The sequence below is a fragment of the Meriones unguiculatus genome, chromosome 21, assembly GCF_030254825.1.
Source record: "Meriones unguiculatus strain TT.TT164.6M chromosome 21, Bangor_MerUng_6.1, whole genome shotgun sequence".
In the NCBI taxonomy this organism is placed as follows: Eukaryota; Metazoa; Chordata; class Mammalia; order Rodentia; family Muridae; genus Meriones; species Meriones unguiculatus.
This window is the reverse complement of record NC_083368.1, coordinates 50,417,403-50,561,581: the sequence shown is the minus strand read 5'-3', so window position 1 is coordinate 50,561,581 and position 144,179 is coordinate 50,417,403. Positions and strand designations below refer to the sequence as shown.

At 42.4% G+C, this 144,179-nt stretch overlaps 2 protein-coding genes across 2 annotated transcripts; one reads left to right on the top strand and one right to left on the bottom strand.

Annotated features, from left to right (window-relative positions):
- Nucleotides 1–75,791: 75,791 nt before the first annotated feature.
- Nucleotides 75,792–120,981, top strand: Fam3c (FAM3 metabolism regulating signaling molecule C). Its single transcript, XM_021655307.2, has 10 exons — nucleotides 75,792–75,948; nucleotides 88,514–88,567; nucleotides 92,338–92,442; nucleotides 98,590–98,619; nucleotides 99,500–99,623; nucleotides 106,368–106,426; nucleotides 107,468–107,518; nucleotides 109,693–109,777; nucleotides 118,316–118,442; nucleotides 119,002–120,981. Exons 2-10 carry the CDS (start codon nucleotides 88,555–88,557, stop codon nucleotides 119,089–119,091), a joined length of 684 nt encoding a protein of 227 aa, XP_021510982.1. The 5' UTR covers nucleotides 75,792–75,948; nucleotides 88,514–88,554; the 3' UTR covers nucleotides 119,092–120,981.
- Nucleotides 120,982–127,917: 6,936 nt separating this feature from the next.
- Nucleotides 127,918–138,439, bottom strand: Wnt16 (Wnt family member 16). Its single transcript, XM_021655306.2, has 4 exons — nucleotides 138,215–138,439; nucleotides 137,774–138,021; nucleotides 135,659–135,945; nucleotides 127,918–128,982 (listed from the first exon to the last, which is right to left on the bottom strand). The coding sequence occupies exons 1-4, from the start codon at nucleotides 138,307–138,309 to the stop codon at nucleotides 128,518–128,520; spliced, it is 1,095 nt and encodes a 364-aa protein (XP_021510981.1). The 5' UTR covers nucleotides 138,310–138,439; the 3' UTR covers nucleotides 127,918–128,517.
- Between the last annotated feature and the right edge of the window lie 5,740 nt (nucleotides 138,440–144,179).

The following is a 144,179-nucleotide window of genomic DNA, read 5'->3' as shown; positions in this document are numbered from 1 at the left end:
GAAAGAAAGAAAGAAAGAAAGAAAGGAAGGAAGGAAGGAAGGAAGGAAGGAAGGAAGGAAAAAAGGAAGGAGCCAGATGTGGTGGCACATGACTGTAATCCCAGCCCTCAGGGAGGCAGAGGCAGGAGAGTCTTTTTGAATTCGAGGTCAGCCTGGTCTACAGAGTGAGTCCAGGAGAGCCAAGTCTACACGGAGAAACCCTGTCTTGAAAAACCGAAACAGGGAAGAAAAGAAAAGAAATAAAGGAAGGAAGGCAGAAGACAGACAGGCAGGCAGACCAGCAGATGGACAGACTAAAGGAAGGAAGAAAGGAAAGAAAGAAGAAAGAAAAGCTAGCAAGTAATCAAGTGAGCAGGCCGCATGAGCGTATTCGTTTCTCTTTGCTTTTGATTGTAACGTGACGTGAGCAACTACGTTAGTGCCCATTCTAACTCCTTTTGCTTGCTTCTCAAAGTTTAATTTGTGAAGTGGTAGACCTCTTTCTGCTCTTTGACGGGTTGTCACCCATCTTTCTAAGTTTAGAGCACCTTCTAATAGTTATTGCTTTGTACAGCTTTCGACAAAGCGACATGACTCTCGGAAGTCTGCTGAAGTGAAGTTCCCCTTGCTGGCATCACATTAAAGCTCCCAGGAACTTGTCATCACAGTCACCTCCTACATGCTGAGACGCTCAGCTTGCCTTCCGCTGGCCACCTAAACATGGCTCCAGAGCCAGGGAGTTCACATGCCCGCAGCCAGTGCAAAGTATGGCTTTGGAGTGTCCTGCACAGGCCCATAGGCTGAGGTCTAGGCCTCTAGGAATGTACTATTAGGATGTGGGGCCTTGTAGTGGGAAGTCGGGTCGTGGGGCCTTGCCTTGAAGAAGCTATTAGAGTCACAGGCTTTCTTGCCTCTTCTTGCTTTCTGGCCGCCATGAAGTGAGCACCTGTGCTTTATCACACACCCAGTCACATATTCTTATCTGTTGCAACTGTCTTTATCGGTATCATGCAAACTTACTTTCACAAGGCAGTAAAAGTCCACACCATTACTCTGTGGGTATTCTCTGCTTTTACTTCCCACCGGAATGCTTAAATGTATTCAGCTGAAAAGATAACCTAGTACCCATTTAAGAAAAGAGATGTTAGCTGCATAGTCAAGCAACTACTGGTACTACTCGGTAGTAAAGCCTGTGGTAGCTTTGATCAGGGGATCATTAAGGAAAAGCTATTTCTCCTCCCCTACTCCCCCCAAAAATGGATTCTACTTCTGGTCTTGGGTAGAGGCCTAACATTCTAAACTATCCAAAATTTAAAAGCTAAAACAGCTAGGCCTGTCCATCACTTGACCAAGGAAACTCTCCTGGGGAAGGTTAATTTTGCATGAATTCCATCTCATGCAAAAGAGATGGAAGGAATAATTATCCCTTTGATGAGATGATATGCTTTTCCTTCCCAGAAGCCACACTCTTGGTGCAGTAAGTTAGGGAGCTGCTACCGTGGAGCCACAGCTGAGCTAAGCCTGGGTCTGCCGTGTGGCTATTTGTCTGAGCAATGTGGATGACTGTCTTCCTTCTTCTCTTCCATATAGGCCATATGTGTGGTACCCACAGAGGTCAGAAAAGGGCATTAGAACTCCTGGATTTCTGGATGGTTGTGAACCATCATGTGTGTGCTGTGAACTGAACTCAGATGTGCTCCAGTGCTCTAGAGCCAGGAGTCATCTCTCTAGACTCCTCTTTTAGGCTCTAGTAAAACCATCTCAAGCTGCTTTGGAGTTTGTTCTTAAATTCCTTTTTTAGTGAGATTAAGAACCTTAGGAAGGGATCCCAAAATCTTCCAGTAAGAGTAGAGGACTTGCCTAGCCCATTCAAGATCCAGGTTCGATCTCTAAAAGAGATCTTCTAAAATCAAAAAAGTTTCTTATCTGTTAGGCTGGATTAATAAAGTTATGTTTGGTGACTATGGTGTCTTGACTAGGTATGGCCCCAAAGACTCATGTGTTTGAATGTGAGGCACAGAAGGAGCGTCATTATTAGGAGGTGTGGCCTTATAGAAGTAGGTGTGGCTTTGTTGGAGGAAGTGCGCCACTGTGCGGGTGGGTTTTGAGATCTCCTATGCTCAAACTATGGCCAGTGTGGCACACAGTCTCCTCCTTGCTGCCTGTGGATCAAGATGTTAGAACATTCAGCTCCTTCTCCAGTGTCATGTCTGCTTGCAGGCTGCCATGCTTCCCACCAAGACAATAAGGAACTAAACCTCTGAAACTGTAGGTGAGCCCCAGTTAAGCGTTTTCCTTTATAAGAGTTGCTGAGGTTATGGTGTCTTTTCACAGCAATAAACCCCTAACTAAGACAGTGATAAAAACAAATTCTGCACTATCAAGTCCCCAAGAGAATAAACTGACACTATTGTTCTTTAAACATAAAGTACTTCCTCATCTACTTTGAGTGCTAGGAAAGTCTAAGGTGAGACACCTACAAGGCTTGTTTTCTGCCTGTGAACTGACATTTCAAGGTGCTGTGAAGGCCACTGATCATGTTAGCATCTGTTCACATAAAAACAACTGTTCATACTGTGTGCAATTACTCAGTTTATATACTGTGGTCCCTGAAATACAAGCTGTACATTGAGGGATCAGTGTCATATAACTAAGGCAACTGAAGTTCCTATATGGCAAAGCCAATAAAAAATGAGAATTTCTGATATACAAATATAAAAAATACACGTTTTCACAACCTACGCTTGTGTTCTGAAACTGACAAGACAAAAGCAGTTTAGTACCATATAGGGCAAAAAATATAACTCTATGAAAATAAAATAATCGAGACAAAAAAAGGGGGGGGGAGGTGATGCGGGGAGTAGTCCGCTAGAGAAGTGCCTTGGCTAGTTTTATGTCAACTTGACACAGTGAAAGTCATCTGAGAGGAGGGAATCTCAACTAAGAAAATGCACGTATAAGGTGGGGCTGTAGTTAAGTTTGTAGGGCATTTTCTTAATTGGTGGTTGATAGAGGAGGGCCCAGCCCATTGTGTGTGAGGCCTGAGCTGGTGGTCCAGGCTCTGTAAGAAAGCAGGATGAGCAAGGCATGAAGAGCAAGCCAATAAGCAGCACTCCTTCATGGCCTGTGCATCAGCTCTGGCCTCCAAGTTTCTGCCCTGATAAAGTTACTGTCTTGATGTCCTTTGATGATGGAGTATGGTGTGGAAAGGTAAGCCAAATAAACCATTTCCTCCCCAACCTGTTCTTGGTCATGGTAGTTTATCATAGCAACTGTAAACCTAAGACAAGAAAATCTGTCAACTGTCTATTTAAAGAGCTACAGTTTGCCTCTATTGAATACTTAAAGAATGTATGGACTCAGAAGCCAGGAAGTTCAGAGTAAGTCATTAGATCCCAGACTCAGCAGACTGACTGAGGGATAGTTTTAGCCAAAACAGGAAGGTCGCCCATGATTTCCACTTGAAAAGACTTTACTTATTAATACTGTACTGAAATTATCAGCCAGCATGCCTGAGGGAGTGAAGTGAAGCTGCCTGGAACTAGAGCCCCACCCCCACCCCACCCCTGCTCCCAGTAGCTGATACACCCAGAAAAGCAATCAGTGTCATGCCTGATACCATGAAAAAGGACATACACCCCGAAACCAAAAACAGAACCAGAGACCTTAGGTGGCCAGTACAGTGGTATCAGGTTATTGAGTGTTTGGTTCTGTCTGCCAGTGTGAACTTGCCCACTCTGCTCCACTGAGCCTGAAGCCTTCAACTATCCCTTCTGAATATCTTTCTTATCAGAATTGTTAGATCAGAGAGGTGGCTCTAGGAGAAGAGATCACATTCTATATCCGATCTAGTGCCTCCCACGAAGCCCCTACCCTGTAACAGCCCCTATGGAGATGGGGACATTAAATTAATTCTTCCAAACTACTGCCTGATATCTTATCAAGCACCTACCTACAATAATCTTCTTAATTCAGAGACTCTTCCCTTCTAAGCACAGAGAGCCCATCTTCTAAAATCCATACGTGGAGGAATTAACTTTGGCTGTAAGTTGCTGTTGGATCTCCTATTCCATCCCGCCATTCTCTTTCTTTCTTTCTTTCTTTCTTTCTTTCTTTCTTTCTTTCTTTCTTTCTTTCTTTCTCTCTCTCTCTCTTTCTTTCTCTTTTTTTTTACTTTTAACTTTATTTAGCTGTTTACTTTACATCTCAATCATAGTCTCTATCTTCCTTTCCTCTTGGTCCCACCCTCCTTCCCCTTTTCCACTTCTCTCTTCCCCTACCCCTCAAGAAAGAGGGTCACCCCACTAACCTACCCTAGCACTTCAAGTTGAATCAGGACTGAGCGCATCCTCTTCCACAGTGGCCTGGCAAGGTAGTCCCACCAGTGGGAAGTGATCAAAAATCTGGCAAGAGAGTCCATGTCAGAAACAGCCCCCGCTTCCCTTACCCCGCTACTAGGAGTCTCAGCTAGAGTCACCCCCATATTCTCCCTGGAGCCTACCCTGTTGTAGCTCTCCAGCTTGTCTTAGAGATCCCTCTGCCCACAGCTTCTCTTCTCTATGCAAGCCCTCTGTCTCCCGCCCCCACACTCCACATATCTGATCCCCACCCTTGTTTCACCCAAACCATTCCTGGGTATATACCCAAAAGATGCTCTACCATACAACAAGGACATTTGCTCAACTATGTTCATAGCAGCTTTATTTATAAAAGCCAGAAACTGAAAACAACCCAGCTGTCTCTCAACCTAAGAATGGTTAAAGAAACTGTGGTACATTTACATAATGGAATACTATTCAGCTGTTAAGAACAAGGAAAACTTGAAATTTGCAGGCAAGTGATGGAACTGGAAAAGACCATCCTGAGTGAGAAAGATGAACATATATTCACTTACAAGAAGATATTAGCCCATAGTACAGGGTAACCGTACTATATAATTCAGAGACCCCAAGAAGCTAAGTAACAACAAGGACCCAAAAGAGGATGCTTGAATTTCACTCAGAAGAGGAACTAGAATGGGCAACAGAAATGGTTGAAGAGACAGAACAGGACAGGAAGGGGAGCATAAAAGTATATTCCTCCCATTCTTACCTTAAGTAATTATTTATGGAAATCCCTCTCTATTTATCTGTGTATGGAACTTGGAAGAACTGGCTGCCTATAAGCACAGACATTATAGAGGAGACCATGCTCAAGCATCTCACAGCGCTGTTAAGAGCATAAGGAATTCTCAGGCACAGCAGTAGCTGCAGAAATGATTCTCAGGTCCAGTCAGTGTGGAGCCAAATGGATGCTAGGAAGCCGACGGAAGTGCCACTCAAGGAGACAAAATGGACAGTGCAGATGCAAAGCAGGATGTGTACTTTATGTCTCTTTTACCAGTAGTGAAGCTCGAACCCAGGGCTTCACACTGCCACTGAGCTTCCTCCTTCCCCATCCTGCACGCTTTATTTTGCGATAGGGTCCAACTAACTTGCCCAGGTTGGTCTTGAAGTTACTTGAAGGCAGTGGAGGCAGGCCTTCATCTATTAATTTTACTGCCTGTGACACCAGCCTCACTTGTGTTATTGGTTTCGTTTTTGTTGCTGTTTTTCTTGAGACAAGGTCTCCTTCTGTGGCCCAAGTTGGACTTGAACTCAATACCTAACTGAGACTGGCCGCAGACCTTCTGATGTTTCTGCTTCTACCTCTCAAGCGTGTGAGTGTGTGCCACCACGGCCAGCTACACTTAAGTACGATAGCCCAAGACCTGCTCTTGTGGCTTTTGAAGTCACATTGTTCAGAGGATGTCACTGACAAGCAGGACTGAAAATTAATCAAACTCTACAAATCAAATAAAGCAGACAAATTACGTTTAAAACATGAGCTGGCTTACTCCTTTAATGTTAAACATTTTCTTTTTGTAAATGTGACCCAGAGTGGTTCATGAGGAACAGTGATCAGATGAGGAAGGAGTGCTGGTACAGTTCAAATCAGATGACCTGGAGCCTAAGACGTGGGACCACTAAGTGTGAGGTTTCAGCTGCTTTGTTGCTCTCATGGAGATGCCTCTTAGACAATGAGCCATCTCTCTCCAGGTGAGCGTGCCGGCAGTTTGGTCAGTTACTGGACTCTCGGCCAGTGAGATATAATCCAGATCCAGAGGAAAGAGAAACTCTTTTCCTTCCTGGTGTACCATTTCTCTTTCTATGATGATTCATACATTGACGTTCATCAGAAAGAACCCTTTCACCTCAGCCCCAGACTATCCATACAGCCTTACTTTCCTAGCTCATAAGGGAATAATGTTCCCTTGCACTTTTAGTCACTTTTCCCGCATTCCCTGCCCATAACAATGTTCATTATCTACAAGCCCTGGGCATTTCCCACCTTCCATAGTGACTGCCCATTTATAGATTATCTCTTAAATGTCTTCACATGGATGGCCAGAGACCTAACTTGGAATATTTCTTTACAAACTAGAAAGGGTTTTTTTTTTCTTCTTCTTCTTCCAGAGGCTGCACTTAGTTCTTCCTGTTCACATTTCTTCATGCTCACACATTTTAAAAAGCGACCAGGTATATATGCAGACCCCTTGGTGAGAGGCAATCTATTTATTTGACTCTGGCAATTAAGCACATACTGAATGCAGCTCAGTGAGAGAATGCTTGCCAACAGGTACAAGTAAAATCGAGACAATGGACATCAAAGGTACGTACTAGAACCCCAGATTCGTCAGACTTACTAAGAGTTCTGCACTTCCTTGTTAACAATGGGTGGGGTGTGCCTGTCCCTTATTGAATTATCTCAGACACACACACACACACACACACACACACACACACACGCCCACCAGTACAAGAAAATGCTGAGATGTCTTCAAGGACTAACAGGACACTGATCTGTATTTCACATTGGCGGGTATGTCCAAAATAATACTGTCCTCACGGTTTACATAACACAAAGTGTTCCAACAGCCTAATAACGTCTGTTCTCTTCTCTGTCAGCAACAGGTTGAATCTTCTGCAATCAGCACTGGCCCCTTTCCTCCATCCCTTTTCCTTCCAATTTAGAATTGCTGCCCTGGGATTTGTCCTCAGTTTGGATTTTTATTTCTTTAATCCCTGGGACAATCTTTCCTATCTAGTATCACCTGACACAGAGTCTGAATCATTCCAGAGAATGGGGAGAGAGAAGGCAGGGAGAGGAAAATAGGGAATGAATGCAATATTGATTAGGATGTGCAAACCTATTTAACAGCTATAGATTTTCCCTCAACTAAGGCTTGTTTTTGTAAGCTTGAATCCTTTATACTTTCCACTTGGACACAAGATTCCTTTTAGCGCCTTTGAACTAGGTTTTGTTCTTGCTTGTTGTGCCATCTCCATAACACATTCGATTGGGAGTCAGTCTCTTGATTACTAAAAGAGCCACATGACCTTAGCAGAGAAGCATGCTTAGAAGTTTCCTATCCATGCTCATTCTTCTTGTGTTCTGGCTTGGTGCTTTTCTTTTGTCTTGTCTTTGTTTTTTGTTGTTGTTTGATTATAAAATAGTAACTAGGAGATCTGGAATTAGAGTACAAAGAGTGGGGCAGAGAAATTGAAGTTTGAAATAGGAAATAAATTTGATTTGGAAAACGCAATTCTTTCAGGCAAAGCAACAATGTTTGCTGTAGCCACAAGCTATGGAACAAGCTGATCAAGTTTTTTTTTTTTTTTTTTGCTGGCCTTTAGCAGTCTGAAAGTCTGTGAGGACAGAAGCTCCTCATGGTGTAGTTGATCTTTGGCTATCCTAAGTCCTTCTAAGTCAGTGTTTCACAGAAAACTCCAAAGCTGTTAATACCAAAGTCCCCATGGAGTTTCTGAGTCTATTGTTTTGTAAATGTCCAGAAACCTTTTTTGTTTTGGTTTGGTTTGGTTTGGCCTCTGAGACAGGGCTCCTCTGTCTAGCCCAGGCTGTCCTGGAACTCAACCTGTAGACCAGGCTGGCCTCAAACTCAGAGATGTGCCTGCCTCTGCCTCCCAAGCACTAGGATTAAAGGCATGTGCCACCAAAGCCTGACTGGAGCTATTTTATTTCAAACCTTGCTTCATACATTTTTCTACTGCAAACTGCAGGCATATTTCGAGTGTTTAAAGAAATGATGCTTTACTGCTTCTGTTTAAGGGATTATAAATGCAAGCTTCTGTCTTCTGAGTTAATAAGGACCACGGGTGCAACACAGACATTTTAGTGAAGCTTACAGCAGTGCTTTTCCAACTTTAGTGCACATTCTCTTAGATAAGAAGCTTTAAAAATGCTGATTGCTAGCTGCCAGCTCCACATCACAGTTGACAGGTCTGATTAGGGCACAGGAAATTTACATTCCTCCTGTGTTATCAAAAGTTCCTTGCTATGGTTTGGATCTTAAATGGCCTCCAAAGGCCCGTGTGCTAACAGCTTGGCCACCTGCTCATGGCTCAATTCAGAGGTAGCGCAGCTTTTAGTGGACAGGAGCCATGAGAGGATGTGAGGTCAGAGTGTGTGGCCCTAAGAGATATTCTACCCCAGGTCCTCCCTTTGTCTTTCTCTCGCCACAGCTTTGCTCCACCATGCCTTCCCTATCGTGCTGTTTTATCTCTGACCTAAATCATTAGAGTCATCCAGCCATGGTCTGAAATCTTATAATCATCTTGGATATTTTGTCACAGTAACAGAAAGGTGATTAACACACTGCTAATGCTTCCGGATTGTGAACAGCAACACATGTATAAAGTATACCTTTTTATAAACTTTAATACACCTTAGTTTTCATGCCGACTCTATTATAATGACAGTTTAAAGCCCAGAGCACACACACATCCTCCTCCTCCTCATCAGACGTCTACCGCATCTTAGTTCTGACTTTGTTACTGGTGACGCGCTGGTGAATGTGACCGATACGGACTCCATCTGCTGGCTTCACATGACTAATCCATGGTACCCCTCCCTGAGAGCCGTACCACGGCTCAAATGAAAACACATGAGTAATAGGATTGTAATGGGGGAAGGAGGAAGACAACGATTTTCCATTTCGAGGAGTTTATAGTAGAAATATGATTATTCAAATATTGCTTCCTTGGGGATACCGCAGCTTTTCCAGGACATTGCAGAACACAGAAAAACTTTCCAAAGTAAAAAGACAGACATCAGACAGGCAAAAAACAAAAACAAAAATTTGAGACGATTGTATTTTATTTTACATAGGTGTGGGTGTGTGGATGCCCCAGAATCCAGAAGAGGGCATTGGATCACTTGCAGCTGAAGATATAGGAGTTGAGGATGGAAGTGAAGGACTCGGTCTGAGACACCATTCAAGCATCTATCCAGCCCCCCCCCCAAAAAAAATCATTTTTAAAGTGTTAAAGTGGAGTTTTTTTTCCAAAAGCCTTTCACTTTCACTTTCTGGTTAGCATAAACCCAAGCCTCATTTCACTCTCTGTCTTAGCAATGGCACCCGGCCCACACTATAAGTGCATAGACACACTGAAGCGCACAGAGGGGCATACAGAGTTTGGCTTCTGAAAACATGTTCCTCACAAACTGGAGTTGGGGAGCATCGCACACACCTGCACACAGCTTTACATATTTTAAGAAAGTCAGGCTGCTGAAAGAATGCTGACGGCAGATGTTCATGTCCTGACAGGGAAAAGCGTCATAAGTCAAGATGGCTTTTAATGTGTTCAATGCACTACAGGGCAGTTTAGCAGTACGGTACCCACAGAGCTTCACTCTGCCCTCAGGGTCATGTGGCTTCCCGGGGGGCTGAGAGAGTAGTAAGATCCCACCTAGTGCCTGAGGTCAGAATTCAAAGCAGACCTTCGATTGCATGCACAATGCTTTTGCACTGTTGTAAAATGAAGAACTGTACATGAAACTCTTAGAAGCCTAGGACCATCTGTACAGTCAATGCACACAAAGCATGAATTCTGCTGTGCACTCTGCGAAATGCCTGAGGAGCAGTCGGTCTAGTTTAGCGGAGAGCGTCAGTTCCAAAGCCAAAGGGGCTTGCTTTGATGCAATGACCTTCAGTGCAGGAAGCAAGGAAGCCTTGAGAAAAGTCCGGAGTGAATGGGTATTATTGAAACGAGCCTTGGAGTAATGGAAAACCAGCATAGCCAATCCTCAAAGGGACTGGGTTCAGAAAGGCAAAGCCTTCCGCTGTCCAAGCTCGAGGGCTTACTGAGGATTGACCAGTGTGTATGAGAGCTCAACTGCAGCTTCTTCCTCCTCCTCCTTCCAGATGGTTGCAGCCCACTGCCTGCCTCCATGGACCTCCTCCCGGGAGTAGACAGCGCTCCCCGCCCCTGCGCAGTACATAATAAATGCTGAGGTGGCCTGTTGGGGCAATGTGCACACCCTGCCTGACTCCAGCTTTTCTGTATGTGTGTCTGCCCTCTCATCAATCCTTTGCCCGAGCTCTCGGACCCAAGCCATATGAGACACCATAGTTGAGCAAGCTGCTTTTGCTTCTGTTTTGTCATCTGCAAGACAAGAATGACGACAAAGCCTGCCTTAGAAGGATGTTGGAATAAGTGAGGCATTCCGTGGAAGACACTGAGACACCATCCAGCCCACAGCCAGTGCTTCGTGTGTTCCATTTGCGGGTCTAGACAAAATAAATACTTCAATCCACATAAAAGCATCATTAGCTCTGCTCTGAAGTTGAAGAAACCGAAGCATGAGTGAGTTTAACATTCCCAGTGTCAAGAAGCAGCATAGGCAGCTTGGCCAAGGAACTGGTTTCTTCACTTCCTTGCACCCTGCCTCTCCCGGGAATGGCTTTTGAAGGAAAGGCTCAAATATACATCATGAAGGTGCATGGTGCACCCACAAGTCACGAGCTCATAAGAACACATTTCCAGCTGACTCATTTTTTCCTTAAAACCAAAGAGGAAGTGAAGCCCTCTGGGTAATTCATCTTCCGTACTTGAGGTCTCTGAAAGACACAGTGTGGTTTAATAGAACATTTCCTTTAAAGCTGACATGGCTTCCTAGATCCTTTCTGCTGGTAGGTGGGTTTTGCAAGTTCTCTGAGCATGTCTTGTCACTTGGGATTAGCAGCAGGGCCACTGACAGCATGCCTTGTTCTGTGGATTGAATGCTCAGCACTTATAAAGAGCCTAATAGTGCACCCAGCCACCAAGCTACACCTGATCCATGCACAGGCTATGCCTGATCCGTGCTATGCTGTTTAAACAGGACCTAGTTGTTGTGTCTATAGCATTGGAGAAGAAAATTTGGATATAGAAGCCTATGCTACAAGGGTATCTCAGAGTGTGGTTGCCCAACTAAACCTTTGGAGGCAGGTGAGACCTGATGTCCTACCCAAGGTGTATTTTTCCATATGCACTTTGCCCAGTAGACAGAGAAAATAGAAGAGGACCCATGAGAAAGTGAATGGGTCACAAGTCTGGCCACCCCTACCCCTAAGAAGGTGAGTTAGTAGAGAGCTGACCACGTGTGTTCAATTTTCATCCTGCAAATCTCCCAAAAAGGAATTCTCCAGTATAATCCAAAACACACACACAAAAAAGGAATTGTTTTAATAGAATGCTGATCAGCATCAAAGACCCAGGCCATTAAGTCTCCTGTTTAAACGACAAACATCTATTAATCTACACCTGTTCTGAGGTCAAGACTTCAAGCACAGCTTGGTTAGGTGGTTAAGCTCTTACGGTGCTCCGGGTGGTTGTGGCTGAGAGCATCTGAAGGTGTGACTGAGAGGGAGAGCTGGTCCCACGTTCACACCAGTGTCATGAGAGGCTTCAGCTCCCTACCTTGTGAGATTCTGTGTAGGGCAGTCCACAGCACAGCAGAAGAAGACTTCCCGATAAGTAAACGGCGAAAAGAGATGGAGAAAGAGAAGCATACACGGTGGAAGGGGTCCTGGAGAAGCCACCGTGTCCTTTTAAACTAATCTCAGTTGCAATATGCTACTGATAAATTGTTACTCCTACCTTGTTCGACTGGCCACATAGTCTACCCCAGTGCAGTATGGGAAAAGACAACACAGTTCCTGCCTACCGAGAAGTGGGGTCCTTAGGCCCAGTCTACCCTAGCGTTATTCTGCAGTTCTACCCAAAAGATGCCTGGGATTTCAGAGTGGCCCATCTGCTCTTCTGTGATTGGTGAGTGACGCTGCCTCCTACAACCCCCACTGTAAACCCCATCACTTCTCTGGGACACCTCTTTTTGGTTTGGACTTTCCCTTTCATAGCTCACATTCACCAACACTGTCCTATTTGAGCCTCACGCAGCTTAGAGGAGGACAGAGCCGGCACACATTTGCTGTCTTCTGTGTGGAACATCAAAGCTATTTTTACTATTCCGCAGCTGCCTTTACAGCATTAGCCTTGTCAAAACAATCACGCCGCATTATTAATGTTAACTGAAAGGCATAATCAGACAGCACGAAAAGTATTTTCTCTCTCTCTCTCATTAAAAGGAATGTTCATTAATCTGGGTTGATATCTTCAGCATTGTTTTCCTCTTTGTCATTTAAAATCTAATGATGTACTGTGCACTAGTTTGTATTTTTTATTTCTAAGAAGCATATAGGGCATAGTTTTCTCAGCTATAAAACATATTGTTAAACATAGTCACATACATTTTAATGGTTTCATGATTTTTAAAGCCACCTAGTCATTATTTAAATTATTTTTTTGGATGAACATGAGGCAACCAGTGACAGATTACTTTTTAATTATGCTGGTATTGTTTGGTTCCTCAGGCTCTTTTACCATGGATATCAACTTTATAACTGCAAAGTGGAGATAAAGTCCTGGTTGGACTTCCAAGTTTGAGGCTTTTTTCCTACTCAGTGGATCAACCCAATATTGGGGAGAGGGTGCTGAGCAAAGGGAAGGGTCTCACTATGTGGCCCCAGCTGACCTGGGCTTCCCCATGTAGATGAAGCTGGTGTCAGAACTTGTAACAGTCCTTGTGTCTCTACTTCCTTCGTGCTGGCGGGTGACCGGCTCCAGCCAGCTTAACCCCTTATTTAAAAGTCAGGTAAAACTAAAGCTCACTACCTCACTTTCTTCTCTGTCCCGAATCTTGAATCCCTTAAGACCCCAACCGGCCTTTCTTATCTGGCACCTGCTGCTTCCCTGTCTTCCCCATCATTCACCCTATATCCTAATGTGTCTCTCAAATAAAGACATCCCCCGAAGTGCTTCTTCTTGTTCTAAAAAGGCACATACCTTTAATAAGCCCCAACCAAATATATATATATATATATATATATATATATATATATATATATATAATCTAGCATTTCAATAGCAATATTTCTTTGTACCATCTTCACATCCACCCTGCCACAGTTGAGGTTTTCATTTCAGCAGCCAGGGCAGAGGTTGTTCAGCCTCTGCAGTACTCTCCTGTTTCTTGTTGTTGACACTTTGGGGCCGAATGCTATCCCTGTGGCAATTTATTAAGTCCTTAAAGCCATAAGCAAACAGCCCTTGCAGCATTCCTCCAGCTGTTTCTGAAGTGTCTAAGGAGACAGTGACCTCCCCTCCAACTGTATTTCCTGGAACATATTTTCAACATGGTTGCATACACACAAACATAGCACTTCTTTCTAATTAGTCTAGCAGCTTCTAAAGCATTGTATGGGATTTACCTTCTCTCTACCTTTTTGTTTTCTTTTCTTTCTTTCTTTTTCTTTCTTTTTTTTTTTTTTTTTTTTTTTTAGGTTTTGTTTCATCATGTGCCTGAATGTATGTATGTGTATCACATGTGAGCCCGGTGCCTGGAGAGGCCAGAAGAGAGCACTGGCTTCCTTAGAACTAGAGTTAAGAGTTGTTTGTGAGCCACCATCTCGGTGCTGGGAATCGAACCCAGGTCTTCTAACTACTGCGCCATACTGCACCATCTTTCTAGCCTCTCCTCCTATCTTCTTAAGTAGAATGTTTTTAATTCTTTCAGAATTTTATACATGTATATTATGTATTTTGGTCATATTTACACCCCACTTCTACCAGATCTATTTTCTACTCCCTTCCAATTTTATGTCTTTTTTCTTTTTTAGTCCAATTTGTGCTTCCCAAGTACATACGCATAGCTGTGAGGCCGTTCACCTAACATTTACCAGGGATCAGATCCCTAGAGAAAAGTAATGTTCCTCCTCCTATCAGCCATCACTGTCAGTAGCCCCACAGCTAGGGCAGGTCACTGGCTTCCTCCTGGGCAGCCCACCCAGCTGCTGGGACTTCATGAGTGCCTCAGTCCTGTCATGTCCAGAAGGGACTGCTTCATTTTAGCCTGGGCATTCCCAGGTTCTTACAATCTATCTCCCTCCCCTCTTCCTTAATGTTCTCCAAGTCTTAGGGGTAACGGGTGTTACAGAGATCCCCTTATGGATGAGCACTCCACCGGCACTTATTTCTTCTGCCATTTTTTACTTCTTGGGTGTGGCAAGAGGTGTGTTAGGTTGGAATCACTCAGAAATTGATGTGCATGCCCAGTCTATGACCAAGATCTAATTCAAAGTTCTAGATAAAACCAGTGAAATTCCAGATGAACAATTAAAATGGTGACATTCTCACAAACTAAACTGTCATGTTTGGACTTTAATGTTCAACTCTGCATTGCCTAAAGTACTGTGAAGGAGAAAATTTTTATTTTATTCTTAGAGCACTAATCAAGTACAAATTATAAATTTTAGACAGATAAAGTTATTAATAGAAATCTCTTCCACTACTCAGGGAGTGCAGTTAGATGGCTAGCCATGTGCGCTATAGAAAATGTCAACAGTAACATGTAATTACCGTCTTATGCCCGAAAAGAAAACATGTGTAGGTGAGGGTATGTGCATTATGTATGTATTCATGTCTACAAGGGTACACATTCACATATACACACATGCTTGTGCATGCAGAGACAAGAGGGAGGCCAGAGGACATACCTGGGGTTCACTCCTGATTCTGTCAACGTCCTATCTTGACAAGGGTTCTTTCCTCAAAATAAACTTACACATTGAAGTCTTAGCCCCTAGAGCCTCGGAAGGTGGCTGTATTTGAAGATGGGACTTTTAAGGAGGTCGTTAGTTAAATACGGTCCTTTTGTTCATTTTGTTTTGCTTTTTGAGATGGGATCTCACTGCGTAGCTGTGGCTGGTCTAGAACTTGCTATGTAGACCAGGCTGGCCTGGAACTCACAGATATCTGCCTGCCTATGTAGGTGCTGCCACCGCGGCACTAAAATAATTATCTCAAGGTGGCCTCCAATCCATTTATTCTTGTTATATGAAGAAGGACCTCCATCACTGCTAAGGAACACCAGGAGCTGCCTGCAAAGAGGGTTGCCAGAGACTGAGTTTTGCAAAGCAAGCGAAAGGAGCCTCCAGAAGAGATCAAACCAGCTGACACTCTCGCTTTAACTCACTCTTAGTCCCCAAACTTTGGGCAAATAAATTCCCGTTAAGCCATCCAGCCTGTGACATTCTGTTATAGGGGTCCTAGCAGTCTAGTACAGCCTTTCACAGGATTTTGCCTGGTAACCACATAAAATAGTCGCCTGAATCAAAGGAGCGGGCCGCATCCCAAATCACACAAACGAGGCTGTGCCTTCCCTATACCTCAATGGACAAGGAAGACTGAAGCAACCCCAAGGCTTTTGCTTATAAATGTCATCTGGAAGTCCTTCTGATTGGCCCACCCACATCAGGAATGTAAGGCAGGGCTCTTGGTTGTTGCACAAAGCAAATGAAGACTGAAGAATGACAGGAAAGGTCCTTATTTAAATCATTTTCAAAATTCTCAGAATTGCTGGAAAGGTTGACGAACTAGATGCTGGGCTAAGGTTTCAGAAATACAGCACCATTCGCAACAGACTTTGGCCTGATGAAAAAGCAAAGCCAAAGCTGCTATTGCTTTCCCACTGCTTGCTGCAGGGAACTTGGCAGCAGCTCCGCTGTGCTGCCTCTCAGCGCCAGGAGCTCCACCTTGGATCCAGAGGGAAATTTCCCTGCCACTGCCAAGCCTGGAGGTTCCTACTACATCGACTGCCACATGTCCTGGGAAAAGGGAAAGCTCCCGTAGGTGTGGGCATCCTCCCTTCCCTTCTCACAGACAGCATGGGCCCAGTGCCCGTGTTTTATCTGGTGGCGAGTCTGGGAATCTGAACTGTGACCCTGAAGAAAGAGGATCTGGTGTGTGGGAGTTTTCCCAAACACTGAAAGTTCTTTCAAAGATGAAAGTTAACCTTGAAAATCACAACTGCATAATCAGAGGCCAACTCAGTATCCACGCTGTCCATGATGTACTAACCTCTTCTTTATTCTCAACATTCAGCTCCAAGAAGAACAATGATGGCTTATTTCATCTCCTCCTGTTTTCGCCATTATTACTTCAATCATGTGCATTCATGTTTTTCTGAGTGGTTCTTTGATATGGTGTATGATGATCAATCAGGGTGGTTACTGTTTCCATCTCCTTAAATCTCTGAGACAGTTTTGATTAGCACATAGCAAGTATATGGACTCATGAATTAAGGCATATCGCTTCAATACCTGCATACAGTGAGTGCTAGTCTAGTCAGCGTTAACATTTCTGTGTCCTTATCTTTCCTTTTGGACCTCTGAGCACCTCTCCTACATATTCACAGGGTATGTAACCCAGCTGCAAACTACACTCATTCCACTGTGCTATAGCTCATAAGGACTTATTAGTTCCAGGATCACTAATATTCAGCTAGAAACGTTTCCTAAAAATCTCAGCTTCCTTGAGTCTAGACAAAATCTTCACTTCAGTGTCTAGAATAATACTCACTGGCCAAAACAGCTTTTTCTCTGACAAATCAAAACATCAGATTAAGGCAGAAAGCATAACCCAATGTTCTTTCTGATAACTGGTTTTGAATGACTCACAGATGGTATCTGTTAATGAATTATTTGGTTGAAATCAATTCCGGGTAGCATAAAACATCTGCTAAAGGAAAAATAGTCTCTAAATCTTGGGGAAAATATTATTTTTTCACTCATAATGAAAATGATATAACACACATTTAATTTCCTTTTATTGTTAATGAAACAATCAGTTGTGTTTTGAAAATCAAATTAATATTAAATTAGATGTGTGTTTTCGTCAACTTTCCATTGCTGGGACAGAAATACCAGAGATAAGTAACTAAGGCTTATGACCCCTGGCTTCTCTTGGCTATGTGGATTTAGGGCTGTGATGAGGCAGTACAGCAAAACAAGAATTATGTTGCAAGAAAGCCCTCACCTCATGACAGCCAGGAAGGGAAAATCGATAAAGGATGAGTCGGGCTCCAATATCTGCCCCCGCAAAGGCATGCCCCAACTTGCCTGATTCCCTTCCACTAGATGGCACCATCTGAAGTTTCCATCATCTCCCAAAAGCGACATAGGCTGGCACCTTCAATGCATGGACTTTGGGGCCATCCAGGAACCAAACCGTATCAAGTACTACCTGTCTCCATGTCAGCTTTTCTTCCTCCTTTCTGAGAGACTCCCCAGCTCCTTTGACAACTACCCTTAGAACCACGAATTGTGTGATACAATAACGTAGAGATAAATTTACTGCGGGCATAGAGTGGGGCTTTAAGTGCCCTGTAGTCACTTCCTTGCATAGCTAATTTACTTAGTGAGGGCTAAACTTATATTTAGCTAGGCACCATGGCACATGCCTGTACTCCCAGCACTCTGGAAGGCAGAGGCAGGTGGACCTCTGTAAGTTTGAGGCCAGCCAAGTCTACAAAGTGAGTCCAGGGCAGCCAAGGCTACACAGAGAAACCCTGCCTTGAAAAAAGGAGGAGAAAGAGAGAGATCTGTCACACAAAAACAGCTCTAACCTGTAAGCCCCACTTGCCCAAGGAAAGATAACTTCCTGGAATGCTGGGGGCTGTTGTTCACAGAAGATAACAAACTGTGTGCTTTCACTCCTGTCAGCGAGCTTGGTTGCCCTCAAGTGCACAGGATAGATACATGCTGGGTTACATATAGGCAAAAAAGTATATCAGGATGTGTGCTGACCTGTGATTGCCCAAAGGCAGGAAGTACATAATATTGTGAGTTTTGCCTTTATAAGCCCCCAGTTAATGTAATTTGGCCCCTTACTCTGAATATGAGTCTCAAGTATGAACCTAGCCAGTATCTATGGCCCTGGCCAGTATTTAATAAAGCCTCTTGGTTGTTAAAATTTATTCATGGTCAGACTGGTGAACCTCTGAATGACCCCAGAACCACAGTAATTTCTAATCCTTGTGATGTTTTTCAGGAATCTACTTATTGACTGCTATGCTGATTTGGCTAACCTGTTATGCAACACATGGGTCATTTCCTCATCTGAACATGTCTTCGGTTTTCAGCATAAGCCAAACTAGACAAGGAGAAATGATGCCTGAATGTTCGGAGCCAGAAGCTTGTTTGGAGGACACTCTTTTCATTATTAAGTGTGTGCAGGTAGAAGCAGAAGATATGGATGAGCATGGCCGTGTTCATGTCTGTGATACTATGGGAACCTGGTAATGACTGGTCATGAACTGTAGGCTAACCTAGCTAAACAGGGAGTTTCAGACTAGCTTGGATGGTATAACAAGACTGTGTCTCCAACACACACACACACACACACACACACACATTTGGTTCTTAATGCCTCATCAAAACAATTTCATCCTGCCAAGAACATATTAACAATGTATCATATGCAAATTTATAATCAGCCTTTATTATTCCTTTTAAATGTTTTTGTTTCCTATTTTTATTTTATGTGTATGAGTGTTTAACGGCCTATATGTTTGTGTACAATGTTCTTGCCTGGTGCCGGAAGAGGTCAGAGGGCATAGGTTCTTCTAGAATTGCCATTATAGAAGGCTGTGGGCTGCTATGTGGATGCTGAGCACCAAACCCAGGTCCTCCGAAAGAGCAGCAAGGGCTCTTGATCACCGAGTCATCTCTCCAGCCCCCTTAGTCTTTCCTTTTGGAAAGCTATTTTGTGACAGTGAATTCTGAAGCACAAGTAAAACAACTTGTGGCTTTGGCTGGCATCTGAAGTGAGAGCTGTGGAGTGTTGAGGAATCAGATGTTTAGGGATCTGACTCTATCCCCAGGCTGTGTCAGAATCAAAGCTGAGTACACTCAGTTTTCTTCTACTGCTAAGTAGATTTCTTACTTGCTGTGGAGAAAAATTCCCATGTCTTTTCTGGACATAAAGGCTTCCATATTGATTGTGGTGTTTGAGCAGAAGGAATGGTTATTTTCTTACACAACCACAATTAGTCAGAACACACACAAAACCATCTTTCTGCTCTCCCTGTAGACAATTATACCAATCATATCAATTATATTTGATCTTTGTGACTGAATTGTTGCAGGGTATTTGATCACACTATGAACCCAAGATTGTGTGCTGGAAAAAACTTCTTTCCTGTTGTGCTGTAGTCCACCCTAGCACACACCTTTAACCCAAGAGCTTTTATTTATTGTAAACAAGTAGTTGAGGTGTGGCTCGGTCTTAGCACACATGGTTAACCCATGATCTTTCTATAAGCAAAACCTAAATAACGCCAACCATAGGTCAAGAGACAGAGCAAACAACCAGTTGACAGGGGTCGAACACAAGAAAACACAGGAAGGAGGGACACTGAGTTGAAGGGGGTTTAAGCAGCAGGAAGAAGGAGAAAGGGCTTTTTCTTTCTAGGACATGAGCTATGTAGGGGAAGGTCAGCCGGGTACTTTCTCTCTGAGCTGGCAAGTCTTCACCCCCACATCTGGCTCCTGAGTCTTTATTGGTAAAATTTAATGTTTGGAATTTTGTTTTAAAACAGCCCTATTACCTCTTCTTCATCACTATAACCTCTTTAGATTTTTTTTTTTTTAAGATAGGGTCTCTCTACATACTCTTAGCTGTCCTGGAACTCTTTCTGTGGACCAGGCTGGCCTCAAACTCCAAGAGATCTGCCTGCATCTGCCTCTGCTTCCTTGTCTCTTGCTGGGAACAAGGGCAGGCACCACTATACCCGCCCTTTAGAATGTGTTAAGCTATACCTTTACCTGCTTGCATTAATTACTTTTCTGTTACTATGACCAAAATAACTGTTGCAAGCAATCTAAGGGGAGGATATCTGTTTGGCTCACTATTTCAGTGGGTTCATTCCCCTCCCCTCCCTTTCTTCGCCCTTCCCATCCCCTCCTCTCCATTTCTCTTCCCCTCCCCTCCCCTTCCCTCCCCTCCCCTCTCATTTCCACAGGATGGAGCAAAGTATCATGACACTGGAAGCACGAGGGAGAGGAAAGCTCTTCATGTGTAAGAGCAGACAGAAAAACAAGACAGGTTACAGGTTACAGACAGGTCATCAGATAATATAACCCCAAGGGCCTTTACCCAGTGACTTCCTCTCCCAAGCCCTGCCTCAAGAATTTTCTAGAATCTCTCATAGTAGCACTGCTAGATGGAGATCAATATTTCAATACATATGCTTTTGGGGAAAACATTTCATATCTAAACCAGAGCATCTGCAGTTTAATATATATTACTAGTTATAAATGGCTGGGTAAGCATTTGACTAGATAACAAATGAATTTATTACAATGCTACCTCTTCATTTCCCTACAATAACTGAATATTTATTTTAACATACCTATGGTTGGAACACCTATGATCATTTCTGGGAAACAATCAAACATGGGGATGGAGAGATGGCTCAGTGGTTAAGAGTGTTCATTGCTCTTGCAGATGGCTTGATTCAGTTCCTGGAACCCATAGTCAGGTGGTTCACAATCACCTGTAACTCCAGATCTATGCTGTCTAAGGTTCTGTGTCCCCTATAGGCACCTACACGCATGTGGTACACTTAAACTCATATACACACATACACATAAATTTTCTTAAATAAACATTTTTTAAAAAAAATCAAATAACTACAAGTATATTTCTTGCCCAAAGAAAATATTGTAACAGGACAGATACAAATAAGTATGAAATTTCATCCATCACAGGGCTTATCTACTGAAGACACATGGGGATAAAATATTGTAAAATGTGTATGATTTCAACTGGTTGGGATACTTTGAGTCTGTTTCCCTTAGAAACGGAGATACAATTTCCTTTTTTAAAGGTCTTCAAAAAGGAAAGAGTTAGTGTATTTGAGTTCAAATAACTATGTCCCTGTTGTTTAATTCCTTAACTAGTGATTATCAGATCTAATCTCACAAGATTAGAGCAAAGGTTTGTTCTTTGTTTCAGAAAACTGGCACATTTTCAGTAGTGCTTTCTGTGTAGGGGTGTAGGTCTGGGCAGCCTGAAGCTCAGTCTTTGCTCGGGGTACAATTCTCCCTTTGTCCGCAGCTCCCCTGGCCAAGCTCAGCTTGTCTGTGCTGTTCTTCCTGGATAGTCACTGCCCAGTGTCTTGGCTTGCATGAATCATGCCATTCTGCAGACTGAATTGCAGATAGTCTATCAGCAGCTGGCATTCTCCAGGTCAGGGTATGTTCTGTAGTCAATCCTGCGTTTCCCCTCAAAAGATAAGGTGGAATCTTCACCCACCCAACCTGGAAATATGCTTTTATCGGGACATAAAGCTTTTATAGGGGTAATTAAGTAAAAATGAGATCATTGGGGTTGGCCTTAATCCAGTCTGACTGCTGTCCTCCCAAGAAAGGGAAAGTTGACAGAGGCAGAGAAGAACTGGGTTTGCTATCTGATGCCTGAGCCTACCAGCAGTTAAGAGCAAAGCACCAGACTTAGACAGAGCAGTCCTGCCGACATCTGACCTCACATCCCGTCCTGTAGAACTCGGAGACAACAAATTCCAGTTTTGTAAGTCACTTGTGACCTGGCAGTGGCAGGCCTCACAAAGGAATATGCAGTGGATTTCCACAGAAAAACTACTGTAGGACTAACGTGTCTCAGACCTTATCCTACAATGTGTCCTGGATATTTTATGTCTTTAGCAAACAACATCTAGAGTCTAAATATACATCTGCTAAGAAAATAAGAGGTGGAACCAGCCAAGCATAGTAGTGCTCACCTTTAATCCCAGCACTCAGGAGGCAGAAGCAGGTGGATCTCTGAGAGTTCAAGGACCTCGTGGTCCCCATAGTTAGCTCAAGGCCAGCCAGGACTGTATACTGAGACTCTGTCTTAAAGAGAGAAAGAAGGAAAGACAGGAAGAAAGGAAGAAAGGAAGAAAGGAAGGAAGGAAGGAAGGAAGGAAGGAAGGAAGGAAGGAAGGAAGGAAGGAAGGAAGGAAGGGAGGAAGGAAAGAAAGAAAGAAAGAAAGAAAGAAAGAAAGAAAGAAAGAAAGAAAGAAAGAAAAATAGAAAGAGAGAAAGGGTGGGTGAGGGAGGTAAAGAATAACTTTGGAGATGGGGATATAGCTCAATGGTTAAGAGCACTTACTGCTGCTCCAGAAGGACTGGAGTTTGATTTCCAGCACCTAATTAGCGACGTACATACAACCTTATTTAATTCCAGTCCCAGAGGATACAACCCCCTCCTCTAGCCTCTACAGTCACTGTATGCACGTGATGCACACAGTCATACAGGCAGGTGAAACACCTACACAAGGAAAATAAAAATAATCTCAGAAAACAAAAACAAAAAGCTTGAAGCTAGAGAGGAGGCTCAGCAGTTAAGAGCATGAACTGCTCCAGCAGAAGACCTGAATTCAGTTTGCATCATCACGTAGGGTGGTTCATCACTGCCCATAAATCCATCTCCAGAGGGATCCTATGGCCTCATCTGGCCTCTGCAGGGACCTGCACTCAGTACGTACCACACTCAGACACAGACCAGTTGGCTAGGATTTTCTCTCCTATTCACTGCCACCTCTGATGAATCTTGAGGGAATACTGCAGTTACTCTCTGAGGGAGGAATTAAAGGACCTTAAAAAAAAAAAAAAAAGTCTTCCATAAGGAGCACAAGGTAGCTGCATCTACATCTAGGAGATTTTTAATATTGGGGTTACTACTGCTTCAGGGATTAAAGACTAAATAAATAAATAAATAATAAATAAAACAGTTGTGCAGTCTGGCTTAGTGTGGAACACATATCAAAATTTGCCTAATTTCTTGCTCCCCGTGAAGGAGTGCCTACAAAACAAATGCCTTCTGTTCCTTTCATAGTGGACAGCAGTGGGAGGCTTTCTTCTTCTGGGCTTTTTAGAGGGAGAGGCACATGACAAATACCCATTGGTGGGTTGAAGAAGATTGTTAGGCTTGGTATTGTTGTTGTTTGTTTTTCAAAGAGGGGTTTTTGTGTGCAGCCTTGGCTATCCTAGAACTTACTTTGTATATCAGGCTGGCCTCAAATTCATAGAGATCCACCTGCTTCTGCCTCCAAGAGTTAGGAGAGCTGGGATTAAAGGTGTGCACCACCACTGCTGAGCTTGTTAGGCTTATTTATCTATTAATTAGAAGCAGAGTTTTTATAGTTCAATAATATTCTTTCAAGAAACATTTGAGCTGTCCTGGGCCCACTTTGTAGACCAGGCTGGCCTCGAAACTCACAGCAGTCCACCTGCCTCTGCCTCCCTGTTTGCTGGGATTACAGGTGAGTCCCACCAAGCCTGGGTTTAGCAAGTTTTTTCTATTCATGTACACAAGCTGTTTCTCACTAAAGGCAGGGTTCAAAAGCTCAGCATTAAACATGGGCAAGATAAATGGTTTTTATAGTTCAAGACTAGAGGGTTTCTAAATGAGAGATTTGACAGGTAAATAGGTAGAGTTATAGAAGTAGAACTTGGGCATATCAAGTGGGTCATAACTACCTCCTATAACAAAGACAGACACGGTTGCAAAGCAGTCATAACAAGATAGTCATAAAACAAAGGGTTGTAACAACATAGTCATCACAATGTGGTCTTAATAACCTTTTGAAAAAAAAGGCATTCTTGTTTCCTGGAACAGGCAATACAGAACCATTTGTAGTTAAGGTCAATCCTTAACTACAGATTTGTAGTTAAGCCCAATCCTTGAGAAACAGAATTAATCATAAACAGGAATGAAACTAATCTTTACTATAAAATGGCTGTCAAGCCTAAAATGGAGACAGGCTGGTTTATCATGCTAGCATTTGCTTCAACAGCTGGCACAAATATCCCATTTCTATACAAAACTCCTTTTAATGCATTCGCTAATTTTCCTGTTTATATCAGAAAAAAATCTCCTGTTGTTTATAAATGCAAACCTTTAAATGATATATTCCCATTTAGGAAGTGCTATTTGCATTTAGATTTGAATGATTAGTAAGAGTTACTTAGGAAGAGAAGAGGGGAGATAAAACTATTCCAGTCTGTAGGCTGTCATTTTGTTCTGATGACAGTGTCCTTTGCTTTACAGAAGCTTTTCAGTTTCATGAGGTCCCATTTATTGATTGTTGATCTTAGAGCCTGTGCTGTTGGTGTTCTGTTCAGGAAGTTGTCTCCTGTGCCAATGAGTTCAAGGTTCTTTCCTACTTTTTTCTTCTAGCAGGTTTAGTGTGTCTGCTTTTATGTTGAGGTCTTTGATCCACTTGGACTTTAGTTTTGTGCAGGGTGATAAATATGGATCTATTTGCATTTTTTTGCATGTAGACCTCCAGTTAGACCAACACCATTTGTTGAAGATGCTGTCTTTTTTCCATTGTATGGCTTTGGCTTCTTTGTAAAAAATCAAGTATCTGTAGGTGTGTGGGTTTATTTCTGGTTCTTCTATTTTATTCCATTGATCCACCATTCTGTTTCCATGCCAGTACCATGATGTTTTTATTACTATTGCTCTGTAGTGCAGCTTGAGATCAGGGATGGAGATACCTCCAGACGATCTTTTATTGTAGAGGATTGTTTTAGCAATTCTGGGGTTTTTTTTGGTTTTGTTTTTCCATATGAAATTGAGAATTTTTCTTTCAAGTTCTGTAAAGAATGTGTTGGTATTTTGATGGGAATTGCAATGAATCTGTAGATTGCTTTTGGCAGGATGGCCATTTTCATTATGCTAATCCTACTGATCCATGAGCATGGGATATCTTTCCATCTTCTGATATCTTCTTCAATTTCTTTCTACAGAGACTTGAAGTTTTTTTCAAACAGGTCTTTCACTTGCTTGGTTAGAGTCACATCAAGTTACTTTAAGTTATTAGTGGCTATTGTGAAGGGTGTAGTTTCCCTAATTTCTTTCTCAGCCCTTTTGTCTTTCAAAAAGATCTTCATCAATCCTATATCTGACAGAGGGCTAATATCCAGAATATATAAAGAACTCAAGAAGTTAAAAAGTAACAAATCAAGTAATCCAATTAAAAATGGGGAACAGAGCTAAAGGGAGAATTCTCAATAAAGGAATATCGAATGGCAGAGAAATACTTAAAGAAGTGCTCATTGTCCTTAGTCATCAGGGAAACACAAATCAAAATGACCCTGAGATTTCACCTTATACCTATTAGAATGGTTAAGATCCAAAACTCAAGTGACAACACATGCTGGAGAGGATGTGAAGAAAGTGGAACCCTCCTCCACTACTGGTGGGAATGTAAACTTGTACAACCACTTTGGAAATCAATCTGGTACTTTCTCAGAAAATTAGGAATAGTGCTACTTCAAGATCCAGCTATACCACTCATAGGCATATATCCAAAATATGTTCAAGTATACAATAAGGACATTTGCTCAACCATGTTCACAGCAGCTTTATTAGTAATAGCCAGAATCTGGAAACAACCCAGATGTCCCTCAACTGAGGAATGGATGCAGAAATTGTAGTACATTTACACAATGGAATACTACTCAGCAATCAAACACAAGGAAATCATGAAATTTGCAGGCAAATGGTGGGAACTAGAAAAGATCATCCTGAGTGAGTTATCCCAGAAGCAGAAAGACACACATGGTATATATTCACTTATAAGTGGATATTAGACATATAATATAGGATAAACATAATAAAACCTGTACACCTAAAGAAGTTAATCAAGAAGTAGGACCCTGGGTAAGATGATCAATCCTCATTCAGAAAGGCAAACAGGATGGACATTGGAAGAGGGAGAAAACAGGGAACAGGACAGGAACCTACCACAGAGGGCCTCTAAAAGACTCTACCCAGCAAGGTATTCAAACAGATGCTGAGACTTATAGCCAAACTTTGGGCAGGGTGTGGGAATCTTATAAAAGAAGGGGGAGATATAAAGACCTGGAGGGGACAGGAGCTCCACAAGGAGAGCAACAGTATCAAAACATCTGGGCAGAGGAGTCTTTTCTGAGACTGATTCTCCAACCAAGGACCATTCATGGAGATAACCTAGAACCCCTGCTCAGATGTAGCCCATGGCAGCTCATTATCCAAGTGAGCTGAGGAAGAGGAACAGGGACTGTCTCTGACATGAACTCAGTGGCTAGCTCTTTGCTCACCTCTCCCTGATGGGGGAGCAGCATTGCCAGGCCACAGAGAAAGACAATGCAGCCAGTCCTGTTGAGACCTGATAGACTAGGGTGAAATGGAAGGGGAGGAGGACCTCCCCTATCAGTGGACTGGGGGAGGGTCATGGGAGGAGAAGAGGGAGGATGGGTGGAATTTGGAAGGGATGAGAGAGGGAGCTACAGCTGTGATACAAAATGAATAAATTGTAATTAATAAAAAATAAATTAATTTAAAAACCTATTCCAGAGTGACAATTACAGTTAAGATGATGGCTAGTGCAAGAGCTTGGGGAACAAGAAAGAGCTCACAGTATGAACTGGACAGGTAGATGAGCTATGGTGATTTTAATGGGGATGACAGGAAACTTCAGTTACTAAGCAATATGGAGGAGCTATTGTTGAGTTACATACAATAGGATAATGGCTTGAATATCAAAAGGGAATGGAGAAGGCAGTGGTCTTGAACAACAAACCAGGCTGTAATACTAAAATAAAAAAAAGAAACAACAACACCAAGAATAGCAAGTTTAGAGGTGATTGGTCTTTTATATTTAGTGTTGTGTATATTTGTATGTACAGTGTGTGTGTGTGTGTGTGTTTGTATGTGTAGATGTTTTCATGTGAGGGCTCATACTTGCCATGGTGAACATATATATGGTGATCTGAATGAAAATGACCCCCATAGGCTCATGTATTTAAAAGCTTGGTTCTTAGTTGTTGGAACTGTTTGGGAAGGATTAGGAGGTATGATGTGGCCTTATTGGTGGAAGTATGTCACTGGGGGTGGGCTCTGAGGTTTTAAAAGTCCATGCTAAGCCTAGAGTCTCTCATCTCTCTCTCTCTCTCTCTGTCTTGCTCTGTTTCTGTCTCTGTCTTTGTCTCTGTCTCTTTGTCTCTATCTTTCTCTGTGTGTTTCTCTGTGTGTCTGTCTGTCTCTGTCTGTCTCTCTCCCTGCCTACTGCTACAGATCAGGATGCAAAGCTCTTACTACTTACTGCTCCTGTGCCATGCCTGTCTGCTTCTCTCTGAGATGATCATGGACTAATCTCTGAAACTGTAAGGAAGCTCCCAAATAAACACTCTCTTTTTGAGTTGCTTTGCTCATGGTGTCTCTTCGCAATAACAGAACAGTGAGTAAGACAATGTGGAAATCAGTGCACAGCTTCTGGTGTTAGTCCTTATGATCTATGTAATTTTAAGGCAGGGTCTCTGTTGTTCACCTCTGAACTATATATTCCAGGCTAGCTTGCACAAAAGATTCTGGAGAAACTCTTCTTTTTCTGTCTGCTGTCTTTACACAGGAGTGCCATGGTAACAGACTTGGGCTGCAGCATCCAGCTCTTCATAATTTCTGAGCATCTGAACTCAGGTGCTTAGGCTTATGCAGTAGATGCTTTTACCCACTGAAATCCTGCCTAGACTGTGGGGTTCAAAGTATCACAAAATAGCCAACATATCACAAGATTGGTCTCTAGGCCACATACTAATATTATTCTCCTCTGAAATCTCTTGAGCCAGATCTCCACAGTTCAAGTGACCGTCAACGCCACTGTATTCCATACCCCTACTAGGATGGTTCATTAAGCTCTGTTTGAAACATTCAATTCATTTTCTAGTCCAGAATCCCAAAGTGTTCCACACTCCTCCAAACAAAAGCATGGTCCAGCCTATCACAGCAATATCCCAGTCCCAGTACCAACCTTTGTCTTAATTAGGGTTCCTATTGGTGTGAAGAGACACCATAACCAGCTCTTATGAAGTAAAGAGTTTAACTGGGCCTGGCTTACAGTTCAGAGGTTTAGCCCATTGTTATCATGGAGGGAAGCATGGCAGCACACAGGCAAACATGGTGCTGGGAAGAGAGCTTACTATTCTACATCTGGATTGGCAGGCACCGGGAAGAGAGAGTGACACTGGGCTTGGCTTGGGCTTCTGTAACCCCAAAGCCAGCCCTTAGTGACATACTTCCTCCAACAAGGCCACACCTACTCCAGCAAGGCCACCCCCACTCCAAGTAGGCCACATACCCCCAATAGTACTACACTGTGTTAGCCTATGGGAACCATTTTCATTCAAACCAACACACAGTCTCCTTAAACTACTGGCCTTGAACTTGAGATTCTCTGCCTGATATTAAAACATGCATAACCACACCCACCTTAGGAAAAGTGGTTTTTTTTTTATTCTTATTTTTATGGACAGTTTACTCATCTCCATATTCTGTGTTATTTTGAGTTCATTAGTCAGTCAAACTTAATGTTTCCCTTCTTTCTCTCTGTCCTCTGAAGGCATTGGGACTCTCATGAGCATAACTCACATGTAAACATAATTACAAACACTGATAAACGTTTTTAAAAAGCATGACTGAACACTCTGTGTGCATGAGTGGATGGGTAATGAGTACACAGGTAAAGCTTGTTAACTGAAGAATGTCTCTGAAGGTCAGTAGGTGTGAGCGTGGATTTTCCTTGGGGGACTCACAATGCCTGATACTAAAGGCATATCCCACCCGATCTGCTCCAGGAGCTCCCTCCTTTCCTCTCCTCTCTCCCCCTTCCCTCTCCTACCTTCCCTCCCTTTCCTCCTCTCCGCAGCTCTTCTGCCTGGTGCTCCCTGGAGTCCTAGAGGAAGCAGAACCACTAGGGTTTTTCCATTCCTTTGTTGACTCTAGTCCTCTGCTCAAATAAGCGATCTCTCAGCTTTGCTTTCCCCAGAAGACTGTTGTCTGACTTTGGGAAAGGCCCAAAGTGGAGCCCCATTGGCCTCCGGCTGTCTGCAGACTTCAGCCCCACCCCCCCACCAACTCATCAGTAAAGAGTGTCCCAAGTCCAGAGGTCTGATATCTGGGTGGCCTTCTAGTTTCTAAAGATATATCTCCACCTCTTGCCCACTGTTATCATATTCTACTCATATAGTTAGTGATTAACTCCAAGTTACTGATAATACATGGGTGGCTCATTAAAGAAGAAATGGAATTATTTAACCAAGAATGGGTCCAGATTTAAATTCTTTACTTCATTTTCCTTGTGTCTTTCACCTTCTGTCTGTCTGTTGTGTGAATCTGAATCTGGGTCTGCCCTGAGGCTGTCTTGTGACCCTGTTTGTCCCTGTGTCTGTGTATGTCCCTGTATATAGCTGTCTGTTTCTGTCTCTGTGTGTGTGTGTCCCTAACAAAAGGATTCATCTGTATTAACTGAACAGCATAGAAAGCCTCACATGGAGAATGAGCTGGGTACTTTGCAGAAATCTTTAACAGAGTTTTACAAGGGATTGAGTCACTGACTCCAACTGATCCCAGCTGACCCAGATAACATTGTTTACCAACCAGTAACCATAAATAGTTGCTTTCAACCCCTGTGGTAGATTGTAGGAAGCTGCCTTCAACCTTTGTATTTGCTGCTTTCAGCAAAAGATGCACATGCATTTTCTGAGCCAGGGGCATGGAAGAATACATAACATTACAGCTGTGCATTCGTTTAGGCTGTAAAAATTGATTACACAGGAAATTCAGGGCAAGTAAGGTTAGCCATTATAGTGTTCTCTTTTGTAAGGCAGAGTAAACAATTTGGATACACAGTAGGATAGCAGTCTTAAGCCTTAAATGACTTCAAGGTGTATTAATAACTGTGGCTTTGAGGTCCACCAAAAGTTCCATACTCTTGGAAGGAAAGAAATATTTTCAGAATGTTGCATCACCACAATGTTCCAGTAACTTCTCTTTTGTTTTGTGAATTTAATCTTTCTTCACTTTTTGCCATTTTAGAAACTATTTAGAGAGGAGAAATAAGGCAAGAAGGTCACTGAAAACTGTTTATTTGATAACTGCTTATTGTTTTCACTTGTACATTACTTAGAAATTCATGCTAAGGAGAGGGAGAGTGGGACGATGGAGAGGGAGGGAGATCCTTCAGTTAAGGTTGTAGCTATGAGATAATTTTCCACTACATATAAAGCCACTATAAATATTTTTGACCTTCCAAGCATGAACGCCTGTGCTTGTGGACAGTAATTAAGCTGGGTCATACTGAAAACCTCTAATGTCAAAATTTTCTAGTCAAAGGATTGTATATCTATAAAGAAAAATATTTTTTAAAAAATGTCGTCAAATGCCAATTGATGGCTGCTTCCTGATTCAATTCTTGGGAAAATTCCTCAGAAGGGTTTTGTGGCATTACCATGACTGCTTTTGTTGATGAGAAACTCAAAATTAGAAAAGAAAGGACAAACAACCCCCCCACACAAATAATAATAATAATAATAATAATAATAATAAAGTCAGGATTCACAAAAGATTTTCAAAGTCCATTTTCCCAGGTTTAGCCCACTCTTCTGTCCAACACAAGAGTGTGGAAAGTGTATCAGACCCAGAGGTTTCATCGGCCTTAGGTGATAACCAGCACTTTTGAAGTCTGAACATGGCCTTGTAAATTGTGGCCTAAGAATTGTTTTCCACACACACCTATTTCTAAAACCATGTATTGACTCTGAAAAGCCAAAACCATATTTCAGAAAACACACTTGGGTGATTTAAATTAATTGCTCTTATTGAAATACTTTACCAGACTTTTACATGAGGTTTTGCTACATAGACCCTCTAGCCGGGGGGGGGGGGGGGGACCTGTAGCTAGCTGTTGGGCTCAAACTTGAGGCTCTGCTCCTTCAGTCTCAAGTGTGCCGCCATGCTGGCTTGAAGTATCTACTTTGAAAAGTCAGCTTAAAGACATTGCCTAAGGTCACCCACTGACTTTTAAATAAACAAACAAAAAAACAAAAACAAAAAGCAAACCTGAGATCATAGCTACCAAGTGTGTATTTCAGTGTACCAGCATCTACATTAACTAAATAGTAGTATTTACACTTTTGAGCAAAAGAGGGTTGAAGGAAATTTTGGTTTCTTATGTAGCTTATTTTTAAAAATTAGGTAGTGTAGATAATATACTAAATAAACAAGCAAACAAAACCCCCAGTGGCACATACCTCAAAGCCCATGCTTCTCAGGGTGAGGCAGGTGGCCCTCAACTTCAAGGCCAGCTGGACAACAGAAAACTGAAATAAAAATGAAAAGTTTCAGGTTTGTGGAGCCAGACAGCTCTGGGTTTGATTTTTCACCCCACCCCCAGTAGGTGGGTGAATCTGAACAAGTCTTCATTTTTGATACTTTCATTCTTCCATGGTACCTTGAGAGATATCGAGGGTATTAAGAGAGATGGGTCTGAAAAGGCCTCAGGTGTGAGGGATTTGCTCAGCTGGGTTTGGTCTTTGCAAGGATCACGTACTGGTTTAATTACAGGGTGGTGTTGTGAAGGTTTGTGAGGATGGAAAGTTCACTGAAAAGATACCTAGAACAAAGCAGTAGGAAAGACAGTCTGGAGGGTCTCCCTTCTGCAGGGGCCTGGTCTCTGCTCTGTTCTGCTCTCCATTTTTGCTTCCTTTCTGCTGCTGAGGGCTACTGCAAGTGTTGTTGTTTGCTTGCTTTTTACCAAAAATTAAGACCTTGGCTTTTTTCAGTTTACTCATTTCCTTCCGACTGAGAACACTCAGCTGACTATTTCCCATGTTGTTGTAGTTCAGATTCTTAGGACCATTTTCTGATTAATCCATTTGTTCATTCAATTATTGACCAACACTATAAGTCAGCAATTGCTGGTTCAAATCAGTGTTAAGAAAGGAGGGGAAATCAGAGAAAAGCCACTAGTCTGTTTGTCAAAAGCCACATGAGCAGATACCCCACCTTTCCCTTTCTTGTTGTTTGCTTGTTTGTTTGTTTGTTTTTGAAACAGTGTTTCTCTATGTAGCCTTGGCTGTCCTGGAACTGACTTTGTAGACCAGGTTGGCCTCAGACTCACAGAGAGCTGTCTGTATCTATCGCCTAAGTGCTGGGACTAAAGGTGTGTGCCACTGGGCCTGGTTTAGAGAACCCCTTTCAGATAGTTTTCTTCAAAGTCTAGTCCTCTTTCCTTCCCTTTGAGTTCAGCTCCTCTAAATGGCAAAGCTTACCGTGTATGTGCCTCCTCTGTCCTCCTAATTCTATTCTTTCTTTAGTCTTAGAAGTTTGAATGATATTGTCAGGGATAAGAATCAATAGGATATAATGATCAGAGTTAGGACAAGTCTGAAACTACAGCCAGTTTAGGGAACCTCGAAGTTGGCTCAAGTCACCTCAAAACCAAGTTCTCAGAACAAAGGAGATTTATTTGCCCCAGAAGGACAGAGGGCAGAGAATAAGAGACAAAGACAGGAGATAGAAGAGGGTGAAAAGGAAGGGAACAAGGGAGAGAGAATAAAAGGGGCAAGGGAAAGGGAAAAGGGGAATTTGTCCCACGGGGACAATGGACTGACTGTGGATAGACAGACATGGCACACAGGGAAATGGCAAATTATAAAGGGAAAGGGAAACACAGCGTTAGGATGAGGTGTTTAATTTTAATTAGGTGAGCCAAAGGGTGCTTTTGACTGCTGTACTTTAGTACTTTGATAGCTGGGCCTTGGTAGTCAGCCTCTGGAGGAGGAAGTGGCCAAAAAAAGAGAATAGGCCTTGGGGGATAGCTTCAGGAATGTAATCTAACAGGTTTTAGCAAGGCAAAGGGAATGGCAGAGAAGGGCAAGACCGGCCAGAGCCAAGTTTACCATGCTTGAGTTGGCTAGAGTCTCTTCAGCCAGGAGTCTTAGAAATGTATTCTGTGTCCCACTTCCAAAGTTCACCAGCTAGACGTCAGCCATTCCCTCGTATGGTTTAGAGGATATTCTGTGTATTTAAACTAGGGTTCCTCCAGCACGGACACCTTTTGTGACAATAAATCAGTCATCCAAAAAAGTAAACTTCAATAACTCTACATAAATGATGAACTATTTCTTAGTGGTGGGCCATAATGGTGCACAAGGTGTTAAGGTTGCATTCTGGACTTAAGCAGAACAAGAAAAGCGTTATGTCATCCAGATTTTACATTGGCATACACAGGCGTGGTTTATGTGCCTCAGAATCTCAGGATTTAAAGGGAGAAGCCTCGACATTCTAAAACAGTTTCTTGTGAATTATCCTGTCATATATGAGTAAAGAAGAGTCCTTTGCCTGTAAGTCCTGTCTCTTACACTCTTTAATATGAGCTATGCCTGGCATTGGACTAAGCTGCAATTTAGAGGTGATACCTCTTTGAACACTGCCTTCCATCTTCTCTCTTCATTTACACTCCTTAACTCATTTTCCGGCCTGAAAAACAACCCAAGGTCTTTCATCTCTTCTGTGATGATCACAGGTATAAATCTAGAACTCTGGACTCACTCACCTCTCTCCTTTCTCTCCTTTCCTACATAGCAGCAAGCACTTCCATTCCCCCAACCCAACTGCCTGCTGCCACGTGTTCCTCCCAGCAACTGCCATCTGCTTGTCCTTGGGTCTCCTTCACGTCTGGCCTGGAAAGAGGCAAGTCTCCTGAATGCTCCATCTCCCCACTCCTAGACTTGGCCTCTTCTTTCACCCCTCATGGTTTTCTTTCTGGAGTACACAGATGTGATCTCAATGATTTCAGATACATGGGAAGCTTCCCCTCATCTGAGGAACTGGTTTCCTTTACCTGAGGCAGGCATATCAGAACTCTGGGTTCCGGCTGTATCTATAGTTCATCTTCATGACAGTCCCACTATCTGACCCCTAATATGCCCATGCCTTGCATCTGCCATTTCCTCCGCATCCTGAACTGTTTCTGCGTTGTCTGCCATGAACAATGTAGACTTCAATGTACACTACCTTCAACACATCCCTATTAAGAAATTTCATTCCTGTGGTCCCACAGTTTCTTTGTGCAACCTCTGTTTTTAGCATCTTTCATAATATAGTTGTAAGTAGAAGAAAAGCACCTTTAAAAAACTGTCTCATTGTAGGTCTAGTATCTAGGGCACAGCACAGCGTACATTATACAATCAGTTAATATCTGTTGGACTCATACTTTTTTTGTTTTACTCTATGAGTCCTTTTGGGGAGAAAGTTAATTTGCTTTCTATGACACAGAAATTACCTCCAAGGTAACATTTATACTGTTGCAAACCAAACCCTCAGTGACTTCAGTATATCTGTCTGTAGTCTAAGATCTGAGGATATAACCCACATTCTTTAATGCTGTCTTACATGCTTCCTCCTAAAGAAGTGATCTACCACCCAAGAATTCATGGAATGAGTATACAGCTACTCTACCCAAAGGTGGTCAAGAGATCGTGCACACAGAGAGAACTCCATCAATAACCGACAGAGATGAACATGCTGAGCTTCAAGACCAGGAGTGTCATGGCCTGAGAGCAATAGCCATGAGCTAAGAAGTGAAGTATGGTTCTACCCAGAGAGTCAGGAGAGCATGGCTGGCCCTGCTGATCACTGGGTTTCAGTCTTCTGGATGCCAGACCTGACGCAGGGAATTTCTGTGCAGGATTCTGGCGCTGGAGCGAAGGAAAGTAACACCACAGTGAAGGCCCTATCTGATCCTCAGCATCTGGCACTGCGCTAGAAATCAGGGACGGCTTCCTCCTTCCAATGTGAGTGATTTTATCACAGTAAAACCCTGTGTCCTGGAATGCCACAGGACAGCTTGGACTTTTTGCTTATTAGTCTCATAGTGGAAACGATGCTGTCGTGCAAAGCCCGCTTTCAGCATCTTCTGGTTGGCGTTTACATAAGAGTGTCTCTGCGTGAAATGGCTTGAGAATTGGAGTTTGAAAAGCCTGGTGGATGCTTTCCCTGCATGAAGTAGAGGCAAAGTGACCCTGAGGTAATGCCCTAAGTATTACCAGTGATTGATGGGTTCACTTGTAACCACATCCTTTCAGGAAGCAGGGGACTTACTAAGCTGTCTTTCTTTACCTAAGTCTAATTATGTGAGATTTGCTACTTTTCTGTTCTCCTCTTTGCCTGGGCACCGAATCTAATGGAAGACATGAATAGGTGTCAAAAAACACGAACACTAGATTAAAAGAATTCAAAGTTAAAGCCACTAAGAATCTAGGGAATATTATTGGATTACGAGGAAGTCTAGGTTCTCTGTAAAGCGATTAAGTTTCCCCTAACTGTAAAATAAAAGGAGGAAACGTCACCAACGCTTAGGATTGCCATGCCTCAAGGATTTTTAACAAAAGAGCTGTGTTTTTACTTCCAAATAGTCCATGAAGTTGATGTAAGCTGTAGCTGGAAGATCCCTTTTTCATTGGGCCTTGAGTGGCAGGACAAACCAAAAACCATTTCTAGGAAGTAAACAGCTGCCAATGGACAAAAATAAATGTATTCTGTAAAAAAAAAAAAAAAATATATATATATATATATAGATAGATAGATAGATATAGATATAGATATAGATATATATTTACAAGTGTTTACAAAAGCAGTAGAATATCTAAGGTTCTCGGGTTACCACATATGACGTCAATTAAAGGGCACCCTGCAAACTTCTGTAAGTAAAAAGGCTGTAGTAAGTCTTTGCCTTGCTTCTCAGCAACAATCATCTCTCCCTCCCATTTCCACCACAGCACAACGATGTTCTGTAACGCAGTCCTGGGAAGTAGAGGAAGCAGAAGGGTAACTGCCATATGTCACCGTACTAGCTAAGGGACGGTAGTATTCAACCGGGTGGTAGAGGTTTCCACCTGTAAGACTACAACTTTAAAAACGGACATCCTGTACACTCTGCCTTCCTCATCCTACTCCATAACACATGAACTCTACGGAAGTGTTAGTTTGTTTGTTTTGAGATTATAGTCTAGGCTGGCCTCTAGCTCACTATGCATCCAAAATGACCTCAAATTTCTGACCCTCTGGGTTCTGCTTCCAGTGCTGGGTAAGCACTACCCCACTTGATTTTATACTCTGCTGAGGACTGAATCAGGCCTTGTATTTCTCTACATTTCCCAGTCTCCTACTATGGATGTTTTGCCCGGAAGGCACAGCTGCTCTCCCCAGTAAAGGTTTGCTAAGTGTTCATCAAAGGCCTGTGTGTTAACGGCTTTGTGGCCAGCTCTGTGTTGGTTCAGAGTTAGTGGGTTCTTTAAGGGATAGGAGCTATTATAAGGACATCAAGTCACTGAGCAATTCTGGAGTTATACTTGAAGACCTTCCTCCTGCTGTCTTTACCACCCACTTTCCCCTGGTATTCTGCCCCATTACAGTCCCAAGGGCAATACAACTATAAACTGTAAGTTATCATCTGAAAACACAAGAACTGTAAGTAAAACAAGCATTTCTTCCACACAGGTTAACTCTCTCTGGCATTTTGTGGCGCTGATGGAACACTGACTCACCTCTAAAACAACACCCAATTACTGAAGTGAGAGCCCTCATCTTGTCTTTTAGGCCTTCTGTATTGAAATCATTTTGGTTCCTTGAGCCAAGTTTCTTCTTCGTAATTTCTAATAAGCACACCTGAACTAAAGTAGAAAATACAATTCAGTGGTTCTTAATTCAAAGAAAGGCTACATCTCTTTCCAGTGTCATCCAGGTCCACATGAGCAGGATCAGGAGAGGACCTAGGGATATGTCAACCATCACTGATGCTATGGGTCATAGTACGTAAATCAGGACATTGCAGACTGTCTCTTCATGCCAAGAGCTAATAGAAAATGGTCTACATCAGATCTTACTGTGGAGAAGACAGTAGGATTACTAAGGGGCTGATGTTTCCTTCTCTTCTTTCCTTGAGTTTGGCCTTCTGCCCCTTCCATTGAGCTTGCTTGTCTCTGCTTCAGTTCTTGCCTCTAGGTTGTAACAGGGGCCCAGGCCTTCATAGGCCCCCAAACCTTAGCACAACTGACTCCATAATGGAAGTTCCATTCTGGACATAAAATGAAGCACAGAGGCAGTGCCACCTGCCAAAACAAAAACAAAGACCTTATCCATCAAAGTCCATAGTCTTGGGAAAGCCTCTAAATGTATTAACTTTGCTTTCTGGCTTCTATAGTTACACTTCTGGCTGACTGTTCTTGTTGACTGAAGTAGGTCAACCCAGAACGCTGATATTGTGCTTGAAAGCCCACCCTGAGAAAGGCTCAGTGTAGTCACTGACTGGCCAATAAGTACTTTCCATTGGCTTACATCAATGTCTGAGCAGTCTTCTCTGGTGTCTACCCTACAACAAGATTTCTGCATTGAGCTCCTGCCTTCACTTCCCTCCATGATGGTCTGTAGCGTGTAGCCAAATAAACCTGTTCTTCTTCCAAGTTGGTTTGGTCAGTGTTTCATCACAACCACAGAAACCAAACTAGATCATTCACCATGGCAAAGGGAGAGAAAGCAGAATATATTGGGTATAAATGCAAGTAGTTCAGTTAATTTGAAGTTAAAAGAAAGAAAAGTACTTTTTTAATATAATTATTTACTTATTTTTTATTTATTATAATTTATTCACTTTGTATCCCAGCTGTAGCCCCACCTTCATTTCCTCCCTCCCTCATCTCTTCCAATGCCCCTTCTCCAGTCCACTGATAGTGGAGGACCTCCTCCCCTTTCATCTGATCCTGGCCTATCAGGACTGTCTTTCATAGTCTTCCTCTGTGGCCTAGTCAGGCTGTTCCCCCCTCAGGGGGAGGTGATCAAAGAGCCAGCCACTGAGTTCATGTCCAAGACAGCTTCTATTTTCTCAGGATAAAAATTAGAGGCAAGGTCACCAGCTAAAATTGAAGCAGGAAAGGAATGTTGTAAGTTTAATGTCATCTCAAAAAAAAAAAAAAAAAAAAAAGAAACAGGACTGTAAGAAAGAAAAGGTCAAGGCAAGAAAGCAATAATGAAATAAAAAACTATACACTTACAAAAGAACAGTGAAACTATCTTGCTTTTAAGAAAGAAGAATATAAAAAAAAAGAAGAAGGAAGAACATAAAACTCATAAGGAAAGATTCTTTACAGACTTACAGTCTGGAGTATGCATAAGTATAAGTAAGTATTTGCATAAGAAAGCAAGGGTGATTTTTCCTTGCCCACTTATTCATTGCCCCTGGATTTTAAAATTCTCTAAAAACTCAACTAAGCAGCTGGCCAACGGTGTTGCCCACCTGTAATCCCAGCACTCTGGGAGGCAGAGGCAGGCAGATCTCTGTGAGTTCAAGGCTAGCCTGGTCTACAAAGTGAGTCCAGGACAGCCAAGGCTACACAGAGAAACCCTGTCTTGAAAAATAAAAAGAAAAATTTAAATTAAAAAAAAAAAACTCAACTAAGCAAAATAGGTCTCTAATACACAGACACACGGCAGACTTTAAACTGAATCAGTACATATATAGTGTGTATATATATAGACAGTATCTGTATATATGTACATATATATGAACAAGATAAATTTAGATTTACAAATTTATATAATATGTATAGATATTTGATCACACTATGAACCCCGAGATTGCGTACTGGAAAACCTGTTTCTAGTTGTGGCATGACTCAGCCCTAGCACACAGCTTTAATCTAAGAGCTTTCTGTAAACAGGATTAAATAAAGTTAACCCTAGGTCAAAAGGTGGAGAAAGAAACCAGCTGACAGGGAGTGCACATGGAAAAAAAAAAGCACAGAGAGTCAGAGGAAGCATGGAGGACAGACAGAGAGATGCACAGGAAATAGAAAGGAGGGACATTCAGTCTGAAGTGTTTTCAAGACAGCGTGGAGGAGAGGGGATTTTTGTCTTCTTGTTGATTGGCTGAGTAGGAAGGTCAGCTGGGTGCTTTTTCTGTCTCTCTGAGCTAGCAGCTTTTCACCCTAGCATCTGGCTCCTGACTCTTTATTGGTAAAATTGAACATTTGGGATTTTTGTTTAAAAACAACAAATATCCTTTAATATGACATCTTCAGGCCAGTAAGTGTTATGCATGAGTGAAAAACTACCCTGTTCCATGGTTTAGCAAGATTGGTCTAAGATAAATAATCAGAATCAGTCTCTTTAATGACTTCCCTTTTTTTGCCAAAACATGCTTGCTCACCATCTCAGCACCCTGTGTCTTGTTTTATGCTCTTGTACATGGACTTGAGAAACAACTTACTGGGCTAAGCAAAAAGCTGAGTATGTATTTCTGAAAAAAACTTCAAAAATTAGTCATGCAATACCAACATTCCTAAAAAATACAAAGAGGAAATGTTTGGATGGCACTAAGATGCTTCTCATTATCAAATTTTTCCTAAAATATGGCTTACCAGCATGCGTTGAGATGGATCCTAGCAGTGCAGGCAGATATTCTGCCTCTGGGGACAGTATGAAGCCAAGTTCAAGACCAACTTTTGCAACCAACACAACCTTGTCTCAAAAATACAATCGTTGATAACCTATAACCCCTGCTCAGACATAACCCATGGTAGCTCATTATCCAAGTGGGTTCCCTAGTAAGGGGACAAGAATTATTTCTGACATGAACTCAGTGACTGGCTCATTGAACTCCCCCCTCCCACCACCCCCCCCCCCCCCGAGGGAGGAGCAGCCTTACTAGGCCACAGATAAGGACAATGCAGCCAGTCCTGAAGATAACTGATAAGCTAGGGTCAGATGGAAGGGGGGAGGACCTCCCCTAGCGGTGTGGACTCGGAAGGGGGCAGGGAGGAGATGAGGGAGGGAGGGAAGGACTGGGAGGGAAAGAGGAAGAGGGCTACAGCTGGGATACAAGTGAATGACCTGTGATTAAAATAATAAAATAAATTAATTAAAAAAGTACAATCATTAAAAAAATGAAAGAAGAGAGGGGTTCGTGCTGAAGCTTCTAGTATAGAGCTTGCTCAGCACACAATGCCCTCGGCTCAATCCCCAGCACCAATTAGTTAGAGTAAAACAAACCGAAATGGTTATGCTTCACTTTTCAGCTCAGATTCAGGGCAGAACAGTCCAAACATCACACTATGAAACACATACAACTATTTATAGCTGAAGCTGAGTAAAAGTTCTGGGCCAGCACAATGGCATATCTCCGTGATCCTAGCTATTCCTAAGGCTGAGAGGGAATTCTAAATTGACGACAATCCTTAGGAAATTCTCAAGATATTCTCTTTAAAATAAATTACAGAGGGTCAGAAACACAGCTTAGTGGTTGAGCTGTTTTGCTTCCCCAGTACCACAGGAAGGTGGGGATTGCCTCCATCTCCCTTGTACTAATCACAGTTTCACAGCCATATGAGGCTATCTGCTCTCATACTTCACAGCACCGATATAAAACATCTCCTCTCAGAAGTCCCTGCGATTTATCTCATCTTTAGACTGTTTCTGCTCCAAGGAAAACAAGAGTTATGACTTTCTGATACATCTTCAGAGCCATGAGGACTTTAAACAGATGCAAAAGAGCTCTGTACTAGGCCAGTATGAACACGACACAGTATAGACCACCCACACAACAATCAGAATTTGGGTCAAGCGTGGTGGCACAAGCCTTTAATCCCAGCATTCCAAAGGCAGAGGCAGGTGGATCTCTGTGAGTTCGAGGCCAGCCTGGTCTACATAGTGAATTCCAAAACAGCCAGGACTACAGAGAGAAAGCCTGTCTCAAAAAACCAAACCAAGCCAAGCAAACAAAAACCAGAGATTGAAAGGGTGATAGTACAATATGTACCTCAAGTGAAGAAACAGGGCATGGAAAGATGTATGAAATCTGCACAAAAATAAAGTATGCCTTAAGCACTTGCCCTCTCTTTGTTGCGGAGAAATCTCAGAAGAGCTGCATTCTCAGAATCATGCTCTAGAGTTGGCACGATAAATGCAGGAAATTTGGAAGCAGATTAGAGGGGACACACAAAGGTGATGAAAAGGTTGGAAAAATAAATGATTGTGCCGAAAGACACAGAAGTCATTCATCTTGAAAGAACATTTTATAATTATCTACAAGCATAAGAGTGCATGTTATAGAGAGAATTATGCCCAGCTACTTTAAAAGATAGTATGTACAGGATGCAATAATTAAACTAAATTAATAGCATCAACAAGTCTCTTGACAAGAGTAGTTATGCTGGAACAGACCCTAAAGGAAGTTTAAGAAATCTGTGGAAATATTTGAAAGTAGAAAACATTCTATCAAAACAGCTGACAGCTTCAACGCCGGAGGAAAGCACTCAGGGTTGACAGTGAGTGTATCTACATGTTTTGTGTACTCGTCTCCAGCTGCTTGACCCAACTTCAAACTCTCTTGTGCTTCTGTAGTTGTTGTGGACAATGGAGCACTTCTCACCCGCTAAACAATTACCTCTGTCCTTTAATTCTGTTACTGTTCCATGCTTTCCCATCGCTGAACAGTCACTGAAAAATTCTAGCCACTTTTGCCCTATTTCTCCACTATGTTGTTATCTTTCTTTGTCATCATTTCAGTGTGGTCCTGGGAAAGAGACAAGCATGTTTTGCCAACCCATTGTCTTTAAACTACTTTTATGGCAAGAACTCAAAATACCAAGAACATAAAACAATACAGAATAAAGAAAAATAATTAAAGCAAGGCAAATGTCTTCTAGCTGCTATCATGAACCACTGGCAAGGACTGGATGAAAGGGCTCTAGAGACCCATGATACATTCCTGTCTTAGTTGCTTTTCTACTGCTATAGCAGAACATCACGGCCAAGGCAACTTGCAAAAGGAAGGGTTTAATTTGCCTTATGGTTTCAGAGGGTTAGAGTCTACGACAGCAAAGCACAGGCATTGCTGAAGAAAGGCTGAGCTCACAACTTGATCTGTGGCCAGCAGGCATAAATGGGAATAGCAGAAGGCCTTTGAAATGTCAAACCTGCCTCTAGAGACACCTTCTCCAGCAAGGCCATGCCTCCTAATTCTTTTCTAGCAGTTCTATCTGCCAGGGATCAAGTATTTAAATACAGGCGCCTATGAGGCCATCCTCATTAAAACCCCCGCAGCCCTCTTGCTGCCACATTATCAACACTACCAGTGGCCAGTGTCTTTGCAGACTAATCCTGATGATTTCTAGCACAGACCCACACTGTCCATGTTTGCAACTGTTAATTTCTTCTAGCTGACACACACACAAAAAAACCAAACATATGTTAATTTGAGTTTTGCTTTGCTTCGCTTTGCTTTCTACTTTTGGATTGATTTCAGACCTTTGTTGTTTAAAAAATATTTAATAAGACACATTGATGAAGACCCAAATCTTGCTGTAATTCATTTTTTTATTCTTTTATAGAAAAGCAGTCTGTATATTTAAAAATGTAATGGGGTACGGTGGCACACACCTTTAATCCCAACACTGGGGTTGGGGGCAGAGGCAGAGAAATCTCTAGAACAGTCAGGACTACAAAGAAGGACCCTGTCTCAAAATTTAAAAAAAAAAAAAACTGTTTTAATTAAAATGCAAGTAGAGATGTAGTCACAGATGAAAAAGGCAGGGCAAGAAGTAAAGAAAAGATGATGGATGGTGGCAGCGGATAAGGCAGCGCCCACATGCAACAAGAGAAAATGTTTGGGAGTGGCCAGCCATCTGGTGCCAAATCGGAACACTGTTGTTTCCAGATGTCTTCTGAAAACCCCATCTCTGCAGCAATCACACACTGGGCAGATTTATCTAAATTGAAATACAGAAGAATTGGCTTGGTGACGGGTATTGGTAAAACACAACAATTTCACTCTATTCCTGAACTGAAATCCATCATCTCTGAGCCACTAGTTGTTCATTTGGACCTTCTAAGGTTGTTTCCTGTTCTAAAATTTTGGTCCTTGAGCCCAAAATCTGGCCTCTGGGCCATATCCTCAATTTTCCTGTTTGTACCACATCCTGTCCTAAACCATGGAATCTGGATTTAGCCCTGATTTAGAATTTTGCTTTTCTTGTTGCAGACTCCACCCTAGACATATTTTTCTCCCCAATTTATGTTTAAGGTTAAACTAAAGTTCATGTAAAATGTAGTAAAACAGAAATCTAGAAAAGAAAAAGAAGGTTACAGGTTATTGTTCGCAGGTAGAAGAAATTATTTGTAAGTAGAAATGAATCACTTCCTGTCTGATTTGTGAGAATGATTAGTTGTGTTTTTCAAGGATTTTCTAAAGTGGGGTTAGGGTTTCGGTTGTTGTTTTGGGTTTTTTGCTTGTTTTTGTTTTGTTGTGGTTTTATTTTGGGTTTATCATCTAGCTGTCATGACAATCACGGCCTCTGAAACAGAGAAAGCCCAGGATTTTTGATACTAAAAGGTATTATATAGTCATCTCTTTATTATGTAATTTTGACAACAATCTAGTTTTGTCTCCCTTCATAAACGTAAGGAACATCTTATGATTGTATGGCTGTAGTAAGGGACCCTTTGTTTTCTCTCTTCAAGTACAAGAATTATCAAAATCTTTGCAAAACAATGCTGATTGTGTTGATATGAAATAGGTGCCTCCCACCCTTTCATTGTTTTTACGTACTCGAAAGCTCAGAGTATATTGCTGGAAGTGGTGGCACATGCCTTTAATCCTAGTACTCAAGAGGCAGACGCAGGAGGATCTCTGAGTTTGAAACCTACAAGGTCTATAGCGAGAGTTCCAGGACAGCCAAGGCTACACAGAGAAACCCTGCTCGAAAAAAGAAACAAACAAACAAACAAAATTGAGAGTATTTGCATAGCAGTCTGGGATACCAAAGCACTATGATCCTGAAGCAGTATGTGCAGGATTGATAACACCCCACCGTTTGTGCCTCTGTTGCTTCGGCCCTCTATACACCCCAGTAGAATGCTTTGGGGATACAGTAAGACACATTTTTAAAAATGCCAAAAAGTCCTCCCAATCATCTTCCTCACCACCCCACCTAAGTTTAAACCCCTGCTTATTCCCTCACCTACCCAAGAAATACTTCCTTTCAAACCACACTAAGCACATGTACTTTTACACGGTGCTACTACATTTTAAATTAAAAATAAAACAGAATTCTATTATTTTACACCATGATAACATTGTTGCATTACCCATTATGACTTGAGAGGTGTAGCCTCGAAATGAGGTATTGGCAATAAAATCGTTGACCTTTGGGTCTGTATTTACTGGTCCTGGCAACCATTAATTTCTCACAGCATCAGTACTCATGTGATTTGAGTGGCAGATCTAGTCAAAAGCCAGCCAAGGCATTGCAAAGTTAAGGAAAGGGGTCCTGAGTTTTACTTAGACAGCGCTGAGACTCCTTAGATTTTTCTATTCATGACTTCCTGCTGACTTAGATTTTTAGGAGGTGGAAAAATGCTAGTTTATTACCGCGTTGAGCAATATTATCATATGCATTCAGGTTCATAGAGTAAAAGAGGAAGAGAAATAACAGAAAGTGAGGGCAAAAAAGAGAGCTGTAGTAGTAAAAAAAAGTTTTTCTCTTTACAGAATTAATTTTATGATAAGAAAATACACAATCATGAAATCTCCAGGAAATAAATGCTGGAAAGCCTATGGCAGTTTAATTGTATGATTTATTCAAAGACGTTTTTCTTACAAACATGAAACATAGGTTTAAAATTCGAAGAGAATATAGTGATGGCAGGAATACTCTGAGTTTTGGGGTCATGTTGAGTGGCCAGTTGTTATGTTGGTGTGCAGGCAACTGAACTAGCCTGCCCTCAGGGGCCTTTAGGGTCCTGACTGTGTCCTGTGTCACACCTGTGTCCTTTGTTATCACCTGCACCAGGTGTGCGGGATAGAACCCTCCCGTGCTCTCTCTCTCTCCCTTCCTCTCTCCCCCAGTTTCTCTCCCTCTCTCTGTCTCTCTCTCTCTGAGGTGCATCCGTTTCTCTATCTCCCCTCTCCCTTTCCACAATAAACTTCCTTCCTAATACCAAATACGGTGGGGCAGACTCTTAAGCATTCTTAATAACACAAGCACCTTCTGAAATTTTTCCAAGATCCCCAACACTTAGGGAACAACCCTAAGAGGGAAACAGGGTCCTCTTTATCACTAAACAGGGTTAAGTGTTGGTGTTAGAATACAAGGAAAGGTAAAGAAGCTTGTCCATCCCTTGCAAGTAACACAGTCTTCCTGCTGCTTTAAGTTCAAAATTTGAAGAAGAAGGAGGAGGAGGAGGAGGAGAAGAAGAGACTCGAAGCTATATGGAAGAATGAAGACAGATCTGAAAGGCAGTTGTGTAATTCAGGGTGGGAACTGACGCAGAAGTGCCCTTGGAAGGAGCCGTGACTGGTCCTGGAGGTGGGAAAGCCCTGGGAAGAAACTGCAGAGCTTTAAAACTGCAATAGAGCCTCAGAGGAAAAGAGAAGCTTCTCTTCACAGCCCAGGGAAATGCTCCAGTAGAGGGACAGCTTAGAGTTAAGAGAAATAAAAATAAAAATAAAGCTGCCGTGAAAGGGATGGCAGGCAGTGCCCAGAACATAAAGCCTTTAGAGAAATTCCACAAGCAAAGGGAAATATCTGGATTTTATAAGTTTGTTGGGAGGGGGTTGCTGGTGAGATTTTTTTTTTTCCACCACAAAAGTTAGTTTGGGAGAATTTATGTTGCAAAGGTCCTGGCAGAGTGAGGTGTTGGTTAGGATCATAAATTAGAAGCTTAAAAATTAGAACCTGTTACACAACCCAGAACAGGTTCTTAACTCCGTCCGAGAGAGAGAGAGAGAGAGAGAGAGAGAGAGAGAAGCAAATGAATGATTGGTGATTCCTTAAGGCTGTGAGATCTTCCCTCTTAAGACAGACCAGCGTCTTTAAAGGACAGGCTGTAATTTAACCTCTGCTATGGTGGGGCAAGACCATGCAAAGGTTCCTCCAGCTTGCATTCTTGCTGAGGCCATTTCCAGGTTTAACTAGAATATTATCTCCGTGACAATCCAGGGAAAACTAGCCAAGTCTAATCTAGGAACTAAAGGTCAGAATGTCCTAACTCTTAGCCTTGATAATACTGCCTGTTTGTTCAGAACCCACCTTCTGCTAAGTGCTTATCTTAGTTTTGATAAAACTGCTTGCTTAAAGCTCTTCACTCTGTAAAGCCCTGACCCTGCAGTCACCTAATAAGATGCCAGGACACAGTTTCTGTTTTTAAAAACCCCATGTTCTGGACACATTTAGATCCCGGAATAGCTGGGTGTGGTCCCAGCCAGAATAATGGGATAAAGACTTTCAGCTGGCTATCCACTGTCCCTGAGTTGTCATTTCTGAGGCGCTCCCATAACACCAGATGTTAAATAAACTCATGTTATCAGCTCAGCAGGGTACTGACCAAACTCCAGTGGTTTCCAAACTTTAGTCATTGGGAAGCTTATAAGATTCCTAACCTCATCGCACACCAATTAAGCCATATTAAGCCATAATGTCGGGTGAAGGCAGGGAGAACCAAGCATCAGTATTTGTGTGCGGTGTGTGTGAGAGAGAGAGAGAAAGAAAGAGAGATAGAGACAGACAGAGACAGAGAGGGTCTTGTGTAGCCAAGGCTAGATGCAAACTTGCTGCGTAGCTGAGGATGACATTGAACTACTGATCTTCCTCTTGAATGCTGATACAAGTGTTTATACTTGTATAAGGCACCATGACTGTTTTCTGTTGTTCTTGAGTGATAGGGATGGAACTGGGAGCCCCGGGCATTCTACAAACTCACCTACAACCCCCATTGAAGTATGCACATTTTTAAGGCTCTTTAGGTGTTTATAGTTGCAGCAACATTTGTGAGGAACTGGTGAATGCTGACTTGGGGTTCTGTCCTAAAGCTTGCTCTGGAGTCAGAAACCTCCCAAAGACATCTCATGGCTGTTCTGGAGTAGATAGTTATTTACCTACAGGCTCTGACTACCTCCTGATTTAAAACATTTTCTCCTTCTACTGTGAGAGCTAAAGTTATGTTTTACATTTATGTCACTGTGCTTAAGAGATCTATAAAACAGAGATCTATAACCTATAAGTCCCACTTGCCCGAGGACAGATAACTTCCTCAATGCTGGGGGCTGTTGTTTTCACTTCTGTAAACAAAGTTGGGTGCCCCAGCTGCACAGGTTGTACTTGATCACATGTAGGTAGGAGAGATGTAGGCAGAAGGTAAGTCAGGATGTATGCTTGCCTCCGATCGGACCAAGGTGGGAAGTATGCAGCCTTGTGAATTTTGCCTCTATAAGTGCCTGACTAACATAATTCTTTGCCATTCTCTGGGAATCCCGGATATGGATCTGGCCAGCATTCATCATCTTGGCCATTATTTAATAAAGCTTGCTTCAAATTTGCCACAACAATTGTGGTAGTGGTCTCATTCTTCTCCAGGGGGATTAACATTTTCCCCCTTTTTAACTACTACTCACTGACAGTCATCAGGATAGACACACGTGAACAGAGCAATGATATAATAGCCTTTTTTAGTGCACTGGAGCAATCCAAGCAAAAGAACGTGAGAGACGTGGCAGTTAGCAGTTATTTTAGTGCTGCTAGACAGTCAAGTAGAAAATTTATGCCAAAAACCATCAGCTTCGAATCCTAATTATCCCATTGACTATCTATCACGGCCAAAATTAGTCACTCTCCTCTGTGCATTTGCTCTGACTCGTGCCACTGTATTGTAAGTAAAAAAAAAAAAAAAAAAAAAAAAAACACCCGTAGGAAGCAAAGCTCTTCTTTTTATTCTATTTTGTACAAGGTTCAGAATTGAAAAAGACTTCACCAATAACCTGGGCCAAATCAATCACTTAATTACACCTGAGGAGGAGGCCCTGTTCACTCAGCAAAGCAACTAGGGTCCCCGAAGCCTCACACAGCTGTAGCCTAGTGCCTCAAGGAAGCAGGGTGAGAGGTGACGCAGGACCATGAGACTTGACAGCCACTCTGGGGAGGGGCATGTGATTCTGACATCACCGTGTTTGGTTCTCCTAGGTACTGGATGGATTGTGTTTAGTACGACATGGATATTAAAAAATTAAAAGCACCAACTGCTGACTGCCTCAACCAGAAAAGGCAATGTGCTTGCAGCCTTGAAACACTATACTGTGGTGGCAGCTGAAGAAAGCAGGGATGGGCTGACTGGCCAGCCATGAAAGTGGGGCTTAGCAGGGCTGTCACTACGAGCCTCGCTGAGCTCTGAGCAGCTGCTGTGTATCCCAAGGAACAACACTCCATTCAGACCCTCAGGTCCTCTGTCCCAGAAATCTGTAATCCTATTGCTAAGGCTGGTTTGGGTGACAGGGACAAAGCATCCATGTAGATCATATTCAGTGAGGCTATTGGGCAGAGTTTGTGGTAGAAAATATCACAGTATTTCTCCAACCATGCACTGAGTCTTTACGAGTACCCAAAAGTGTGACAGAAGAGATGGGAGTACCACAGAGCCAGGCACACGTGCCACATTGTAGGATATTTGATCACACTGTGAACCCTGAGTCAGGGTTTTTTTTCCTGGAAGAACCTATTTCTAGTTGTGGTATGGCTCAGCCCTGGCATAAACATTAATCCAAGAGCTTTCTGCTTGAATTAAATAAAATCAATCATAGGTCAAGAGGCGAAGCAAGAAATATAGTGAACATAGAAACAAAACAGAAAACTGCAGGGTGCAGTAGCCAACAGTAATCCCAGTAGTGGGGGAGGCAGAGGCAGAAAGTTCTTTGTGAGTTCAAGACCAGCCTGGTCTACAAAGCAAGTCAGGACAGCCAAGGCTACACAGAAAAAAATCTGTCTCAAAACAACAAAAACCAAACAAACAAACAAACAAACAAAACAGAGAGTAAAAGGAAGTCAGGATAGATAGAGAGACACAGAGGGAGTAGAAGGAAAGAGCATTCAGTTTGAGGAGTTTTTGAGAGCTCGGAGAAGGAGAACTTCCTTTTGAGACATCCTTTGAGGAGGAAGGTCGGCTGGGTGCTTTCTCTGCCTCTCTGAGCTAGCAGGCTTTCACTCCAGCATATGGCTCTAGAGTCTTTATTGGTAACATTGAAAGATTGAGATTTTTGTTAAAAACAATAGTACTAGCTCTGATTTTTGCATTCAAAGACAAATCTCACCTCTGACCAGTTTAGAAAACTAAAGAGCTGTCGTAGGTTTGCTCTGGTTGTGCAGCAAAGTCTGGGTGGGCCAGTCCTCTTCTTGCCTGGCCCCATCAGCCTAGTTCCCACTAGCGAGAGGTTGGGAGTCACCTATCCATTCTGGAGTAAATATATTCTAAGTAGACAGTTGTGCTCCTCCCTTAGGCCACCAGACTCTTGAAAGGACGAAGCCCAAGAAATTAGAATTCCCCCACAAGTCTCATGCTGGGAAAAGAAAGGGCTGAGAGCCTTGTGCCTGCCAGGGGCAGAGTTTGTCTCCAGGAAGGATTTCACAGAGATTTCTGACAGCTAGTCAGACAAGACCACCGTGAAGAAGAAACTGGAGCCAAGACAGCAATGATGGATGGGACCACATCCTGAGCAGGACTGCTTATCTAGGCACACTTCTTTTCCTCTATTTAAACTTAACACTCCCGTACCAAGTTAGGATACCAGAAATAGCTGGATGCAGGAGACTGTCACTCAACCTCTTTCTTTGTTCCTTTTCCCCAATGTATTTGCAATGAATAAAATCTGTTTTTCTTTTCACTACTACTTGTTTTTAACTGGCTAACTGTGGACAAGAGTGACAAGTGCACCCTATCAGGGCTGCCAGACCCAGCCCAGGTCTGAACATAAAAACCCTAGTAACAGTGTAATTTTTAAAATGTGTCCAAATCAGAACCTGAATGGCCTTATCATCTTGTTCTGGGGCTTGAAGGAAAATGACACCACATGCTGCAGGCTGTTTGTCCTTCCCTGACATAGTGGGGCATTCTTTTCTTAAGCCATTGAACTGGTGCAAGAAGGAAAAAAAGAGGCAAAAAGCCATGGGCAGGAAGGAGCTATGTTTGCACTGTGGAGGCAGTGTCCAATGGCTTTTTAAATGGGTGTTTGTCAGTTAAAAGACTTTTCTTTTCTTAACTGTGATGGCTAGTTTTCACGTCATGTTTAACACAAGCTACGATCCTCCAAGAAAACGAATCGTAACTGAGAAAACACCGCATAGGATTGGGTTGTAGGCAAGTCTGTAAGACACATTTTTAAAGTCATGATGATGTAGGAGGGCCCAGCCCACAGTGGGAAGTGCCAGCACTGGGATGTTGGTCCTGGCTGCTGTAAGAAAGCAAGGCAACTGCATAAAATTCAAGTCGAAGTGGATCAAATACCTCAACATAAAACCAGACACACTAAGATTGTTAAAAGAAAACGTGGGGAAGAGCTCAAAACTCATTGTCACAGGAGACAACTTCCTGAACAGAAAACCAACAGCACAGGCCCTAAGATCAACAATCAATAAAAGTGACTTCATGAAACTGAAAAGCTTCTGTAAAGCAAAGGACACTGTCAATAGAACAAACGACTGCCTACAGACTGGGAAAAGATCTTCACTAACCCTGCAACTGACACAGGGCTAATATCCAAAATATATACGGAACTCAAAAAATTAATCAACAAACAAACCAACAAATACCAACAGGAGGAAAGGAGGGAGAGGGCTGTGTTTAGGCTGTAATGAGATTAAACCAATAATCAATCAATAAATAAAAACACAAACCAAATAATCCAATTTTTAAAATGGAGTTCAGAGTTAAACAGAGAATTCTCAACAGAAGAATCTCTAATGACTGAGAAACACTTAAAGAAATGTTCAATGTCCTTAGTCATCAGAGAAATGCCAATCAAAATGACTCTGAGATTCTATGTTACACCCATCAGAATGGCTAAGATCAAAATCTCAAGCAACAGCACATGCTGGTGGAGGATGTGGAGAAAGGGGAAGATTGCTCCTTTGCTGGTGGGAGTGTTAACAGTTGTCACGAGGGCTGGAGAGATGGCTCAGTGGTTAAGAGCACTGGCTGCTCTTCCAGAGGGCTTAAGTTCAATTCCCAGCAGCCACATGGTGGCTCACAACCATTTATAATTAGATCTGGTGCCCTCTTCTGGCATTCAGACAGAACACTGCATAGATAATAAATAAATAAATCTTTAAAATAAAAAAACTTGTCATGAACAAATTTGATTACAACACAATGTGCTTTGTGTTAATATTTTGTGTTTTTAAAACTGTGATGCTGTGTCTTTCCCCTTCTGTTCTGACTCTGCTTGTTAGATGTGATATATATATAGATATATATGTGTATATGTGTATTATCTGGGTTTATATGTGTATACACATACATATGATTGCTTAAGACTTCTGGAAGCTGCTTTTAGATAATAAAATACAGAACCCCCCAGGCTGACTCTCAGTAGAGTGTCTACTTTTTTTTTTTTTTTTTTTTTTTTACAAAAAAATTTATGAGGGTGAGAGAAAGACTTCTGCAGGTGAGCAAAGGTGAATGTGACCGACATAGTCCAGTTCAAATTTATCATAAGCTTGCTTGTAAAATCCAGTTTCAGGAAATACCTTCTTTGTGGTTCATACAATCTAATTTTGATGGCTCTTCCCTAAGACTAGCTAACAGTTCTGTATTTTGACCTGTTAACTTTTAAACATGACTGTGCTTGTATGGCTTGACATCTCATTCTCTCTCTCTCTCTCTCTCTCTCTCTCTGTTTCTCTCATGCGTGTCTGGGGGATTTAGGTGTAACTAATTGAAGGGATAATAACCCAAAAACCTCACGTGGGATGAGATACACCAAACATAGAAGTTGACTTGGCTGGTAACATTTGCAGACTATTCTGATCAGAGAAACTTGAGATGAGAGCAATATACCAACCTCCACGGTTATTTACAGCTTTGACTGTCGGGGAAGATCTGCAGACAGATTCTTGCTACCCAAAGTCCCTTCTTCCTTCCAAAGACCACACATGGTGGTCTGAGTGTGAATGGTCCCCATAGGCACATGTGTTTGAACACTTGGTTCCTAGTTGGTGGAACTATTTGGGAAGGATTGGGTTGTGTGGCCTTGTTGGAGAAGGTGTGTCCCTGGGCTTGGGTTTTGAGATTTCAAAGACTGGTGCCCTTTCAAGTGTTTGTTCTCCTGCCCCCTGCGTCCTACTTGCGGATCAATATATAACCTCTCACCTATTCTTGTCACCATGCCTTTTCTCCCCCATCATGGAATCTAACCCTATGAAACAGTAAGCCCACATTAAGTTATTATAAGTGGTTTTGGTCATAGTGTTTTGCCACAAGTAATATAAAAGTAACTAAGACAAAGACCATGTATTGGTTGTCAGCCTGGGTCTGTTAGGAGTAGGGCATAGTGGGAAGACATTGGGGCACTGAAGGTGCCATTTAAGAGGTGGTTGGAAAGCTGGTATCGCTTTGAGCCTCCCTTTCCCTCTCTTTTCCCCTCCCCACCTCTTCTTTCTCCTCCTCTCTCCCCTCAAGCCCCAAACAACAGTGCCATCTAACAATGGGCTTGAAAGCACAGAAACTGTGAGCCAAAGGAAATCTTTCCTCCTCATATACAAGAAGAAGAGGGAGCCCTGAATGAGTGAAGCCCTGAATAAATATGGACACAGCCTGTTGACGACTGCAAGGCAAACTGATTCAGGGCAAAAAAAGCCATCGCCCATACGGGCCACACTTAAGGGAGATGCAAACCTTTCCTTAGGAGTCTGAGTGTTTATGAGTGATTGATCAGTGCAAAGATAAGCAGCTGCAGCATCCTCCTCCTGGATGTTTACTGCCTGAGACTGCTCACCTGCAGAGACCTCCTACTGAGACACACACACACATACACACACACACACACACACACACACACACACACACACACACACACCCATGCTGTACCTAAGAAGCTCCTTTGAAGTTCCTGGTTGTGCCTGTTAGAGCACCCTACCCGATCCCAGTTTCTTTGTATGTGTGTCTGTGTGTCTGCTTTTCTTTATTTCTTTTAGGCTGCCAGCCAGGATTGTGGGACCCAGGCTGTGCCAGAGTGATATGTTTATTATCTTGAGTACTTTGTCATGACAAAAAGCTAACACACTGGCAATGTTTGCATTGTCTTAAAGCCCAAGGGCTTGATAAGATTACTCAAGTGTACTAGGTACATAAAGAAAATTGCTGAGACCCAAATTCTGGAGCAATTAAACATTCAAAGCTTGAGCAGATAAAAAGGAGCTGCAAGTGAGATGGAGAACTACTATATTAATCTGGTTCCTATTTCGGCGATAAACACCTTGACCAAATGCAACTAGAGGAAGAAAGGGTTTATTTGGCTTACCCTCCCTAGTCATAATCCGTTACTGAGGGAAGCCAAAGTGGGAACTAAAGCCAGGTAGGACCTCAGAGGGAGGAACTGCAGCAGAGACCCAGGAGGAGTGCTGCTGTCTGTATTGTTCTTCACGACTTGCTCAGCTTCCTTTCTTACACAACCCAGTTTCACCCACCCACCTACCCAGCGGTGGTACTGGCCACACTGGGCTGGACCCTCACACATTAATCATTAATTTAGAAAATTCCCCACAGTTCGGCCTACAGGACAATCTGATGGAGGCGTTTTCTGAGGTTCCTTTCTGCAGATGAGTGTATCTTGTGCCACACTAAACAAACAAACTAACGAACTAATGAATGAAGGAACTAACTAGCTAACTAAACAGCCCAAAGAACCAATTACAAAATGAGAGAAAAGGAAGTATCCTGGAAGCCCACGCCCAAACTCTGAATTAAATATTTAAAACTTGTGTCTATAAGAAGAAAATTTTAAATGAGATAGAGAAAAGCTAATCATTAAGTAAAACAAAACAAAACAAAACGAAAACCCATCCTGGCAGCCCAGGGAAGAGAAACAAAACAGAAATCATACATGTTCAATACAAGAACTAAAGCCGTCAAAAGGCCATCAGAACAGACAAAGGACAGACAGAGCTGCCAGCACTGACGGACCATATGAAGCAGAATGGAGCACAGCCACAGAAGCTAGCCTGGAATGGAAATAAAAATGCCTGAGTGGTGGTGGAAGGGAGAGTGGACCAGAGGGCAGTGCTTCTAAAAATTTTGAAGGGAAAACAGACCAGAACATGATATTTGAGAGAATAGAGAATATATGCATTCTTAAAAATATTCCAAGAGAAAGATATGAGCAGTTCACCATGATTGAGTATTTAAAAGCCAAAGTTCTTGAGAATCAAGAAAAGATGCCCATGGCTCAGGGACCAAGGAAATAAGCCAGATAGCTTATTTGGGGCAACAGGAGGAACTTTCATTCCCGATCTTGGGGGCATCTCAGGTAGGGACCATGAGGTGAGGAGAGAAGAAGGAAGGAGGAGGAAGAGGAGAGAAGGGGAAAGAGGAGGAGGAGAGGAGGAAGAGGAGATTAGCACTGAGAATTATATAAATGTATACCTGCCCAGTTATTGAGCCTACAGCTTATTAATAAATCTAATAAGTCTCCATCTCATTTATTTGGGAGCCAGAGTGGGTGCTAAGAAAAAAAATTCAAAATATAAACCAACTTTTCCAGTATGTGTTGGAAGGATGCTGCTATTTGAGGATGCAGTCCTCAGTCTAGATAGCCTTTTTGAGCTCGGGGCTAAATGGAGGACTCTCTCTCTCTATCAGGGCCTCCTATTATCTGCCTGACCTCATCTGGAGAGTATCTTTAGGCACAGATGCCTCTAACCACGTCTGATATATGGCCGTTAACACAGTTCTCTGCTAGTTCTTTTTTCCCTGTGCCTACAGCATAATTCGATATTGTGTTCCTGTTCACATGATAGGACCGTGTTGTTTAATACAAATCAAGCATCCTTGAAGTGCCTAGTTCCAACCAATCATGTACAGCTATCCTGGGAGCCTCTGTCTACTCCCCAGGGACTATAAGCATTTGTTCTCCCTGAATAAAGTTGAACTCTCTCCCTGAGTTGGTTTCCGGAGGTCATTTCTGTCGTGCTCTTGTCCTTTGAAGTATGTCTCGCCGCTTTTGCCTTCTGCTCCTCCTGCCCTCCTGGGCTGGTGGCCAACAGCCCCCAAGAGAAAATCCACAAGTATACATACGTAATATGAAGCTAGCTTCTTTCTGTAGCAAAATAGTGAGGAGATAGAAAGATAGCTCAGGAGGTAAGAGCACCTGCTGCTCTTCCAGAGGACTTCGGCTTTCCATACTGACTCAGCAACTCACAACTGCTTCTAACGAGGGGATCTGGTGCTCTGTGGGCACCAGACATACATGTGGTGCATATATATATATATATATATATATATATATATATATATATATATGTAGTGTATACACACAGGCAAACACTCATATGTTTAATCAAAATAAATACATCTTTGAAAAATAATGAGTAATGTGATATCAACAGACAGAAAGAGATGGAGCAGGTCTCAGTGCACAGGAGTTTAGGAAAGGCTTTTCAGATGATTTGAGCAAAACTATAAGAAGTTAAGGTAGTTTACCAGCATTCTACCTAAATACGACAGTAATAGCCACTTTCTCAAGTGGGAGCATAATTCCCATATTAAGTGTAGCTGGCCTAGTTTGAAGATGAGTAGTGAGAGATGAGAAGGAATAGAACCCACTTTTATAGTTCTGTAGATGAGGATAAATGAAAATAATGTTAATAGGCAGAAACTCCATTTAGAACTAGGGTGGCTCTCAGAGATCACTTGGGGCAACAGGAAGAACAACTTGGGGAAGCTGGATGAGTCTGCAAAGTCATGAGATGAACAGGAGGAAACTCCATCCTTGAACCCCCATCATGGAGTCATGGAGTCACAAGCTGAAACACTTTCTCCTACACTATTCTTTCTTTGTCTTCTTTTTCTTCTTTTTTTTAGACAGGGTTTTTCGCTGTAGCTTTGACTGTCCTGTCTGGCTGTCCTGTCCTGGAACTTGCTCGGTTGATCAGGCCTGGCCCTGAACTCATAGAAATCTGCCTGCCTATGTCTCTTGAGTGCTGGGATTAAAGGTGTGTGCCCCCGAGCCACCAGCATCTTTTCCTTTCTTTTATTTTTCTTCTTTCTCCTCCTCCTCCTCCTTTTCTTGTCCTTGTTGCGACCCGAGTAATCGTCTCGCCAGCAAGAACGTACACGGACAACAGGATCCTTCTGCAGCAAGCTTTATTGCAATCAAGCGATGAAAGGAGGAAGACCCGGAGCCCCGAAGTGGCGCTGTTTATATAAGCCCTGCTCGCACCAGAGTGGTGTGAGATGACATATCATTCCCTGATTGGCTGCTCACCCATCACCCCATATGACGCCCCGGGCTGGGCTCGTGACTTGGTGCGCTATTGCCGAACAGTCATGTGCTCTAGGACTTGTTTACCAGTTTTGAGGGCAGAAGCCAGCGCCATGGCGACCAAACCCCGGCTCTCCACATGTCCTTGTTCTTGTTCTTTTTGTTCGCTTTCGAGGCAGGGTCTCTTCCTGGATGTTCTGGAACTCCCTTTGGAGACCAGGCTGCCTTAAACACACACAGATCAGCCTGCCCCTCTGCCTACTGAGTGCTGAGATTAAACATGTGTGCCACCATGCCCAGCTACTATGCTATGTTTCTAAGAGGAAAACTCATAGCACCCCACAACAGAAGAGGGCAAGCTGCCTTGTTAGGACAATATTCTGCAATTAAAATGGTTCAACTGATTAGTTTCCTCACATCAAATACCAAAAAAATTCTGTTCTGATAAGAAAGAGGATGTTAAGTATCTTCTATCTAACTGCTCCACTGCTCAGTTTATCATCTACACTGGGCTCCCCAGTCATAAGCAATGGACTATTCTAGGAAAGCTGTGTTGGTAACAGACTCAGAAGGAAAACTGAAAAGGATACAAACCCAGATGTTCCCCTGGATCTCAATGGTAACAGCTCCCGAGGGATGCACCATCTTGATGAGTTTCTGTTGGAGACTTGAATTTCTGGTCAGAAACGTTGGTGATCCTAGCCTTCATAAGGGCCTACCCTTGAGATCGCAGTATAGAGTTCTCCGACTGGCACTCTTCTTACGTCATCTGGAGTAACAGAAGGGTTGACCTTCACAAGACGAGGTCTTAAATGACCAAAACCTAAATTGGCCCCACTATACATACGCTTTTTATTCAGTCCTTAGAACACAATGTGAGAGTTTGTATTATCTGCGTTTTACTCAGACTAAAATTGAGGTTCGGAGAGGTTAATTATATTCCCAAGTTCACAGAACTAAAATTGACACTCACAGTTCTAATGGTTTCTCTTGTCTCAGACCTGAGGCTCTTTTTTTTTTTTTTTCTTTTTTCTTAATGAGTATTTTCTCTCTTCCCTCTTTGCTCCCTTTCTATTATTCTTGACCCTGCTGCTGGGTTGGGGCAAGTTTTACAATAGGCTCATGTGTGGTGGAAGAGTCCTTGATCGGGTGGGATTTGAAAACTGAATGCACAGCCACAGAGCAGCACTTCCACAGCATTGTGCCCATCATACAATAACCTCATCCCATTTGGTCCTTTCTACGTCAGGCAGCAATTTTCTTGAGTGTTTCTGTTTTTAATGCATTTTTAAGATTCATTTCATTCTTATTTTTAGTTATGCATATCTGCCTGAGTCTATACGTGAGTATGCACCTGTGAATGCCAGGGGACTCAAGAGCAAGGTCTACAGAGTTGTATCAAACTCTAGGCGTTTGTGTGCTACCCGTGTGGGTGTTAGGAATTACATTTCAGGCCACACCCTTCATCTCTGAGCCATCATTCCAGCCCAGTTTTTATCTTTCTTAATCAGCTGTAGTGGCGTATGTTAATCGGTTTTGGTGCCACCACAACCAACTTGACACAACCAACTTATCAAGAAAAGATGTCAGCTTCGGTGCATAGTTTCCATAGAGCATTCGGGTCTGTGGTGAATTGTATTGCTTTGGGCTTGTAGCACATAACAGCCATGAGGGTACACAGGCCTGCAACTGCTCATCGTTAGCCAGAAAAATGAGAATAGAGAGGAATAAAAGAGGTCGGAGTCCCATTACCCCCATCAAGGACATGAACGCATTGCAATGACCTAAAGACCTCCCTCTAGGCTCTATCTCTGAACAGCCCCATCACTTCCCAAGCAGGAACCATGTCTCTAATGCATGGATCTTTGTGGCCATAAGAAACAGCATAGATTGGGGGTTTATATTTCATAGCTTGAGCATCCATGATCGAAGTGTCAGAGAATTCAATTTCCCGGTGAGGGCTCCCTTCTTGGCTGTAGAGTGGCTGCTGCTGATATCACCTCCTCTTCCTTCTCTTCTTCCTCTTACTCCTTTATAAAGACTTATTCATGGGGCTGGGGAGATGGCTCAATGGTTAGGAACACTGGCTGTTCTTCCAGAGGAACCAGGTTTGAACCGCAGCTCCCACCTGGCAGCTCACAACCGTCTATGACACTAGTTCTAGGGGATCTACACCCTCTTCTGGGCTCTGCGGGCACTAGGTATGCATGTGGGACACAGACATATATGTAGTCAAAACATCCATAGACATAAAGCCAACTAATAAACATTTAAAGATTTGCCAGCTTTTGTTTTATATGTATGAGTATTTGCCCACATGTACACATATGTGTGTATATATACCACATGTGTACCTGATGCCTGCAGGGGCCAGAAGAGGTCATCAGATTCCCTGGAACTGGCTGCAAGCCACCCTGGGAGTGCATGAAATGAGTGCAGGTCCTCTGCAAGTCCAGCAAATGCTCTTAACCAGAGTCATCTCTCCAGCCCCAAAGCCAGCATCTTACTGTGTTTCCTCACAAGGCAGAGAACCTGCGAGTGAGTTTGCATCATCTTACAAAAGCTACAATCCTTTGGCGGAGCTCCCCTTTAACGGACAGCCCCGCACCCCCACCCGATCAGGACTGCATCCAAATCTGGAAGTCTCAAAGCTCTATCCTCAGAGATTAGGACTTCTACATATGAGTATTAGGGGTTATAGGAGCACCTATCACATCAACAGAAGGTGGTAACATTTGCTAGATACAAAATTCGGTAGTTTTATAAGTGCAGAATGATGGTTAACGGCTCTTAGGGGACAAAAATAAAAAGAGAGTGGGCTGGGGAAAATAAAGGTCTGCCCGCAGTTTGGCAAGACTTTTCCTTGCTGCTTCCTGAGTGGTGATAATTGCTGTTCAGAATTAATTTGCTTTAACAGATAAAATAATTTTGTCTAGCAAAAGTATCATTCCCTATTAAATGTTTCCAGCTCTAAGTTTTAGGGGCATAATATTTAGTTTGCTTTGGATTAAAAAAAAAAAAAAAACAACTGAAAAAGGACTTAAGATTCTTAAAATGTAGAGCAAGTTCTTGCCTTTTTAAAGCCTCTAGTTAGTTTAATTAATAAGGAAAATCACTTTAATTTTTTTATAGAGGTTAATTTTTAATACCAATAATTAGAAGGAGAAAAATATACCTCTGGGTCCCCAATGCATCACCTGTGCCTATAGTATGCCCACTCGGCTCCAGGTGGTCAGTGCTTGCAGGCCCAGGCTGCCCAGTCCCAGCGAGCACTTCGTCGGGCGGCTGGAGCTCCAGAGAGGTGGCAGCCAGAGGACTCCCATCCCATGCCCCTTGCTGCCCAGCGAGGGCTCTTTGAATGGGGACGCGTCCCACCGCCCACCCACCCCACGCTCCCGGAAAGCGGTGGCACGGGGCGCCATTGCTCACTCCCCTGTGCAGTTGGGCCTGCCAGTCATGCAGGCATAAAAAAGTTGGGATGTGACTGGAAGGATGTTTGTGAAGTATTCTTGAGCCTCTGCTTGTGTGATTTGTAAAACCTGTCGCTGCTGGATGCCAGGGAATTCAGCTGCGGCTGCCGAAAGCCTCTGCCTTGATCTGAACTCAGAGGACTCAGCTTTAGCCTCTTCAAAGCAGATGGTGTGACCACCTCAGAGGAATCAGTTTTGATCCGAGAAATTAGCCCTGGTAAAAGCCAGGTTTTTGGTTCACTTTTGCCAGAGGCTATAGCTTCATTTCTGTGAGTGTGATTCATTATCTGTGGTGACTGTTCTCATTTCTTCGGTCGGGACTCGGACTGATGGACATGATGGGACAGACTTCCTCTAGCCCTCCCCTGTTTCTCTGAACTCCTTTACCTGTTCTCATTGCCCTGCTTCCACAAGCAGTGAACTGACGGGTGCTCTGGGTCAGGAAAGAATGCAAGGGGGAAAGAATGCAAGGGTGGAGACGTGAATGAAATTGTCCAGGACTGCTCTTGGCCAGCTGGTGACTGTTTTTTGTCTCAGTGTCTCTGTGCAGTATTTGTGTTTGCATCTACTTTCCGTTTTCTGTTCTGAAAGGCCTCGAGGTGTCTGTATTTGTAGGAGTGGTAGGACGTGACTGAGTGGGCACACTTGAGAGTCACAGCCATGAGGGTCAAGAGGAAAAGTCCCTGGCCCTGGGGTGGATGAGGAATCCCACCTGTCAGTTTTGGTAGATATGGATCCCACCATCGCTCTTAGATCAAGTAAGAACAGTTTTGTCGGTTTAAATGTATGTATGGCCATCATATGTTTGTTTTTGACTGATCTTAAATGGTTAATATGCTCTGTATGTCTTGGTTGTAGATTAGGAGTTATTGGGTATGTTTAAAGGTTAAATTCAAACTCTTGTTTAGAACATATATGTGTGCCTGTGTGTTTATAAGGTCTATAAATGCATGTGTTTAAATAGCAACAATGTAGATTGCCACATGGAATGTGATGTGACTCCGCCATCTTGAGATCGCCACGTTGTGTGGGTAAGGGAAAGAAAAATAAAGATTACAGAAGCTCTTAGTCAAAATGAATTTTGTTTATCATTCTATATCCTTTTAGAATAAGAAGACAAGGCTCATTTCATACTGGTATTGGTGGATTGTTTGCACTGGTGAGTTTGGGTTTTAAAATCTGGTTTTGACTTTTAAAATTATGTTTATGCTTTGTGATTTCACTCCTAAAGAGGGTACTTTATTTTGATATTTCAAAAACAGGTTTTGGGGAATGTTTAAATGTTTAAGGCTATGAAACATTTTAAAGTTTATCAGGCATTTTAAATAATGAGCTTAGGGAGCATAACAAAAAACTTGGGATAGTTTCTCAATCCTTTCTGGGAAGACAAAACAAAAATAAAACAAAACAAAAAAACCTTTGGTATTTATTTTCTTAATTTTACCAAATGAAACCAAGCCATACTGTTTGAGGCAATTGAGAAAAATGCAGTTTTTACAGGGTATCATGTGGAGAGCCGCTTGTTTGTTAAGCTGCTTTGTTCATCAAAAATCATGTTTTCACCCTGACCTTCACATTGAGAAAGAGAAAAGAGGAAGTTTCTCCAAGTTCCTTAAAGCTTCTTTGTGTGACCTTGGACCATATCTGCTGCAGGGAAGTAATTTTAGAAAAGGAGTTTGGCAGTTCCAGAACTTCTTTTTGTATTGATGTGACTTGTTTTTGGTTTGCCTATGATAAATAAGCCCACGCTGGGCTCTGGCAGTATCATGTCAGGATGGAAAGGATTTTGATGGGAGTTTTTATGCTGTCTGAAAAGCAAGAGAGAAAGCAAGAGACCAGGATATTAAAGAATAGCTTGTCTAAAGTAAGAATGTCTGGTTAAACCTGAAGAACAGAGCTAGGAAAAGCTAACCTTAAGGTATATAGAATGTTACAGAAGGTACAGTGTATGTATGGAAAGCCAGAGGGCAAATGAACTGTATTTGCTTTGGTTCTTCATACCTGCAAATATGATTTGAGAAAGAACTGTAAAATATCTTGTTCTTCATTTAAAAGCCTGGTGATTCTTCAATGCAAAACATTTTCTTATGCTCTTTAAAGGGGGAAGAATTCTGGTTGATAGGTTTGCTGTGGCCAGAATAGTTCGTACAATTTAAAATTGTTCTGTACTGTTCTGTTATACAGTTGGTCCTAAAACTTATTTGATCACAATGTTAGAACTTTTGGTTATGGGAAATTGTAATGTTCCACAGAGCTTGCTGTACTATGGGAGGTAGCAGTGTCATCAGCTACACCTAATGGCTACGTTTTATATTGTCAGCCACACCCTGTGGCAATACATGGCTAGCCTCCATGTTGGTTCAGGGATAGAGGGGGGAAACATGGTTTTATCGCCATCTTAGTTTAGGACTGCCAGCTATGTTCAGTTCTCCGATTAGAGCTATGTGCAACTTTTGTCCTTTAAGCTTTTTGCTGCTCAGTTTTAATGCAATGTGGTAGGATAAACAAGATTTGCTAGCCCCTTTATGAACTGTGTCTGATTAAAAGTTTTGCTTTGATTTTAGTTCAGAAAGAGCAGATTTAAAGTTATGTTAAGGACTTCAGTTGAGTACAAGATTGAGCTTTACCTAGTCTCTTTATTTAAGTTTTTTTTTGTTTTGTTTTTATTTTTTTTGAAATATAGTCCTAAAACATGCATCTAAGAAATATGCCAGAATTAGAGATTATAGCATTCTGTTTTATAGGATGCAGTTTAGAGCCGATGTTAAAGATACACAAAGAGAAACTCAAATATGCTGGCCCTCAAGCTTGTCAGAGATCTGATGAATATGCCATTTTAACATGTGTAAGCTTATTGTGACAGAGAGTCCCAAAATCTTGGCAGTAGCTCCCCAAGGTCTCTGAGAAGATTTGGGTACAACAATAGATGACTGTGACTCTGGATTGTGGTATGCTAACCACTGGGCAAGACTGCCATAACTGGCCCACTGCTAGGGCCCAGTCTAAACTATGGACAAAGCTGTGGACACCTGGGGAGTCATTGTTTCACATTGTGGGAAGCAAGGTGAGGTCAATCTCTTGTGTTCCTTTTTTTCCACAGAAGCAGTCTCTCATTTTCTGTGCCTGGCTGGACCACCTCTGCTCATGATGTCATGAGACCACAGGAGCCAGGAACACTGCCTGGGTGAGAGACTAACTGGTCATCTCTGTCATTTTGATTAGTACATAGATTGGCACATTTATTTAGCTTATAATTTATCCTTCTCAGGTCTCTGATCACATTGATGGCTAGCCTAAGCTTATGGTAGCTTTGCAGCTAAAGAACAGACAACTAGATCCACTGTTAGTTCATTGATCAGTTCATTAGCTAGTTAGAACTACTAGGTACTAGATCCTTTATTTAGAAAGGCAAACAAGTTTGCTTTGCTCACAGGCTTCATGTTAGTTGCCTATGTCTTATGGTAAATAGCTAGATAGAAAGATGTGGAGTTTATGTAGGGTCTGAGGATATAGGACTTTAGGTTGTGACAATCTAGAGAGTGTTGTTTCGTCTGGGAAAATGTTTCAGGGTTGATAAATGCAAGAAAGATTGAAGAGTCTAAGTAGGTGTTTTAAGGTAATATGAATATGAATTGTAATGATATAGAAAAATGATTTAAGGCATATTGAAAATGGGAGCTATTTTATATTTCTCCCCCTCTTTGCTATTGTTGTGCTTATGTTGTTATAAGATTTCAGAAGTTCAGAGTTTTGACATTGATCAATAGAGTTCTGATAAGTTGATGGAGCACTGACTGCTTATTATTCAGTCATCAGCTTGAGATTTTAATTTCCTTTGGTTGTCCTCTGGAAATAGACTTAAAGGTGCTTCTCATCATGCTAAAAACATCTGTTTAATGTGTACGTTTGACCCAAAAGCCATAGCTTTTACTATGGTATTCTTAATATCTGCCATTTCTGGGGTAGATTTTAACACAGGAATAGCTTAAACCTACTCCTTCTAGTTGCTTTGTTAAGGAAAGTCCAAGCATCCAGGGTTTAGCGCTAAAGCCATTAATGTATTTCTGCCTAACTTTCCAGTGTGGCATGGAGGTGGGGGCTAAAAGTAGATGCTGAATGTACAAAAAGTGACCAAGCTCCATTGGTGGCTGATTATCAACAGCTGTGCCCACAGAAGTGTTAGCGTTTCAGACCGTGGACACACCTAAATTGTTTATAAATGTTACAAAACAAACAGCTAAGAAGAACTGATGCTCATTTCATTGGATGTAGTTTTACCTGTTACTCACAGAATGTTGTTTATATTAGATTCGCTGATATGTTACTTATCTGAGTTTTTTTTAATATATTTTCTTTTGTAAACTAAAAATTCATGTGAGCATCAGGAAACCAAAAAGTCATGAGATCTGGCATAGAACAAATGGACAACATATGAGTTTTTCCCCTGGTCTTGGGATTCCTCACTTTTCCCATTTAATAAACAAATTTTAACTTCTGTCTCTAGTCTGAATTTGTCTCGGCAGATTTTCACCTGTTTGACTCTATTCCAGGATCAGCTATGGACTGAAAGCTGAAATCTGGACTTGCTGAAAGCTGACATGATTGTTCCCTGCCTCTTCAGGGGAATCAACTGACCAGACGCTTCTGAGGACTGCCCCATTGCCCAGCCTTATGACTGGCATATCAGCCTTCCTAGTCCCTGATGCCAACAGTCCTATTGTCAACTGAAGTAGTTTCAGAAGATGAGACCCTCGGCCCAAAATCCCACCTAGCAGGCTGAAATGCTAAGTCAAAAGGGGCTCCCTGACATTAGGTAATATCTTGGGCACCTGCTTAGCTGGCATAGAAACTAGTATTGCAGCAACTGGACTAAAATCCTAGAGAGACCCTAGAGAGAAAACATTCCAGAGGATGGTTTAAATCCTGGCTTAATAGTTCTCATTGGCTTACTACCCCATGTCCACCCTGAAGGGACCCCTACTCATTTTTATTTTTATCTTTGGCCTTGTATTTTAAATCGTTTGATGGCTTTCATGAAGGAATGCTTGGGAGCGATACAGTAATGGTACTCAGACTCCATTGCAGAAAGGTAAATATGTGGGATTTCAGGGGTCATATCTTGAAGACCCAAGATTGGGTCTTCAAATGATCATGGGAAGGGGGGAATGAGAGACCAAAGGATTAAAATCAGTGGCTATTATTTTAAAGGTTATTGCATAGGCCTGAACCAAAGCCAGCCAAATGGAGATATGTCTAGCCTTAATGCCCAGAGGGGAAGAACTAGCCTCACTGCATTCTTTCCTGCCCACTAATTATATAGTTGCTTGGAAACTGGCCCATATAACCAGGCCAGAACTGTTTGTAGTCTTGGTGCCTAAAGTGGACCAATCATTTCAAAAGTCAATTTTCCTTACCCAATCATGTAATGCAAAAGCATGTAAGTCGCTGCTTGCTTTGCTTTCCCTTTAAAAACTTTGTACCCCTAGACCTTGGGGCCACATTCCTCTCCTGTTTCCACAGGAAGTTTGCATCCTGTGTTCAAACGTGTATACAAATTAAAAAACCCCATGTATTTACAGTGTAGTCTTTGGGCATTCACGAACTAGGTATAACAACAGGGGCTTATGAGTATATTAAAATCATATAAAGAAAACAAGGAGCAAGGTGTGATGGTGCACACCTTTAATCCCAGCACTCCAGAGGCAGAGGCGGGCAGATTGCTGTGAGTTCCAGGCTAGCCTTCTCTACAAAGCAAGTCTAGGACAGCCAAGGCTACACAGAGAACCACCCCCACCCTGTCTTGAAAAACAAAACAAATCAAAAAAGACAAGAAGTTACTAGATATACCAGATCATGGAAAGGTTGGTACTCTCACATAAAGTAATGGGCATCTAGCACCAGGATGGCTGATAGTGTATGCATCCAATGGTCATGTGACTCAGTACTCTCTGGCCCTTCCTTGGGCTTCAGCATGGCTCTCCTGATGCTAATGTGTTTTATTGAATGCCATCTGCTGGTCTATCTCTTCTCCCATCTGGACCCAAACCTAGCATTTCCTGCCCTTAGACCCACATTCTGTCCTTTTACCTCACAGCTGGACTTAATTTTGCAGCTTTGCTGTAAAATCTAACTATTCCACAGTCTCAAAGCCGTTTATGCCCTGCAGCTATTTCTAGGTTCCTTATCTCATCAATGCACACTCTACCTGCATTTCTTCCAGCCTACTGCAGGAATCTTTTGAACTCTGCCTTGGCCGCTCTATCATGTGTTCATTCTGAAACTACACATATGCATAGACAGATAGATGCAGGTATTTACTGTGTGGTGTATGACATGAGAATTAATATTAGTAGTTAATAATAATACAAGAACCTACACCTGTCTCAGTCAGATGACCAAGGAAGGCAGAATTATTTGAGAAAGTGCTGCCACAGAAACCACCAGAGCTTGTAAATTCTTTGTTATTTGATAAATTCTGGCATTGTGGAATGACATAAACCTGTTACAGGTTCCTGACACAGTGCCTTCAAGATAATATTCAATAAGATTGTTCTTTTCCACTCTGTAACAGAAAACTACTGAGTCTGGGAGGGAATGTCTTGTGTTATGGATTGAATTTGAAATTTCCCTACAGGCTCATATTTTGAGCACTTCATCTCTGCCCGATGATGTATTTTAGAGAGCTATGGGTCCTTTAGTAGGTAGGAGCCTACCTTGTGGAAGTAGGTCCCATTGGACAAGTCTTTGAAGCTTACATCCTGGCTCCTAGTTTCAGCCACTCTCTCCTTTCTGGTCTAGTGCTGGTGAACATGCCTCTTCCACATGGTTTTATCCACCACAACTGAGCCTCTATGCTATGATGGGATGAAATCCTTCTGAAACTGTGAGCTTAAATAAGTCTTTCTATAAGTTTTCCCCTTGTCAGTTCTTTTTGTCACAGTAATGCAAAATTAACCAGCATATCCCAGATTACCTAAGTAAGCCCTAAGTAATGATATGTCTTTGAAGATCCAAAACAAAGGAAGAAAAAAAAAAGATCATGAGAAATAGGTGCAGTGACTAGAATAGTCACCACAAGCTAAGGGAGAGCTATAGCCACGAGAAGCTGGAAAAGGTAAAGAAGGAGTCTCCACTGAACCTCCAAGTAAATCAGCTGCTAGAATGGGGGAAAACAATCTTTGTCAAGAGAATGGATTCTTTGGCCCCTATAGAGGCCTAACCTTCCAGTTGGGCTGGTTCAGTGACTTCGGCTGAGAAGACTCCTAGTCTATAGATAATAAAGTGATGGCACTGATAATTATTCTTTACTCGGAAGGAAACACAGGTAGACTGCAAGACAGTTGAATAGGCAACACCAGCAACAGGGGACTGAGTAGAGCCAAAGCCAACAGAACACTGTCCTGTGTTCCCTTCCTGCAGTCCTGGATGAACATAGCAGGCGTCAGCCACCATAGAGTTAGTGTAATGTTTTAGTGTATGTCTAGTGCAGTTCTATAGCTGGGATGTTAACAGGGATCCAATGCCCTGTTCTCAGGTTTTCCAGTAGCTGTTTCTCTGTGTGAGTTTGTTCTACGTAATGTGATCACATACTGATTCCTGCATCCATCTCAACCGTGAAGCTACAGAGTTACTTTATTGCCACTAACTTCTCAAGACCTTTTATAACCACATCTACCTTCTTTCCAACTCTTAGTTTTGGGGATAACAAACTGGCAAATGGAAAAAAAATTACGTTGGAAAAAACAAAATCCCATATCAGAAGTGATAAAATTGCAGTAATATATAACAGGCTGCTTTTCACCAGGGAGTGGATAGTCTCTTGAAAATGAGATACATTAAAACATTTCAGGATTCATACACAACTCAAAATCGTCCTGTATTGAGCCTATGAGTTCAATAGACACAAGGGGTTAGGGGCCTGCTGTGTGCCTGACAGTGTTTTGATGGTGGAAATATTCAACTAGTTTTTCAGAATTCCTCAGGGATAGCAGGTGAGCTGCTCTAAAATGAAATTGCACCATAAATGTTTCGTGAAAAACAAAAGGCACTGGCAAAGTTGCTAAAGGGCATCTCTAAGAACCATGAGAGGGGTCGGCACAGAAGTTCAGCATTTGGCAGGGTGAGGGGCTTAGATGCTAAGTTACAGGCATAGAGAGTAAATGTGTGGCCTCGGGTGTCCTGGGAGAGGGTGGTGGATGAGCCTGTGTGTGAGCACCAGTGGGTGTGTCCTGGTGAGGGAGGTGTGCCTGCTGGAGGTAAGGAAGGGAGAGGGTTCTTACAAGCCCCCTGCTGTGACTCGGGGCTGACCATGAGAAGGGGATGGAAGGAATATATAAGGAATGTAAGGATAAGGACAAAACTGCTAGAATAACTCTCTGGAGCCCTGAGGACACATAAGGTAAGATTGTGCATATAGTATAACCAACGGCTGTACAAACTGGTACATTTGCATGCAAATCAGGGAGAAGTTGCCAAAAGATGCATCTTCTGACAACAGACAGACATAAGATGAGTTTCATTTCATATACTAAAAGCTGTATTAAAAGCAGGGAGAGAATTGTTACTGTTTTAATTTACAGGTACAACACTGCCTTGGACAGACCAAGCAGTCTGCTTCAAGTCACGGCGTAGGTGCTAATGGGTGGAACCAGGATCCAAATTCCTCTTTCTAACTCCAAATGCACCCCTGTTATCTCAAGCCTGTCAACATTACCACCGGATGGGGCAGGGCAGTGGCCTGGAGGAATGGGATTTGGAACATGGACATTGGGATGTTGAGCTGACTTTGGAATTTAGACTTTATAATCCTTCTCCTCCTTCTTTTCAGCGAAGTGAGCAATTTCTTTGGCTTTGGCTTCATGAATAGAGATGGAAAATTTGACTATTGAATGGAATGCTACAAAATACCAGATGCTATATTTGAGCAGACCTTCTCTGCGCAAATAAATTACATATTAAAATACAAACTCAAGCCTCCAAGAGAGCACAGCAGTTCTACAGAAAATATTTCACACACACACACACACACACACACACACACACACACACACACACATACCCAAAGGATTCATAACAAAGCTTTCATATTCAGTCAGGATACAGGCAGAATAGCTTAGATGTGGATGGTCTCCGTGTAAATGAACTTGTACCAATTAGTCCACTGTTGTGCTATCGGTGCCCTGCAATGGTAGAATGAAATCCTTTCGAGATTATGGGCCAATATGAATCTTTCCTTCCATCTCTCCTCCCTCCCCCGCAACTCCCAGTCAGGTATTTTGGTTACAGAAACACAAAAATAACTGGTAATGCACTGGGTTACTTAAATTTGTCTGAAATAGTATTATGGAGGATTCCAATTAGAAGAAACATTGAGGAACATGAGTATGAATTCTCTTACTGTGGGAGTGGAAGCAATGAAGACAATGCAATAGACATTAACCTAGAATTTGTAAAGCAATTTAAAAAGCCATAGAGAAGGACAATGAGGCAATTCCTGTTCTATATTTAGGTCACAAGTATACATTAAGGAAAGACATGTTACACATGGAATAATGCCAGCATTTGAGAGTCAGTGCAGCAAAACAGCATTCCAGCATTTCCATCCAACAGGAGTAACTGAACTAACACTAGTTAGAAAGGGGCTCCACAAATTTAACAGTGGGGAATGCCCAGTGAAAAACTTACAGAAGGAGCCCAAGCAATGTATCAGCAAGTTCTGTTTTATTTTATCTGTTCTGCTCTTTGTGTATTTCTTAGCCCTGTTCTGAACACTTGGGATTTTGGCCCCTACATTGTTGCTAATCTGCCTGCAGGTAATTTCAATAGAGAACAATCTTTAATGGGGTATGAACAATTGGGTGGTATTTTGTTACACATATTCCTACTGCCTTGCCTTTCAAAGCAAAGAGTGCATTGCAATTTAATGTAACTAGAGAAGTTAATGTTTAATAAAAACAGCCCGAGTCCTTTTGTGCTTAAAAGGTTTCCATATCACGTCTTCAGAAATGAAGTTGCAGTCATGAGCAATTGTGTCTTAGGATAACACAACTTTATTCGATACTTGTTCAGTTGCTTTTTTTGTGAAGCTTTTCTGGTCAATTTTTTTTTTTAATGGAATGAGGACAAAAGTGTTTTTAGCTGACTCGAGACTTATTTAATTTTCTTTATCGAGAGATACCTGTCAAAGGTGTAGTCATATTTTCTCATTTGTTCCATAGCAGTGAAAAATATTTAAGCTATTTACTTTAAAAGACTGAAAAATACATGTTTAAAAAATTTGGATATATTTATTTTTATGTGTTTTGCATATATGTGTGTGTGCCACAGGCATGCCTGGCACCCTCAAAGGTTAAAAGAGGGGTTCTCAGCCCCTGGAGTTATGGGTGGTTGTGAGCTACCATGTGGGTTCTGGGACCTGACCCCAGGCCCTCTGCAAAAGCAACAAGTGTTCTTAACGGCGGAGCCATCTCTCTAGCCCCTGACAAATGCAAGGTTTAAAATACCTTAAAGACTATGAACATATTAGACATATTATATGCCTCTGTGTATGTGTAGTGCACGTGTTTGCCTATATCTCTGAGCATGCACATATGTGGATCTGTGTCTCTTTTTTCACGTGTTTAATGTGATCCACAGTCTCTACATCTCTTTTCAGCATTACATACATAATGGTGCCGTATTAACCTTTCATAAAGCATTAGGGCATTCAGTCAAAAACTTTCTAGGAGGTGATATTTTATGAGGCAGAATTGCAAAGTATTATTTGAGGGATCCACTAATAATCCTAATAATTGTTTGTAATATAAATCTGCAAGTAATTTTAAGGGCAGGGAATTTACTTTGTAGTCACTACTTGAATATATTTTCAAAATGTAGGTCACCTTGATACACCATATCACCTAATTTAATCTATAACTTAGACAAACATACTGTTTTCACACACTGAGAGACACCCTAGAAGCAGAATGGAAACTATATCATCAAAATAACCAAACTTTTACAGTATTTAGAATTTTCTTTTATGTTAATAGAAGAACAATAACAGACTGAAAACTTAAGTATGCATTTTATGCAAAGGCAAATGATTACATTATAACATATATATATTAAACCTCTTAGTTTGTGGAGAGTATTGAGTGTGTTCCAAAATATAGTGCTGTGAAAACCATCAATATTCTAACGTCTTTATAATTATTATAATTAATAATTATTTTTAATGAATTAATAATTTATAATTACTAGGCCAAATGACTTATTTAAGTTGACTAACATCTTATGAGCAAGGACAAAGTTAGAAATTCTGAATGTACCATATTATGAAAATTCTGAATCATAGTTTTAAATTAAACCTGTTTTATATTTTACGCAATATGTATGGCTATTTTTTACTCTGTATTTCTCATTAAACTGTTATGCTTCCCCACCTTCTTTTAAAGCAAGATAATTTTCTGGCTACCTCTCACAGTTTGAGCTTATAATTCAATATAAACACACACACATTAAGATTACTTTAAAATGTGTGTGTGTGTGTGTGTGTCTGTGTGTGTGTGTATGTAATTTTAAAGTGATCTTACTCCTAGCATTGGCCAGTCCCTAACTCTTAAAAAACTATGGTTACACTATTGAGTACTATTTTAAAAACTACCTCAGAAATTAACAAAGCAAATGTGTGTTATGTCAAGATGCTGTGGGCTGTTTCATCTGGGTAGGTCTATTGTCATTGTCCAGAGTCACTTTGGGGATTCATTTAGCTCAGAGCATTAGGTGTGGCTGTGTTAGCTTTCTGTCAGGGCATACAGTTCCTGAGATTATCAACTCAAAGGAGGAGTGATTTATTTTAGCTCAGAATTATGTAGGTTTGCATCCAGGTTGGTTAGATTGATTCAGCTTTTGGGCCAGTGTCAAGGCAGGACCTCAAGGCAGGAGCTGGCCAGGAGAAATACTTTAACACATAAAAGTATGTTTATATTGAATTATAAGCTCAAAACCCTGCAGGAAGCTACTGCTGTCACAGTGTCAGAGAAGAAAGAAAGAAAGAAAGAAAGAAAGAAAGAAAGAAAGAAAGAAAGAAAGAAAGAAAGAAAGTGGTTGGGTTCCCAATGACGCTTAGCAATCTAACTTCGTCACCTAGACCTTACTTCTTACAGAGCCACCAGTATCACAGACTGGCAACCAAGACTTTAGCACATGGCTCTGGGGACACTAACCCAGACCACAACAGGTTGGAATGCATGATCCATCCCACTCACCGTAGTTGGTGCCTGATTGTGGGTTACTGCTCTGATGTGGAGATACTAACCCTCCTTCCCCACACTGCAGTCTCTCACTCAGTACCTGGACTGAGTTACTTTACAGGGCCTGGAATCTTTGATGGCCATATTTCTATAAAATCTTTTCTTCTAAATACACAAGAATGATTCCAAATGGCTTATTTCAGTTAACTAACATCCTGAGGCTTTTTAATAAGTTTTATGTTTAAAATAATGTGATGGACCCTTTATAATTAAAGATAATAGTTTTATCTCAAACCACACACCCATTGAATTGAGGATGAATATTCTTTCTTTTCTTTTCTGTTTCTTTTTCTGTTTTGTCTTTTGAGACAGGGTTTCTCTTTGAAGCCTTGGCTGGCTTGTCCTTGAACTCACAGCGATCTGCCTGCCTCTGCTTTCCAGAGTGCTGGGACTAAAGCTGTGCTCCACTATACTCAACTTGAATCATCATCTTCTTCTTCTTCTTCTTCTTCTTCTTCTTCTTCTTCTTCTTCTTCTTCTTCTTCTTCTTCTTTTCTTCCTTCTTTTCCTCCTCCTCCTTCTCCTTCTTTTCTGAGATAGAGTCTATTTGTAGTCTTGGCTATACTGGAGCTCACAAAGTAAACCAGTGTGGTTCTGCAATTTGATTCCTCCCTCAGGGCGTTCAGGCTCCACTGTATGGGAAAGATAAGGTGGAGCCTGAAGATAAGGTGGAGTGAGTTTGAGGGATCTTGTCTGGACAGCAGGACTGTGGGGAGAAGTCCTTCTCCCAAGGTTTCAGTTGTTAGAACTCTCCAGTCTGGAGGGGAGGGAGAAGTCCTTCCCTGTAGTTTTCAGTGTTACGGCTCTTATGGGCAATAGTAGCCCCAGGTGACTTCCCTCCTTTGCAGTGTGCATGCACTTGAGGAAGAAAGGAAGCCTAGCCCGGTGGGTCTGAGGGTTCAGGTCAATGGGTGAATGCCCGGAGAGAGAAAGCTCTCTCTGGAGCAGCTCTCCAAGTGTTACAACCTTTTAGCTCAGATGCAGCAACTCTCAGATGCTGGCTGGTGAAATAGCTTGAGCCAGTATAAAGCTTGGAGGAGTGGGAAGGGATTCCAGGGTGGGGGCATATCATTGGTTGGAGCTGGGATGTTGGTGATGTTTTATTTGCACGAAGAGGAATTCTTGGTGCCAGGCTACATGAATACTCCAAAAATGGCAGACATAGGGGGTTGAGACTATGTGCGCCAGGGCATGCTGGGGCAGAACCGGGAGGGAGAGTTCCTTCTGCCAATCTCAAGACAGAGATTCCTAGGGTTTGGCTACATCTCCAACGTGCTCTAACTCCATGCCAGATTCCCTGGTGGCACGGTCCACAGGCCCCACAAACTAGGCTGGCCTTGAACTCACAGAAATTCCCCTCTCTCTGCCTCTCAAGTGTTGAGATTAAAGATATGTGCTACCATGCCTGGCCCATGAATACTCTTCTTAAGCGAGCCAAAGAGAGGGACTCTGAAGTTACTCATATGGGTTGCAGCTTGGCCCTGTGAGGTCTGAGCAGTCTGACTCTGGACATAGTTTCCTTCTACTCCCTCCTCCCTGCTCTGTATTTATAGGATTAAATGAATAAGCAGATGCAGCGTGTGCTGGTACTTAGTAAGCACACATGCCCCATGAGCTCTAGAACATAAGTGATGATTGCCTGTCGTTATAACACACAGTAACGCCCTGTTGATTAGTACCCTCCCAGAGCTGTAAATTTCCCTGCACTCTCCTTAGCTGTGAGCATTACTCCTGAGCTCTTCTCTCACCTCCCTACCCTAGAGAAACAAAACACAGGAAGTTAGCCTGACTCATCCACAAAACAGGCTAAGTGACATTCATTCTAAAGAAGTGATTTATTGACTTAAAAAAAATCACCATCTGCACATTTTAACACAAAACATATACACAGGCACATGGATTCTTTCTTACACACTGTAGGCAGCATGTTTTGGGGATAGTTTGGTTCTATTCTATTCAAAGAATCAAAACAAAACGATGTTGTTGTGAATCGTTTATTAAATTCATTGGTGACCAAAGAAAAGATTCTGAGCTATATTGTATATTATTATTATTGTATATTATTGTATGTTGGGAATAGGAGATCAGACAGACTTTAGAGCAAGTATTGTATGTGACAAATACAGTTTCCTTACTAGTCTGTTAAGTTAGGGAGGAAAAAGCTCATTCCCAAACAGGAACTTATCTTCCTGCTCAAGAGGCTTCATAAATTCTCTTAGTGGAATACAGGAAGTAGAGGGCAGGCATGTATACATTAAGTGTTATGGCTTTTTGATACTGTAAAAACCAATTGCTTTTTGTTTGTGGCTGGGGGAATTGGATGGAAATCCAAATTTACAACTTATATTTTCAGCAGGCGATTTAGAAATAACTTTTAAGTCTTGGTTCATTAATTCATTAAAGTAATATATAGATTCCTGCTTTGAGTAAACACGAGGACATATACATTAAGGGAGTGGTGGTTTGAAGGAGAATGCCTCTGTCCATCATGGGTTTATATATTTGAATGTTTAGTTGTTAGTTAGCGGAACTGTTTAAGAAGGACTGGGAGGTGTGGCTTTGTTGGAGGAGGTGAGCCACTAGAGGTGGGCTTTGAGGTTTCAAAAGCCAAAGCCAGCCCAGCAATGTCTACTGCTTTCCGTCTGTCGCCTGTGGATGAGGGTGTAAAGCTCTCAGCTACTGTCCAGCACCATGCCTGTCTACTTCTCACCAGGATGATCATCCACTATCACTGGTACCATAACAAAGCCCCCAACTAAATGCTAAACAAACAAGACACGAGAATTGACTTGGTCATAGAGTTTCTTCGCAGTAACTAAGGAAAGAAGGCAAGTAACTATGACAAAGGTCTGGAAAAGTGTTGGACCTTCAGAAGGTGCTCAGCTGTTTGCTGTTTCCTTCCCTTTCCTGGTCAGAAGCATCAGAATTCATAGTTCTTTTCTAGGTTGTGTGTTTTATGTTTTTGGAGGAAAGCTGAAATTTGTTAACCGAATTGCTATAGTACAAACTTCATTATAATTTAATTTTTGCTCCCATAATTTATCCCGATTTCCAAAGAAATAAGTTAATAGTTGGTAATTATTCAGGTACGGATTTGAAACTAGGAATATTATTGTATACTTAGATTGTGTATATGAAAACTTGTGTTCCTTTCCCCGGTACCCATATAGTCTTGCAAAAGAACATTTGTCATATTGGTGATAAATTGTAAAAAGAAGTTGCATGCAACATGCAAACAGTAACCTTCCTTTTGGATAGATCATTCAGGGTTGCAGGATTTGATGTGCCTATAGGATGTTTATGATCAGTTACCTAGTTTCCAGGAGTCAAGAGAAGATTCCCTATGATCCTAGTCTGATCCAAGTCTATAATGGGGCTGGACATGTCAAACTGCCGCGGGAAAGGTTGAGATTCTGTGACTGAAGGGCGGAGGCGCTGACTCACCTCTCCTCCTCCCCGGGTGCCACTAGGCTTCTCGCGGCGGCCGCTGCAGCTCCCACGTGGCAGGTCCAGACTGAGCCACGCGGGGCTGGAGTGGCAGAGGCGACCCGGGAGCCGCGCCGCTGCGGCCCTTCCTCCCCGCACCCCCGCGTCGGCTCGGTCCTCCACCGCCAGGGGGCGTGCGCGGCTCCGCGGCGGCCCGGCCCATCGGCCCCGGCGGGAAGCGTAGGGAGGAGGCTCGGCGCGAGCTGGCTTCCTCCACGGCGCGGGCGGGCGCGAGCGGACGGGGGAGCCGGGGGAAGGCGGGGCGCGATCGGCGCGACCGGCGCGATCGGGAGGCGGCGGAGCTGCCGTCGGCCTCCGGCAGGACTGACGGCCGCAGGCGGGTGAGGCTCGGGCGGGCGGCGGGGCTGGGCGCGGCTGGGCGCGCGGAGGCGGGCGCGGGGCTGCACGCCGGCTGCCCGGCACCCCGACGCGGGGCGCGGCTGCGGCGGGGCCCGGCCGTGCGGAGCATCGCGGCCCGCACAGCGGCGTCTGCGCCTGGCGCTGGGTCGCGGCCGCCGCCGGGTTCGGGCTGCACCCGGGCGCCGGTGTTTGCCCCTGGCGGTCGGAATCCCGCGGGTTGAGCGCTCCCAGAGAACTGGATGGGATGGACCGGCGTGCTGGACTTGAACTCCGTGCAGGGCCACCTTGACTCACTCCCGAAGTTTAGGTCTCGGCCAAAGTGGAGCTGCTTTCTGCTGGGGCACGCTAACACATAGGTGTCTTTGATGAGCGCTGCCTTTTTTTTTTTTTTTTTTTTTCTGCTGTGTTCACAGCTGTAGTATGCATGATGATGGCCAGTGCTCTTGTACCTGAATAATGAGTGACAGATGGAGGATTTGAGATCGATGTATCAGCCTGCACCTTGTGGGAAGTCATCAGCTCCAATTTACATAATTACTTCCTATAATGCTGAACTATCACCTGACAGAACTTTTGCCCTGTTTCTTTTTAGGCAGAAACAAATGGATACAAAGTCACGAATTTGCACCTTTGCTACCTTACATACAGTTTCCCAGTATTTTCAAGTGCATATTTCTTTTTCACAATTTCTCACATGTGTCCTATTACAATTTCTCACACTTTACGGATTAAAATATGAATTTCGTGAGCTATTGTGTTAAATTAGGTGGTAAAGGCAGATTCCCGGGCCTGTGCCATCCTGGAAGGACCAGTGATAGATTGTTACATTTTCCAAGTCTTTGGAAACATTCTTATTCAAACAGTGACACAGGGAGATCTCCGTTTAATGCAGAAAATAAAGTTAATGACTTTTCCGATGCCACTGAACAGGAAAGCGGCAGAATGGTTCAGCTGGCCTTATTTGTTTAACCCTGTTTCTGGAGGCTGCTAGTCTGGTGATTTCTCAGGCAGTTTACTAGGTTTTGTTTTTAGTTTCGTGCACGTGATTAGGTTTGTTTCATAGGTTCTTAAAAGGTGTTCTCTCCTTATTAAAAACAAACAGCTGATGACTTCCCGAAAGTTACAGCTAGACAAAGCGATCTCAAACCATCCATATGTCACTCGTTATTTGGTATAAGAGCACGGAACATCACGCATACTATGGCTGTAAACACAGCAGGAAAAAATAACAAAATTCTTTTTTGTAGGTAAAAATAATAATAATAAAAGGGCAAGATAAAAATTCCTTTAGTCTGTGACATTCTGTGTCTCCGTGGTTTTGGAGACGGGAGGCCACAGAATGATGGAATTAATGTAGACCGGAGCGACAGGCACAAACTCTCAGTGTCACAGTCTCTGTTTTGGTCCCTCCTTTGGTCAGGCTGTTGAGCATCTTGTGTGCTACTCAGATTGTTGCATGAGCATCCTCAGCAGTCTCCTGGTGACTTTCATCACAGCACCTCCAGGCTCGTTAGGGCAGTGCTGTGGGATCAGCTGTGCTAACTAATGGCACCGTGCCTTACCTGTAATTAGGGCTCTCGGAGTGAGTTTTGAAGGCCATTGGATAATAAAAATAGGAGCTTGTAACATTGTTTGGCTGATAAAAATTTACCTTAGTGGCTTCTTTCTGGTCTCGGCCACTGGCTGCTGACCCGCTTCCTCAGAGGTAGTTTGGTTGCTGAAATCTGGGAACCTTGGTGTGCTTCAGTTTTACATTTGACGTAAGGTATAACCGAAATGCCTGAAGGTGCAGAGGAATCCTGAAACATGAGATTAAAAAGCTGCAATTCCTTATCAAGTGTAATGTAAAGTAGTTACAGGAAATGAAGATTCCACACTGGGTGTAAATTTATGCCTCCCTTTCTTCCTTGTTTTCTTTCTTAAAAATGAAAACAAAACAAAACACCAACAATGTGTAAGCTAAATGTGGATGCCCTATTTTGTTCCTCCTGCAGTTAAAATGTATATTTTGTTTTTGTTGTTATTTTTTAAACGAAGCTTACTTTTATCTTCCTTTCTTTTTGTATGCAGGAGGTGGGGCAAATGTCCAGGCTACAACACATATGTGAGGATCAGGGGACACCTTGTAGGTGTTTGTTTTCTCTGTAGGACTTGAACTCAGGATATCAGGCTTGTCAGCACAATTACCTACTGAACCATCTTGTCACCCTTTGTCATTTTACTTGATATTTGTCTGATATTTCAATATTTCAATATCAATATTTCTGATATTGATATTTCCCCTAATAGTATAAAGTAGGATTAAGGTATTTAAACAGCTGTAGAATTCTAAAGGAGCAAGCAAAGCTAAATGTCATTTTTTTAGGCTCCTGTACTGTTACGGTTCTGAGTTCTAGAAAGCAAATCAACATTTCAGTTTTTCAAGTGGCTACTAGATTTTTAAACAAAATTCTGCTTTGCGAAAGAGAAGATCTGTAAGAAAACATATGAACACTTTGAGTTAGAGTAGTCAGTTTTAACCATTGCAAACAGAAGTTCTTTTTTCTTTTCCTCACTCTAGTCTCCAGATTTACTGTCTGGCCCTCCCTCTCCACCTGGCAAACCTGGCCCCAGGACAGCCAGCCTCATTTCCATTAGAAAAGAGTAAAAATTCCTATCAAGTGAATCGTACTTTGGGGATTTTATGTTGTCTTAGCTCTGCCTTGGTTTTCATTTTTCTTTTCCTTTCTTAAACTTTTTCTCTGTGTGGGTTGATGTGCTGTAATCCTGAAGCTCTCAGCTCTAAGCCTAAAAGAAAAATCCATCCCCAAGAGCTTGTTAAACATGTAGGGTTTTAATGCCTGCTCCAGGGTTCTGATCCCACAGGGCTGCAGAAGCAGAGAAATTTGCTTGTTAAAAGGCACACTAGCCATTCTGACCTCCCTGGTGTGGGCAACACCTTCCTGGGGCCTTCAGAGGCTTGAGAGGACGTGTCCCTGAACCTTTGGCCCTATTTTACTAGAAACCATGTGTGTGGAAGCCTCTCTGTGTAGACTGTTAATGGGAACAGCACTGTGTTTCTTAAGATTAATAATATAGGTTTTTAGGCGTCTATTGTTTTAGGGCTACCCTTGTAATATTCCTGTGGGTTATTATGAGGGTTAGGATGTAATATAAAAAAGCAGCTGGGGAGATCACTCAGTCTGTGAAATGCTCATCAGAGCATCTCTGGGCTCCCTGCTTCATCAATCTAGCCTAATGAGTACTCTCCAGTTTCCATGAGAGACCACCAAGAGATTAGCCAAAGAAGACACCTAACAGTGACACACACATGCATGCATACCCTCCCACACAACACATGCACCCACCCACACAAACATGTATACCCGCAAATACCACCCCCACACACACAGTAATTGTATTAATATTTCTTCAGGTGTGCAACCGTGTGTAAACTATTTGTAAGCGTTTACGAAAGGTGCCCTTGCCTGACAACTGTTTGTGATAAAGACTCTACTGGTGGCTGAGCTCATAATGTACCCCAGGATTGTCTTGAGGTATCACTCACCCTAGTCCGGTTACCCGTTTCCACTTACCTCTGCGTTAGTGTCTTAACAGAAAGTCGTGTAGTTCACTGAAATATTTACTTCCTGTAGTGTTGACAGTAGGTGTGGCAGGTCCATCTGACCTATAGATTTTTACCAGTCCTTTTTAGCTCATTAGTAGTCGTCCTTAACTCCCGCTCATTGACTCTATGCCTGCACACACCATGTACCCTCCTGTGTTGAATGGTTTCGCGATGTAGCGGTGAAAAGATTGACAGCTGTCTGTGCCAGAAGAGACCTGAACTCCGGTGCTCAGCTCAGAAAATGAGAAGGTCTGATGGCTCGTGGGACCCTGATGGGGTGTCTCTAGTTCCAATCCATCTGTCCAGACTTGCGAAGTCAGTGGCTAATAGCCTGCCTGCCTATGAGCTTCCTTACCGATGGGGAAGGTAGCTTAGGTATAGTTGAGGTTGGAGGAAGAGGCTGCTTTCTTTTCAATCCCATAAGTGTTTTGTTGGAAAACATGGTTTATGTGCGTGGGGAGCCACTGGCCCATTTCAGTAACTGGCTAGCTCGCGCACGTGCCTGAGAGAGGACACCACTCTGCTGCGTCTCTTTCTGGTTTTTACAGTGTCCAGAGTTCTGCTGTGAGGTTGCCAACTCCGAGCTCTCTGATGTTGCAATACTGCCCTCAGAATGTCTGTCAGGCTTTGGGGCAGAGTTGACCTAGGTTGGGCCCCTCCCCTAACCCGTTATGAAGCAGAGACAGTAGGTGCTATGGCCGAGTTTGCCAGTGTCCGAGAAGAGAGCTTTCTTCAGGCTGCTGCTGATCAGATAACAGGTTTCTGAATTGTTCTCCCCCCCCTTGCCAACCAGGAAGAGCAGTGGAGAGATAAGGTTTAAGGACAGTTCATGGAGTTCGTGTGGAGGCTGCGGAATTGTCACTACTGCGATCGGGTTTGCCTCTTCTCCCACACTGCACAGACAGTCGAGTGAAGTAAGGAGCGCTGTGGTCCGCGTAACCACTTACAGATGTTAATCACCTTCTTTCAATAAATTTTCATTTTGTGCTACTGAAGACAAACAAGAAAAGCCATGAGGTGTTGATTCAGATAACTGAAAATCTGAGAGACAGGCATGGTGGCTCAGCATTCTGGAGATGGGAAACTGAGGCAGGAAGAGCTAGGTGTTGAAATGTGTCAGACAAACAAACAAAAGTAGCCAAGCAGAGGTCATCTGCATCCAACTATTCCCAAGATTTTTCAGTAGAACAGTATTCTGGAAGAATTATTCCACTGACTCATTATTTAAAGTTTTTGGCCTGTGGCTCTTTATTCTTCCATTTGGAGTATTCCTTTGCCAGGAGTGGAATTATTTCTTGTTGTTGTGCTTAATTTTTTTTCTTCCACTACTCAAAATACAAGATTACTTTGTTTCCTTAAAAACTTTTAAGACTTTTATTGTTGTTGTTGTTTGGTGTTTTGAGACAGGATTTCTGTGTAGCCTTGGCTGTCCTGGACTCATTTTGTAGACCTGGCTGGCCTCAAACTCACAGGGATCCGCCTGCCTCTGCTTCCCTGAGTGCTGCGATCAAAGGCATGAGCCATGCCACCATACCCAGCTACTTGTAAGATTTTTAATTGTTAGGTAACCATTAAATTTTTAAAAATAATGTTCATGTTCTTTTTGTAGGGTTTTGTTTTGTGGTTTGGAAGAGTCCTGTGTAGCTCTCTCTGCCCTTGAACTCCCTATCTGGGCAAGGATGACTTTGAACTCCTTGTTCTCCTTTTTACCTCATAAGTGTTAGAAGTGTGTGCATCATACTTAGTTTTCTATCTCGCTGTCTTTCACTAACTCACTCTCTTGTTCCCTCTCACTCTGTGCAGATTCTATTTAAAAAACCTGTGTCTTCTGGTGTTCAGTCCCAAAGCGTCCCGATAATAGGAAATCATTTTTAAGTTAGTATTTCTAGTAAGCATTTAGTGTTAAAATGTTTAAAATCACTTGATGTCAAAATCCGTCTGTTAAATTTGCAGTAACATAGTGGTAACAGCTTATATTGCGTACTGAGCTGTTATTTGTTCTTGTTCTGAGTACTGGGGAGCCAGCTCCAGGCCTCTTTCTGTGCCACTGAGCTCACCCCCCTGCCCTTATTCTGCTTTTTGTTTTTGTTTTGGACAGGGCTTGAAGTAGCCCAGGCTGGCCCCCACCTCATTTTGTAGTGAAGGATGATTGTGAAATTTTGATCTTCTCTTCGGTCGTAGTCACTGTTTCTGTCGCGGTGAAGAGCCACAATGACCAGAGCGACCCTTATAAAAGAAAGCATTTAATTGGGGCCTTGCTCACAGTGTCAGAGAGTTACCCCGCTGTCATCCCGGCAGGGAGCATGGTGACATGCATGGCACTGGAGCGGTCGCCCAGAGTTGCATCCTTATCTGCAGACTAGGAAAGAGCCTGAGTCCAGCGTGGGCTTTTGACATCTCAGGGCTTTCCTCAACTAACGCTCCCTCCAAGGCTTCTAGTGCTTCTCATGTAGTGCCACTCCCTGACGACTCAACATTCAAACACATGAGCCTGTGGGGTCATTCTTGTTCAACCCTCGACTTCATAGCTACCCTACTGAGTACTGGGATTGCATGTGTGCATCAAGTCATGTAGTTTCTATGGTGTTTGGAGGTTGAACCCAGGGTTTTGTGTGTGGTAAGCCGGCAATTTGCTGACCGCGCTCACACTGCAGTTTTAAGTGTTAATGCTCCTCTCCAGTGGATATAGTTTTCTTGCCTGCCTTTTTCTTTCTTTCTTTCTTTCTTTTTGTGGCCTGGCGGAGATCCATTTGGCTCTCCTTATGTTCAGTGGCTCAAGACTCCTGTCCACATGGCTGCGCAGCAATGCCCTGTCTGTTGATCCATCTCCCCAGCCTAGCAGATGGATTCAAGGGCTGAACTGTAAAAGTTGGTCAAGCATCAGGCGCACAGTTACCCATCCTTTTTAAATGAGTGGCACAGCAATGACGCCATGTCAGCGCCCCTGTGAGGAGAGTGCGGGCACTGTTGTCGCGTGAACACCATATACTTCTCTCTCTGACTCATGTCTCCGGCGAGGGATGGGTTTGAAAAGAGGACCCAGTCCAGGCTCACTCCTGGCTTTTCTGTGAGCGAGCAGGTGCAGCTGTAGGAAGGTAAAGGTCTTTCCCTGTTGGAATTAGATTTCTTCTGCTTCTTATGGATGTGTTTGGAAAGAGGACCAAGTCCAGGCTCACTCCTGGCTTTTCTGTGAGCGAGCAGGTACAGCTGTAGGAAGGTAAAGGTGTTTCCCTGTTGGAATTAGATTTCTTCTGCTTCTTATGGCGTCCAGGCTTCTTTCCATGGAGGGTACATGTTGATGAAATGTCTGATCAAGCATAGAACTTGTGTGTTTGGTCAGCATTCCTTCTGTAGCAAGCCTGCCTTCTGAGGTGGTCCATAAAGGCCATCTGTATTCTGCAAATAACAAATCAAAAATGTTCAACTATTGAGGTACCTTTAGGGAAGTTTGCTGTCTTCTATTTTATTTTTCTAAATAAAATCACACCTTGAGGCTCAGCTAATCATATACGTAAGCCTGCATAGTCTTTAAAGCAGAATAATTTTCAGAGTAGGCTAACAAATAAAATTTGAATTTCTGAAACATGAGAATGGTATGAAACCCAGATTTTGTTGTCCGTAAATAAAGCTTTATTAATAGGTGGTGCATGCCTTTATTCCCAGCACTCACGAGGCAGAGGCAGGCAGATCTCTGAGTTCAAAGCCAGCCTGGTTTACAGAGTGAGTTCCAGGACAGGCCAGGACTACACAGAGAAACCCTGTCTTGAAAAACTAAAAACGAACAGACATACAAACAAAAACCTCACGGCCAGACTTGGTGGGACACTTGGGAGGCCCTTAGAAGGCAGCGCTAGGCACATCTCTTGAATCTGAAGCCAGTTTTAGGCCAGCCAGGACAGATAAGTCCCTGGCTCAACAATAAGAGCAAAATCCAAGAGCTGCCTTGCAGTTGGAACATCCATCTTTGTTCCAGGTAGCTGTGGGCGTACAGTGGAGGTAGAAATTATGGTCCCTAAAGCCAGAGCATATTTTTGGTCTGGCCCTTTCATACAGAAAGTTTCTGGGCTTTTGCCTGGTAGTAGTCACATGTATTGTGTTGTATGGTACTGCAGCTTTTTGTTTTTGTTGGTTTGGGTCTGCTGGCCTAGCTATGAACTGGGGGCCCTACAAGCCCTTCCTGAGGATCAGGGAATTTGAATGGTTTATGCTTAACATTCACTGCATTAGAATTACAAATGACACTGGTACAGGGAAGCAGAAGTTGTGGTGTGGGAAGGAGAACTGAGTTCCCCTGCCCTATCTGGCTATACCATTCCCCAGGAACCTTCACATTCTGCTGTGAGGAAGCCCCCTGGGCCCCGTCCTGTGGGGGTTTGTGAGACTTCATTACGCAGGCATGACTGAAGCATGGGCAGCCGTGTTGAAATGTGGTTGGACGAAAAGGAAATGAACTAGTATTAGCAGGCTGAAATGGGAAACCCCAGCAATTCATCTTGTCTCTGCCGCACTCCTTAGGACCGAGGAAGGTCTTATGATCTGTTAGACAAAGCTTCACCGAAAGGTTCTCTGTGGTTAGCGTCAACACAGAAAGGTAGATTAGGTGCCTATGTCTTGCAAGAAGGAAGAAAAATCATAGTCTAGGATAACGGATAGCTAGGTAAATCTTACATCCTGACTTGCAGGAAGGAGTTTGAGGCCAGAAACGACGGATGGAAACTCATAGTATGAGAAGATGCAAATCAGCACATCCCCATTACCCACCCTTGTCCTCAGGTCAGGAATGAAGTCCTAATGAGGAAGGTGCTTTGCGTTCCTCAGTGTAGGTACAGATGCTTGTCATGCAGAAAGGTCCTTCCAGGCACAGCCAGAATGGTGTTGACTTAGGGGTAGCCTGTGGCCCTGTCAGGTTGGCACATGGAATTCACTGTCACAGACAGGACTTCAGTGTAGCCCACATCTACTGTTTTGTAGTTTAACGTGTTTTTATGTAGTGTCTTGGAAAGTTCCAGCTCCCCAGGGGATGGAAAGCCAGCCCAGAGGTTAAGAGTACTTGTTCTGATAGAGGAACTGGGTTCAATTCCCAGCACCCACATGGCAGCTCACGGCCTGGTGTAGCTCCAGTTCCAGGGGATCTGGCAGACCTCTTCTGAACTATGTGGGCACTGTCAGCGCGAGGTGCTCAGACGAACATGGAGAGCATACACATGACACAAAAAAATAGATAACAAAAGACCCCTTCCACTTGAATATTGGAATCATCGGAATTCAGTTCGTTTGGTTAAAACTGTTATTTGGCCAGCACTCTATTAGGGTTGGATTAAAGTGGATGGTGGTTCTCTAGTTTAGCAATATTTTCTTTTGGCTGGAGTAATTTTTTTTTTTTTTTTTTTTTTTTTTTAGTATTATGCTGCTGTATTTATTTGTATGCATATTTTTTGCATCGTTTTTGCCTTGAGGTGGTAGTGTGATTTCTAGCACTATGTCAGTTTGAGTGTTAAACCTGGACTGGCTAGTTTGCAACAGAGATTAGCAGTTTGCCAAAGCAGCTGGCATAAGCTCCGATTGGCATAGCACGTAGTCAATTGATTGACATGGCATGTTGTCAGTTGATTGACATGGCATGTTAGCAACAAGATCTTATCGTTGAGTACATCAGTATGCAGGGAGAGAAATGGGATGGGGTCTGTTTGCAAGCACCCTCCCTGCTCTTCCCAAGATCCCCTTGTCCTCATCTATAAGGCCATGACAACAGCTAGGGCAGCCAGAGGGCTTGTGGGAGGATTACCTGGCAAGACAGGCCTCTCCTGGTAATTGTTTTTATGACTTATTTCTTTGATACAGAACACTGTTGTAATTTAAAGACTTCATTTCTCCAGGAAGGAATGGGAGTGTCATTGGGCCTGTGCTTTTATTACCGTTGCTCTGTATCTTAGTGAATTTTAGGCAGGTCCTCCTTATGTAGGATCCCAATTCTCAGTAAAGAGATATTATTAAAAGGGACTAATCTAGGTACTGGGCTAAAGGAAATGTTTAAATTAAAACATCCAGCAAACTGGCCTTAGGCCCGCTTCTTTGCTCCAGGTCACAGACTGAGTATACCTTCAGGGCGGTGTTCCTTCACCCAGGGGGCAGTGTGGCCTTCCCTGCTTTACTCTCAGGGGACATTGCACTCTCCATGTGACATCTGACTATACAAAACACTGGAACTTGTTTTGGTCTATCCCTTCACTTTTGGAGCAGTGAATTCCCTAGGTAACTTGTCTTGAATATTTACTTTTTTTTGGGGGGGGTACTGGAACTTGCTTTGTGGACCAGGCTGGCCCTGAACTCAGAGATCTGCCTACCTCTTCCTCCCAAGTTTTGGGGAATATTTGCGCTTTTATCTGTTCTAAGGATACTCTCTTAATTACTAATGTTCTGATTTTAGAAACTAGTTCTAATTTCTGTATCTCTACCTTTTACTGAGTATGTAGAAAATTTGTGTACTTTTGAGTTGCTGCCTAGAGAGTAGCATTCTGAGTTTTATTCCTCTGTGTTGTGTCTGTTGTCTGTGGACCTATCTCTTGATTGCCAGAACTCTTCATGAGCTGTGTCTTCCACCACCTCTGACTGTCATGCATCTTCAAATGCTCTTTAAACAGCCAGGCACAGTTTGAACTAGCACATCACAAACACTCGCCATACTCTGCTCTTACATCTATTTCAATGCTCCCGTTCTGCGGATTTACACTTTTGCATCATTAAAGGTGCAAGAAAGTTAATTAAGGAAATTAATTAAAAATGTGTTAATGACTGAGGCACTTTGATGAGATTTTAATATAGAAATTCTTTTAAATGTCAATTCTCTAAGATATTTAGGTGGAAAACAGTTGTGTTCAGAAATGTAGTTGCTTATAGAGTGGAGAGTTTAGAAGCAGAATCGCTGGGAAGAGGGAGCAGGAGGCTGGTAAGGTAATTATACAGATTATCCAGGTGTGGTCCCTTCTCTCTCCCCTCCTCCCAGGCCCAGCAAGGGAAGCTGAAACAGAACCGCAGATGTCTGGTGCCCAACTACTTTTCACATTTTCGAGAAAAGTTTCCTAGGCCACACTCAGACAGGAGTGAAATTACTTTGGCATATGAGAGGGCAGGGAAGACCATGTGTTGTGAAGGCAGAGTTCCATTTCACTGGAAGCCATTTAAAAGAGGATTCATGACCTGTTGAGAAGCTGAGGTCTTTATTTATTTATTTCTGTTTTAAATGTGAAGTCTTGTGGATACTTGAGTATCTCTTCTTTCCTCCCAGAATTCTGGCTGGTGGCTAAGGACTTTAAATAGATTTAAATAGCATTGACTTTGGCTATTCTATAGAAGGCATTCACATAGATAACAAAGGAAAAAAATACCAATAGCCAACAACTCAGTTAAGTGTTGATGTTCTTTCTTCAGGTTAGATGTGCAGAAGAAAGGGAGCCAGCTACGGCTGGTGAGGTTGGGGGCCATGCAGGCTTCCCACCCTACTGCTCTTCTCAGTGAATAAGGAAAAGTGGATAATAGTCTTTTCAGTGTTCTTCAGGGAAACGTCTGCTTTTTTTTTTTGTTTTTGTTTTTGTTTTTTGAGGCGGGGGTAGATGAGCTATCTGAATTATTAAATCAATATGTGTGTGCATGCTTCTGAGTGTGCATGCTTATGTGTGTGCATGCTTGTGTTTGGGGACCTGTGTGCCACAGTACATGTGCAAAGAGATCAGAGAAATAATATATTTCTGATTAATAGGATCCATTACTCAAAACTCACCTTTTGAATTCTGTTGTTTTACAGAATGTTGGCTGAAGCAGTATCTAGCTGTATTCTGAGTTGTGTTGTAGGAAGGAAAAGCAAACAAACACACACACACACACACACATACACACACACCAGTTGTTAAAATAATATCAAAGAATAGTTTCTTTGTTTGATGTATATCATTCTGTCAGTAATGATAATTGCTGACATACTTAAAATTGTAATTCTAAACTTCTAGATCTGTTATTTTGCCTATGGAAATGGAAAAGCATAAAGAGGATTTGGTATTAGAGCCAGTGTATGCTGTGAATGCTTACAACAGTGATACTCAAATTACATCATGAAAAACGAAGTGGCCTCTGTTAATCTGAGAATAAGACCACTGCCACGATTCTGAGTCAAATTTGAAGCAAGCTTTATTAAATAGTGGCCAGCAGAGTGGACTGTGGCCAAGTCCATTCCTGGGTTCCCAGAAAATGGCTACATTTTGCAGAAGCTTAAAAAGGTAAAACTACAAGGCCACCATATTTCCCATCAGGTCCAATCAGGGGCAAGCATACATCCTGACATATTTCCTGTCTGTGTCCTCACACCTCCCATTCCCTGACATCCAATCAGGCATTTCCAGTGCAAAAAAACTTGTTTTGGGGTACAAAAGCACGTGGCTTGTTATTTCCCAAGAATCATAACCTCCAGTGTTCCAGGAAGTTACCAATCCTTGGGCAACTGGGTGATACAGGTTACCTTTGGCTCTTACTTGGTGTGTGCTGGCATGAACTGGCCTGTCTAAACTCCGTTTCTACCAATGGTTTCTGTTATTCGTAAAGAGCGTGTTGACAGGATGTACAAAGCAGTGTTTGACTCTGAATGTTGGGAGTTCCTCATGGATGCGTGTTCACCGCGGGCGACAGCCATCCTCTGTAGGCACAGGCATGAGGGCACGTGCCCTTGCGTATTCATTCAGAGGAGCAAAGGACACAGCTAGTGGGAGACGCTTGCAAGGAGTGACCAATGATAAAGAGTTTTTCATTAAAGAATGCTCTTCATAGAAAACTTAGAAATGTCATGGTATTTACTTAATTGGTTTTATGTATGTCTTCTAAATTAAACTCAATCTAAGGAGGAATATCCTTATAGTATAATTCATGGTGTTGGCCTTTTCTTTTGATTTTAGGACCTTGTTTCTGAGAAGTGCCATAAACTGAAAAAGGAAAAATGAGGGTAGCAGGTAAGATATTTATTTAATCCGATGAAAATGGTATTTTTATTTTATAATTTTTTATAACCTGTTCGCTCAATAATGGCTAAAGGAAAGGGTGCATAATTGATTAATTCTTCTTCATCTTCATATTCCTTCTCCAACTTCCTTTTGTGGTGGATCTTGGTTCCTTCCAAGCTGGTTTCAAGCTGTCTTCAGGCCTCAGAGGTTGTATACTTGTGCCATTGTACCTATAATGTTTCTGAAAGTTAAGTTCCAGGCTTAAATAAACTAAATCATGCTTAGCCTTTTCATTTTACATAGTCAGCAAATTACCACCTGTCCATGAGGTAATTATTACATGTGTTCATTATTACATGTTTTTGTAGATGAAACTTATATTGAAATTACGGCAAATATTAATCTTTATTTTATGGGGTAAACGTATTTTCCAAATAGTACATATATTCAAAGAATAACTTGGAAAATGCAGAGACTGACCTTTTCTTTCTAAGTTCTAGCAACTAAGTAAAAAGGAATTCTAAGATAGAACTTTCTCCTATGTGCAGTTGAGTGTAATATATATGAAGAATTTACAGAAAATGTGTTTTTGCTTTGAATTATTAGTCTAGGTACAAATCCAGAACATTAAGAGCAATCTGAAGTAACGTGTTATATACATTGAAAATCCTTGTAAAGTCCATAGTATTAACATAGATATTGGTAAGCATTTTTGAAGGGTAGATCCATAAGTACCCAACTGGCCTTTCCCTACATAAAAGTGAAAATAAGTTTGTTTCTGCTAGACTGCCTCCAGCCACAACCCTCCCACAACACCAAAGGAGCATTGCTCTGAGGAATTCTGCTAAGTCTGTGTAACAGGAGAAAACAGGTTGTTTTTCCACTCGAGATAATTATTCATAATTGTCATTTTCTTACAAGCAAACCAAGTATTTTCCTAGAGTCGTCTCTCAGAGATGCCAGGAGCTGAGGCAGGTGGACAAGCAGCTTTTCATAGTTTGCTTAGAGTTGCATAGAATGAAGTGGAGTTGATCAAACACCATGATTACTGAACCAAGTTAACTGGAGGTTGCTGCACATGCTTTAGTAGAAATTTGAAAAATTAAATTCTCTGTGTTGTGAAGTTACAAAACATCATTTTGAAGTAGTTAAACACTTGTTCCAGAAGAAGGTTCCAGAAACCAAGAGTTTGTTTGTGTTTTTAAAGACATGTAGCCTCTTACTTTGTTTGCTTTGCTTTTTGTTTCTGTACGTTCTTGGGTTCAGCAGGACAATCCATAGCTGTGGTCCCCTGTGGATTTTTAAATACATTGTTTAAATGTGGTAATCAGAGAACATTCTTATTTTGCACACAGTCCTAAATTCATTCTTAGTGAAATGAATTTCATCATCTAGTTTTTATGTTTGTGCTTTTCTTGGCTTAGTTCTTGGGGCCCCTGCCTTTGATAGACGAGTAAGGACTGTTAGTTCTGAGTTCACGGCTCTGAACTAATGAAGTTCTTCTAAATGAAAATAGTTTCTGGTTGCTCTGAAAGGCTCACATAGCCTGGAGTGTAATGATCCTTGGTTTATAAATGTGAGATCAGACTCAAGGCACTGCTGTCAGTGGCTGGAAGAGCGAATGACGCATCTGGTGGGGAATGGCCGTTGCGGTTGTGATATTCTAAGTCCCTTCCGAGTTCAGCATTGGACATTGGGACCAGCCCTAGAGACCACGTTCTGTAGGAAGCTCCACTCTACCGCTGTGGAGACTCAAGTGTCTGTGCTGCTAACTTGTCTGTCTCTTGGAGCGTCTGGTTCTTCCTTGTTCTAGACCAGTGAGTGAACAGGTTCTTCTGAGAGACTCAGAGCGGGTAAGAGCAACGCTCTTGATGCAGAGGACCCAGGCTGAGTTCCTAGCACCCGCACGGTGACTCTCAACCATCCGACACCCACTTCTGACTTCCACGGGCACCAGCCATACACATGTGTACACACAGGCAAAAACAGTGATGTGTAAAGTCAAATAAGTAAATCTTTGAAAGGCTACCACTGATGTGACCCTAAAAGCAAGTTTGGCCTTGCATACTGCAGGTTTCATTCATCTACTTTAGGAGACAATGAGGGCATATCCCTATTATGTGTGGCTAGAAAATGAAGTAGAAGACTAACGTGATCTGTCACGATCAAGCCACTGGTCCCCGTCTTGATAAAAACAGTGTGTGCCGCCTGCTAGCATTCATCTATTGAGCATATGTATGTGTTGCGAGCATGCGTTGTATGAAATCCTGAGAGAAGGCGGTCCAAACCAAATGGAATTTTTCTCTCTTACAGGGTAAAATGTAGGCAGTCAGTAGTTGCTCCAAAAAAACAGGAAGCAGCCTGTGGAGGGGAGAAGTGAGGAGGGGGAGGTGAGAAGGATTAGGCAGTTGGGTGGACTCATTGCCACTTCATTCCTGTGTTAATAGAAAAATTTTTTTAAGGCTTTGTTTTTCAGAGAAGTTTTAGATTCACATCCAACTTGGGAGGAAGGTACAGAGATTTTTCTTGTATCCTCTAGCTGTGAATAGAGCATCTTTAAATAGCACTGAGGGGGCTCTGGTTGTGGATGGCTTTCAGCGTCAGCCCCCTTTCCAAACATCTTCAGTTCCTCCCTGCCCCTCCCCTCTAAGGATCTAGACTATTCTTTTGGGTCAATGACATAAGAGATTAGATGAACTTTAAAATATATATATATATTTCTTATGTTGAGTTTGGCAGAAGAAGAATTTGTCATTTAGTGTAGAATGGGGTACTCTGGAGATCGCCAGGTCTTTTGGGGGGAGGCTTGAGTTCTGGCCCACATCCAGCCACTGGCTTATCTGTAATCTTAGGGCACTCCTTCATCACTGGGATTTTTTTTCTCTTTCAGGTTAGATGACTGTAGATTTTGTCAACCTCTTTACTCTCAGTAGAGATCAAACCCTCCAGATAAGATTGTGCAGACACAAATAAGCTAATACTGTTTCCGAGTAAACACGCTGAAATCCAGAGGTGGCTAGAGAAGTTGTTGTTCCGCTATTGGCCCACTCCCTTTCCTACCTTGTGCTTTGTGATTTGATTCCTAGATTGGGGTAGCAAGGAGTAAGAGATGATTCATTGTAAGCAGGTGTGACGACTATTGTAAGGTACCATAAAGACGCAAAGTCTAAAGTCGAGGCGTGTGCCCTCTGGAGCTTTTCACATAGCCAGTGTTTGTGATGTCCAAGCCTGTTCTGCAGGAGAAATGCCCTGTCTTAAACTAGGTGGTGTTTGCCGTTCTTGTGGGCTCATGTGGCTCCAGGAAATGGGTTGCTGATAGGATAGTACATTTCTCTTCAGCTCCCCACTTCCTAGATGTCCTGGTCTTTGCCTCCCCAGAAGATCTGTTGTTTTGCGTCCTCCCTGGCGGGCACTGCTCTTTAGGATTGGCAAGGATTAGGAGCATGTGGTCCTGCAGGCACAGTTGAGGTGTTCCCCTCACCAGGGCACCTGTGGTCAGCCAGCAGCTGATGGTAGGTACCTCCCTACCCTCCCCAAAGCAGCCTGGACTAGCGTCTCAAGTCACCCGGCATCTGAGAGTTCTTTGATTGGGAGAACAATCCTTAACTTGGTGGGTGTGGACCTACTCGTTATAAATCCAGGGACATTACCGTCTTGGCCATCCCAACATAGAACTGCGTTGGTCTTACTGTTTCCGTAGAAATGTAGCATTTGCATATCAGAAGTTCTTTTGGCTTATAAACCATCCTGAGTTATTTGTGCCTTTTTCCCCCCCCCAGGAGCCGCAAAGTTGGTGGTGGCTGTGGCAGTGTTTTTATTGACGTTTTATGTTATTTCTCAAGTATTTGAAATTAAAATGGATGCAAGCTTAGGAAATCTATTTGGTAAGTTTTATCCCCCCCCCTACTTTTATGACTTTTTTTTTTTTTTTTGCTGTTTTCCGTTTTATATTTTTAGTACAAACTTAATGCTTTTTATAAAAAAAAAATCTGTGTCAATTTCATACACGTGTAAGACATGTTTTGATTGTGCACACTCCATTACAGGTTTGTCCCCTTCCCACTCCTGCTCCCACGTCCTCCTCCTAGTTTCATGCCTTTGGTTTTTGTTGTTTTGAGTCCCATTCCGTTTAGGCTTGATCCCAGGAGCGTGGGTTCGGGGTTGTCTGCCGAACCTGGGTGCCTCTGCAGTGGCCCCATCCCTGGAGGAGATGGTTCTCCCTCCCACTGCAGCAGTTCAGTCCCAGTGGCTGCTCGGGGAGGCGTGGTGTCTCGCCCTTTCCTCCCCACCCAGGGTGGCATGTGGGCGGGTTCGTAGCGTCCCTGAACTTTTAGACATAAACCTTTTGGTTACTTGTGTTCCACCTGTTAGATTTAGGCACTGTTGAGGGCAAGTGTTTTGTTTTAGTCTTCTAACTGTAGTGCATTTTATCTATAAAATGTTATTTATTGGATTTCAGTCTAGATTGAACTGGTGCAGATATGAACTGTGGGGCTTGTTTCGTTTCTTGTTTAGAATATGTTAGTTCTCTTAACCGCTTATTTACCATCCAGCTTAATTTAGCAAAGGTCATCAGATTTGCATGCGCCTAGGTTGGTTTCAGGACCCTGGTTTCTAATTACCCACAGAGTTAACTACAGTTCATGCGCTGGTGAGTTTTCTTTCAACTTCCTTTGTAATAACTTAGTAGCTTGAACAGATAATTTTTTCCTTTTTTATTGGAAATAGATTCTCTTCTCACATAATATATCTCCATTACAGTTTCGTCTTCCTCTGTTCCTCCTGGTTCTTCCCCACCACCCCCAGCCAGATCCACCTACTCCCTCTCTGTCTCTCATTAGAGAAAAACAGGCTTCTAAGAGATGGCATCAAACATGCCAAAAAAAAATATATATATAGTAAGGTGAAACAAAAACCATTACATTGAAGTTGGACAAGACAAACTATGAAAAGGGAAAAAGCCCAAGAGAAGGCATACGAATCAGAGATCCACGGCTAAACAGATCATTTTGGCTCAGGCTTTTTTGTTTGTTAATTTTTCGAGACATGGTTTCTCTGTGTAGTTCCGGCTGTCCTGGAATTTACTCTGTAAACCAGGCTAACCTCAAAATCAGAGATCTGCCTCCCGAGTGCTGGGATTAAAGGTGTGCACCACTAAGCTCATTGACTCGGGATTTTTACATTGTATTGCTTTAGAAAAAGAAAACAGATATTTCCGGACAGGAAGAATGAAAAATTTGTCCATGGTTAATATTGAAAGTACCAAGATAGGTTGTGATCTAAAAGAGTAGAATAAAATCTAAAAGGCAGAAAGGAAAAAAAACTACAACTAGAGTTCTAAACCCCTAAACACGGTGTTTTAGCAGGAGGATGTAGCTCAGTGGTAGGATGCTAGACATACCTGGCTTAACATGACCTAGATTCAGTGCTCAGCAGACCCCGCCCCCAAGCACATCATGGCAATTTTCTAAACAAGACTTAAACCTGAAGGAATTATAGTGTCACCCTCTGTTTGTAACAAACAGTACCCAGAGGCGCTGGATACTCTTGACTTAGTTTCCCCCTGTAGGAACCTCGTAGGAACAGTAAAGTGTCACAGACAGGACATGGTCCTGAACACAGCCTGGCAGTCCTGCCCCAGCTGTGATTAAATGCACTGTTAGTTTCCGGCATGGGCATTCAGCAAGCACAGAACTGAACGACGTCCAGATCATCTCTACAGATACTGCTGCGGTGAATGGCGTGGACCTGGCTGTTTCTACCCTTCCATAGTTAAGCCACCGGGAAGTAGTAGATGCATAGATTACTTGAGCTAGAATTAAAACCTCAGGTGCAAAGCAGTTCTATTCCTCTAGTCTGACTTAATGGAAAGGCATTCATGGAAGTCTGATGAATCCGACAGGTTTGTGTCCATTCCTGGACGTGTTGTCTGAGAGAAATGAAAGATTATGGGTATCAAGTGAAGTCAGACGCAGAGCCTGCAGGTGAGGAGGGGCAGTTGTGTTTGTGCTTGTGCGTGATACTTTAGCAATGCCCCGTGTTGATGAAAGACAGTTCATCTGCTTGTCTCCAGGGTCTCACATTCTCATCGTTGCAGGCCTCGGGGAAATCTTTTAGTTTTGATGGGTATTGGATAAAAATAACTCTCCTTTGTAAAAAGTGCTTCGGGAGAGTTTCTTTACCTTCAAGCATCTTATCAGCTAACACAAGTCCCTTGGAGATATATATATACCCAAAAATTTGATGACTAATGAAGTGATTTCCATGAAACTGCTTTTAATTAAGTAGCAATTACAGGCTTGACATCCGAAATTCAACAAGCAAACTGATTTGCTCTTTTTCATTTTTTTTTACATTTATTTTTACTGTTTTATGTGTATGAGTGTTTTGCTTGCCTGTACGTCTGTGCTCCCCATTTGCTCTTCATGCCAGGGAGCTGGTGGGCCTCCATGTGGGTGCTGGGAACCGAACTCGGGTCCTTTGCTACAATAACAAGTGTTCTTAACTGAGCCAACTCTCCAATCCTGATTTCATCATGTTTTAGTTACTCACCCTTTCCTTCTCGCTGTTCACCACTCCTAACTGTCGTCTTCTTTGGTTGTTACTTGATGGTTGATGTCCTAGGATTCTGTTCTCTCTGGATGTCTGCATCTGTTTGCTGTTTTCCAGTTTCTATCTTAATCCCAGCTCTTGTTTCTAGCTGGCCTCCATATTGTTCCTCTTAGGTCCTCAACAAATATCTTAAAACACGGTAGATAGAGCCTATCACTGGTGATACACACACACACACACACACACACACACACACACACACTTCCTTACATGGTTATAAAGGTCTTGAATACAGGTAAAGTGTTTTGATCATCTCTTTGTGTGAATGAACATAGAAATACTTGTAGAGCCAAGCCAGTGTCTTTGACTCCATTGTTGTAAATAAAAAGAGTGTTGGGCTGTATAGTATCTATTATTTGCCCTGAGGTTATCATGGCACTATTATTTAACCCACTTTCACAACCAAATAAAACACAGACACCTGTTAGATTTTATAATTGCCTTAAAACACCCTTGGGCTGGGCAAATAATTCCATCTATGCTCTCTCAATAACCTCACCATCCACCTCCCAGCTCCCATCCAATGCCATCTGCCTTAACCATCTTCCATCCATAATCCTGTAAATACCTGCTTATAATTTTCATCTTGATGTTTTCTCCATCCACACCATCCTGGCCCACATAGTTCCTTCTCCATGCTAACATGTCATAGCCTTCTCCTGCCTCCTCTCTTCCTGTCCAGTCTGTTTCCCCTGATTCTCTTGAACTGAAAGCCTGGAAACCTTAGCCACACCTACCCCATTCTGCCCTGTCCAGGTGTAGGCTGTTTAATCAGCCAATCAGGTAGGCTTACACAAGAAGGCTAGGTGTATCCAGGCAGTAACCAGATCTTGAGAACCAGTTATCAGCATCCAAGTACAAGCATCAGACCAACCGCAGACACTCCTTCCTTTGCACCATCCCAGCAACTGCTCCATTTCTCAGTCTGAGCCCTGCCTGTCTTCTTTCCTCAGTATCTCTGAGTCTGTCTACTTAAAAAACAAAACAAAACAAACAAACAAACCCTCAACACCTCTCATATTTTCTTCCCCCAGAACTAGCACTCCCCCCCCCCCCCAGATTTCGTCAGCAGGATGTGTGTAGATAGACTCAGATTGGAGCCTCTCCAGTCAGAGGGTTACTGTAAAAGGTCCCTAGCCTAGCTTTCTGCTCTGGGAACGACTGGTGCTTTCTCTTTACGTATTCACCCTGTAGAAGTGGTACAGCGGGCCTGCGTGCTACCTGAGATGGTTTTAAAAGCCAACTGGACTGGTAGGGTGGCTTAGCAGGTAAATACACTTGTCCTCAAGCCTGACCGCTTGAGTTTAATGCCTAGGACCCACTGGGTAGAAGGAGAGAGCTGAGTCCTGGAAATGATCCTCTGAGATCTCCACATGTGTCCCTGGGCATACGTGTACCCACATATACACACATATGCATACATGTAAATAACTGTAGAGAAAGATTTAAAATAAACTAAAAAATAAAAGCTAGCTCCACCAGTTACAGTTATGACCTAAACAAACACCAGTTAGAGGGTCTGTCCTCGGTTTTCTTGTCTCTGAAATGGGATGACTATGTTTGAATGGTTCGTGTTTGGGATGACCATCGAGAAGTACTTGACAGAGCCAGCGTAGAGGAATGAGTGGTGCTGTTCTAGCCCTGCTCAGATCCCACTGTCCTTATTATCACAGATCAGACCATCCACTATCTAATCAGCCTTGCACAGGTCAGGGAGACTAAAGTTCCTGATTTTAACTGATGATAACACTCTTTTCATTAATTAATTAATTCATTCATTCTACCATTAATTTTTGTTTGTTTTGTTTTCTGAGTTGAGGTTTCTCTGTGTAGCCGTGGCTGTCCTGGAACTTGCTCTGTAGAACAGGCTGACCTTGAACTCAGAGTTCTGCCTGTCTGTACCTCCTGAGTGCTGGGATTAAAGGCATGTGTTGCCGTTGCCTGGCTAATTGTTTTTTCTTGACTGCATTTTTTTCTTAATTGCCGTTATTAGTGTGTGTGTGTTGTATGTGTATATGAGCGTAGGTACACATGTGCCACAGCACATGAATGGTCAGAGGACAACCTGAGAGAGTCAGTTCTCTCCTGGCAGCATCTGGGTCCTGGGGACCAGCAGGCTTGGTGTTAAATCCCCACCTACTCACCGAGCTATCTCCTCCCTTTCCTTTTTAAAGACAAACCAAAGTTGAGAATTTTTAGTCTTCATATTGCTGATTCTGTTCTGGGCTTCAGCTTTCTTATTTAAAAAAGGGAAAGCATTGGGCCAAGGCTCTGTAATTACACGGGGAAATGGAATGAATGAGCTAAGGAAACCCCAGCACTTGAATTTATGGTCCCCACCACCCCCTCTTCTCCCCCTTTCTGTTTTGTTATATGCTTGTTCAAGGCTCTCTTTCCTAAGAATCATTTCTGTATTTAGGTTCTGGAGTGGGGAGGCAGTTTTGCTGTGTTCCATGCATTCTCCTTTCCCCACATTATAGCTGTGTGACTTTAATGGTATATAATGTTCTACTAAGTGTTCTATTGAGTGCTGGAACTGTTGACCTGGTCTTCTCTCTTTAAAATCTACATACTGTCTCTCAGCTTCGACTTTCTGTTCCATAATTTGAATAATAGACTTACAGGAAATTCACAGTTATCAAAAATAGTACAGAAGTTAAAGCTGAGTGACTATTTATAGTTAGACAGCTGGCCAACATTTATCTTACTGTGTACTTATTAGCCAAATCAGGAACCTGCTGTCCACAGTACTTTGATGATCTGTGTTAAGATTTCCTGGACTAGGATCAGACACCGGGGCTTTTGAGAGCACTAAGTGTAACTGTCATAGAGGGGTTGAGACCCACTGTGGGTGTTAAGAGTTGACCTATGCCCTTTCTTGAGCTGATGAACCAAGAAACTCTCAGTAGAAGCACTAATTTTATTATGCCCAATGCAGTTCTTTTCTGACGAAGCTAAGGTTTTCCCAGCGTTCACCCTCCCTTCTTTACTCCCAAATCCTCCCCAACCCCCAAGACAGGTTTATATGCATGCATTCTTCAGGACTGTGGGTCCCTGGCAGGAACAGCAGCATTTCGATTTACCAACACACACTGACCGAAGTCTATAGATTGTAAAGGAATGTTTTCAGACTAACTTTCTGGGTAGAATTGAAGTTTGTGTTAAGTAATTAAACAACCTATGAAGTTTAAAGTGATGTTTCGGTAATAAAACGTCACTGTCCATGATTGCAGCACACACTTGTCTATAATGAACTACACGGTAGAAAGGTACAGTGTTTCTGAGGCGGTGTTGCTGTGTACGGTGTGTGAGCCGTCATCCAAACACACATTTCTAGCCCTATGAGGCGCTTTAGTATGTTTAAAGTAGGTAGTGGCCAGGAGGCCCGTGCTTTCTAACGATGCTGTTTCTCTCCCCAGCTCGATCCGCGCTGGACTCGGCCACTCGTTGTAAGTCCCCTGCCTTGCTGTTTTATAGGTCTTTGTCCTGTGTGTGGCCATATGAGAGCTTATGTACATGCAGTATGGGCATTTGTGAATAGGTCCCCAGGGAGAGAAGTTGAGTTGGCCGGGCTAGTCTCATAGGTTCCTTATTCTCAATGGGCTTTTGCTCTGCTTATGGGCTTCGGCAAATAGGCAAATAGAGGAGACAGCTGCAGCTTGTACCTGGGTGGAGGGAAGGACCATGCTTTTACTGATTCTAGTTTGGGACCAGACATGCAGAAGAGCAATTCAAAAGCCTCAGGCACCCAGAAATATGAAGGTATCTTCAAGAATAATTTAAATAGCATCAGCCTTGCTCAGCTAGATCATTCAGCAGGTTCTGTTTCTGTCAGTGGTTAGCTCCTTCCCCAGGAGCATCTGAATTGAGTTCTTGAGTCCTTTTATTTTGGGGCCTTTGCCTTCCTTCCTTTCCTGTTCTTTGATACCCTTAGAGAAAAATATTTTGGAAGATTTTAAAAGTTTTTATTATTTGTTTATTTTTTTTTAAAGTATGTGTATCTCTCCTTCTTAATCATTTCTTTTTATATGCATGGTGTTTTGCCCACATGTATGTATATGTACTATATGTGTTCCTGGTGCTCCAAGAGGCTGGTAGAGTGCATCTGAGTCTTTGGAACTAGAGTTAGGGAACTAGAGTGAGTGGGTACTGGGAATTGAACCTGGGTCCTCTGGAAAAGCAGCTGGTTCTCCTAATCACTGAGCTAGCCTTAACGAGGTATACCTCAATGTTTTTGTGTATATGGTTTGAGGGCTAAAATAAGCTGATTGTAAAATCTTATTAATTTGTGTTCTAAGAAATCTCAAACCTATTTCTATTCTTCCCAAGCTACGAAGCCCCCCAGGTATAAATGTGGGATCTCAAAAGCGTGCCCGGAGAAGCATTTTGCTTTTAAAATGGCTAGTGGAGCTGCCAACGTGGTGGGACCCAAGATCTGCCTGGAAGACAACGTGTGAGTACTGGCTGGCCCGGAACACGAAGGCCTTGAGGGATGGCTGGTGGACCTGAGGGCCGTGGTGCTTCGGAGATGCTTTTACGAACAGTCTGTAATTTCAGTTACTGCTGTATGGCTTTTCTTTTCCCTATGCATTAAGAGAGTGATCGAGGGACCTGTAGTCATTTGGCTTTTGGGTAAAGATGCACATGGCTGTTCCCTTTGACTCTGAAATACTAGGGGGGGAAATTCATTTAAATTCATTAAAATAAAAAAGCATTTCTCCAATCATGGTTGGCATATTTTAACCGCTCAGTGTCTCCACAGGGCTCTTGACCCCAGATCCCGTATAAAAATCTGTAGTGTCAGAGCAAAGTCCCATTAACAGCTTTTCCCAGAGCAATGACTGCTTCCCATTTTAGGCCAGTGTCTTTCATTTCTGATACTTGGATGCTGCGTGCTGAAGTGACCTGGTGGTCATGGCAGGCCTGTTGAGCTCACCCTGCTCTAGGCTGCGCTGAGCAGCTCCTGGGTTGCAATGCTCTACCTAGGACATGGCTATCGTCCTCCTGCCTCGCCAGCTGTCACAGGTTCCTGCCTCTGACATTGCAAACCCAGCTTTTAGTTCTTTTTCATCTGGGGACATGAGCTCATTTAGAATTCAGGTAAAATAATGGATGTGACTTTAGTCTATGTGGTCTGAAGAGTAAGAAGACAGTTAAGCAGGGCAAATGGGGCTGGTTCTCCCAGCTCTTTTCGTGTGAGTTTCAGATAGAGTTTTTAAATTAATTTTCAGTGAACTAGGGAAGGATTGATCTCATGGGGCAACACTTTCTTAATAATTGATGCCCATTAAGCCATGCTAATAATGAGCAGCCACTGTCAACCAACTGGTTACCTTCTGACTTAAGTATCCCGGATCTGTTTAATGATACAGCAAAGTACATGGGCTTTGGAAGTTTCTAGGCCTTTAGAAACAGTCCCCTTTGTTTCACTGAAGAGTGCACATTTGAGTTTAAATAATAGGACAAAACTTCTTTTGGAATACCTCACCCAACAGATAAGCTGCTTCCTTTTTCCACCTCTTTGAAGCATGGAGTTTAGTGCATGGAAGAGGTTAAACGCTTTTCCAAAGCTGGTTTTCCAACCACAGTGACGTAGGTCAGAAGATAAATGTCTGTTGGCAGGAGGGCTTAGTATAACCAACCAGGCTTAGAGCCAGAGCCTTTAGTCCTAGGATGGTGGGCATGTCGTGTAGGATTTGTACCGGGTTGTAGATCGTTTGACCAAAAAATTGAGGCTGCCCACTCATCAGCTGCATTGAAGGAACCATTCTGCCATTCCCACGAGAAATTAACAATTGATGAAGTTTTATAGCTCTCAGGTCATGAAGCTGGTCTCTCTGTAGAAGAGCTTCACCATTGACCAGAGATCTCCAGTGTGGCTACCGCAGGGGACATTTCCTAGTCCAGAGCCTTTCTTTCTATTTATTTCTATATGAAAAGCTTATGAGGCTTTTCAACGATGCTAACGTAAGGAGACTGCTTGCCCAGTGATCACCCATTCCTCCATCTGTTTAAGTGCTTATTGAGTGTGGTTTCCCCTGTCGAGGAATGTAGGCCAGTTTCTTTCATTTTGATGCTTGGATGCTGCGCGCTGAGGTGTGAAGTGACCTGCTGGTCATGGCAGGCCTGTGGCGCTCACCCTGCTCAGGGGTGCGCTGCGCGGCTCTCGGATTGCAGTGTTCCAGACAGGATGGTTGAAGTTGTCCTCCTGCCTAGCCAGCTGTCACAAGTTCCTCCCTCCGAAGTTGCAAACCTGCCTTTTAGTTGCTTTTTCATTTGGTTGCCAAGAAAGCTAGGTGTCATGTAACGTACAGTTGAGCAGGGGTGACAGGTACCTAAAAAGTAAATGCAAGCAAATGACTGTCAGTCCGGACCCCAGCTGTGCAGGCAGTGGGCATGAGAGATGCTTATGAGTGGAGTGAAGTAGACCCCAGCTGGAGATGTCAGTGAGGGGAAAGGTCCGACTTTAGACTGTTGTGGATAGATTCTAAGACACTGAGTGTAGTCTGAGAACCTAGGGATCGGGAGACAGCCAGAGGTAGACCAGGAGTTTCTGAACATCCCAGAGAGGAGGCTCATGCTCACGGGCCATAGGGAAGAAAGTTCTAGAAGTGAGTGGGCCAGGTCACACATGAACTTCTGAGTGATGCAGTTAAAGGATTGAGATAGTTTCCTAAGTGTGCCGAGAAGGCTTTCAGGTTCTCCCTGTGTTACAATCTCATTCGTATTGAAAAACTAGTTTCCTAGCTATATAAAGTGACTCACGCAGTGGAATTAAGAACAATGGGAGAGCCATGGCTAGTTGTGCCCCCTGCTTGACATAGCGTTTCTACTCATAATGACTTTATTTGTGCTTGTCTATCCTGCAAGTACAAGTGTGTAAGTACATAATAAAAATGAGTGTATCCTTGCACCTGCTTGGAGTTCAGGAACGCACCGTTAAGAAGAGTACTCTAGATTGCCATGTCTGGGGAGGGCTGATTTTGCTCCCTGTGGCACATTTGTTATTTGTCAGAGTTGTAGAGGTTTCACCTGCAGAACCAGAACTATTTTCAGTACTCAGGCAAGCTCCTTCCAAGATGTTTAACGTAGCCAGAGCTGGTAGCAGGTATGTGAGCAAAACTGTATTTGAAAGTATATAGTGTTTCTGGCTTTTCCTTTATGGTTCTTTTGTTTGGTTGTTTTGGTTTTTGTCTGAAGGTATGCAGGCCAGAAGGCCTTCAAGGTTGTAAAGAATAAAGTAAATATTTTAATAGCCGTGACTACTCTTTGTGTGTTGGGTATCTTTTGTGGCATTTTTTTTCCCCATTGATGGCAGGTTTTCCTGTATGTATAACACCAATAAGAGTCTGAAAACTTTCTCAACACGCTTAGGAAATTATCTCCCAATTTAATTCTGTTTAAAATTTGATAGGCTGCTGCCCCCTTGTGGGAAGCCTGTGGCACTGTGCATTCTGCTGCCTTTCTTCTGTGATGGACTTTTACGTTTTTTGGAATACAGAGTATGCTTTCAAGATGGTGTCTGCTTGAAAAGTCTCTGGTGTGTGATTATTAACCAACACTTAATGGTAACCAGGTCTTTTGGGTAGCATCGAATGTGCTTCCTCGGAGCCCCACACGCCCTGACGTGCCCCTCCTCTGAGGCAGCCCCGCCAGTTGTCCTTCTGTGGTGAAGCTTATGTTCATCTATTTTGTTTTTCAAGACAGGGCTTCTCTGTGTAGCCTTGGATGAGCTGAAACTCACTCTGTAGCCCAGGCTGGCCTCCAACTCACAGAGATCACCTGCCTCCCTGAGTGCTGGGGTCAAAGGTGTGCTCCTCCTCCACTTAGGCCCACCTTTGTGTGTTGAAGACAAATTCTTCTGTTTAAACAGCTTGGAGATGTAGTTTATATACCCACACTAACTCTTCTGTAGCGTGCAGTAGTCACTGGTTTGTAGTGTGGTTCAGTATCTTGTACCAACTCTGCCATGGTCATTTTAGGCTTTCCCCCCAATCTTTCTTTCTTTCTTCCTTCCTTCCTTCCTTCCTTCCTTCCTTCCTTCCTTCCTTTCTTTCTCTCTCTCTCTCTTTCTCTTTCTTTTTTCTTTCTCTTTCTTTCATTCTTTCTTTTTTCTCCTTCCTTCCTTCCTTCCTTCCTTCTTTCCTTCCTTCCTTCCTTCCTTCCCTCCTTCCCTTTCATTCTATTCCACACTCCACACCTAAGTCCTAAATAACCTTGTTGGCTTCTGTCTCTATGGGTCACCATATTTTTGATGTTTTATATAGGCGTATCATCTGTGGTCTTCGGTAACTGGCTTTTTCACTTGGTATAATGTTGTCAAGGTTCATCTACTTTGTAGCTCATATTCGTTAATTCTTTCCATGACTGAATGATTTTCCATTATAGATATGCCTCACTTGCTTTGCCCTGAATCAGGTTGATAGGTGTATGAATTATTTCCACTTTCTCACTGTCAAGAACAGTGTTTCTGAAACATTTCTATACAGGTTTTGTGTGGATGTGTTTTCACTCTCTGTGCTTGTACTGTAGGGGACTTTTGGTTCAGATAGCTGTCTGGCTTTTGGAGGACCTGTTGTTTTCCAAAGGGACCCCATCTGTTGACCGTTGCACCAACAGTGTGTAAAGTCCTGGGTCCTCCACATGCCTAGAGACTATGGTGCCAAGTAGGAGTGAAGTTGTATGTCATTGACGTCTTGATATGTGTCTTCCTAATTGCTATAGTGTCTTGCACTTTTTAAAGTCACCACAGAGAAATTTTCATTTGGTTTGTTTTTAAAATTGATTGATGATTATTGATATTTCATCATTTTAATTGTTTGCGTAATATCATTCTTACCCTTTTACTTTCGCTTACCTGTATCCTGATGAATTTGTTGTCATCATTATGAGTTTGGTTCTGTAGCAACCATGGTTCTCCCTCTGTCTTTACTTGGTATGTTTGAACTACTTACATTCACTGTACCCGCTGATACCGCTAATAGGGGAGGCCTTAAGTCTACCATTCCTCTAGCTATTTTTTTTTCTGCTTTCAAATTGCATTACTTTGAGTTTTATGATTATTTTTTTTCCATTTGAGAGGACTATTTGGGAAGAAGAGGTAGGAGTGGCCAGTGGAAGATGATGGAGGGTAATAAGATAAGTGATTATAAGTATGTGCTAAACACATGCAAAATTATTGGAATTAATGAAAGCGATTCATATTTATAATATATGATAATATAACATTTTAAGAAGTTTTTCTTCTATTTAGTCACTGTTTTTGAGTGTATTCCTTTGTAGAGACATTATAGGGATTACTGTCTGTTGCTTCACAGTAAGGTTTTGGAATTAAGACCTAGACTTCAGAAAAAGAGGAGAAAATGTTAATTATGTAGATGAGACCTAGATGTATGTCATAATATCCTGTTTGGTTTGCAGTTATCACACTGCAGCAAACAGAACGAGGGAATAACTGGCTAGTACCGAAAATTGATTTGATTTAGTAGAGACATTCTTATCACCGAATAAATGAAGCGTCAACATTATTTCGGTTTTTCTTTACTTTGTCCTTCTCATCACTCAGTATGCGTTAGAATTATATTCACTGCAACTGTAGTTCAGTTACAGATACAAGTTCTGTGGAAGTCACTTGACAGTTTCTGTGAGAATCAGTTGATAAAGAGGAATATATGGCAAAGTATTTAGATTTCATCTGCAATTATGTGCCACACATTCTATCAGAAATTTGCAGTATACGTGTGAGTGTATGTGTCTTTTGTATGTATACGTGTATGCTTATATGTCTGTCCGGCGCCTCTCTTTCAATACACTACTGAGAAGGTTGCAAATACCTTCAATTCTTTTAACATTACCTACAGATTTTGGTGTCAGCTTAAACAAAGTGCGCTGCTGGCAACCCAGTGTGCCACTGTGCCCTCCGTCTCACAGTGTCACCTGGAATCGCTAATGGTCGGTAAGTTGCAGCGAAGTTGGCTGTCTCAGGTAGCCCGTGTGTGGCTGTGGTGTGATAATTAGCAGCACAACATTTCCTCTGAGAGCAGAGAACGGTTATGTTGATAATGACTAGGAAAATATTCACAGTGAGGTGACATGGGCATGACAGTGCTCTGCTACCCCTCTAGCTTCAGATACTTTGGGCAGAGGGTAGTAAACCTCATGAAAGAAGGAAGAGATAGAAAGACCTGGAGACAGGAGCTCCACAAGGAGACCATCAGAGCCAAAAACCTGGGTCCAGGGAGTAGTGCAAAGACCGCTACTCCAACCAAGGACCTAGATCCCAGTGTTCAGAGGAAGCCCATAGGCTGCTCAGTTTCCAAGTGGGTTCCCTAGTAAGGGGGACAAGGACTGTCTCTGACATGATCTCAGTGGTGGCTCTTTGATCACCTCCCTCTGGAGGGTGCAGCCTTGCCAGGTCATAGAGGAAGATGATGCAGCCAGTCCTGATGAGACCTGATAGGCTAGGGTCAGATAGAAGGGGAAGAGGACCTCCCTTATCAGTGGACTAGGGGAGGGGCATGGGAGGAAAAAAGGGAGGGAGAGTGGGACTTGGAGGAGACAAGGGAGGGGGCTACAGCTAGGATACAAAGTGAATAAATTAGAATGAATGAAGGAATGAATTTAAAAATGTTTATATAGCATTTCACGCCCTGGTATCACAGTGCGCCTATGGAAGATGAAGAAGAGATGATCTGTTCTTTAGCTTCTTGAGAAGGCAGAGATTGTGTCCTGTGGTGCCGTGGGCTGAAGGGATGACTCAGATGGCGCTGCACGGTATTACAGAGTGGTAACTGTGGCACGTCAGCCAGGAGGCTGTTATTTTAGGGAATTTATTTTCATTTGTGTCTGGGTAAGTACACAAAAGTGCAGGTGTTGACAGGGCATTGGATCCCCCTGATGAGGTTGCTGGCCTTCTGACGTGCATGTTCATCCTCTTTATGGGTAGGGCATGGCTGTAACCACTGAACCATCTCTCTAGCACTATTATGCCTTCAGGCATATTATTTGGTTTTATGAAGTATTATTTGAGTTGACATCATAGTTGACTCAACCTAAGGCCATCTTTGCTGTAGTAAATGTTTTTCAGTTTGCTAAGTTGAATATTTGATATGTGTATAATACTCTTTTTTTATTTTATTTCTGTGACAAGTTTATAATTATACTGTGTAATTCTAATGTTTGCCTTCTTTCCCTTTAGTTTAATGAGTGGTGTTAAGAATAATGTTGGAAGAGGAATAAATGTTGCCTTGGTAAACGGTAAGAATAATTATTGTACTTTATCAATGTAATCAGTACATATATATGTATGTATATATATATATATATACACACACACACACACACACACACACGCCCTCTTGTGGTGTGCAGGTGTGCACACAGACAAAAAGCACACTGTATACATAATAAATAAATCAATCTTTTGAAAAAAGGGAATCTACCTATGAGTAGCATGTCTTCTTGGGCACATTGTAGCCATGTCACTGTGTGGCAACCTTGTGAAATTACCAAACTACAAATCTAATGCTAAGTTGGTGCCATCTTGCTGTATCTTTCAAAATTCTCAGTATGAAAAAGAAAGACGGGAGTACGGGTCTGTAAAATGACAAAGGGTGGTGGATCGTGAGATAGGTAGAGGGAGGAATAGAGTCATAATTTGTTGTGAGCTTTCAGTACCGTTCACAATCTCTCGCAGGGTTATTGCTGGAAATGAGTCCGTTGCACCCTGTGCGTAGTGAGTGTTCCAGAAGTGAGTCTTAAGCATTCAGCCCATGGCGTTGCAGGGCGCTACGTGTGTGCAGCTGACCCTGTTCGGGCACAGGTTGCTGTAAGTGCCTGGGGCCAGCAGAAACTACCCACAGTTCACCCCACCCCAGAGGGGAAGGGCATTGCTTGCTGTGTTCGGAGGTGCTGGTTAGATGGCTTTGTACTTTCGCTTTCCCCAATAGACATTTTAATGTCTCTTTATCTATTTACTAAAAGTAAGATAAGTGCGAATTTTTTGAAAATAGCTTTAATATAGAGCGCGTTTCCATTCTGATGTAGGCAGGTAATTTCTTTGCCGTAAAGGTGATGTATGGGTGGTAATTCTTACAGGGTGATGAGCGCACATAAAAAGGAAGGGTAGCGTTAGAATCGATCTGAACTCGGTGATGAACATTTATGTGTGTGATTCAGATTGTGAGTTCTACAAGCAGTCCCTGCTGTTAATGAGTTCACGTCATTCATTGGGTAAGACCGTTCTTTCTACCCTGATATTTCAGCCGTGTGACTTAATACGTACTCTGTCTCTTTCAGGAAAAACGGGGGAGGTGTTGGACACCAAATATTTTGACATGTGGGGAGGAGGTACGTGTGACTTGTACTGTGTCCCTGCTGCCAAAACACTGAGCCCAGTTGAGAGAGAGCTGTGCCACTGTTTACATTTCCGTTTTGTCTCCCTCCCTGTGGTCTCACTATGGGATGGTGCATGTGCTTCGGTTGTGGCAGGAAAGTTGTGTGTGATTGAGAGTCCGGTTAGATTTGAAGTGCCCCATGAGTGACAGGACAACCGACCCAAAGGCCCGAGTTTGTCTAGATTCCTGCATGAAAATTAGAATCATCAAAAGAACAGGATAACCAATTCTCACAGTGTTTTAATAGGCCTTTGTACGGTTTTTGAATCTCAAAAGTTAATCAGAAGGGAGCCTTTAGTATATGAGAAAAAAACCAGCAGTAATTCCACTAATTCTTCCTATTTTCACCTTTAGACTGTGCTATTACAGCAGTAAACATTTGAAAGAGGTTTAGACTTTTCTTTGTAATTTCCTGGACTGAGAACAAGCCACAGATTATTTTTTTGTTTTGTTTTTCCTTCCATGTTTGGGAGTCCTAGGGACAGGAAGAGGTGGCCATCATGCAGAGCAAGCACTGTCTCCCCAAAGGGTGCCTTTTTTTTAAGGTTTCTTTTTTTTTAAGATTGTTTTTATTTTAATGATGTGTAGGCGTATGTATGTCTGCATGTTGGTATGTACACATGGCTGCAGGTGCCTGAGGAGGCCTGAGGCACTGGACTTCTAGAGCTGGAGTTATGGGCATTGTGAGCTGCCTGATGTGGGTGCTGGGAACCGAATTCAAGTCCTCTGGAAGAGCAGTAAGCGCTCCTCACCTCTCCGCCATCTTTGCAGCCGCCAGGATTTCATCTTTAAGGAAGGCAGGCCAGCCCCTGGCTTACGTTCGGGTTCCCTGGCCTGTCTACATATGTCCTATAAGCCAGTAGCCTTCAGGATTCCAGACATCTATGTTCACTTTCAAGACGAGCTAATGTGTCTAGTATTTCTTCAGCTTTTAATAAGATGCTGTGTGTTATTTATTTAAGTTTTAGAGAATGTTTCATAGCTGTCAGAGCTATATTAAATTACACCGTTCCCATCAATTTTAAACTCTGAGGGCATAATTGCTCTTGGTATAATTTATAACATGGAGACTCTGCCGTGAAGCCGTTGAAATCAGGCATGTAAACAGAGCTCTGGTATCGCTCTCATTGCCCATTCTCAGAGCCGAACTGCTGCCAGAGACTCTTCCTGGTTCAGAAATAATAGCAGTTCAGTGTCGTCTTTTCATATCAATGTTAATGACTTGTTGGCATTTATGTTTCTGCATTGCAAATGCTCTTTGTGTAAAATATAATCAGTTAGAGAAACATCTTTGGAATCCTTGACGTTAAAAAAAAATTGAGAAGGCTTGAAGAAATATAGTTTTGGAGTAGTTTTAGACTTGTGGTCTATAACAAAAACTAACATTGCAAAGAGCTCATGATGGAAAATGCTTTAGCACCTAACCAGCCTGTCTGGCAACACCAGCTTGCAGTCAGTGAGCTGGATTACTGTGACGTTCCTGGGCACTCGATGCATAAGAGGACCAATGTTGGCCATAACTAGTTTGACTTTTAGTTACCTTCCCCAGTTTGTTACAAAATGATGGACCTAGAAACTCTATTTGGATTTGCCTCTTTACAGAAAAATTTGTTTTATAGAGGGTCGGATAATAGCACCCATATTAACATTTAAGGCCGTGACTCCCACTGCTCCTCAAAGCTCTACATGGACCTCAGAATCAGGCTTCCTATGGTTGTAGACCTAGTTACCTATTTCTGAGAGATCACTGAGGTCCTCGCTTTACAAGTGATGCTCTTACAAGAATTTGCTATGGATTTTTATTTGCCCAGATGATACGAGTATGAAAGACACAGGATAATTTAGAGCTGAGAAATGAATTAGGAAATGGAGGGATCATATGAAGGAATAAATTTGGCAGTCTTGTTTAGTGGATTCTTTTTTTTCTTTTTTTTAAATAATTCCCTAAGTGGATTTGAGAAACTTGAGGTTTTTTTTTTAAGCTTTTTCTAAGATTTGTCCATCTTAACTACACATTATTTTTCATGAGAAACAAGTATTTTAGGCAAACTTCGTATAATATTAATTTTAGAGATTATTGTATAGTAATTCCATTATTTACAGAGAACATTTCCAATTCTTCTTCAGATGTGGCCCCATTCATTGAATTTCTGAAGACCATACAAGACGGGACAGTGGTATTAATGGCAACATACGATGACGGAGCAACCAAGTATGTAGAATTAAAGCCTAACACAACTTTTGGAGCTATAATTTATCCTTTAAAAAGCAACACATGTTCACTGAAAAACAAAGTCTATTAAGTAGATAAGTTCCATCGCCTTTTAAAAAGTCTTTTTTTCTTCCTATCTTTACATGTCCATCATTCGTATGTTATGATGAAATTTGGATCACATTGTACATAAGTGTTTTGTACTTTCTTTTATGTTATAACAGTATTAAACTGTTTTCTCTAACATTGTTCTTTTGGATTAACGTTCTTAAGTAGCATCTTCATGGCTCATAGCAGTTTGTCCTGTGGTTGTAACATTTGTGAAAACGTTCCTCTTTGACTGCCAAGTTTTTCATTTAACTTTCCTTTACACAGATTTTTTTTTTTCATTTTTATACCTTTGTTTATTCCTTAGGGTGAATTTCTGAAAGTGGAATTAATGGTCAAGGACACATATGTGAGGTGTGTGTGTGTGTGTGTGTGTGTGTGTGTGTGTGTGAGTGAGTGGTATGTGGGTTGATGCCTATGCAGCCCAGAAGTATTAGATTGTCCCTTGGGCTGGAGTTACAGGTGGTTGTGAGCCACTGACATGGGTGCTGGGAATCTAGCAAAAACAGGAGCACTCTTACCCGACGAGCCATCTCTCCAGCCCTGACTCTTACAAACTCTTCATAAACTCTAACAGATGGTGGTTGTCTAGCTTGCCTTCTTGTGTTGTGTATGTTGGGAAATTTGGAAACCATGGGAAAGCACAAAGAGGAAAGCCGGTTAGGTCAGCTCACCGTGCAGAAATATTGTCGTTTTTTTTCCATTTCAGCTGACTTAATGCACATAGTTTCTTCACTTGGTGTGTAACTTCCTGTATTAAATACTCCTTACAGTATGGCTGATTATATCTCATTGTTTAAAAATGTATGTTACGATTTTGTAATCTTAAAAAGTCAAAACTACCTATCTATTTCCTTAAAATACAAATTTTAAGTGAGATTATTGAGTTAAACCATGTGTACATGTTTTAGAGTTTCCAATTCTAGAAATTTTTAATGGCTTATTTTATCGTTTGTTAGATTAGACCTTTGTGTGTGCATGAGAAGTGGATTTTTTTTCTCTTTTTCGTATTTTTTTTTATAAAATTTCCTTTGACCATTCAAATTGATCCATATTGATTTATAAGACACCTTTATAATAAGCTATTAACCAGTTCTCTTATTAAAACTATAGTTTCTGCAGACAGTTTGTTTTTCTCAACTTAAGGTGCCTTTGACTTTTAAAAGAGAAGAGTAGTGTTTACATACTTGAGGCTGTAGGTTTTCCCATTCAGTTTCTCTGACTCTTAAACTCAAGAAGTATTTTTCCATCTCCAAATTAGGTAATTAGTAGATTCTCTCTTGCATTGATTTTGCTCTTTTTTGTATTTTAAAAATCCAAATTTAATTTCAAGACTTACAGTGTCTGTGTTATGTCAGGTTCTAAGATGGCTTGAATTTGTCTCTAGTTCTCTTGCATCAAACTCTTTCTTTCTGTCCCTAAAGACAGAAAGCTGCTTTATGACTGTTTTATAAAAATGTATATGCTTTATTCCTCTATGGTATTGTTATCCTTTAAAGCATTTTTGGAACAACACTGACACTACATTTTCACTGGTGCAACTAATGGTAATGTGAAATCTATAAATTGAAGCTGAATGTGACTGGCAGATTTAGCTGTTTTTACATAGCTAAATGCTATGCAGAATCTAATTAACTAAGCTTTCTTCATTTTAAAAAAGTGACTTGTGCATTCGTTTGTCTAGAGCATAGGGTATTATGTGTATAACATCAGCTTTTAACATAAAAGCTTTTTTGTCAAGACACACATGGCCTTTCTTTTTTCACGCCTTATTACTGAGCCTGATGGGAATCAGAACTCTGGTTGAGGTGCTGATGTAGTCTTGAAAAGGTTGCATTGTGGGTGCTCCGAGGGCTGCCTGAAGCAGCCAGTCAGCCTGGGCAAGTCACTGGAGTCTCAGCCCTTGGGCTTCCCTGATGCTGGAGGCCAGTGCTTGCTCCATAAGAAGCGGAGGAGACTGAAAAGATGCTGTCTTCTCAGAATGGGCTCTAAATTCTGTACCATGGTCCTTATTTGGGGTAAATCAAAAAGCAGAACAATAAAAGTGTTCCCTCGTCACTGGATACCACAGTATTTGAAGCTAATTGACATTTTCCTTTTAGTCTTCCAGGCTTAGTACACATAGCTTTTTTAACCTTTTATCATATTGGATTTCACATTCACTTCCCTTCCTGGCTGTGTTTCTTGGACATTCTTTAGTTCATTATTGTCTCTCTTAAAGTGAGTGTCTCAAATTAAGCACAGTGTTCCAGATGTGGTCTGGCCAGAATTGGCTACAATGGAGATGCTAACTTGCCACATTTCAGAGATTACGTTTCTTTGAATATTCATGCAGACTGGAATTATATTAGTTCTCTCTAAGCAATCAAATCACATTTTTGGCTCATGAATTTTTGGTCAAGTTAGTTTGTTAAGTTGTCAGATCTTTCCCTTTGATGTCAGGTTTTCCTCCATTCAGAGCTTGATTTTGTTTAATGTAAATGAAGAACTTTATATTCATTTATTCCTGTTAGATTTGATTGTACTGATTGGGCCTGCTTGGTCTTGAGTCTGACGTGTGTCCTAGGAGGGTTCCATGATCCAGGCTTTGTACTCGCTCCAGAGTCACTCATGTGTCTAAATTTAAGCCCTTGATAAAAATGTTTACCAAGGGCAGCGTGCCACCATGCTAAAGACCTGGTCCCTCGTGGAATTCTCCGTTAATCCATTGCAGGGATGGCTTTGCAAACAGCTGCCAGTGTCCCCCCGCCCCCCGCCCCCCGCCCCAAGGCGTGCCATCCGTCTGCCGCACAGCTATTTTATTCACAACAGCTATTTTCAAGGTTATCAGATGCTAACTTAAAATTCATAGAGGAAACTAATTTATCGTACCCTGATCTGCTGCCATGCAGCTTAAGTTTCAGAGATGTCATTTCACTTGGCCTGCCTCACTGCCCTGCCCTTTCGGCTACACCCCCTAGCACCACTCCCCTTCCTTGTTAGGTTTAGTGGCTGCTGGTTGTTCTCCAGTTTAGATTTTTGTTAGGAATTGGAGTTTGTTTTATGGGAGCCAGGGTTATAGGTGCTCGGTGTCACTCCTGGCTTTTAGGTGTGATTCTAGACTCAAACCCATGCCCTCTGGTTTGCCAGCAAGCTCCTTCACCACTGAGCCAGAACCTCCTCGGCCCTAGACAATCAATTGGTGTACCCTTCCCTGGGGAAAACTATTTCTCGGCATCTTTTAGTTGTCTGTAGTTGTTTCTCTGTGGTTAAAGCCTGGTGAACACCCCCTCCCAGCCATGTTGGCATGGTTGCTGCTATCCTTCCTTGTTCAGGTCATGTTTACACATGTTTGGTGAGATTTCATGCCTGCAGCTACTGACATTACTGTAGAAAAAAAAAAAAAACCTCACAGGAAACTTTCTGTTCCTCTGGCTCTTATAATCTTTTTGCTTTTTCTTCTGCAATAATACCTGAGCCAGGCATATGGACAGAGCATGTTGTATTTACTTAGGAACACACACATACACACACACACACACACAAACACACACATACACACACACACACACACACACACACACACACACACACGCTACCTTCACCGCCAGGCCTCCACCGCCACCACCATCACCCCATCACCAACAAAAAGTTAAAAGAATAACAAAAGTTATTTAAAAATAAGATACGATATTTTACAAAAATAAAACCCTGGAGTGTTAAAACTTTTCATGGTTTAGCATCTCCATTTTTCATTTCTAAAACAATTGGCACTTCCTTAGATCATACCAGTGGTTTCTTTTAAAAATTGCGTGTGTGATATATGTAGACCCAGAGGCTCGGGTTGACTTTACAATACACACCTGGACTCTGTTGCAGAGTTACTGTTCACTGGCTCAAACAATGCTTGCTTCCCTGGGCAGACTGCCTTGACCAGACAGTATCCTATTACTCTTTCTTGTAACATCAGGGTGCCTTTATTACACTTTGTTACTCGGATTGTCTTTGTAGCAGAATTTTTTTTTGACCTGGCAGGTCTTCACGCTGTATTACTAATAGCTTTGTCTTCAGTAATGTCATTTACTTTATTCTTTAAAAGATCTCATGCTTTCACTTAAGTGCCATCTACGACAGCACTAATGTAGAAACCAGCCGCCTCCCCAGATTGTTTTTTTAAAATATTTATTTGTTTGTTTGTTTATTACATGTACAGTACTCTGCTTGCATGTATGCCTGCACATCAGAAGAGAGCACCAGATCTGATTATAGATGGTTGTGAGCCACCATGTGGTTGCTGGGAATTTAACTCAGGACCTTTGGAAGAGCAGCTGGTGCTCTTAACCTCTGAGCCATCTCTCCAAGTCCTCCCCAGACTGTTATATGGTGAAAATTATTTGTTTGCTTGCTTGCTTCTCCATATACTTATTTATTTATTTATTTATTTATTTGTATGTGGGGGGTGTATGCCACATGTGTGGAGGTCAGAGGACAACTTTCAGGAGCTGGTTCTCCTCTGCAAACTCAGGTCACCAAGGTTGTTGGCAGGTGTCTTGGCCTGCTGAGCTATCTCTTGGGCCCACGTTTGCTTGTTTTCAAAGAACTACATCCTCATAAGAACTTCTGAGGAGCTGTCTTTCATCTCTCTTCTGGAAGGCCCCTTGAATCTTACGTTTCTTAGTCCTCAGCCTCTAGAGGAATATGACTGTTTTCTTTCCAAATCCCTGTTATAATCAAAATGGATCCCAGAAAACCAGCTCTCTTTGGGGAGGAGGCATGGCTGGATGGTGTAGGCCTTGCTGGATGTACCTCTTCTCCCAGGTCAGGGCACAGCGTGCTGCAGTTGGTTCTTTACTTCCACCATGTCTGTCCTGGGGACCAAACTCAGATCTTCACGTTGGTGTCAAGAGCTTTTATCACCTTGAGCAAGCTTGATGACCCCCAACACTTTTTTAAGTGTGTGTGTATGTGTGACTGTGTTATACAGGTTTGCACAGTCGAGTGTGCTCCTAGGATGTCGGGTGTCCTCTTCTGTTCTCTGCATATTCCCTGGAGACAGGATCTCTCACTGCACCTTGGCCATCGATCAGCAAGTCTCAGCACCATCTTGTATCCTCCATGCGCTCCCTAGTACCATGGAAACAGATGTGTGTGGGCTCACTGGCTTTTTATAGGTGATGAGACTCAAACTCTGGTCCTCATGAACTGTTAACCACCAAACCATCTCCTTAACTTTTTCAGCATCATTTTAGAAGAACTCAGCCAGTAATTCCATTAGTAAGTGAAGAAAACACACAATACTCTCTCAGTTCCTCATTCAGAACAAAAAGCTTGTATCCCCAAATTTTAGGCTGTATTTATTATTCTGGGCTTTAAATTTTGACACCTGTATATATTTCATTGTTAGCACATGGAGTGTTTTGCATCGATTTTAACTTCCTTCTGAAATATGAAATTACCCTTGCTTAAAATAGAATAAAACAAAAAGGAACACTGAAGCAACCCCCATACTGTACATAGGAAGGCCAGAAAGCATTAGAAGTCATTGAGAAGTGATTTTATAGTTGGACATAGCCACAGGCATCAGAGTTTGATCCGTGTGTCCATGATTTGTTTCAGGAAAAGGTAGACAGCAGTTACCAGCAAGGGCATGAGTCCGGGGAAAAGGCTGGAGGGAATCAGGGCCAGGTTTCCAATAATCCTTGTATTTATTTTTAATTCTTAAAATCTGTGTGTGCATGCGTGTATATATTGGTATATGCATAGAAGTGTCTGCCTCCCTGTAGGGTCGGAGCAGGATTTTGGATGTCTTTTTTCCTTGCCTTCGAACAGGATTTCTTAGTGAGCTGAAAGTTCACTAGTGGAGCTAGGTTGGCTGGCTGATGAGCTCTTGCGATCAGTCTGTCCGCCATCCCAGCGCTGGAGTTACTGGTACATTCAGCAACGCCCTTTTCTGAGGGTGCTGTGGATTTAAACTGAGGGCCTCTGCTGTCAGAGCAGGTGCTGTGGATTTAAACTGAGGGCCTCTGCTGTCAGAGCAGGTACTTCGCCCATTTACCCGTGTCTCCTCCGGCCCACAAGAATCTGTCCTGCAGGGCTGCACAAGGCACGCTCAAATGATCCAGCCCCAAAGGAAGACAACCAACCAATGTGAAGTGCTGGTGCGTGGGGAAGTGTATTACTCAGCGCCCAGCATTTTGACTGGAAGCTGCTCAGAAAACCAGCCTACACATAACCCATCCTCAAGCTGCAGACACCCACATAACAGGTGTTCAGTCTAAATGACACCATCTTCTGCCCCACAGGTACCTACCCTGGGAAGGGTAGGTGCTCGCCTCAGATCCAAGTGTCCAGATGCCAACAATGCTAGTCTCGCTGGCAGGCCTTTCTGAGGGGAACTCGGATTTTTATGTTAATTCCTTGCTGCACAAGAACGTTTTAACATTCCCTTGGAAAATGCAAGAGCTTGTGGAGTTGCTTTGTCTCAAGCTCTCTGGCTAACTTGGCTTGCTTTATCCACATGGGTCATAATGCAGAAAGACAACTTACTTCCCCTTTAGGAAATACATTTTTAGCTCATATAAACTCTTCAATGGGAAAGATTTTACTCTATATTTCTTTTTTAAATAGGGGAACATATCTGCATTTGGATAACCCAGCTATTTTGGGGACAGATGCTACTATTGTTTGTGAATTTAACACTCATTATTTCAGTTTATCAAGATTGCAAACTACAGTTTTTGAGGAATGAACGCGACTGGAGCCCCATGGCCCTCTGAGGAGGCAGCCATGTTGGCACCCTGTGAGCCATCCCCACTGTGATATCTTTTATGCTTCGTCCGCAGTCACAGCTCCTCTACTTGTGTTGACAGAAGCAAAGTGTTCTTTTAAAAGTGGCGAGAAAATGGAGCGTACAGCTAAGTTGTACGTGTAGAGGAACCATGGCTTTTTGGGAAACAGGGCTCAGGCAGTCTTTCCGGCGGTAGGTGCACTGCAAGAGAGCAAATGCATCTAAGTGTTGACAGCTGATTCCCAGGAGGCTGAGACAGAGGCGTGTGGACACCATCCTTAGGAAGGTCTTCACAGACGCTCAGGTGGCATGGGCTCTCTCTCTCTGTCTCTCTCTGTGTTTGTCTCTGCATCCTTGCACAGGAGCTTGCTGTGATTCACCCACTGTAGGAGATGGGGACTGAGCTCCCTTTAAACATTCATTAATTACTTAATTTATTGTTAGTTTTCATGAGCTCTTTTTTAACATGGCTGTTATACTCCTTTTTAGTTCACTGGCTCACATTCCATCATTCAGCAGTAGATCTGACGACAGGCTGATCTTTCCAGGGGCTTTTGCTCATTTTCCCACTGATTCTCATGAACTTGATCCAGCTGTTTGAAATAGCTCCCCTGCCCTTTGGATGTGATCATTTGCATAGTTTGTGAAAGCTGAATGATAACATCTGTACGCATTTCATATTTATCCAACTCCCTTTTTAAATGCAAGGTGCCCCACTAATGTTTAACTTAGTTTAAGATAATGTGGGCATTTGTTTGTTTGCTTCATTAAGGCATTAGAGAGCTGAAGGCTATTTCTGGCTTGTACCTTCCTCACTGACTGTCCTACTGTTTCAGGTGGGACACTTAGCCTTGGTGTTAGCAGGGCAGATCTGTCTAAATAGTCTATAAAAGTTGGGTTTGTTGGCAGTGGCGGTTTTGTTTGTTTGTTTCTTTACATGCCATAGGACTTCATGTTAACTAACTTTTGTACCTGGCCCTTCGCTTTCTTTCCAGCTCTTCAGCTAGGATTCATCTGCTTCCTTTCTGCTCCTTGTGAGACAGGAGAGGGGCTCGCTCGACATTAGGTGATCCACACAGATGTTTCTAATGGCATCTTTCCGTTGTGGGCTTCTCTGGAGGCTGACATCTGTCACTGCCTTCCTGATAAATGTTTAGCTCTTTTGTGGTTCCTGTATCCATTTTTATCAAATAACTAAAGTACAACCTACATATCTGTTCTCGAAAAGGGTTTTAAATAAAAGACAGTGCCAAGAAACATTTCCTTCAGTGTCTAATAGCATTCACATTTGTTCCATTCAAATGGAATTCACAGAGGCGTTGGTGGGAAGTCAGTGAAGACAGTGGTTGCTTGAGACCTGGTTCTAGCCTGGGTAGGAGTTCGTTTGCAGGGCTGTACCTCTTCTTTCTTGAAATAACAAAGGAAGGGAAGACAGATTGTTAGGCAATGCAGATGTTTGACAGGCTCTCTAACTAACTTCTTGACTTTGTTTTTCATCACTTACAGAACTCAAGTAGGAATATTGTAGAAAAATTTTTTCTTTATCTATTTTTTTATATTCTTTGATGTAATGTGAAATGCTTTCACTTTCGTATTCAGTGAGTCTTTTGGTAAATATTTAAAAGCGAAATGCCCCATGTTGATTGTTCTCTCTTCTTTTTCAGACTCACTGAGGAGGCACGGCGGCTCATTGCTGAGCTGGGGAGCACTTCCATCACTAGTCTTGGTTTTCGAGATAACTGGGTCTTCTGCGGTGGGAAGGGCATTAAGACAAAAAGCCCCTTTGAACAGGTTAGTGTCTGGGATGCTCATAACTAACAGATAAGAATAAACTAGTGAAATGTTCTCATACAATATACTCATACCAGTTATTTGAAAATTAGATGAAGCCAATACTGAATATGTCCAGATGGTTTTTGTAAGATCTCAGCAAGTAATTAAAATAATGATTACTTTAAAAATTTATTTTAGATAACTTTAAAAACATTATTCCTTCTTCTACAACAATGCATTTTCACTCTGAGGCTTTTAAAGAAGTTCAGTTTTTAAGGATGTCAGTTATGCACGGATGCGAGAATCAGGTCTGCAGATGTCTCAGACCTCAAATAGAATAGAACAGAAACTTTTTGACAAACAAACCGTCCTTTAAAAACATTGGTAGTGTCTTTGAAGGTATGCCACGTGGCACCCTCCCCCCAAGGCTCATTCACTTACTACCTCGAGTCTCAAATTTACGGGACTTCATGGCTGACATGTGTGTTACTGAAATGTGAGCAAGCGGGCTATGCTGCTGCAAGATGACAGGCCACAGACGCTCATTAAGCCGTGCCCTGACGTTGTGTCCCCTCAGCACATAAAGAACAATAAGGATACGAACAAGTACGAAGGCTGGCCTGAGGTGGTGGAGATGGAAGGATGCATCCCCCAGAAGCAAGACTGAAGGGACGCGGAGAGCGGAGGAATGCACTTTGCCGAGAGCTGGAAAGCAGCCGCTCCGTGTTCATATTAGAGCAGCATGAGGCCGTCCAGGGTGTGCATGGGCAAGACCGTCTCCGTTGATCTCGGGATTATTTATTGCTAACATAAGAGGCTACCTTTGTAAATAGTCCTCATCTGGAGCAAATCACTGAACCGTTTGTAAGCACATTTCCCTAAAAGTACAATGTTTAGACTACCATGGCAATAATGTACTTAAATGCTAAAAGCATATTGAGTGGGTAACCAGGCAGATTGTATAGGACACTGACATATATCCTGGTTGCTGTGAGATCCTAACATGGAACAATGTGGCTTTTAGGGAGGAGATTTTGTTCATATATATGTCTCTGTATAAATATCTGGAATGTGATGACAGTATCCTTTAAATTAAAGAGGTTTTTTTTTGTTTTGTTTGTTTGGCTAGTTGTATGTGTAATATTACCTTATAGACTGACTCCTGATGGGCCTTTTTCATAGTCTTCATTTTTTGTTCCAAAGAAATCCAGAAATAAAATGTTTCACATGAAAATTTACATCAGACTTGTGAAAAGCACAACAATTTTAATGCAGTGAAAACAAACATTAATGTAGGTGTCATTCAGGGCTCATTTTTCTACATTTTGTGTTAGCATCATGAATTATGTGATTTTGTATAAACTGCTTAGAGTCAGGCCAGAGCTGGGATTTCACAGAACTGGGGAACAAGGCCAAGTCGCCTCCTCAACCTAATCAAGTCATTCAAGACAGCGGGCTTAGCACATGAGGAGTAACGCAGGCCTCTGTCTACCTGCTACCGTCACTGACCATGTGGTTTTAGAACAGGAGAACTTTACTATCAAGGCTTTGATTTGTAAACCAAGAAATTCTGTTGTTTACTTCTAACTTCACAATAGCCACCATGGCCTGAAATTGTAGCGGAATATTTAAAAAGCCCTAATTACATTTTTTTTTTTTTAGGGCATTAAATACCTGTTGTATGTGACATATATCAAATACTCATGTACGGAACTATATAAAATGCAGCATAAACAAGTGTAGTGCTCATCTACCTTTCATGGGATGAGGCAACACTTAAAATTTGAACCTAAAATTTAGGTGGTTTGTATAAAAATCTAAAAGCAGTATTTGCTATTTTGTTAAAAAAGCTGGAAGCAATTCAGATATTTCTTGACTCTTACTGACCTTGTGGTACTGATTCTTTCCACAAAATGGGTGTAGTTCATAAGGAGACACATCTTTTATGTTCAGACAAGTTTTGTAAACTTTTAAGAGTTCTGCTGCTTCTGTACTAACTCACATCCAGCATGTATGTTTGACATGTAAAGTATTTCTCTTGGTTCTGTGAAAGAGTAGCCATTTTACAGTTCTAGGGAATAGAAAATAAATGTTGCAGGGTCTTGTTTTTGTTTTTATTTTTCTAAATAATGAACATAAACACTCTTCACACTTTGATTTTTAATTTGGCAAAGTACTATACCTGCAGAACATCCCAGGAAATCTTTCCAATCAATTTTTGTACATCTTAACATGCAAAAAAAGAAATTAGGTCTTTGCCATTAAATATAGTAATATGCTCTGGATGTATTTGAACATGTAAGTTGCTTGGTAACAGGCCATCCCTTTGAGAGATGGGTTTACAGCTGTATAAAATGTTAGAATGGATAAGAATGGTTATGTAACTGCTATGGAGCTGCCATTTTTGTCTGGATTCTGTCTTGTGTTGGTTGTACCAGCTTAACTCTGGAAGCAATAATCAGCTGCTTTACTTTCACATCAGCCTTAGAAGTGAAACAATGTTCATTTGCTGTTGAGAATGAATTTTCTTTATTAAAGTCAAAACTCTAACACTAAAGTGTAGTAGCTGAAGTGATGTGTGAGGGTCTACAGATGCAATTCTGTCTGTAATCATAGATATGTTCCTAGAACAGACATGAGAGGGAGGTGGGTGCTAAAAAGGCAAAAGGAAGGCAAAAATAAGTGGAAATCTGTGAAATTAGAAAAATATAGAGAACCTTTATATCCTTCATTTTAATTTGGTTAAAGGTAAAATCATTGTTCGTTCTATTTTGTCAACCCTCTGTCCCAGTTCATTTTAAGTGAAAAGAAGAGAGAAATGCACTGTGTTCAATGAGCAAAGAGGTTTAAGTTGGAAATACATTTGGTATCTTTTCAAGTCAATATGAAAGTGGGAAAATGCTTGTTGATTGGGTAAAAGATGTGCCTCAAACAGTTACTGCCACCTTTTCAAATACATGTGAATGCGGAGCTGTAGAAGCCAGAAATGGATTTCCCCTTTTCTAAAAGCCTTTTAAAGGATTCTTGTCTTGTCCTTACCAGGATGAATTTTCTACCACAAACTTGGCTTCTGATTGTCACAAGCCAATGGTCAGTCAATCCCCCCCCAAAAAAAATCCCTTCTTTCTCCTCTTAGCACTCCTTTCCTGAAACTCTTGGCACCAGTCAAATCAAGGGTTAGATGGGATGAAAAACAGGCAGGCCTAGCCAGGAAGTGTCCGTTGTCTGTTGCCAGACAGTAATAATAATGGAGCATCAAAGGATGGGATTGAGGCGGTGAAGGCCCCTTGGGAGCCTTCCTCCTCAGAGGAACCATACCTTGAGAGCATTGTGTCGAGGAAGCAGGTCCATGCTGGCTGGAGGGAAAGGGGACAGGTCAGCCGTAAGCTCAGGTAACAGTGCTGTTTCTCCTATAACCATGTGATTACTGTCGGAAACATTGCCCGTTCACTGAGCTGGCAAGTACTACTTGTTTCTGGTACTAAGCTCATTCACTATCTAGCTCTGCATCGACAACGGAGTGCACTGAATACAGAGGGAAGCTGAAGCCAGAATAATAAAGATGTTCCAGTTTAACAGGGAAAATTAATTTGTGAACCTGCCAGCTCCTAACATTTCATGGACTTCGCTTCTGTCTCCTTGCTAGTCAAAAGAGGGCCCCAGACCTTAAAGCAGGAAACTGTAAGAGGAGATGTGTGGTGTCCAGCCTGACACCACAGATGTGCTTGTATGTCTACTGCTAAACAGAAATGTTAGTTAACTTCACCCCTGGGTTTGAACTAAGAGTCCAGTGTGAGCCTAAATATCTTATCTTAAAACTAAGTGTCAAGGTCTGCATTTTTATTTGTTTACGTATGTTGGTATTAAGGTGGAAATCTGAATAACTCTGAATTTCTGCTCCAAAACTTCTGTGCTTACATTTGGTTCCGTTTATTGGGAACCTGGTTAGAGACCTGAATTCCTTGACAAGAATAGAAATGGATTGCAAGAATGTCATGAGGGTTCAATGCTGAGCATGGGAAAGATTGAATCATGCTGGGCACTGCCTTTGGAACATTTCAGTTCACGGACAAGCCAGTAGGCAGTAGTGCCTGTAGGTTGGGAAGTCCGAGGATATAGAGTAGAAGGTTCAGCTGATGAATTTTGAGGAATAGGATCCAGAGAATGGTTTTCTTCTCTTTGGGGGGTAGATGTGACATACAAGGTGAGTGGATGAGCCTGTTCCGGGACACCGACAGAAATTGGAAACTCTTGTTCAGAATGACGTTGAAAGCCAGCAGAACTGTCAAATGTGTATTTTGCAACATACTATCAAAATCCCTCTATGGAAATATTCTGGAGTAGGCTCCTATGGTTCTACATTCTAGGGCATATTGGATATGGACACAACTAGATATTGCCACAACTAGAATTTTGAGATTGTTTCAGTATTTAGTCAATGACGTTTAAACTGCAGTATCTTGAGAAATAATGGATTGGTTACTTTAAAAGAGAAAAAGTCTTCAAGCTTGCAAAAGGGAGAGTTTCTCAAACTAATGAAATTTATCTTTGTGAAATCCTGTACTCATTAAATAGAAGATAGGTCAGAGAGCATGTATCTATCCCTTTGACTTCAGAGTTTTTTTTTCACTTTTCTGTCTTATTGTATGCTATTTTTATCCCAATGATCTTGAGTGGAGCAAATATGAAGTTTGCTGGGGAGTTTAAGATACAGGACTGATAGCAGCACGGCAGTGCACACTGGTATCCCCAGCACTCACAGAGGCAGAGAAAGGCGGATCTCTGAATTCGAGGCCAGCCCAGTCCACAAAGTGAGTCTAGAACAGCCAGCGCTCCATCGAGAAACCCTGTCTTGAAAAACAAAAGATACAGGAATGGTAGTGCATACGACTAAGAAAGAATAGAGATTATGGACTGGGGAAAAAAGGAGATCATTGATTTAATTTGTGTACCCCATTTGAGTTGTATTGAAATACGCAGTGAAATGAAAGAGCCGTCGGAGACACAGGTTTTCCTTTGCTTATTTCTGGATACCTAAAACGAGGTTGTTACTAAGATGTTTCTTGGCAGGTGCGGGTGTCGGTCACTGTTCCCCGTGCTGGACCGTTTAGTAGGGACTAGGTAGTCACATTTTCTTCCGTTTCTTACAATTCAGATGAAGGCTTCCACTCTAAGAACCTCTAGCTTGTGTTGACTCCACATTTAACTACTATTCTCCCTTTGTAACACTCAGAGGGTGACTTAGAGGGTTTCTTTTCAAAGCTTTAACCTGGTGCAATCCCCCTCTGGTAGTTTGTCTCTGTGTGCAAAGATAAACCATTTCAAAGGATGAATGCTACCCATCGTCTTACGAGAATACCTTGTGTAGCACTTGGCCATAAGCAGTAGGTGTATTTATTTTATGCTGGCTCCAATTATTTTATTTACTCAGATCAATTCTTCTTGGGAGATTGGGAGATTCTTGGGTAATCCAACTGTTAGCTCTGTTGGGATCTAAAGTAGACGTTGGCTTCAATCACTTTGAGCTCCGGAGCTAAGTTTATATAAGCAGACTAGGAGGAAACATCTGTAACTCTACTTACAGATTCCTCAAAGTCTTCATATGGTGTAAACCTAATCCTGATTATTTGATTCCACAAGTGCACAGAAGAGTGTAGATTTTGCAGCTGATCTATCTTGTGGGTGGACACTTGATATGCAGTCACTATACTTACTTCCCTCATCTGAGAAATGGAGCCACAATACTGGTGCCTAATTTGTGGAATTGTGAAGATTATTCACATATATATAATTTGTATATATATATATTCATACATATGTAGATATATACATTATATGTATATATATATATATATATATATATATGTGTGTGTGTGTGTATGTATATATGAACAGATTTATTTTGGCCCATGCCAGCTATACAGAAAATTTTATCAAGGTGTTTACTAAAGTTATGTTTGCCTGCAAAGGAAATGAGTCTCTCCCATCTCTCTTTGGTTTACCGCTACGTCCGCTTTCATGCTGTGACTCAGCCCTGCTCTTTATGCAAGACCTGTTGCGCTTGCATAGTAAAACTGAAATTAAAGCAAGTATCCGTACAGCTTAGCTGTCCTCAGAAAGGTTTGTCTTGGGGACTATTTGTGGTTCTTGGGGAAAGAATTTGAACTTTTCTTTCCTCAAATCAGCTTAGTAGATCACAGTGTTTCAAATAAGGAACTAACTAACGGGCAGCTTATTTTTGTCTTTGAGGGCTTAAGGGAGGAGACCTCCAAACTACCAGAAACTCATGAAGGGCCAGCGCTTTGGGCTCCCCAGCTACCATTTCCATGTCCTCACTGAGTAAATACTAGCTTTGTTGAATTTTAAGGGTCACGGTTACATGTTCTCTATTGATCTTAACACTAGAACTGTTCATATCAGTACTAACAAGGCTTCAGAAAAAGTGTGTTTCTGTGTACACAAAAATTTGTACTGTGACTATCACATGATTCTAAAGCTGCAAGAATATGTAAAGTCATAGCATGTAAGCATAGGAGGAAGTGTCCTTATTCTTGGTATAATGTGTAGTTCCTTAAACTACAGAACAAAGCAAATACCATCCAAACTGGGAGTGGGGGTGGTACTGTGGTTGTTTATTGCCAACAGCATGAATAAGTTCTGTAGGGTACTGTTAACAGAGAAATGCTTTCCATATTCCGAATCCAGAGGTTACAGATAACGCTACTGTGTAATGCACCTTTATGTTAGTTATTTTAAAGATGGAGTCTCATCTTTATGTGGCCCTGGATAGATTGGAACTCTCTCTATAGACCGGACTGGCCTGGAACTCCCAGAGATCCGTGTGCCTCCCCCTCCCGAGTGCCAGCATTAAAGGTGTGTCACCATTCCTGGCTAATTTTTTTCTTAGTTTTATTTGAAGGTGATCCATTTCTCTCTTATTAGTTCCAAATTAAAAAACAAACAAACAAAAAACAGAAAATTTAAACTCTTAAGTTGAAAAACATCAGTGGCACTGCTCCCGTATACGTAATCTACAAGAACCAGTATTAATTTGTCTGGCTGTGAGTTCTATGTGATGCAAACACATCACTAGGACCAGATCCTGTAGTGCTCTGTTGGCGGTGGGCATTCAAGTAACCTTTCCTGGTAAATTAATGCCCTGTTTTTTTCTCTACACATAATCCCCCCTCCCCAGCCTCAAACTGCTTCAATTAGTAGGAGCTAAAACCCGCTGCTGGTGCCCAGCAAGGGCCCAGATTGCTATTAGACAGATAAGAATAGCTGTTGACCAACCCCAACTCCCAACTGTCAAGTATGAGCTCATTTAACCAGATGCTGCTAACGCTAACCCAGATGATCTTTGCCAGACCTTCTGGGAAGAAAACATTTTCCAGTCTTCAAAATCTACAACTAGAATATGGCCTTTTTTTTTTTTTCCTTAGAAGGTGAGGTCTGCAAACGTGGGGGCCGTGTGACCAAGAGAAGCAGAGATGGAGCTGCCAGGGGTACAAGAATTAGAGGCGCACAGCTCTGGAGCCTGGCATTCAAGACAGTGCCAGAAGCAGATGGGAGTGATGCTAAGCGCTGAGCCTAGGGACTATGGTGGGCATTTTCTGATGCTTCCTCCGATCCAGTTAAAATTTTGATGTTTTCAGTTTCTGAGCCAATATGTTTTCTTTAATGTTTAAGTCAGTCTAGTCTGGGTTTGGTGTTATTTGCAACCTAAAGATAGATGGTGAAAAATTCAAAGGTCACTGTAGGGGTTTTGCCAAAGATAAGAAGGAAAAGACTGCACAGACAGCTTGGGGGTGAAAAATTCTTCCTTGGCTTCCTAAAAAACAAACAAAGAAACAAAAACAGCCACACAGGCATTGGGGTTTTCAAGCAACGGCTGGGGAGTCCAGCTACCATGAATCAGAGGCTGACTGATTTTCAGTCAGTTGATAGGGGTTACAAAGTTTTCTAATTAGTAGAGTCAGTTAGTCTTTGCTATAGTTTTAAAAGGATGGTTACTGTCAAGGCAGATAAAGTAGAGTTACTTTGCAAAGAGAACATGAGAGTGCCCCATATCACATCACTCTAGTCAGGGAATAACAAGAAATGAGAAGCAATTCTTTCAAATTAACAGTATATTTGTTCATTTGCTATGTCCGTATTTCTCATTTAGCAAACAGTAACTGTTAGACCTTAAGAATCACAATTAAATGTTCAGTCTTGATCTTTAACATCAAAATTGAGAAATCTTCCATAGGTTTGCTTTTCAAATTACTGCCCAATGTTGTTTTAAAAAGTCAATAGGAAATAGATTAAAATATTTGATAAATATTTATCTTATTATAAGAAAAAGAATGTTTTTGTTTTAATCCTGAAATTAGAAAAACAATTTTTCAGATAATTCTAAAATATTTAACAAAGTATGAAAGCATAAGGATTTATGTTAAAATACAACCTTAAATACAGCCCTTTGACATTTCACTAGGTGTTTTGTGAAATATGAACATATATGTGTAGGGTAAAACAAGAAAGAGGGGTTGGAGATTTAGCTCAGTGGTAGAGCACATGCGTAGCAAACACAAGGCCCTGTGTTCTGTCTTTAGCTAACCCTCCCCACCCCACCCCACCCGACCCCACCCCCCAAAAAAAGGAAAGGAAAGAAAAGAAAAGAAAAAAGAAAATCAGCACTTAACATTCAAATGGAAGGGTAACATTGCATAAAGTATGATAAATACCCAGGGTATCAAATTCAACATTATTCTGGCTTAGATTTCTTTTCCCAGCTAAGACTTTTAGGATGAAATTTGTTATACTAAAACAGAGCTAAGGCTGAAGACAAAAGAATTCGATTACTTAGGCTACTGAAATAACACGATCTTTGGCATTTTGTAACACACTTTAATCAATAGCACAGAAAACTGTCATTTTCAAGACAGTCAGGTCTACAGAGAGGAACCCTGTCTCAAAAAACTAAAAACAGAGTTTTTTGTTTTGTTTTTTAAAGAAAACTGTTATTTTTGGCAAGAAACACATTCAGGTAATTGCCTCAATTACCTTCTTTTTCATTGTTTTAGAAAAGAATTAGTAGTGTGAAAAAGAAACAAAAGCTATTCTTATTTCTCGACATAACCTTATTATTCTAGTACTCTCAGACTTTAACAATAAATGTCTTTAAGTCTTAATATATGTTACATAAGTTAAATACTATATTTACAACATATAAAACTTTTAAAGTAAAATACTATACAAATACTGACTTTACATAATTAAGGGTGCTTTTCCTTTCAATTTTTTTTTTTTTTAAGGATCCCACCTCCCAGCATATCACAGATAAGTTTTTAATGGTAGAAACTGGTCTGCGATAAAAGAATAAATCCAAAGGTTAAAAGTGGTATAAATTTTACAGAGTTTTTACACTTCCTAGGCAAATCTAGACACATAAAAGTCCCAATCAGGTATTACTTTTTACATTTTGATTCTTTTATTACTTATCATCTTTAAAGAGACTTTAAAAGAGATATTATATCTGTTAACGAGGATATTTTCAACTGGCCCTTCTTTTGGAGTGTATGAAAGCAGAAAGTAAGCACCTGCCCCTTGGTTACTTTTCAGCGTCTTTTGTCTACACACAGATAATAAAATTGATTCTATTAAAATACTAAAGAAAAATGCAATTCATGTGTACTGCTCGTTGCTCCTAGAAGAGATGTCTTTAAGAAATGATCGATGTGCAGCCTTCCGTAACTGTGTCTCCAGTCTAAGGTCTTATTCTGAGCCTGGACCAGTTCTCTGGGACAATCCGCCCCACCTCGGTATCACTTCGGAAACAGACTGATGTTCCCTATCTGTCAATACGTGTATATTCCCCAAACCATCCAAAGGCGACTGCCACCCTTTCCAACCTTAGAATCCTAAGCGATCCTCATGATCGACTTGTGGATGGGTCTCTCTCGGGAAGAAAACGGGGACCGGCTGGCGCAGGGGTCTGGAGCTAGCACAGGCGGCGACTTCCCCAGCCGCGCACGGTAGGGGGCGCTCTCCAGACTCCAACGCCTTTGGTTGCTGCTGAGCAGTCCCCGCGCTGGGCTGGATGGAGAGCTTACTTACAAGTGTGGACATCGGCCATGCTCTCACACCTCCTGCAGCGGACGTAGCAGCACCAGATGAACTTACACTCACACCTCTCCACGTGCCTGACGACGTGCGTGTTGTAGCCTCGGCCACAGCACAGGAGGTTGCAGCCGTCAGCGCCTCCGGACGTGCGATTGCACTCTCGGCCCTGGGTCCCAGGGATGCCCAGTTTCTTGTTCTCCACACAGTAGTTGGGAGACTTATGGACGTACAGCAGGTCGTCCTTGAGGATGGGGGTCTGCCTCTGATCCTTTTCTCTCCTGCGCATTTTCCTTCTGGTTTTGTCCGAAACCTGGACGCTGTTTTCATATTTATCTTTTAAAAAGTGCCCGATCTTTTCAAAAGCAGACATAGTTTTCCAGCAGGTCTTCACGGCACACGAGCCGGAAACGCCATGGCAGCGGCAGTCCACAGACATTAGCTTGGCGACAGCCTAAAACCAACAACGATTGTGTTCAAATGTCATTGGCGCAGAGTTAAACAGTTAAACGAGCCACGCCAGGTCCCTACGCTTCCCTCTATAAAATGATGGCTTGAACATAAACCATCCTTAAGGCTGTTTAGAGTTCAAATATTTTGTCATTTATTTCTGTCGAAACGTTTTGAGTCTATACAGAAAACTTTCCCACACTACATTTGAAACAGGAGGGGATGGGGTGGGACAGGGAGATTCTCCCTGAGTGCTGCCTAGCCTGAAGGTCTGAGTGGGATTCCTGGGAAGCCGCGTGGTAGGGGGAGAGAACCAGTCCCTGCAAGGTGTCTTCTGACTTCCGCGTGTGCACCATGGCTTGTGCAGGAAACCCTGTACAATAAATAGCTATATAAAGGTTGTAAAACAAATGAGTGTCAGGACACCTACTTTTACTACTCACCAAAGATGGTCTGAAGCAACCTCAAAGAACTCTCATTCTAATACCTCCCTCATTTGCGGGTGAGAAAGGATGCTCCTGCTTGCCTACATATATCTGACACTTGCCCTTCAGAGTATGGTTCACGGACCACCAGCTCCAGCATCCTTTGTAAGAAATGCAGACAACCCTGGTCCTAAGCATGATGGACAGAATGAAAAGCTACATTTTAAACTGGAGTCCCAGGCGATCGATCACCAGGCAAATCAACAACAGGGTAGTTGCCTTCAACTTTGACAGTGTATACAAGGGGAACCATCAATAATACTTTCCAAGTGACCAGTTCTCAAACTTGAAATCTGATTGGCCGGGGTAAGCTGCTCAGGATGATATAGTGGCACTCCACAGCGACACCTGTTGATTCCAGTGAGCCTTCCTAGGTTTGATCACTATAGAGTCAGTTACGTGAAGGGGGGGGGGGGCAGGGGAGAGAAGGGACATGAGAACATGCTATGCCCTGGCCACAGACCACACAAGCAACCTTGCCTCAGGTTAGATTTTCAAAGGAAGAAGGAGCCAGAGTGTGGCGGCAGCTGACTTATTCTTATGCTTTTCTGGAAAATTAATGGAAAACACAGCTCCTATCCCTGATGGATAAACAGAATACCCTTAACATGAAGAATAAAAAGAAAATAATGTGCCCAGTGTCACAACTCTTGGGTGGGTGACACAGGGAGGCTGTGAAGGTGAGGCTAGCCTGGGGAACTTAGTGAGGACCAGGCCAGGCTAGGCAGCATAGTGGGACCTTGTCTGAAGATAAAGGAAAAGAAGACCATGTTTATATAATTTTAAAATTTAGTTTATACAGCCTGGGGTGCTAAATGAGCTTACACACAGTTGCAATAGCTCATTGTTTGAGGCATGTTAAAGTCTAAATGCTCCTATCTTTGATGATGTTAGAGTGAGAATTAAGATGAATTTTTCAATGAGCCTGAACTAACAAGTGAGAGAGTTCTAAAGTTTTAGGTCTCTAGCTTCTTACATATCAACTGCTTCCTGCAGTCCCCAGATGATGGCAGAGGAGATTAATAAATCGTCAGGACTAGCTATAGGGTTGACATTCTGTCAACATGCTGGGCAAAATGAAAAATGAACCCACCCAATTCAGTGACTTAAAAAGTAGGCTTATAACCTCTCAAAAAAGAAATTTAAACTCCACTTACAGTTCTTATCAAAACTACAAAATGACCAAAGCTCTGTTAGTATCGATGTGTCTGCAAGACAGCATTTTCTAACATTTTCTGAATATTTCCACAGAACTATTCAGAATATTTTAAAAAAATATTGTATTGCAGCCTTAAATGAGAGCATATGGCATTGGTTTGTACAATGTTTAATACTTCTCAGTAGCATTTAAAACAATCCTACAATAGTATTTAAGCCTTATTCTTTCTAGAACATAGGACATAATCATTTTAATTCATAAAACTTCAAAACTAATAAATGTATCCATTTCTTAATGCACTGAGCAAAAACACCCTATGGTGATTAAAAAAATAAAACACCTTATTTTTTATTGCATAAAGTATGGACTACAAATAATTTGATTTACGGCATTTGATACCCACAAAATACTTGCTTCTTTAAGAGGTCTATATGCAGATAAATGTTTAAAAGTAATACAATTGGCCACCTTTGTTCGTATTTTAAGTGCTAAAGGATATGAGAAAAAAAAAGCTCAATCAATGTAGGTAATAAAATAAATTGTCCAAGAATCCCCAGACCTGAGTGTAAGTTTATGTTTAAGCCAGATCAGCGTTCCTGATAGTCGTCACTTGGTGATTTAAAGCAGCCTTCCCTTCAGATCATGACTGAGAGCCCAACTTCTTTTATTAACCAGTTCCGACATGGCTGTTGCTGGTTTGCAAAGCACGAGAGACAGAGTAGAAGGCACACCTAACGGCTATTGACCGGCTCACTCACACACGCAGTCTTAACACGCCTTGGGTAGGGGGCTAACCTTATTGGAAGAGGTAACAGAAATCACCACCATTAAGCCGCCGCTGGCAAGTGAGTGGTCTGGGAAGCCACTGAGCGAGTGGAGATCTCCTCCAGCTCCAGCATAACTCTCCCAAACAGCATGAGTCCACCTGAACTGCCTCAGGTTTGGAAGAATAAAAACAGGCTTGCAAATTCAATTTTGTCACCTACTAAGCTTGCGCTAGGATTTTCATACTCTAGAAAGCAATTCTTTTTAAATACCAGGACTTCATAATTTCTCGGTATTATGTTTCTAAACTTTTAGTTGTATGACTTTTGATCAAAGTTGACCCTAGCATAAGCGGAAGACATAGTATTCTTATCATAGATGTGACATGTAATTTTCCCACCCCAGAATTTACATACATAAACGAATTTCAAGAAGATGAATTTCAAATATAATTTGAATGACGGTGTCCCCATGACACTCCAAAGATAGAACTTGGAATTAAGGTAGAGCAATACAGTCGCTGCTTGGAGAATTTTATGAAATGAGGAGTTTCTGGGTACACACACACACCACACACACACACACACACACACACACACGGCTTAACTTCGCCGGCATTAGTGTTTCTTGGAGTATGTTTTCATAAATTATGTACTTGATCTGGTTTTATAGCAAGAAATTCTTTTCACTTAATATCCAGTTAATGAGCAGGTACTTGGTTGTGATTCCAATTTTATAGAAAAGTAAGCAGTGTGGTTAGGACACTTGTCTCACATAAATTGGTGATACATGATATACGGTCCTTATAACTCAGCAGGATAATGTTAGAAAAACAGAAAAACGAAAGTGGAAAATGTAAGTCCAAAATGTATATCCTGTATCTTTTCTGCTGCGGTTCTTAATTAATGTGAAACAGCTAGTGTGAGCGGCAGTGGTTGCTCTGATGTTTTCTGGTAACTGGAGAAGAGAATAGCAACCGAATGAATTGTGTGCGGTTATGGGAAAATTCCTTTCTCTCCTCCAGTTGAGTTGTTAAGGTTTATAACAATGTTAACAAAGGAATGTTTTGTTAACTATTGCAAACAGATGTTTTGGTGGAGTAGTGTGAAACCTATGGGAGGGCAATTAGGAAGGTGGCATTTAATCTACAGGGTTCCTCATGGAAGTTTTGGCTTGGTAAGTTTCTAATGACGTGAAATAGGGAAGATGTATCGTTAGGACTCAGTGCAAAACAGACAGAACATAAGAGATGGTTTCAGGACTAATGGCCTCGCAGTTTTGAGTCAAAGGAAATGCTGTAATGAAGACTGTTTTCCACTTACTGCTTTATCCAAACTTTACTAGGAATGGCCAGAAACTGGTGTGGAACATTCTGTAACCAATACTTCATTGTGTCAGCCATCGGAGGATCTGTTTAATTTAAGAACTCTGCCAGTTAAGATCAGATGGATGTGTGTAGGATTCCTATGCCTCTGACCCATTTTCTCTCTTTCTAGCCCAAAATACATTTGAACCTGCTTAACAGCAAAACACTGTTTTGTTGTTCGACTACTTATAAATATTCTTGAAACAGGTCAATGAAAATTTGGGGTCTGCCCTTCCCACTTTGTTGAGTTACTCATAATAAAACAAATTATGGGTTAGGAAAACTTAAAAGTTTATGAGGTAGACATGGTAAGAATGGAAATATTTTAAGCACACCAAAAGAAATACCCATAAATATTCCAAGTCACATTATTCCCAGAAGTTCTGCCCCTGGAAGACATCACATCATTCTTCCAGCCAATCACCGCCCGGCAACATTATTCTTGGAGTCATAACTTTAGGAATGGTGTCAGAAACCAATTGGGAATCGGAGTATTTAAGGTCAGCGGTTAGAAAATCATCTATCCTGCTCACAGTGCTACCAAGCGCCAGTACCCACACTTCTCTGAACGCTTTCCTACATTTTGAGTTTGGGATTTTGAGACTAGAAAAACCAACTCAATTGAATGCAGACCTTAAATTTTACTCAGACAAACATGCCTGACAGATCAAAGTCATAATGGCCAATATTAAAAATTGAGTCAGTTTCTTGTCCATGTCAGAGAAACCCACTTTTTGTTTGTTTAGACTTTTTTTTTAAGCTACCAGTGGAAAGAAAAAATACAAAAATATTTTAAATTATAAATACCTCTTGAGAAACGACCAACAAAAACACCCATGTATTACCCTCAAAATAACCAGGTAAATGTTTTGTAATATTTTAGGATCCCATCTAGAATGATGTGAGGAAAAAAAAAAAGATTCACTAAGGGCAACAAATCTGCACAACATGTACCTTTGTGTGTGTTGAATTGCTCTTTGCCAGTACAGAAAAACAGCAAAAATCTAGTGATATGGAGAAATGGAGTTTTTTCCTAGCTAACAATGAATATTGAAATTGATGCTGAACAAAATAAAAATGTAAGTAACAGTTTAAGACCAATATTAACAATGATAGGGTCAAATATTGCTACCTAATTTGCAATTGCTAATACATATGATGAAATAAAACTGAATGTTATTAATAAAACTGATTTACTTAATGCAAATGTTTCAATGTCATTATCTAAGAGTTAATCATAAGATGAGCTTCTTAGTTTTGTTTTTTTTGATATATGTTAAATCACCCATCAAACTATTTAAAGACTGCTAATAATAAATATTTATGTAACTGATTTATCAACCTTTAAATGTAGTGATTGATGTGCCCTGATATTTTTCTTGAACATAATGCTAGAGCTTAAAAATATGTTAATTGCATTTTACTTCTTTCATATTGATATGTTAGAAATAATACATTTTTCTTTATTTAAATTCAATCAACTTCTTATTCTTCTTTTCACAATGAAAAACCGTAAGAGAAAAAGGCATATAGCTAAGCACAGTGCTGAACAAGAGCAGTTGTCAGCAACATAAAATAACTTTTCTGAAGCTCCTAAATAAAACAATGGAAAACTTGCATTACGTTTTTGTTGATTTTTTTGTTTGCTATCTTGCCTTTTTAAATTGCATAGTCAAATGAAATGGAAACTGTAAATATAAACTTTCGAAGTTATGGTAAAGTTTTACTGAGTCTTCTAGTTTTTCATATTTTAAACGAAGGCTGTTAAATAAAGAAAACTGGCTGGATATTCCAAGCATTGTGAATGAGCCCCATTATTCACTTGCCAAAAATGTAAAAAACAAATGCAACATATACTTTAACTATTCCTAAGAGATGCTGCAACTTGTCTGAATTCATTTCAGGAGGATGTGGCAGATTGCAGTAACCACATTTGGGACCTTGACAGGTAATTGGAAATTCAAAATAATATACAATATATGCCGATATGGCTGCCTTGAAAAGTTTACTGTGACATAGAAAATATGTATTCATAAAAATGTTACAGTCTTTTAGCAAAGTTACGGTGAATTGCCAAACAATTCAACAGTGTTGTAGAATCCAAACTTTATTGTATGGATAGGCAGTAATGTAAATATATAAAAGCTAAGTAAGCTAAACACATTTCTTTTTAAGAAAACAATTTTTAAAACCAGAATTTATATAAAGGAGTTCACTAGGTGCTAGGTCCTTGCATTCAGCTCTCCTCAACATATATTTAATATAGCTATGTTTTAAAATGTCCTTCTTTACTTTTAATATAGTCATAGCTTTATATTCATATTCTTTTATGAGTTTTAATTGAAACTAGGTTATTTTATACAATTAACAATTTTCCACAAAAAAACTTTTGCTTTACAAAAAATATAGCGGTTGCATATTCCCTAAGGAATCTTACTGGAGAAAATAAGATAAACCTGACAGCAACCTAACATGTTGAAGAGTCGCTGGCTACCAAACAGGAGATTTAAAATAATAATCAAAAAATTCAAACGGTGGAGATAACACTTGATTCAGCCCAGTAAATGACAAACACTGTAAACTCCATTCTGGAAATGCCAGAAAGCAGGTTAGTGAGTAACCAATGAAACAACAGGACCTTGTATATCTTTTAATTAGTAATCTTTCAGTATACGAAGTGCACCAACAGTAATACACTATTGCAGAATTTAATGCTTACCAGTTGGTATTTGCCTAAACTAAGCCAACATAGCTAATACGCACTCATGAAGGGATAGGTGCCTATTTATTGCTTAACCCGCCAGTGTCTGGCTTTTAAGTTATTGGCGCGGACTTGCCCAGAAGCATAAGCCAAGTGTTATTTACCCAGTGGCACTAAGGTCTTAATCAGGGCTTTCATACATACCTGCCGTCCTGCCTCGTTGTTGTGAAGATTCATGGCTAGCAGCACTTTGCTCTCCTTTCCCGTGGTGTTGCTGATGGGGATATCTAGAAACTTTCTGCTGAACCACATGCCGTACTGGACATCATCCGAGCATCCTCCCCAGTGCCAGCCTTCACTGGCCGAGCCACCGTTCTGCAAGGTGGTGTCACAGGAACACTCTGTCATGTTTCCCGCACTGCATGACCTCGTTACTGAGTGCACCAGGCCTGCAGCCATGATGGCATAAATGAATGCTGTCTCCTTGGTGCCTAGGAAGAAAACATCGATAAATCACAGAGCCGTCATTTTCTGCTGAAATTCAGTCCTAAGCCTCTTACTTGTTTTCTTGTGAGGCAATCAGTCTTTTCAGGTGTTCACAATGGATGCTGTAATGCGTGAATATTTGGAAAGAAAATCTACTATTCTAAACTTTAAAAAAGAGCAGCATGATAATTTTCAGGATTCGATGCCATTTTGTCACTCATTCTCCTCATATATTACACTCGTGCTTGTCTGTAAAATCTGTCACCCTCACTAGGACCTACCTTAGTGTTTCATAAATAGGAGTAGCTCATTAGTACTTGTTGAATGTAAATCTTTTGCATGGACAATGTAAATGGAAACTAAAGAGGGAACAGATTCCTCATCCTTTTTCAAAGTGTGCTGCATTCACAAAACACAAGTGGAAATGTTTGGGGTGTTTTTTTCTTTGAATAGATACTATGCGTCAGAATGCAAACTGAAATCAGCAAAAATCAAGACAACTGGCAGAGAAATGTTCATTTTCTTTCACAGCAAAGATAAGATTTTAGAAGGGGAGAATGTAATCAATCGGTAACAATCACTGACATTAAGCAGTTAACATTTTATGCAGTACAGCCGGTCTTACAGTCACAAAAGTAATGAAAAGAAGATAATTGAAAACTTGCAAAAAAATCGAGTTGTTGTGGGAAAGTACATTATTTTGAAACAGTTGCATTTTGCACTGCTTCAGTAGAGTTGGAGTTAAAATCTTTGAAATCAAAGTTCCATTAAGACATTCATAAAATAGACTAGAAAGGACTCAGCAGGCAACTTTTTTTTTCTTTGCAGATGTTTAGATTGGAATAGAAACAGCTTCACACCCGTTGTCCAATAAACCTTTTCGGCAGCGAACGCTTTTGCATCTCAGAAACTCTTTAAGACACGTCAATTTTCTCTTTCTTAATTTTCTTTCTTTCTCCTCCAGGATCTTACCCCAACCCCCAGCTCAGGGATCCTTCAGCAGAGCTTGCCAAAACTCAGAACTGGGTACACAGAGCTCTGGCAAGGCGCGTGCAGAAACTGAGTGGGGAAGGGTCAAGGGTGAAACACGAACGGAAACGAACTTTAAAAACGACAGCGCATCTCTCAATGCCTCGGGCCTAAAACTCTCTGACTGCTAATATCCCAGAAAGCATCCTAGCTCCGAGTACCATCATCCTCGCTAAGTCACCACGCACGTGGAAGAACTTTATTTTTTCACTGCGCTTTGATGTCCCGCGGAAAGCGAGCCCAGTCATGGAAAGGTAGAAGGAACAGGCAGCTGGGGGGACGCAAAAGTAGTCGCGCTCAGGTGACAATCCTTTTAAAAATCACCATTGTGCACTAAACCTGGCGTTCCCAGGAGTCAATAAAACTGTACTTCAATTAGCCGCTTGTCTGCGGCTCTGTGCGCCACAGAGCGGCTTAAATCAAAGCAGATGCGGCAGCAGCATTCCCGGCTGCAGACCTCATGTTTGTCCAGCTGGTCACCCACGGAGCGGGCCGGCACGGGGTCCTAGGGGTCGATGGGGTGGAGCCTCATGGTTTTTCTGCAACTTTGGCAGGGGCCACCGGAGGGAGAGAGAACCGCAGCCCTTCTAAGCGTCCCTTCGTAGATGTGGGGCGTCCCTCTCTAGGGCCACACCTGCACGCTGGGCTCTGGCCCCTGCCGACCCACTCTCCACAGCACCAAAAGTCCTATTTGAAGTTCTCGCGAGCACCGAAGGGTGCAGGCACTATCCAGTCTATCGAAGGCACTGGCAGAAAAGTTGTCGCTCGTCTGTCCCGCCATCCCCCGGGGTCCCGCTGACTCACCGCTACTCAGCTCATAGCCAAAGAGGGGGCCGGTGCCGAGCGGGGCCGAGGTGGCAGTGGCGACCACACAGTTCCACCTCTCGTGTCGGAACTGGCTCCTGCACTCCTGAATGCCCAGCCGGGCTCCTTCGCGGATGCTGGGGAGCAGGTACGGTTTCCTCTTGCACAGCTCCTTCTGGCGGCTGTTCAGCGGCAAGCCGGCGCAGCCCAGTTTCTCCGGTACCCCGAAGGAGGCGATGCCCAACCACCTGTAAGACGCGGCGCCCCTGCGGTAAGCCGCTCCCCTGCCCTCCCCTGCGCCCCCCTACCGCAGACGCGTGAGACCAGCGGTCTCAGGGTCCCCGCCCCTCCTCCCGGGCCTCAAGTTGAAAGCTCCCCCCGGCCCGGGTCATCCCTTCGACCACCTCCTACCCTACCTGCCTCCGCAGCGCCCATACTCACATCCAGTTGCCTTGGGTTCCGCAGGGGAGCAGCGAGAGCACGGCTGCCCAGAGCGCGCACAGGCTGGGCAGGGCCAGGAGCGCCGCTCTATCCATGGCCCACGCATGGAGTCCCCCAGGCTCGGCCACTCCTCTTCTGTCCCCTCTCTCCAGAGGCCCGCAGGGCCTGTGGTCAGTTTCCTAGCACCCAGTTGTTCCTTGCTCTCTTTCTCTTGGAAGGTAACATTAAAAAGGGCAGCAATGACAGAGACTACCAGCAGTCCTCCAGGCCCCAGGAAGATGAAGTGGAGAAAGTAGCCTGAGGTCCTCTCGCGCAGAGGTGCGTGCGTGCTGGAGGTGCAGGAGCGTCCCTCACGTTCCAAGGTGAGAAACTTCTGCTGATGTCTCGGTGTCTCCATCGCCCCAGGCTTCTCCTCGCATCTCCTCCCCCGACCGCGCCTGGCGCCTGATTGGCCTAGCAGCAATCCCGTATCTCACCATCTGGAAACTTCAGTGTCTCATTGGCTAACAGTGGGCTCTGCGGGGGGCGCTCCTGTGCTGAGCCTCTGCGACTGTCTGACTAGACCTGGGAGTGTCACGACCTTTCTCCTCTTGTCACAATGTCCTTAGAGGAGGTCACTGCGAGACTGAGTCAACCCGAAGAGCGAGGAAGTGATGGGCGCTTCTTAGCATCCTTACCCAGCCACATCTAAATTAATCCTCTGAGTAAAAAGGATGAAGGCTCTTGCTGGGATGGGTGTGCGAGGGTCGGGGAGGCCTCCACTCTTCTTTCCTGTATTTCACCCTAGAGAATTATCTTTTTAAGGTCACAGTTGGTACCACGAAAAGTTGACCTTTAAATCCCCTGGTTGAGGTGCCCCTGGCCAGCAGAGAGGATCAGTGAGAAGCTGTTAGGGCTAGCTCCTCGCGTCATTTGGATATGCATTTATCTTTAGCATCAAATATATACGTATTTTAGCTGGGTTCTGTGATGGCTTCCCTCTTTTGTCTTATTTCTGTAGCTTTCTCCTAAGGAAAAAATGGCAGGCAGGCAAACGTGTGAGAGCTCACTAGAGAATTCCAAATAGGAGGAGGGTTGTTCCCTTCTCTTCCGAGCCACACTGACTTTCCCAGAAATACCATACACAGCGTTACCGACTGAAAACAACAGCGACGATGGTTAAAGCCCAAGTGCTGCCTCCACACCAACTGCAGGCCCACACGTAAGGAAGTCTGCAGAAGCGAGACCCCTTTCCACAAGTGTAGAAACCAGCCAGGCAGACAAATCTAAGGCCAGAGAAATTCTGAGCATCAGTAACGCGGATTATAGGTAAATGGTATTGGCAGTTTATGCTTTGGCCGAATATACTTTAGAAGCAGGAAGTGTTCTGGCAGCTGGTAGTTTTGGAAGGTTAGTTAGCCAGCCTTTGCCCTCAAGAACTCTTCGAAGATGCCTGGAACATACCTTGCTGTAGAATCAAAGAACCCTGCTCCTCATACACACACACACACACACACACACACACACACACACACAAACTGTTCAATGTTTCCATCACCTGCTCCCAGCAGGACGTCCGGAATGATAGTGAACTCTCCAAGGTGCTATCATCCCAGCAGGTGCCCTAACTCCGCCTCAACACAGGCCGGCTTTGTCAGCATTGGCTGCTTCTAACCCCGAGCATCACCTAGGGTCGATCAAACTTCACCCAAACTCTCACCCTGTCTCCTTCACTCCCTTATCCAGCAGATATTTATTGGATGTACTCTGTGTACCACGTCCTAAAACCACATTCTAATTTTTAGGAAGTCAAGTTGATCATAGGGTATAGTTACTGATCCAGAAATATTTTGGCTCCTGGTTAGTGGTCTCGCTGAAGATCAGAGTCTTTATCCAAGCTCGCTTTATCCTCTCAGCCTCTCCAACAAGGGACCATGCTAGATCCCGGGCTGTACCACCGCCACTGGTCTCGGAGCTCCAGACGCTCTTTCGAAGCACAGCTTATTGAGTGGATTACTGTGATGAGGAACATCCTGAACAGAAGCTTATGTGGCCTAAATGCTGAAAATAGAGACATTTCTTCCTTGGGAAAGAAACTGGGGAGGGTGCAGTCTTGGGTTTGGAAGGAGGGCATGGAGAACATCAATCCCTTAAGCTGATTTTTTCAGGGCCGACTGTGTTTGATTTTTTTTTTTTTTTTCATTCACACAGTGACATAGAGACTGCTTTGGGTTTGAATGTGGGACTAGCATTGACTCACATAGTTGGAGGGTTCATAATTTGCTTGACAAATCAGACAAGCAAACCAGAAATTACAATATGATACAGTGAGTATGGGAAGTACACCGTGACAAGAATTTACAGAGCGTAATCCAGAGTTATGGGCCAGACAGACGACTGTGCTGAACGCAGTCTTCATTTCTAGCTGGGATCCAGCACTGTGCAGGCATCCTTAAAGCCTTGGGAGGAACACCAAAGTATGCAGCTAGGGGATATGGAGCTCCAGCATTTCCAGGTCCATGTATACGGTCCTATAGTGTCTCTTTCGTGTGGTCTAGGGCCTTAGAGAAGGGGTGTGATTCTGCGTGTACTTCTCTATCCAAGTGCACATTCCCATTAGGTCATCCAGCTGAGGGATTAGGCTTGACACTCAGTGAGTGGACAGGTGAGTGCGGGCCGTTGTGAACCCCTACACACTGCGAGCCTGCTGTATGTCCTCGGATTCTAGGTTATTTCGTCTCTTTCTTTTCATTTTTATCACTGCCCCTCCCCCCAGGCCTGCACAGATAAAACCTGGGCTGTCAGAGAAGGGCGATGTATAGGGGTCAGTTCTCGCACTCCACCGTGTGGGGCAGGGGGATCAAACTAAGGTTATCAGGTTGAGCAGCAATGCTTTCACTCGGTGGAGCCATCTCACAGGCCTCCACACCATCTTTCTATCTTTCTTTTCGCCTCTGTCCACACTTACACAATTCTGCCCTCTGCACATAATTTATCCTAATTTTGCATATGAGGCAATAAATCTGGGAAGATAAGGAAGTTTACTGGAGACCTCTCTGATTGTAGCACAGAGTCCATGGCCAATATTTTATTTTAAACGGCCCTTTGAATCTACACTGCTGTATATCCTCATGCAAAGCTACCATTTGTTTTTTATTTTTTTTTTATTTTTATTTTTTATTTCTGACAAACTCTCAGATACACCAATATTAGGGCCTACATTTTTTTTTTTTTATTGTGCCCCTGGGTTCTGAACACGAAGCACACAGCGCTTGTTTGTTTTCAGGAATAAACAAAAGCTGTACTTGGAAAGTCTCCCAAGGAGCTCTCTGGGAAGTGGGTGTCCCTGAGGCAGACGGCAGTTTGCAAGGACAGGCTTACATTTCCCTGCCTTTGCTGAGTTGGGTTTGGGTGGGGCACAGGAAAGAGCAGTGGAAGGAACAGGCCCTGGAAGGCCAGTTGGCAGAGGCGACAATCTGGGGCACACATCTGAACTCTGAGCCTCAGTTTCTTGTTTGTAAAATGATCAGAAGCTGTGCTCTGTCAGATATGAATCTCTTACCGGAGCCCTCCTACCAAGAGAAGGAAGGCTGTTGTACTGAAGGGCTTGTTTCCCTACAACATGGCGGGGCACAAACATCTTTTTTATAAATTTTTTTTAATATTAGTTACCGTTTATTAACTTTGTATCCTAGCTGTATCTCACTCTCTCATTCCCTCCCAATCCCACCCTCTATCCCTCATCTCCTCCCTGCCCCTTTCCAAGTCCACTGATAGGGGAGGACCTCCTCCCCTGGTTTATCAGGTATCTTCAAGACTGGCTGCAAAGAAGGAAATCATGAAAATTGCAGGCAAATAGAACCTAAAAAAGATCATCTTGAGTGAGATATCCCAAAAGCAGAAAGACACACATGGTATATACTCACTTATATAGACCTATAAGATAGGATAAACATACTGAAATGTATACACCTAAAGAAGATGAACAAGAAAGAGGACCCAGGATAAGATGATCAAGATGATCAATCCTCACTTAGAAAGACAAATGGGATGGACATTGGATGTAGGAAAAAACAAGTAACAGAACAGGAGCCTACCCCAGAGGGCCTCTGAAAGACTCTACTTAGCAGTGTATCAAAGCAGATATTAAGACTCAAAACCAAACCTTCTACAGAGTTCAGGGAACCATAAGAAAGAAGGGGGAGTTAATATGACCTGGAGAGGACAGGAGCTCCACAAGGACCAAATATATTTGGGCACAAGGGGTCTTTTATGAGACTGTTTCTCCAACCAAGGACCATGTATGGATATAACCTAGAACCTCTGCTCGGATGTAGCCCATGGTAGCTCAGTATCCAAGTGGGTACCCTAGTAAGGGGAACAGAGACTGTCTCTGACATGAACTCAATGGCAAGCTCTTAGACCCCCCCCCCCCAAGGGAGGAGCAGCCCTGCTAGGCCACAGAGGAGGCACAAAGCATCTTTACATCTCCACCATCATGCTTGCTTTTGAATTTCAATGAAAAGACTTATTTAGATCAGGAAATCTTCTTTAAATGGTCAAATTGTGATTCATCAAAGAACCTAGTCAGATAAATTAAATTTTATTGTCAGAATAAAAGACGTTATAGGTACTTTATGTTGGAAGATGAAATTGAAGAACTCATTTATAACCTAATTTAGTTCTCTTAAAAGGTGGCTCATCTCTACTCTTGCCAATACGTGTTAATGTTCTCTGTTTGGTCTAGAATAACATAAAAGATGGGTTAAATTTAACCATACCTACAGCTACATATTTCAAATATCTTTGTTTCTGTAGCAGAATGCTATTTAATGCTTTTAATTCTGTAATGTGAAGAGGGAGACAAACTCCTTTTATTTAAAATTTTTATTTTTTTATATTAATTACAGTTTATTTACTTTGTATCCCAGCTGTAGCCCCCTCCCTCCTCCACTCCCAATCCCACTTTCCCTCCCTCATCTCCTCCTATTCCCCTCTCCAAGTCCACAGATAGGGGAGATCCTCCTCCCCTTCCATCTGACCCTAGCCTATGAGGTCTCATCAGAACTAGCTGCATCATCCTCCTCTGTGGCCTGGCAAGGCTGCTCCCCACTCAGGGGAAAGTGATCAAAGAGCCAGGAACTAAGTTCATGTCAGAGACAGTCTCTGTTCCCCTTACGAGGGAACTCACTTGGATACTGAGATGCCATGGGCTACATCTGAGCAGGGGCTCTAGGTTATATCCATGAATGGTCCTTGGTTGGAGTATCAGGGAGAAAAACTCTTACCTGACTAATGTGCTCTGAGCATCATTGAAGCAGGTGCCACCACTGTAAGTGGTCATTGACTGAGGAGGACCTTATACATGCTGGGTGAGCGCTCTGTCATGCATCGTACCAGCGGTCCCCAGATATTTGCCATTACCTGTTCAAGAAGTGAGACCTAATACATTGTTTGTTTGTTTGTTTGTTTTCATTTCTTGCTTCTCAAAATAGGGTTTCTCTGTGCAGCTTCAGCTCTCCTGGAATTCACTTTGTAGAACAGACTGGCCTAGGACCCAGAGATCCTCTGTCTGACTCTACCTGTTGCATGCTTGGGATTAAAGGCTCATGCCACTGTGCAACCATGCCATCTCACAACCTGAGCTTACTACCCCGAATTTGATCAGTGCTGTTAGCATGAATTCAAATTTTCACAGTCGACTGAACTCCGTAATTTATTGATCCCATAAGAAGGACGTGACCTTGACCTTGTTTCCTTAGCAGGAGGGGGTATTTTGAGCTGGCTCCTCTGAGAAGGAGGCTTAGGTGGGAAGAAGCAGATCTTAATTAACTGCTTTCACTCAATGAAGCCTTATACGTCCCTCTTCCCTTCCCTTTCCCCCTCCCCCAACTCTCCCTCTCATCTGTGTGGTCTTCTCTGTCCAGATTAGGAACAGAACCAGATGAATATCCAGTTGCCAATAAATCCTACCTCCCGCTTGAGA

Bases quoted from the DNA above. Each gene is read 5' to 3' on its own strand.
- Wnt16 (XM_021655306.2), bottom strand. From the start codon at position 138,309: ATGGATAGAGCGGCGCTCCTGGCCCTGCCCAGCCTGTGCGCGCTCTGG. The intron at 138,022-138,214 runs GTGAGTATGGGC...CGCGTCTTACAG, and splicing joins GGAACCCAAGGCAACTGGAT to GTGGTTGGGCATCGCCTCCT. The intron at 135,946-137,773 runs GTGAGTCAGCGG...TTTTCTTCCTAG, and splicing joins TGGCTATGAGCTGAGTAGCG to GCACCAAGGAGACAGCATTC.
- Fam3c (XM_021655307.2), top strand. The intron at 92,443-98,589 runs GTAAGTTTTATC...TTCTCTCCCCAG, and splicing joins AAGCTTAGGAAATCTATTTG to CTCGATCCGCGCTGGACTCG. The intron at 99,624-106,367 runs GTGAGTACTGGC...CTTTCCCTTTAG, and splicing joins ATCTGCCTGGAAGACAACGT to TTTAATGAGTGGTGTTAAGA.